This window comes from Globicephala melas, chromosome 18 (genome assembly GCF_963455315.2).
Source record: "Globicephala melas chromosome 18, mGloMel1.2, whole genome shotgun sequence".
NCBI lineage: Eukaryota > Metazoa > Chordata > Mammalia > Artiodactyla > Delphinidae > Globicephala > Globicephala melas.
The window spans coordinates 72,141,283-72,285,461 of record NC_083331.1 but is presented as its reverse complement, the minus strand read 5'-3'; positions in this window follow the sequence as shown (position 1 = coordinate 72,285,461).

The following is a 144,179-nucleotide window of genomic DNA, read 5'->3' as shown; positions in this document are numbered from 1 at the left end:
GAACAATAATTAAAATCTAATGTCTTTTCTATTGGGAAGCATAGAATCATGAAGTAAAGAGGATTGCTTTTGTATTTTCCTGACCTGCATCTAGGGAAATAAAACAAAACTGCATTTCACAGCCAAAATGTATTTTGGCAGAACCTTCCAGGGTTGTAAAGCACAGAAGTTACTCTATTCTTTGGAATTTAAATATGGAGTCTCACTAATTAGGAAACTATGACCTAAGTCATGCAAAAATTCTCAATATTTGAAGATTACATCACTCCAAGTGGTAATCATTGACATTTGTCAATTAAACATGCTTAGGGAAAACTAGGGTATTGTGAAATTTATAATTAGTATATTTTAATTATGTTCTATTCTTTTAAAAATACTATTTATTTTGTATTAATTGCATTGCATTCTTGAATCAAACATGGTAGAAACATGGTAGAAACATTCTTTTCTCCTTACTGAGACATGCACTACAGTAAAGGAGCTACAAGGGGAAAGATTTTTCTCCCATTTTTTTTTCTCAGTATGTTTGGTGATCTTTCCAACTGGCTTCAGAAGAAATTGAGACTGAATTCCAACTCTAAATGCAGACCAGAATATAACCCTGGTCCAGTTATATAACATATCATCTAGAGCATGGAGAGGATAATAATGAGATTGTTGTGAAAACTGAAGGAAAGGTAAAATGCTCACTGAATAGCTTTTCATGGAGGAAATAAACAATAAGTATTAGCTTTCATTGTTATTGTAATCAGTAGTATTGTTTGTTCCCTAAAAACCTTAAGTCCTCCACTTCTTATGATAATGGCTGTTAAGAGCAATACATGGAGACCTAAACCAGCCAGTACCTGTACTTTCCAAAAGAAGAGTTATTTTATCGTTGAGTTTAAGGAAAATATTCATTTACTCTATGTGAAGCCTAAGTGAATTTCAACACCATGCACAAAGTCAATGCTCACTTCCTACTCTACTCTCATGTTCTACCCTTCCATAGCATGCTAAATTTTAGCCAAATTCAATGCATTAAAAAGAAAAATCTTTGCTTTGATTATCTCTCTTTTCTGATTGGCCACTGTGGTACGTTGAAAAATTGTCCCCTAAATATTTCAGTACCTGATTCCCCAGAAACTATGAATATGATATATTACATGGTAAAAGGGACTTAGTAGATTTTTTTTAAAGAAGTTTTTTTTGTTTGTTTGTTTGTTTGCGGTACGTGGGCCTCTCACTGTTGTGACCTCTCCCGTTGCGGAGCACAGGCTCCGGACGTGCAGGCTCAGCAGCCATGGCTCACAGGCCCAGCCACTCCGCGGCATGTGGGATGTGGGATGTGGGATCTTCCCGGACCGGGGCACAAACCCGTGTCCCCTGCATCGGCAGGCGGACTCTCAACCACTGCGCCACCAGGGAATCCCTAAAGAAGTTTTAAATAGCAAGATTATCTTGGATCTTCCAAGTTGTTCCAATGTAATACAATGCAATAACAACTGTCCTTTTAAGAGGGTGGCTGAGGGAGACTTGACTACAGAAGAGAATTCCTCATGCATGTGTAAAATAGATAGCTAGTGGGAGCCTGCTGCATAGCACGAGGAGATCAGCTTTGTGCTCTGTGATGAACTAAAGGGGTGGGATGGGGGGTGGGGAGGGAGGCTAGAAACTAACAGCAGAAACTAACACGACACTGTAAAGCAATTATACTCCGATTCCAAAAAAAAGAAAAGAAAAGAAGCAAAGGCAATGTGCCCACGGAAGCAGAGATTGGATTGATGTGGCTACAAACCAAAGAACACTGACAGGCACCAGAGACTGAAAGAGACAAGGAACGGATTTTCCCCTGGAGCCTCCAGATGGGAACCAGCCCTTGATTTTAGCCCTGTAAGATTTACTTCAGACTTTTCCAGAGATGTAAGAAAATAAAGTTATGTTGTTTTAGGTTACCAAGTTTGCGGTAATAAGTTACAGAGCCCTAGGGAACTAATACAACCACCTCTCACACTATCTCAAGAACTAGTTCATCCCTTCACACTATTCAGGCTCCTGCTCAAATATTTCTGTAAAGAGAATTTTCTTGGAAAAGTTTACATAAAAGACTCAGGAATCAAAATAGCTTCAGATTTTCAACAGCAACTCTGGAAGCTAGAAGACAATGAAACCATGTATTAAAAGTTCTTAAGGAAAAGAATTTCCAGCCAAAATATTCTATACCCAGCTAAGGAATCAATCGTGTTGGTGGAATTAAGATATTTCCAGACCTACAAAAATTGTAAATAGTTACCTCACAGTCTCCCTTTCTTATAAATCTACTGAAAGATGTGCTTCATTCAAAGGAGGGAGCCTTTCAAGAAAGAAGACAGCAACATCAGGATGCATGTGGTATAGTCCCAAAAGGGCAGTGAAAGGAGATGCCAGGAAGAGAGCTGTCTGTGTGCCAGGTGAACAGAGCAATCACTTTAGATCAGAACCCGTCAGACAACTGCAGGAGACATTCCTTCTGGTAGATGAAAGAGATCTATTACCTAATGCAAATGGTCATCTCGAAAGGAGGAGAATTGGGCTGAATTATGAATAGACACACAGAAAAGTAAGGAAATGAAAAAAGTACTCCATTGATATAAAAAAAATGCAGAAGAGGTAAGCAATCCTAGTCTTCTACACAGTTTAACTCTGAAAAGCAGGCATAATAGTGTAGTTATCAAATAATGCACATACTCACATTTAAGAGTGTGGTGGGACTGGAGAAAAAGGAGGTAAGTCATTATTTTAGAAAATAACTTGTGCCTAAGCTTATGGAATGAAGAACAGGAATGATGTGTCTTATTTAGAAATATAGACATCAAGATCAAAAGACGTGGCCACGATCACTCACTGGTTGTGACCTGAGAAGGGAAGATGTTTGTTGTCTGTGAAGATACTATGTAAAAAGTTAAAATGTTAAAGTCTGTGTGGACATAATCTGGATAGAAGTAAAAACATAAAAAGAATGTAAAATATAATTTCTAATAGCAAGAAAGAAACAAATGCTATAGGATTAAATCCAACAACAGATAAATAGAACATTTATGGAGAAAAACAATAAGGTCTATTGTAGAAAAAAAGTCAATGATCGTAATGAAGAACCACACTATTTTTATGCATGAGACAAGTCATTATCATAAAAATGTCAAATTTCCCCAAGTTTATCTGATGCTATTGTAATTCCAATCAATTCAACCGGGATGAAATTATAACCAACTAACTCTAAATTTAATACGAAATGATAAATATGCATGAAGAGATGAAGTGATTTTGAGAGAGAATGCGGAAGAGAGGACATAATCTTTAAAAAATAAGACATGTTAAAAAGAACATTGGTGGGAAAGTAGGACAAACTTAAGTAAGGTTTTTAGTCTAGATAACAATATTGTGCCCATGTTAATTTCCTGTTTTTGATAATTTTTATAATTAAATAATTACTATATAATTAATCACAAAATAATTACTATAATTTTGTGAGATGTTAACTTCAGGAGAAGTTGAGAGAAAGATATAAGGAAACAGTTTTTTTCTATTTTAGCAAATTTTCCTGTATTCTAAAGTTAGTTCAAAATGAAACATTTGAAAAAGACAATGTAGTTAAAATACTGAAGAACTGGTGAAAGTGCAGAGTTGAATAAATAAGAATAGTGAGTCTTAAAACATCCGTCCATATGTTGTAATTTGGTTTGACAAAAGTGGTTTCAGCAATCAGTGGGTAAATGGAGAGGTTATTTAGTAAATGATGCGGGAAAACTGGCTCATCTTTTAGTGAAAAAAAATTGGATCTCATCTCACACCATAGAAAACATTTGTACTACTGGTGAGAGTATGTAAGGCCCCATTCTGAGAGCACACTTGCAGGACTTAATGAGATTATATATACACTATGGCCCCGCAGTCCTCCTTGTTAGTAAACACCTGGAGGAGAATTTTCCAGAGGTCCACAGGATTTATAAAGGACAGCATTCATTGCCATATTTTGTTGGCCAAGAAGAACAAATGACAATCTAAGTTGCATAAGAGGACTGTATTAATAAAAGGTATCATAAGCTCAAAATGGAATAATATGCATTAACAGAAGTAATAAAATTATATTGCCATATATAAACCCAAAGTGATCTCAAATATAAAAGATGGACATGACAGAAAGAAATATATTGAGCTGTATAGCAAAAAATTTTAAGTACATTTGAAACTTCAATACACAGAATATAAATCTATTAACAAATAAGGCATATAACTAAATAAATACATAAATGTTGTGTTGCAAGCGAATTTATTAAATACACTAAAATGTATGTGGCAGTGAGACTGAGAATATGATTAAAGATGTCAGATGAAAAATAATCAGTAAATTAAAAAAAAATCAAATGATCCTCACCTAAACTGATAATAGTGTGCCATGAATTGGGAAATATCAATTTCTTGTGCTAATAGCTAAAAATAAAATTTAAAGATAATAAAGATAATAATAATAAGCCCAACATTATTATTAAGTAGCTAATAGAATATAGTATATACTTCATTATTTATGACCAAGAATTTAGTATAAAATTAGCAATGCCCATAGAATTTTCAGCTAATAAAATATACTTTTTTAGGCAAATGTAGAGGATAGAGGGTTATATGGTTTAAATCAGTAAATATACATGTTAATGTTTATGTATATGACTACAACTTAGATATCCATGTATTAACCATGGTGTTTTGCCACGCATATTGAATATAACTAACAAAGTAATTTTTAGGGAATTAACTTGTTACAATAAATTGCTTTTTAGTATGGTCTGACAGAATTTTAAAAGGCATTTCAAAAACTGAGATGTATATATCATTAAATATCATTGAGGAGAACAATTACAGCAAGACCAAAAAGTTTTAGAAAAGTTCATAGGAGGGGAGACCATATTTGCATGGAGAGAATCTGTAAATTTATGTGAGATTAATGGTACAGTTGTGAGAATTAAGAAATGTGTATGGAAAAAAGGCAAACCAAAATGCAGAAGGTGCTTTTATAGGTATGTGAAAACTTGAATACAATTCACTCTAAATCATAAACTGACTAATCTATTTAGGTTTGCTTTACTATTGGCTTGAGAGAGAATTGGCCATTGCCTCCACAAAACTCTCTTCTCCTGTAATTCTACAGAGAAATTTTCACATGTTCTCCTCCAAGCAATAGAAATTTGACACAAACACTCCTAAGTATTTTAAAAGCTAATTTTCAAGTTAAACTCCTTTTCCTAATCTCTTGAAAGACACATGATTGTTCTTTCCAAATATAAAGACAGATCATCTTTTTGCTCTTGAGCTTTCTTGTTTGAGACAGTGTCATCTATTTCTGTGGTTTTCTAAAGTCCATTTTAACTGCGTTCATCTACTATTGCCAAAGATCTCCCATTATGTATGTTTCTTTTTATTCCAATTATATAGTCAACTATTTTCCTCACAAATCTCATTTCAGTGTTTTTCTTCTTTTTTCCTTAAGGTGTAAGTTTCCCAATTATATGCCAATATTTTCAACTAAGAAAATATCAATTGTTATAAATTTAAGATCCATGATCTTAATGATTTTTAATCTAATGGATGTACGGTTTGCTATGTATTTAATCTGGACCGTCAATTCATTACTGGCTGTCTATAAAATGTTCTAGAGTGTTGACTCTGAGATGATAGTTTGGGTTTTTTGACAATAATTTATATATTATTATACACTGTATGTTAATATAGCCAAATAGAAGTAATTAGTTGTTAAAACGTACTTTTATATTCAAAGGAAAGTGTTAACAATTTCTCTTGATCCTGCCCTAGCCGATGTGGAACCAATTACCAGTGCTATTCCTTTTCTTATAATTCTAAATGTTTAGATTTCTCTTGATCTAAATATAAATTCTAAATATACTTTGCTGTCACCTTGCTAAGTGACTCATGTTGTTCAGATGTCTATTTGCAAATTACTGTATATTTATGCCATATTTATCCCATCTTGATTTTATGATCTTGCTTTTTCAGCTATATTGGCATTTGGTGATCGTTTTTCTTATTTTACTAGTTACAATTTTCAAAAAATGATTTTTATTCTGTTCCATAACTGTTACAATATCTGCATTTTGTCTCTTTAGTGAGTCTATCAGTCCCTATGTTTTCTTTGATGTTAATTTAATTTGATCTGAATTTTAAAATATTCTTGTCTATTTTCTTTTAAATGGAAGTGTATTTATTCTAAGTAATTAAAATGATAATTTTGTTTAAAGAAGGTTTATTGTCACATTATTGAGAAACACAAGTGTTGGAAAACTGGTTACCAAAACCAATTCTGTATCAAGATATATACATTTTAACCTAAGAATTACAGTGTTCAAAAAGAAATAAAATTTGATTGGAACATAATTGGTAAGAGCTCCATCAAATTGGAACCCAAATAAAGTAATCTAATTGTAAAGCTTGGGAGTTTCTAAAGTTGTATTTGAAGAAATATATACATATATTTATATATATAGAGAGAGAGACAGAGACACAGAGACAGAGACAGAAAGACAGGGAGACAGAGAGACAGAGAGAGACAGAGAGAGAGAGAGAGAACTTGTTTCATAACAGTGAAAGCTTTGCTTTTCAATACCAAAAGTGGGTTTCAATGGAAGATGGCATATATATATGTACACATCAGGATAGCGGTCATTGTTAGAAAAGTTTGGGAAGAATGAGTGGTTTGTGGGTGAGAGAAGGTTACAAGGATGGTGACACCAATACAGTGGTAAATATGGATAATTTTGACATATGGTTCCTTGCAAGGAAATGGCTGCACTAATTACCTATCCTTAATTCTTTATCAACAGTCTCTTTGAATGTCTTCAGAGATCCTCAGTGACCCCATGGCTAGAGTTCCTGACCCTCAGTATGAGAAACATTGAATGCAAACAAGCAAAAATTGCTCAGAGCTATGTTATTTCTAAACTACAAAATGGCTTGCAAAGTTAAAAATAGGAATCTGAATACATGTGTCAACACTTACATGAATGAAAGCACTGAACCTCCTCTTTCAGACCCAACATCCCTTCTTAAAGTAGATAATATAATCAGGGTAAGGTCAGGTAATTGCTGGTGGGGTCCTGGACAAGACATGTCTTCTTACACAAGCTTATTTTTTGTTTTGCTTAAAAGTACCTCTTGCCATTCCCTATATTTAGAATTACATGGAATATGTATGAATCATAATTTTATTTAAATATAAATCTGAACTTTTATTTTATTTTAAATACATATTCCAAGAGAGGAATAGCTATTCTTTTTTAGTCTGAATATGAGCAAAAAAAAAAAAAAAGACAAGTGATAACAATGAGGGTTATGGACAAGACACATGGTTATTCAATTGCAATATTTGACTAAAAATAGTTTTTCTTGTAATTTTCAGGAATTACCCACCAGAAAAACAGATCACTACTAAAGTTGTTGTTAAAATTGTAGGTCCCCTACTGGATTTGGGAAAGATGGTGGTAATTTTAAATGGTAGTTGAGTTCACATTAAACATGATAATTCTGCACATTCTAAGTATGTAGACATTTATTCAGATGAGTTGAAACATAAGAAGAAATAAAGCATACAAGTTTTTTTTCACTATCCTTGTATTAATGATTACATTTTTCTTCTCGTATATTTACATGATTTATCTAATATAATACAAATAAATTAAATTTAAAAACTCTGCTGATTAAAACATGTTTGGAGAGCGCTCTGGTGTGCTAGTTCACAAAATGAGCTGGAAAGCCTACTTTATTTCAATAACGTATTCACTGATTCATTGAAAAAGCATTTTTTGTATGTTTACATGAGGCCATGTGAGGTGTTTTATACAGGGGGTTATAATTTAAGAAATATAATTATACAGAGGACTTAAAATTAATATCACCTATACAGACAGTCTTTACTTTCCCATCTGCATCTAAATCCATAATAAAGAAATATGTTTACTCAGACTTTTTTAATAGCTAAAGGGATCATTTTTAAAAATTATAATATTAATAATTAATTAAATATTCACACAGGAACTTTAGTATACAATGTATTTTGTTCCTTCCAATAATCACCACTAAACATTTTATTGTCTCATTGATACTATGTCTATAACATTCAGGAGTAAAATACAGAGGGCACCCTGGATACCCTAAATGAAGCAGTTATCTAAAAGGATTAATCCGATCTTCAGATCAACTGTGTCACTTATGAACAATGTCTTTTCATTTTGCTTAATATTAAAATATTTCACCTCTAGGTTTCCATTCAACTCTTACCTCCTCAAGAAGATTTATTTTTCTTTTCTTTTCCGAGTTCTAGCTCAGTGATCTTTCTTTTCTGCGATTATATAGAATTGTAGTCCCACACCACTCATGCAGCACGTTTACATTTCCTGCCTCTCAAGAGTCTGCCTCTTAATGGAGAGACTTACCCCTTGCATTGGGTTATAAATTCCTAGAAGTCAGTACTTTCTTATGTCCCTGAATACCCCAAGGGATAGAACCTTTTACATAAAAATGGTAGGTTGATCAAAAATGGTTACCTGACCATATATGGCAAATACAAATATAGATCAGAATTGGTACTATAAAATGGTTCCAGAATCCACCTGAAATTATTACTTAATCTCAAATCCAAGTAAGCACTGATTAATAGGTGTAATTTTAAATAGGAGAGTTGAATTCGGAGACATAAAGGAGAGTTTGCGTTTTTTTCTATGTCCTTTCCCAACACATTCACTTATTTATTCAAGCCACAAGCATTTATTATAAATCATCTATATACTAAGAACTGTGTTGGTTCTGGGAATATAAAAATAAAGATAAAACTTTGCTCACATCTCCATGCTCAGGGTCTAGTTGAGATTTGTCTGATTTTGTCAATTCTGTAAGATTGAAAGCTCAGCATAAACTTAACTTTTGTAAGTTACTATTAGTCAACACCCAATTGATATCTCACTTTCTCTAGGATGACTTTCCTGGATCTCTAGACACTCATGGTTAATAATTTCCTCCAACATAATACCAAATGACTCTATTTACAGCTCTTATTTCATTTATCTTCTTATATTGTAATCATGTGTTCTAATGATAGACTTTCTTACTCAACAATTATTTATTTTCTTAAGAGTATGGATTCTTTCTTGACACAATACTTGTACAAATATACAAATGAGTGATAGAAAAGTATAGTTCACTATAGGATGTTAATAGAAAATGTTTGTATAAAAATTGTAGAATTACTTGAAATAAATTAGGTGTAATGACAGTGCAAAGTAAACTAAAATAGGACTGTATTATTTGAGTCGGGTGACCGTAAGATTTGTTTTCCAAGCCAGGAGAATTTTTTTTTTTTTTTTTTTTGCAGTACGCGGGCCTCTCACTGTTGTGGCCTCTCCCGTTGCGGAGCACAGGCTCTGGACGCGCAGGCTCAGCGGCCATGGCTCATGGGCCCAGCCACTCTGCGGCATGTGGGATCCTCCCGGACTGGGCCACGAACCCGTGTCCCCTGCATCGGCAGGCGGACCCTCAACCACTGAGCCACCAAGGAAGCCCCAAGACAGGAGAATTTAAAAAGTGCAAAACACTGTCCTGAATAATCATGGTCGTACACAGGCAGATACAGGAACTCTGCAGACAGTCACTATATTTTAAGGAACTAGATGAGCATTGGTGATGAAGAGAAAGATGCTATTAAACAAAGCTTTAGGGAAGGCTACCTATCAAAACAGTCGTATTAACCTTATTTCACTTTACTCATTCTTTTTCAGAGAAAATTCCACTCAGCTTTCTTCCAAGTAAAATAGAATTTTGCTGCTGTGAGCAGTCAGTCAACAAGTTTAACCTAAATATCACAAATTAGATATAAACAAACCAACCAACAAAAATGAGGATATATTCACATTTAGCTTTTGGAGCCAAGTAAATATGCTAATTTGAGTGGGCACTCATGCATAGTGAATTGTATTCTAATCTATAACATGATTTTTACAGCTTTGTTTTACTCAGTAGGATCTGTCATAATGTGTCTAGAACAGAAAGAACAACACTACTGCTCTTTTTATTTCCAAGAATTCTAAAATGCAGCTTCAGAAGAATAGCTACCATCAGCCCTATGATCATAATACCCGATGTATGGAGCATTGATACGTGACTTCCCTGTTCATTACCTAACCCTTCATTCTGGGTGTCACCAGGGTTGCTTAAAAAGCCCTTTAAAACATGCTCCACTGTCTCCAGGAGTGATTATTCACTTCCATTCTTAACTACCACTTACACATGATGATGACTCTTGAGTTTTATCCTCAACCCATAGGTTCCTTAGAAATATATGCACCTTCTTAGTGACTATTTTATCCTAGGTATGGAACAGGAATTGATAATCATCCTCAAGCTTCCAAATCTGTTTTCTCTCTTCTCTTTCCTGTCTTGGTTAACGACACTGAAAATGACTTGGAAATGACTTTTTAGACTCCAGTTCTCCACAGATTCTTTTTTTTTTTTACATCTTTATTGGAATATAGTTGCTTTACAATGTTGTGTTAGTTTCTGCTGTATAACAATGTGAATCAGCTATAACGTATATATATATCCCCATATCCCCTCCCTCTTGTGTCTCCCTCTCACCCTCCCTATCCCACCCCTCTAGGTGGTCAGAAAGCAAGGAGCTGATCTCCCTGTGCTATGCGGCTGCTTCCCACTAGCTATCTATTTTACATTTGGTAGTGTATATGTGTCCATGCCACTCTCTCACTTCGTCCTAGCTTCCCCTTCCCTCCCCTGACAAATTCTTTATGATTCTTTACAAATTCATCTTTTTTTTCCCCATCCCTTCTCATGTCCGAAATACTTGACTATCTCCATACTGACTGTAGAATTCAGTTAAAATTATGTAACATTGCATACAAAGTCTGTCATAGTTGGACCCTTGTATTTATCTAGTTTATTTTCTGTAACTTCACTGCAAACAAGTTTGTGAGCGTAATGGCATCACATCATCAATCTATTACTCATTTATATGAGCATAGCTGTTAGAACATCTTTTTATATGCATGGTGAAACATTTGGATTTTCTCTTCTGTGAATTATCTTTTCATGGCCTCTTGCAATTTTATTATAGTGTAGCTCACTTTCTTGTTTTAAAACCTCTGTTCATCATAGAATTTTACCTCTGGCTGAATTCTATATTACATTTACTTTTGCAGCTCGACTGGCAGTCTATTGAGTTTGTTTATAGGATGTTTTCTAATGCAAAGCTTTATTCATTTTTATATAGTCTAGCATGCCGCACTTTTGTAGTATCCTTGATATGTCTTGCTTAAGAAATTTTTCTCTTGTCTTAGTTTTTAATTTCTCCAAGATATCTTTACAGGATATCTATGTTGTTGTTTTTGTTTGTTTGTTTTTAGTTTTTAACTATCTAATTCATTTGAATCCATCCCCTTCCCCTTTTTGGTAAAATACGTTTATATTTCCAATTTTATTTTATTTTTCCTAAAGAATAGCAAGTACTGAGTTTTGTTATCTCCATGTATTAATTAAATCATCCATCTTTTTTCTTACTAAACTGAAATATCAACTTCATCATATGTTAAATTCTTATATAAACTGGCATCTCTTTTCTGGATTTTTCTACTCCGTTCACTGATCTAGATTTGACTTCCAGTAGCTTTATAGTATGTATTAAATTTTATAATTTCAATTCCCATTTCTATTCTTAATATAAAAATTTTCTCATCTTTTCTCTGGCTGTTTTCCCTTCCCATAGTTGGGCTAAGGCTCTGTAAGTCCTTTCCTCTGGAGAGCAGGTCTTTGTTATGGAGGAAGCTCTCAGTGTATTTCACAAGGGTTAATCCTCCTCTCCCCTTCCCAGAGCTTTTATGAGACCTTTTGCAGATCTTCACCCTGAGAAGCTCCTAGAATTAGACCTTTTGCAGGTCTTCACCCTGAGAACCGCCTAAACTTCTGGATGGTAAAGCCCAAGAAAGCGTGCCCCTGGAGGTTCTCGCTCTCATGTTAGTGCACATTTAGTTTCTGGTAATTCTTCAAAATTACCATTAAATATTCTGGTTTAAGGCTTCAGCAGCTTCTGCTGCGGGTAAGCGTATATCAGCTGTGTTTCTCTTGTTATGCCATCCCTCCAGATTTCAGGTGGCATTTTGCATTGTGACTTCATGAGTCCAAGAAGTTATTGATTTTCAGACTTCTCACCTTTTGTTGTGTATAAACAAAGGTGCTGACTTCCAAATTCTTTATATGTATGAATTTAAGGTGGAAGTCTTAAGAATGTTCTTGGACAAAAATTTACCAAAACTTGTTTTCAGTAAATTTTTAGATTGATCAAAATTATAGAGTCTACAGTTATGCTGGAGTTGAACAATTAAATAAATGAATGACAGATGGCTAGAGCCAGGTTTCTCACTGTTGGAGTAGGTATTTACAGACAAGCAAAAAGAGGAGGCTAGAATGGCCCCACCCACCTGGTAATGAATTAGAATTGGAGACATTAGCATGAACTGTTTAGTTTAATATAGATATGGATGGTTACATATAGAAATATGGGACTTCCGTGGTGGCACAGTGGTTAAGAATCTGCCTGCCAATGCAGGGGACACGGGTTCGTTCCCTGGTCCAGGAAGATCACACATGCCGTGGAGCAACTAAGCCCGTGTGCCACAACTACTGAGCCTGTGCTCTAGAGGCCGCGAGCCACAACTACTGAGCCCACGTGTCACAACTACTGAAGCCCGCGCGCCTAAAGCCCGTGCTCCGCAACAGGAGAAGCCACTGCAATGAGAAGCGCATGCACTGCAAAGAAGACTAGCCCCCGCTCGCTGCAACTAGAGAAAGCCCGCACGCAGCAATGAAGACCCAACACAGCCAAAAATAATAAATAAGTAAATTTTTTTAAAAAAGAAATACTTATACATATGTGTATATACACATTTAATATGTACACATGTCTCTCCTTGCTCTGTCAACTGAGCCTGGATCATATGGTAGTACCAGGATGTAAAAAGTACAACAAACAAATAACAAACAAAAATACAAACAACCACACACATTGAAGAGGACATATGAACAGGACACAGAAGCTTAATAAAAAAACACCCAAAGGCCAAAGCTACAACAATTTGAGCAACAAAATAAGTAAAGTGGTATCAGATTATAACCCCAAATATAAATAAGCAACAATGAACACATACTCCTATAAATGGATGATTAAATAAATAAACCATTGGGGGAGAAAGACAAACCCATGCAGAAGAAAGCTATATGGTTTATGCAGAGGTTCCACCCTCAAGGAAGTAGAACATAATTCTGCATTCCATAAATGTGGACTGCACACTGTGACTTCCTTCCAAAGAGTACAGTATGGAAAGAGGAGAAAACAAAAGAGTAACTTCGTAGTGGAAAACCTTAACAAACACTATTTCAGTCAAGTAGTTTATTTTAACATCTGCAGTGATAACTAACTTGATAGCAAATACTCTTGATGTGATGTGTAGAAAATGAGGCTTTACTTCTGTGGTCTTCCTCCCAAGAATACATAATCTCACTCTAACCATTAAAAAAAAATCATATGCGTCCCAATTTAGAGATGTTCTACAAAGTACCAGGTGAATATTCCTCAAAATTCTCATGTTCATCAAAAAGATAGAAAGGCTAAGAGCTATCCAGAAAACACTACAATTAAATAGATCATAGTATCCTATTGAGCTCCTGGAACATACACAAAATAGGACATTAGGTAAAAATCTAATAATATCTGAATAGAGTCTGGTCTTTACTTAATAATAATGTATATTTTGGATTCATTACTTTCAAAAAATAAGTCACGTTAATATTCTATGTTAATAATAGGGGAAACAGAGTGTGGGGTATGTGGAAATGGTACCACCTTTACAATTTTTCTGTGAAAATATGTCTATAGTAAATACTAAAATATTAAGATGTCGAGAATTTCAAAATAAATCAAAGTTGTTTCCTTAGTTCACCATCACACTACAGGGGAAGTAGCTTTTCATTCACAGATGTTTCCATGGAATTCTCGGTTTTCCTAATAGAATCCCTCTTCTCTCCCACGCCCAACTCTGAGTTGAAGAATTATTTCTTGTACCAAGATGGCAACTCAAGAAAAACCATGGGCTGACAACTTTCCAGGGACTGAAAGTTCACTGCCACTCAAGATCTATCAAAAGCTTAGCCAAGTGAAACTGTATTTCCATAATACTACGGCAATGAAATGAAATCCATATATTCTACAAAATATTCTGAAATGGTGGACTTAATATATCCTTTTTGGGGGTCATAATCTCTTAGTTTATGGGACACTGTTACCTAAAATATTCTTGTAAGCATTTCATTTACTGATTTTTAAATTCATTTTCTGGGCCCCTCAAAACATTTTCAAATATATCACTAAGATGAAATCCAGGGACACTACACCCAACCATCACTGGTTGTGGATCAATTACAATGGCTATCTGAGGCTTTGGTATTAGTTGTCTGTTGTTGAGTTATGTTGTTGTGAATTTCCCTTTGGCTTGATTTAGTTTCAAGGGTAATAGAAGAAATAGCAACCTTGTGTTACTATCTGTCTCCCCTATAATGGTGTTTGCTTGAGGATATTGTACATTATATTACAGTGTCCTCACCCTTAGGGGTCCTGGGAGAATAATCTTTATATTTTTGATGTCAGGAAGTGGGAGAATGAGGAATGTGAATGCATGCTAAATTCCTTACCTTATTTTAGGAAGGAGTCAAAAGTTATTATATATAACTTAAATATGATTCTGTTTGGAAATGTGGGTTAAGGTAACATTTTGAGAAATATAAAGGCAATTTTAAAAAATGTAATAAAAACAGGCTGGATTCCTTTCACTGGAGAAAATAAGAGTAAATATAGTATATGTGACAGAGAAAAAATAGATAAAACAGATAAACACAACAAAATTTAAAAATAAAGTGACTGAGATAAAACCATGCTATATCAATTACAACAGAAATAGGTTAAGTGTTTAATAAGAAGCAAGGGATTTCATAAGGGGACTGTGCTTCTTATGTGTTGGAAATGACCTAGTTACTGTTCTGACTGGTTACATGGGTGCATTCACTGGACCTGGATGCTAATTATTGGGCTTTTTATCTATCATTACTTGTGTCTACTTTAATAATTTTTTTTTATATAAGTACATGCAACTTACAGTAGATACAACAAGGACAACTGACATTGTTTTTAAAATAGAAGGGTGGGCCTTGCCAGGTAAAAGAAAGAAGAAAATAAAGTTGGCTTTATTAATATTAGAAAATAAGAATTCAAAAGAGAAGGCATTAAATGAGATACAGAGGGAAACATCATAAAAGTTATAAGTTTCAAAGAATAAATATTGAGCATGAATATATAGTATTAAATATCTCCTAAATAAAATTTATATAAGGAGAAATTGAAAGCAATATTTATTGTGGAAGTCTTTTACACACTACTCTGTCTTTGATAAATCAACTAAACAAAAAAAAATAAGAACATTTAAATAACATAAAGGATGATATTGAAATAAAATGTGTATAAGTTATATAATAGTGAATGCAGTTTCCTTGTAGCAATGAGGAATTTATCCAATTTGCCATATGTTGGGAAACCTCAAACTCCTCAAAAAAAAAAAAAAGAAAAAGAGATTCTGAAACTTTGTAGACTAGACTTTGTTTACAACTTAAATTATGCCTACAAATTTAATTTGCCTACAAATTAAAAATATGAGTGATTATCACATCAGGTTTTTTCAAAGTGCAGTAATATAGGCACACTTATACCCTGATGTTATTTGCATAATTATTGCAAATTTTTTAGAAAGATACTTGGTATTTCTTTAAAGTTCCTTTAACACATTATATACAATTTGACTTAGTAACCTTGTTGCTAGGTATGCATTAACATAAAATAATCTAATATAGAGACAAAGATTTAGAGACAAATTTGACACCTTCTTTTTATATACTTTTATTAAAAAATTAAAACAACTTTCCATGTTAGTACAAGTTTAGTTTAAACTTTTGATATATGCATACTATGATATCATCTCTGCTAAAATGTTTAAATATTCTAATAAGGAGTTTATCTAAAAAATACAAAACTATAAATAAATAAGTAGGCAAAGAGATAAATAGTGATATATAATGAAATACATATTGGGGGATTATATAGGGCTTCCACTTAAAAAACTGTGTAAAATTACAGTGATGCAGATGCAAATATTAACTTTGGCTAATGTTAATGATATTTATTTTCTTTTTTATATATCACCTTTTTTTCTGAATTTTACATTAGTAAATACAAATTACTTTCAAAAAGATAGGAAATAAATATCTATTAAAATAAATATTTAAAGAAGATGTGTAAGTTAACATAATTCTTTTTTAATTTGATCATTTAAATTTTTTGAATTATAAGTAATGCCACAGCACATTTTAACTTAAATGTTATAGAGTTTAATGTTTTAATTTTTCCAACAAATTGTCATAATTATCTTCAAATATAAATTAATAATGTCAGTATGCAAAATGAATCTAACAAATGTATATAAATATATAACATGCCATACTTAAAACACACATTTCATAGTAGTGCTGGAAAAAATTGTACAAGTCCATTATTCAAACTGAATGGTCAAAGCAGAGATCATGAGCATCTGAAGATAAAGATGGCTTTAATTGCAAAAACAAATAAAACAAAACACTTGTAGTTCTTCTTAGGTCATGGTTTGTAGAAACCTTATCTTATTTGTGACATCTAGATCTTATCAAAAAAGGGATAGTAGGTAAAATTCATTTTGACTACATTACTAAAATAGTATATAACAGGGATTCAGCTATAGAAAAAATAAATAGAATTTTTCAATAATTCAAAGATATTCAGTGAGTTAGAGGGCACCCATATCATCATTCTAAATATCAATTATAATTGATACTAATAATAGCTGAAATGACATTGCTTTAAAATTTACAAAGTGCTCTCCATTTATACATTTAGTTTTCATATCAACCTTGTAGGAAAGTTGCTATCCACACTTAGGAGAATTTATTAGGGCATACATATTCAGTTCATACTTTATTGTATATACACATTAAAATTGTACTTTATTTATGTTATGCTCAGGCAATTGGTATTTAATTATCACATTCAACAAAATGAACTAAAACTCTGTCACAATTAAATTGAAATTCCAGTTCTTAATTTGCCAAATGTCTGCAGAGCAAGTGAAATAATTTGAGCAAATAACAAAATTGCATAGACACATCTGCTTTCTGGTCAGCATGCAAAAATCTGTGAAATTGGGCTGACTTTCACCAAAACAACATTTTGTAAATGAAAAAAGAAAGTGCACAGAAACATCCAATGCTAAATAGTTTTATGAGTATTTAACAAGAAGGAAAAATCAAATGATAAGAAAAGTCAAGGCAAATCATCTTTCAGATTACAACTTTAATATGGAGCTTTTAGAAAAAAAACTAAAACTCTTCAATCATCTCCAATCTTTCTGCCAGATGTGGCTCTACCTGCCTCATTCATCTACTCATGGTGCTATTTTCTGAAAATTTAGATTAAATAATGGATATAATTTGATTTAATACTAATGTTTCTGTTCTTGGTGTACTTTTGAGTCTATTTTGATTGCTTTGATTAAGCCTCCCAATATATGCTAGGATTCTTAGAGATCACCCCTATGTTACTGTCTTGAAGTAATACCATTTTCCATTAATAGGTATGTATCCTTGGCAATAGGTAAACTATAATAGAACAAGGATAACTAAATTGGTTTCCAGTTTCAGAATTTATGGATTGATCCTGGATCACATCATGGTATATTTTGCTCTAGCAATGACCAGCATCAACCATTTAATTTGAAATGACAAACTCTTTGACTATATGGGCATTAATACATCACTGCCCTGATAAGGTGTTGATAATTATCTTTATCATTATTATTATCTCTACAGATTGTACACTTTATAAGGTCTCTACTGATGGAAGTAAGAATAAGATTCTATGGTATTTTTCATTATAACTTTGAGGACAGTCTTTCAAAAACCCTAGAGTATTGCGTTTCTAGAATATGTCAAGATATTATAACTTGCAGTAATATTCCTTAACATTATACATAATTTTTTCTGGAGAAAGGAGGGTTTTAAAGATGGATTCCTGGAAGGAAAAATGAAAAACCTTAATAAAAATTATATTAATATTTTTAATGGTTTAAGCTTAAACAAGCAAGATTTATCTACTCGTAAATAAACTCTTTGGGTGATCTTATAACTACATTAAGGACACAATAGAATTCAACTTAGTTTACTTAGAAGAAAACAACAATCTTTGTATTTGCTGGAAACTGCGGAAGACATTTGATTATACAGTGAACAGTCATTAATTTATAAAGGAAATAAAAATGAATCAAAAAAAGAAAAAACCCTGAAGAAATGTGCAGCTTCAGATGAATAATAATAAATCTATGTTTCATATTCCCTTCATCAATATTGAGAATAAACAGCCAATCAGTATTCAATTCATAGCAAAATTACACAAATACATTATTTTATAATAATATATTCAACACCTAAATAGCTACCACATATTTTACTACAATCATTTAAATATTATTCATTGAATATCCTTATAGTTAGTATGCTATATTGACATATTAATAATCTAGTTATATTACTCTGTTAAATCAGTTCATTGATTCTGTTATGTGTCTAAGCTTTGTGTTTCCTTAATCAAATGTCTAATTATAAATTCAAGTTATACTCAGGAAGTCAATATTCCAAAATTTACTTCTTCATCCAGATAGTGAATTTTAGTTACAAGTAACTTACATAGGCAACATCATTTTAAATTAAAATGTAAGTCCACTATGACAGAGACCAACATAATTTGATTTGTTATGTTAGTTAAGAATAGCATTAAATTAGTTTAATGAGATAAAACATTTTTTGAAGCCCAGTACAAATTTTAAAATATGAGAAATATTTTATATTATTACCAACTCACAGCAGGATAAATGGTAATATATGTTTATTGCCTTTTATATACCTTTTATATACCAATTGCCTTTTATATACCATATCCCTACACAGTGAGATAACTGAATTCTTTTTTTTCTAATTAATTTTTATTGGAGTATAGTTGCTTTACAATGTTGTGTTAGTAATTCTTAATATCACAATACAAAATGATACTCTTGCTTACTATGTTAACAGGAATAAATCCCCTTCAAGTTTCTCAATGCAAGAATGTAGTATATAGATGGCGGAGTAGAAGGATGTGTGGAGTAGAAGGATGTACACAGTCACAATAAAATCAAATCCCATAACTGCTGGGTGGGTGACTCACAAACTAGAGAACATTTATACCACAGCAGTCCACCACTGGAGTGAAGGTTCTGAGTCCCAGGTCAGGCATGCTGACCTGGGGGTCTGGTAATGGGAGGAGGAATTCCTAGAGAATCAGACTCTGAGGGCGAGTGGGATTTGATTGTAGGACTCTGACAGGACTGGGGGAAACAGAGACTCCACTCTTGGAGGGCACACACAAAGTAGTGTGTGCATCAAAACCCAAGGGAAGGAGCAGTGACCCCAGGGGAGACTGAACCAGACCTACCTGCTAGTGTTGGAGGGTCTCCTGCAGAGGCAGTGGGTGACTGTGGCTCACTGTGGGGACAAGGACACTGGGAGCAGAAGTTCTGAGAAGTACTCCTTGGGGTGAGCCCTCCAGAGTCCGCCATTAGTCCCACCAAAGAGCCCAGGTAGGCTCCAGTGTTGGGTTGCCTCAAGCCAAACAACCAACAGGGAAGGAACCCAGCCCCACCCATCAGCAGACAAGCGGATTAAAGTTTTACTGAGCTCTGCCCACCAGAGCAACATCCAGCTCTACCCACCACCAGTCCCTCCCATCAGGAAACTTGTTCAAGCCTCTTAGATAGCCTCATCCACCAGAGGGCAGAAGGCAGAAGCAAGAAGAAGTACAATCCTGCAGCCTGTGGAACAAAAACCACATTCACAGAAAGACAGACAAGATGAAAAGGCAGAGGGCTATGTACCAGATGAAGGAACAAGATAAAATCCCAGGAAAACAACTAAATGGAGATAGGCAACCTTCCAGAAAAAGAATTCAGAATAATGATAGTGAAGATGATCCTGGACCTCAGAAAAAGAAGGGAGGCAAAGATTGAGAAGATGCAAGAAATGTTTAACAAAGACCTAGAAGAATTAAAGAACAAACAAACAGAGATGAATAATACAATAACTGAAATGGAAAATACACTAGAAGGAATCAATAAAAGAATAACTGAGGCAGAAGAACGGATAAGTGACCTGGAAGACAGAATGGTAGAATTCACTGCTGCAGAACACAATAAAGAAAAAAGGATGAAAAGAAATGAAGACAGCCTAAGAGACCTCTGGGACAACATTAAACACAACAACATTCACATTATACGGGTCCCAGAAGGAGAAGAGAGAGAAAGGACTTGAGAAAATATTTGAAGAGACTATAGTCAAAAATTTCCCTAACATGGGAAAGGAAATAGCCACCCAAGTCCTGGAAGCACAGAGAGTCCCATACAGGATAAACTCAAGGACAAACACACCAAGACACATAGTAATCAAACTGGCAAAAGTTAAAGACAAAGAAAAATTATTGAAAGCAGCAAGGGAAAAATGACAAATAACATATGAGGGAACTCCCATAAGGTTAACTGCTGATTTCTCAGCAGAAACTCTACAAGCCAGAAGGGAGTGGCATGATATACTTAAAGTGATGAAAGGGAAGAACCTACAACCAAGATTACTCTACTCAGCAAGGATCTCATTCAGATTCAATGGAAAAATAAAAAGTTTTACAGACAAGCAAAAGTTAAGAGAATTCAGCACCCCAAACCAGCTCTACAACAAATGCTAAAGGAAATTCTCTAAGTGGGAAACACAAGAGAAGAAAAGGACCTGTGAAAACAGACCCAAAACAATTAAGAAAATGGTCAAAGGAACATACATATCGATAATTACCTTAAACATGAATGGATTAAGTGCTCTAACCAAAAGACACAGACTGGCTGAATGGATACGAAAACAAGATCCATATATATGCTGTCTACAAGGGACCCACTTCAGACCTAGGGACACATACAAACTGAAAGTGAGGGGATGGAAAAAGATATTCCATGCAAATGGAAATCAGAGAAAGCTGGAGTAGCAACTCTCATATCAGACAAAATAGACTTTAAAGTAAAGAATGTTACAAGAGACAAGGAAGGACACTACATAATGATCAAGGGATCAATCCAAGAGAATATACAACAATTATAAATATATATGCACCCAACATAGGAGCACCTCAATACATAAGGCAACTGCTAACAGCTAGAAAAGAAGAAATCAACAGTAACACAATAATAGTGGGGGACTTTAACACCTCACTTACACCAATGGACAAATCATCCAAACAGAAATTTAATAAGGAAACGCAAGCTTTAAATGACACAATAGACCAGATAGATTTAATTGATATTTATAGGACATTCCATCCAAAACCAGCAGATTACACTTTCTTCTCAAGTGCGCATGGAACATTCTCCAGGATAGATCACATCTTGGGTCACAAATCAATCCTCAGTAAATTTAAGAAAATTGAAATCATATCAAGCATCTTTTCTGGCCACAAGACTATGAGATTAGAAATCAGTTACAGGGACAAAAACGTAAAAAATACAAACACATGGAGGCTAAACAATATGTTACTAAATAACCAAGAGATCACTGAAGAAATCAAAGAGGAAATCGAAAAATACCTAGAGACAATGAAAACATGACGATCCAAAACCTATGGGATGCAGCAAAAGCAGTTCTAAGAGGGAAGTTTATATCTATACAAGCCTACCTCAAGAAACAAGAAAAACCTGAAATAAACAATCTAACCTTACACCTAAAGGAACTAGAGAAAGAAGAACAAACAAAACCCCAAGTTAGCAGAAGGAAAGAAATCATAAAGATCAGAGCAGAAATAAATGAAATAGAAACAAAGAAAACAATAGCAAAGATAAGTAAAACTAAAAGCTGGTTCTTTGAGAAGATAAATAAAATTGATAAACCATTAGCCAGACTCATCAAGAAACAGAGGGAGAGGACTCAAATCAATAAAATTAGAAATGAAAAAGGTGAAGTTACAACAGACACTGCAGAAATACAAAGCATCCTAAGAGACTATTACAGGTAACTCTATGCCAATAAAATGAACAACCTGGAAGAAACTGACAAATTCTTAGAAAGGTATAGCCTTCCAAGGCTGAACCAGGAAGAAATAGAAAATATGAACAGACCAATCACAAGTAATGAAATTGAAACTGTGATTAAAAATCTTCCAACAAACAAAAGTCCAGGACCAGATGGCTTCACAGGTGAATTCTGTCAAATATTTAGAGAAGAGCTAACACCCATCCTTCTCAAACTCTTCCAAAAAATTATGGAGGAAGGAACACTCCCAAACTCATTTTATGAGGTCACCATCACCTTGATACCAAAACCAAAGATACTACAAAAAAAAGAAAATTACAGGCCAATATCACTGATGAATATATATGCAAAAATCCTCAACAAAATACTAGCAAACAGAATCCAGCAACACATTAAAAGGATCATACACCATGATCAAGTGGGATTGATCCCAGGGATGCAAGGATTCCTCAATATACACAAATCAATCAATGTGATACACCGTATTAACAAACTGAAGAATAAAAACCATATGATCGTCTCAATAGATGCAGAAAAAGCTTTTAAGAAAATTCAACACCCATGTATGATAAAAAAAACTCTCCAGAAAGTGGGCATCGAGGGAACCTACATCAACATATTAAAGGCCATATACGACAGACCCACAGTAAACATCATTCTCAATGGTGAAAAACTGAAAACATTTCCTCTAAGATCAGGAACAAGACAAGGATGTCCACTCTCACCACTATTATTCAACATAGTTTTGGAAGTCCTAGCCATGGCAATCAGAGAAGAAAAAGAAATAAAAGGAATACAAATTGGAAAAGGAGAAGTAAAACTGTCACTGTTTGCTGATGACATGATACTATATATAGAGAATCCTAAAGATGCCACCAGGAAACTACTAGAGCTAATCAATGAATTTGGTAAATTTGCAGGATACAAAATTAATGCACAGAAATCTCTTGCAGTCCTATACACTACTGATGAAAAACCTAAAAGAGAAATTAAGGAAACACTCCCATTTCCCATTGCAATAAAAATAATAAAATACCTAGGAAGAAACCTACCTAGGGAGACAAAAGACTTGTATGCAGAAAACTATAAGACACTGATGAGAGAAATCAAGGATGATACCAACAGATGGACAGATATTCCATGTTCTTGGATTGTAAGGTTCAATATTGTGAAAATGATTATACTACCGTAAGCAATCTACAGATTCAGTGCAATCCCTATCAAATTATCAATGGCATTTTTTTTAACAGAAGTAGAACAAAAAAATCTTAAAATTTGTATGGAGACACAAAAGAGTCCAAATAGCCAAAGCAGTCTTGAGGGAAAAGAATGGAACTGGAGGAATCAGAGTCCCTGACTTCAGCCTATACTACAAAGCTATAGTAATCAAACAATATGGTACTGGCTCAAAAACAGAAACATAGATCAATGGAACAAGATAGAAACCCCAGAGATAAATCCACGCACCTATGGTCAACTAATCTATGACAAAGGAAGCAAGGATATACTATGGAGAAAAGACAGTCTCTTCAATAAGTGGTGCTGGGAAAACTGGACAGCTACATGTAAAAGAATGAAGTTAGAAAACTCCCTAACACCGTACACAAAAAAAACCTCAGGGCTTCTCTGGTGGCGCAGTGGTTGAGAGTCCGCCTACCGATGCAGGGGACACGGGTTCGTGCCCCGGTCCGGGAAGATCCCACTGGGCCCATGAGCCATGGCTGCTGAGCCTGCACGTCCCAAGCCTGTGCTCCGCCACGGGAGAGACCACAACAATGAGAGGGCTGCGTACCGAAAAAAAAAAAAAAAAAACCCGAAATGGATTAGAGACCTAAATGTAAGGCCAGACACTACAAAAATCTTAGAGGAAAACATAGGAAGAACACTCTTTGACATAAATCACAGCAAGATCTTTTTTGATCCACCTCCTAGAGTAATGGAAATAAAAAGATAAATAAACAAATGGGACCTAATGAAACTTAAAAGCTTTTGCACAGCAAAGGAAACCATAAACAAGACGAAAAGACAACCTTCAGAATGGGAGAAAATATTTGCAAATGAATCAACAGACAAAGTATTAATCTCCAAAATATATAAACATCTCATGCAGCTCAATATTAAAAAAACAAACAACCTAATCCAAAAATGGGCAGAAGACCTAAATAGACATTTCTCCAAAGAAGACATACAGATGGCCAAGAAGCACATGAAAAGCTACTCAACATCACTAATTATTAGAGAAATGCAAATCAAAATTACAATGAGGTATCACCTCACACAAGTCAGAATGGCCATCATCAAAAAGTCTACAAACTATAAATACTGGAGAGGGTGTGGAGAAAAGGGAACACTCTTGCACTGTTGGTGAGAATGTAAATTGATACAGCCACTATGGAGAACAGTATGGAGGTTCCTTAAAAAACTAAAAATAGAATTACCATATGATCCAGCAATCCCACTACTGGGCATATACCCAGAGAAAACCATAAATCAAAAAGACACATGCACCCCAATGTTCATTGCAGCACTATTTACAACAGCTGGGTCATGTTAGCAACCTAAACACCCATTGACAGATGAATGGATAAAGAAGATGTGGTACATATATACAATGGAATATTACTCAGCCATAAAAAGGAACAAAACTGTGTCATTTGTTGATACATGGATGGATCTAGAGACTGTCATACAGAGTGAAGTAAGTCAGAAAGAGAAAAACAAATATTGTATATTAATGCATATATGTGGAACCTAGAAAAATGGTACAAATGAACCAGTTTGCAGGGCAGAAATTGAGACACAGATGTAGAAAACAAATGTATGGACAACAAGGGGGGAAAGCAGTGGGGTGTGGTGGTGGTGGTGTGATGAATTGGGCTATTGGGATTGACATGTATGCACTGATGTGTATAAAATTGATGACTAATAAGAACCTGCTGTATAAAAACAAAAAGTTGACTGAAATGATATTTGCATTTCTGTACATGGCTGTGTGCATGTGATCAATGGGAAGAAATATACAAAAATACATCTAATAAAGAGAGTTGTACTAAAAATAAAAATAAAAAAGAAGGTGGTATACATTGTTCAGATAAAGCAGTTCCCAGGTACATTCTTCAAACTATTCTTATTTTTTTTCCTTCTGAGACATTTAAAAGTAAGGTATACAGGGCTTCCCTAGTGGCGCAGTGGTTGAGAGTCCGCCTGCCGATGCAGGGGACACAGGTTCGTGCTCTGGTCCTGGAAGATCCCACATGCCGCGGAGCGGCTAGGCCCGTGAGCCATGGCCACTGAGCCTGCGCGTCCGGAGCCTGTGCTCCGCAACGGGAGAGGCCACAACAGTGAGAGGCCCGCGTATCACAAAAAAAAAAAAAAAAAAAAAAGTAAGGTATATAGACATGATATACCTCTAATTTTTCTAGATTAATACCCTATAGATGTGGTTTTCATAATCATAATACCATTTCCATGTTTAAAATACTAACATCTATTCAGCAACATATTCTAATATATGCTAAATAATTCCAATTTCCCCTATTCTCCTGAAAATCTTTTATACCTTTTGTTTGTTTGCTTTTCTATCCAGGATCCTATCAATTTTTCACACCTTTTTTTTCAGTTTTTTATCTTTAGATTTTCATAATCTAAATTGTCTCAAATCTTTTTCTCCCCATGAGAGTGCAGTTTTGAAGATTCCAGTTCTAGGTTTCTTATAAAACAGTAAGATTTGCAATCTGCAATCAGATTTTGACTTGTTTTCTCAAGAGTAGACTGTGTTACATATTTTAGCAATAATACAACACAGGTATTATGACATTTGCCATTGCTTATCATCAAGAGGTTCTTAGTAAGTTCCTGTTTAGGATGAGAATCACCTGTACTAAGGTGGTTACCGCCAGGTCACTCAAAGTTAAGACACATATTCCACTTTGAAACTGATACTTAGGTTTTGGCAGAATTCTTTGAGACCATGTGAAAATCCTATTTTCTAACCACCCAACTAAAGATCCATGCCTTGTAATTTTACATTGGAAATTAGTTGTAAAATTGAGATATCCTAATTGCATAATTTCTTCTATATTGATTACCTGACATTTTCTGTAAAAAGTATCTTTCTTTTTATCTTTTTCTTACAATATTTTTAATTTTTAGCATCTCTCTATACTAGTTATTTTACATATAATAAATGTTTACTACATTAACATGTTTTTCATTTTCATGTCAAATTAATGAAGCTTGCATTCTTACATGACAAATTGCAAGATCAAATCTGGAATTGTATGTTTCCCCAGCAGCTCTCTCTAGTTCCATTTAGTGGCAACTGGTTTTAGGAAGTGAAGATTTAGACACTAGGTGTGCTCACAGATACCGGGATTATTGTTCTAAACCCATTTAGTGGTCATATATATCATGAGTTCATACTGATACCTCTAGTTGAAGTCCACCTTCCAGCATACTTGTGATCAGCTAAGGCATTCAAGTTGTTTGCTACTGCCTTCTCATTAGTCCAATAAACATAACATCATCAATGGAATGTTGTAATGTTCTGTAGACTATGAAAATAAACAAAATTCCTCAAGCCTGTATAATAATAGAGAGACAAAGAGTTGAAAAAGCAGTGCAATAAAATATTGAAGATATACTGCTGCCCTATGAGGTAGAAGCAAATTGCTTCTGATTATCTTTGTGAATTTTGGTGAAAACAAATTTGTCAGGTCGAGAGATGCATACCAAATTCCAGCAGGTAAGGCAAAGATACCATATCAAAATAACAGCAGTGATTGGAAAGCACCTGATTAAGTTTACCAAAATCCAAAGTAAAAGATCTATCAGTCTTTTCTTTGGCCAAGCAGGATAGTAAAATGGGGACATAATAGGAATTAATACCCTTCGATCCTCTAAGTCCTTTTTGGGGCACTAATATTTGCAATTCCCCAGGAATGCAATATTGCTTTCAGTTTATTATTTTAGTGAGGGATTAGGGGGTCATTATTCCTACCTCACTCTATGGCCTATTAGCCATATGGGTAATCTGTCCATAATTAAGCATATTTATCTGTCTTACATATATTGAAACTAAGCACATAACTAGCATAGATCGGACTCAGGCCAAGATTCCCTCCATAAGCCTCAGAGTCACCATTCTGTTCCTCTAACAATGAAGGTTTTGGTCTTTGGTATTGATATCAGTTCATATGCAATATCTAATAGTCTCCAGATTTCCCTTACTAGGGTACTGACACCTTCGTAAATGGCCACAGAATCCTCAAAAAATGCTTAGAGGAAGATTCAGAGTCTACAGATATGGCTTTGTTGCAGGATCTTTTCTCTAAAGGGTTTAGACTACCCTTTGGTTAAGGAGCTACAAGTCTGTAAACACTTTTTCTGAGACCTGGGTAAGAACTCATGAATTCCCACTGCCGTTTCTCCACTTGGGTTTCTCCCCACTAGACATGGAAATCTGCTGCTTGTATAGGCAAGTGTTTCCTTAGTAGTTTGCCTATGTGTTCATTCCAGGGACCTGAGGATCCGTAAACCACTGCAAATGATCACTGAGGTTCATAATACTTTGTTTATTCCTCTGTCTCCAATAATTTGTACAGTAATAGTGCTCATTTTGTCTCTTGGTATCAAGAGTCGCCACTTGAGCTTTTTCTTCTATGGAGTCCAACATCAAAGAGTCAAATTCCAGGTATTTCTCCTACTTTTACTGCCAGTCTACAAAGGGTGGTGATCACAGAGGTTACTGCGGTTACAGAATGGGTGAGCTGGTCCCACCTAATCTATCCACTACAGTATCCCTTTTCCTGAACCTTTAGAGCTACTCACCTCTTCGCAGAGTCAGGAAAATTTTGATATTTCAAATCACTGTCTTTAGGAACTGTGTATTCCAGGCTTCAGTTAACCAACCTATTGGGCTCTCCTATACTGGAAACAATATATTAATTCCCAATCCAGGGTAAGTTCATATATATCTAATACATTCAGTCTAGTCTAGTTTTAAAGGTGCTCTTCTACATTCAATACTTTTATGACTAGTTACTACACCTCTAACTTAAACTCCTAATAATTCAACAGAGCAGGATCTTGCATCATTAATACAATCAATCTGCCACAGTTCACCCTCTGGCTATAATTATTCACTTCCATTCCATATGTTCATCCTCATCACAGGAAACTTCAATCACAACTGTGGGTATAGAATCAAGTTTCTTGTGGTTGACATCACACTTGGAAGTGTCTTTTTAGATATGACTCTTCATCCAGAGACTTATGGAATACAAACATTATTTGTCATCCTCACACCGAACATGCAATGGTGAAATGGACAAGAAAACCAAAAGCAAATAGCATGGACAGCTGTTAAATAGCTGTTGAGATTAGAAGAAAATAGACTGAGTGGACCTTTAAACACACTGAGGCGGGGGGAAATGGTTGGAAGCAGCATGGGTAGATGGAGAACGTTAAAATTCTATGAACAAGAGGATTCTTACATAAAGCCAATAAAAACAAAGAGTACTGACCTAAATTTAATATGGGATCAGTTTACAAACAGGAAAATAAAATCAACAACAGTAAATTACTGAGACTTAGAAGTATAGATATTGAGTAAATGAATGAAGAAAGTTCCAAGACGTCAAGATATTGTCCAATCCAAAATCCCAGACAAAGAGAACAGACTTGTGGTTGCCAGGGTGGCAGGGGGATTGGACAGGACTGGGATGGACTGGGAGTTTGGGGTTGGTAGCTGCCAACTATTACATTTAGAATGGATAAACAACAAGGTCCTACTGTAGAGCACAGGAAACTATATTCAATATCCTGTGATACATCATAATGGAAAAGAATATATAAAGGAATGTATATATGTGTATAACTGAGTCACTTTGATGTACAGCACAACATTGTAAATCAACTATATTTCAATAAAAAAATTTTTTTTATATTTCCAAAAAAAAATCCCAGAAAACTTATTTTTCATCACTGGGGAAATACCTCCACCACCACACATAGAAAGTATTGAAATACTTCTTTCCAAAGGAACTAAGTATTGTAAAAATACTTGTTGGCTTTGAAATGCTTAGGGACATTTTGGGGCTCTTTGCTGCAATGTTTGACTTAAAATCTGTCCTCTTAAGTTTATATTAATTAATTTCAAAGCAAACCAATACTTAAAAGCTTACATGAATGTGGAATTTTATATAACTGGCAAATAACTAGTGCTACTGAATTTTGTTATTTATGTTTGCATTACAATAATATGCAAGTACTATTTTGTGAAAGTCTGTTAAAACTTCCTAAAATAAGCTGAAACCTAAAACTAACCCAGTATAAAATTTAAATCCTTATTCAAAAACGTGATTAGAGGGCTTCCCTGGTGGCACAGTGGTTAAGACTCCGCCTGCCAATGCAGGGGACACGGGTTCAATCCCCGGCCCGGGAATATCCCACATGCCGAGGAGCAACTAAGCCCGTGTGCCACAACTACTGAGCCTGTGCACCACAACTACTGAGCCCAAGTGCCACAACTACTGAACCCACGTGCCACAACGACTGAAGCCCACGCGCCTAGAGCCCATGCTCCGCAACAAGAGAAGCCACTGCAATGAGAAGCCCGTGCACCGCAACGAAGAGTAGTCCCCGCTCACCACAGCTAGAGAAAGCCCGTGCACAGCAACGAAGACCCAACACAGCCAAAAATAAAATTAATTAATTAAAAACAAAAAATGTGATTATAATTTGCCCAAACATAACTCCTTGTTAACACTCTTGTTATTGGGGATTTTTAAAGTATGGCTAATTATCTAATGAGAAGTAGTGAACATTAGTGTCAGGTGATTATTTTTCTTATGTGTATCTGCATATTTAATGCTAGGCTAGATTATACTTTCTGGAATTTTACAATAGCAAGACACTTCAAGAGTCTCTATTTTAAATCTCATATCTTCAAAACCAAAGTTCTTTAGATTAAATGACTTGTCTATTTAATCTAAATTAGACCACAGAGAGGGTTAGCAGACCACAGAGAGGGTTAGCAGAAGTGAAACAAAACCCTGCAAAGACATACTTTCCCACTACTCCACTTAACTTGAATTTTCAGTTAACAAGAAACAATTAACAGAAAGACCATCCCTTTTATATCTTTCTGTAAAATAGAGTTTTCTGTGAGAAACAAATTTTATTATAGGGCAATAATTGGACCTGATCTATAAAATAAAAATCAGGTAATGCTGGTATATCTAGAATAAAAGGCACTGGAAAAGAAACTATCTGGCATTACTAAAAACAAAATAAAATATGAATTTTAAATTGGTACTCAATATCTTAAGGCTATTCTAGTTCATTGCAGTATCATTATGGCATTGATGAGTGTGGGAAAAGCCTAAGAAAAGCTGCTGGAATGACATTGATAAATGTGGGAAGGACATGTGAATTTTTTCAGACTGACAGGTTTTTTTTTGAACCCATCTGCAAGGCTGTTTTACAGGAAATGACAATCTTCTCTGCTACTTAAAGAAAATGATTGTATCTGGCCCAAAGACAGACTCTTAATAATGAAACCAGTTGTTTGTATCTCCTTTCCATTGATTTTTTTTCCTGAGGAAATATAATTATACTAGCTGAGAAATTCTTTGCCACCCTTGTCATTAGTTTCTCACAGACTAAGCCACTTTGGTGTCACAGATTTCACCTTCTGATTACAGCATAAAGGAAATCACTCACCTCCAGCAGGCCTGCTGGCTTGTGTTCCTCCCCTCCAGCTCCCTTATCCTCACATCTCCAACAGGCCACATGCTCTGCCGGCTCCAGTCCGCATCCCTGGTACAGGAAGCTGCAAATCAAAGCCAGGGCAGCAGGAGCTGGTGGGCCCTCCGAGCATGCAAGGTCAGAGGCAGATAGGCTTCGTGAATTGTCCCTTGACTCTGCATTTCATGGAGTGAGACCCTATGTCTTGGGAAAGACCTCTATGATTACACCAAATTCTTGCTTATGTTTATGGGGGGTCTACATTCATCTCTTTACATGTGTGATGAGAAGGGAAGGGATTGGACCACTTCCCCCATTGTAAAGGTTTCAGCATGCCTTTCCATTCATGTTTTATCACTTGTACCATTCCACGATTAAAGACAACAAGGAAAAGACAAACACATTTCTCCATGTGACGCTCTATGCCTATTTTCAGTTGGATTCCATCCAAAAGAATATCCCCATTGCTTGTGCTGTTATTTACGGGAACTTAAAAGCCATGACCAGTCATCTCTCAGGCAGAACCTAAAAACCATTTAAAATCATGTGTAACGTTGTACACCAAGCAGCAATATAAATCACTTCAAGACCACTTGGGACAAAGTATATGATACTTGTCATGCAACCGAAAGCTTCCTAAGTGGTCTGCGTTAAAACTCTATAAATATCTGGAACAATTGTAACAAATTATATAGGAACATTTTAAATAATGATATTCAATTATTTCTTAAATACATTTGCCCTGAATGCAATTGAGATGCTCGTGGCATTTCTTTTTAATAAAATAGTTTAAAGAAATCACAGTTAATATTTTTATATTCTAACTCTATCAATAACTAACTGGAGAATTGTTTAATGGATAGTCTCATCTTATATAGGTAGATCTAGTTTTGAATGTTTAGAGAAAACCTGTGAAAGGTTAATAGGTGAAGACAAACAAAGACAATTTATAGTCCCATTAGGGCTGTGAAAAGAGCACAGTAGTACTGAGAATAATAATAAAAAAGTATTGGAGGTATGAAGCTGCAAACCAGTGTGCTTAGTTATAAATTACTGATTACTATTAATTATTTTTAAACCCTGAGATCATTTAAATTTTTTCTTCAGACATTAAATGGCAAGTCTCTAAGGGAATAAAGAGTTTACTCTTCTAAAACCTCATGCCTGCCTTATTTCATGGTTCAGTTAACCTGATTCAGATTAATGACCTTTTTTGTACCCTATAACATAAAAATCAGTCACAAGTGACAAGATATTTATTTTGGAATCAGTGTACCAACATTCCAAATATAGAGATGTTGAAGTGTATAGATAGAAATATATAGATACCTTGATATAGACATCAATATCTGTATCTATATAGATGATACTACGTCTCTGAAACATCTTCTAATTTGATAGCTCAGGGTAAAATTGATTTATTTCTTATGTCTAATGGCAGCAATTTCCAGTACAATGATTTATGATGATGACAAAGATACATTGACAGTTCAATAACACTGATCAATGATACTAACCAGTGGACAAATGGTATGTTCTATGCTTTGGAATGGCATCCAGGTGTTGAATACTGAAAAGCCATTCTCAGAAATCTCCAAGTGTGAAATAGTATTTGGGGGCATAAATGTCAATCTCGTTGTCCATTTTTCACTTTAGAATGTAACCTTTCTCGGATATAAATGGTTCAATAAGTCAAATTCTGTGTTAGAATCTGTAGAACCAAGGGTGTTTTCCTTGCGGTGTGTGGATGTTTGTTTTTTGTTTAAATCCCTCTTCCAGCTAGTAAGTTACTGTCCATAAAATCACCTGTGTCACACATTTTTCTTCTCCATATTTCCCCCATTGAAGTGGCTAGGGAATGCTAACTGATATAACAATAATCTCAACATCTCAGAGGCTTAACAAACACAATTTTGCTCCTAACTTACTTCTACTTCCAGTAAGGCTCAGTGGTGGAGTGGAGTGGAGATTTGGAGGGGATTTGAACTCCTTGAATCCAGTAACGGCTCAGTCTTCCACGCTTTAGAATCCTCCCCTGGATTCTCCACACGCAGCCAACAGAAAAGAAGAGCCACAGCATGTGAAGGCCATAGATGGAAGTTGCAGGACTGGCACAGCAAGTGACAGATCTAACTTCCTTTTTCAGAACACAGTCATTTAGCCCCATGGATCCACAAGGATGCCTGGGAAACACAATCTTCCCATGAGCCCTGGAAAATAAAAATAAGGAAAAAGCATTAGACAAAACGGCATTCTCTCTCTCTCTTTCTGTCTCTCTCTCTCTTTCTCTTTCACACACACACACACACACACACACACACTATCCATATTATTTCAAAAGTCCTGTTTTCACTTCTTTGACTAAGTATCTACTAAAATTGTATTACTGCTAATGATAGACCAGACACTTATTAATGACTTACAGATATTTATTTCCTGTTTTTCTCTTTCCCAGTTTCCAGCAATAACCATATAAAGTGGCCTTTTTTTCCACTACCCCAAAGCAGCTTTATTTAGACTCCCTTTGAGACAGTAAATCTTGATGGATTTGCAGCTTTGATACCCAATAAATCTCCCTTAGAAAGCTTGTATGTAAACAAATAATTAGAACTTGATGAAGAGCCACCAGATGCTTGTTTCACATTCATCTCTTCTCACGTGTACAGTACAGTTATTTAATTTCCTATAGAATTTTACCTAGTAATCAAGGGTGAAATTTTGCATCATGGATATTAGAGAAACTAATATTCTGGATCTCCTGATATGAAGCAGTGTGAAAGTGACATTTTTTTTTAAACTAAAATATTTAACCTGAATTTAAACAAGCTTCAGGAACTGACTTCCTGTTTGCAGGAAATAAAAGGGATAAGGAATGTGTTAAATGATGCAATAAAGAAGCGTTTTGACTCTCTTAATTTGAAACCTCTCCAAAAGCAGATCTTGAAACAAAACTTGGGTGCATGTAGTTTATATGGAAAGTGATACGAGGAAGTGTTAATTATCAACTTCTTGCTGCAGGCAACCAAGGCACAGTCCTAACAGGGAAGCACTGAGAAACCATGTCAAACATAACTCTGAATTTCCTTCTAAGGGATAGTGAAGGTGAGGTATTTAACTATCTGCTCACGTTCACACCCCATCCCTTGTATCCTAGCAGTGCCAGCTGCCCTGGTCAAGGAAAGCTCCAGGGACTCTGAAAAAAATCCCTTAGACAGTGGGATAGCGAGATAGAGAGGAGATAAATTATTTACAAATATTGAATAATCTGGGTAGATGGTTTATAAATATCTACTGTACTATTCCCTAATCTTTTCTGTATCTAAGCAAAATTTCATAACAAAATTTGGGAGGAGAGGGGGAATATAGTTCATGCCAAACAAGATGTCAATGATATCCTCACATGTTTAATAATATTAACCAATAATAGCCATGATCTTAAAAATTTTATACGTAAGTGTCACAATATTTAAATGTGTTTTTAAAGTCCTAAATATGTAGGCAATTAATGTCAAATAGACAACATAAGCTTCCCGCATCTCTTTCAAAATATTCACTCTTCAATATAACTTTATATTTATGGCTTTTCAACTGCGATTGTAGGATCTACTGAATACACGAAAAGAAATAGACACACTGGAAACATTGAAAAAGTATATGACTTATGTCCTAAGCTTGGGACATTATTTTTAAATCCATAATGACAGTAAGTTAAAATAGAAGCACATTGTCAGTTATGTTTAATGAGGTTTTCCTGATGGATAGTGACAGTGGATAGATCAGGGGTGCCCTGTCCCAGGAAACAAAACTGATCACTGGTGGAATTTTCCTAAGGACTATTGGAAAGTGTCAAAGATAACTCATAGACGTAACTCGTACATTAACTGAGAGGTTTCCTTACCTAAGGATCTACTGTATGTCCTTAACCAAGTGATGATATGTACATTCAGCTCAGTTTATCTAAAACTGAACTCCCAGTTCAGGTAGGTGTCATTGTTACACAATGTATACTAATGAACTGGAGGTGTTGAACTATCCCACCTAATGTAAGTAAAAGAGAAAGATAGATAGTCCTTGGAAAATGTCTCATATATTAGATCAAACAGTTATGTGTCATGTGTTTTCATTTTTATCCTCTAAATATTCACATCTTGATCACAATCCAAGGACTAACTGAAAACTACTACCCTATTTTATTCAAAAATTTCTGAACACTGATGAATCTACAGAATTCAATGGAAAGATGTGAATTTAGAGATGAACACCTGAGCTTCCATTGAAGGCTTAAAAAGTCAGTAAACTGCATGACTCTTTGCAGTGAGGCTTTCACTCAAAACACAGTGATAGTATCTGCTTCAACTGCTTCATAGTTTTTAAAATCAAGTATGTTTAATATGAGGCATAATTGATCATCTATACATTTTGTTTTCTTCCAGAACAAAAAAGGTGTTTTTTTGGTATTTTAGTTTTTGAATTTTTAATAATTTTTTTCATTTTGTTTTGTTTTTACATTAAGTCCTTTACTCCAATACAAAGAAGAAAGGACTAGTTATGGAGAGGTTACTGTTCAGAGCACTCAGGATCCTAGTTTTAATAGTAATAGACTTTCTACTAGTTGTAATAGTAATTGATAATACTAGTTTTAATGTGGTCTCTTCTTCTTCATAGCCGCGAGGTCACACTGGGAAGACCAGCCTCTAAAGGTAGAAGGTGTGCTTCTCTCTCTGTGTGTCTGTCTTTCTGTCTCTCTCTTTCTCACCTCTCTTCCTTTCTTTCTCCCTCTCTCCCTTTCCCACATGAGAACTGCTTTAAGGACTAAAGGTAGGGGCTGGAGCAGTAAGCTAGAATGACCTGCCTTATCAAGAGAAACCCCTTCTCCCTTCTTCACTGCACTCATTTTTGTTTGAATTAATAGATGTAACTCTTTGTGTCTTTGGAATGGTAAATCTAGAGGTCCAAAAACGTGTGTTGTGGTGTGTGTGTGTGTGTGTGTGTGTGTGTGAGAGAGAGCCTGCAGATAAAAAAAGCCCATGGCCTTCTTTTTTGACTTCACTTAGGAAAAGAAGCCCTCTACTCATTTCTGAATAACTTTTAGATTATCAAGTTAAATCAGGTAGTGAGGCACCAGTCTTGATATCAAATCAGTGCTTAAATTGCCTCGGGTTCTTAGCTTTGCTTATTTACAATATCGGACTCTTGTGAGGAGAATAACCAGCAAGGGAAAACTTCATTTATCCTCAGTCCCCTTAGAATCATACGTCACTGCAGTCTGGGAAAAAATTACACTATTATGCAAACAACTGACAAAATTTTGTCTTTTTATTCCTCACAAACAGCCTCCATTTATATTTCTTAAAACCCCTAATAGAATTTGTGTCTGCTCAGTTAGAAAGAAGAAAATATATAATAAATGAATTTTCAAGAGCAAAGGCCACCATTTTATCTTTGTCATTTTAAACAATTCTGAATGGGAAATACACCTAAAAATAGTGGGGTTTACACTGAAAATGTCCTGTTTTTTTGTTTGTCTTTTTGTTTAGTATATAAAATAACCATGTACCTTACAATCAACAGTGTTTTGAATCAATTAAGATGACCATGGCCTGTATGGTCATCTAATCAATCCCATGAATAACTTGCTAAAATAAAGCTCAGTTTGATTCACTGCCCCAAACAAACAAAAAAACAGCAACGACAATGACAAACACAGATTTTTGAGTAGCCACTAGAATAGATAGGATTTTTTTGAGAAAAGCAATTGGATACGTATGAGTATGTGAATCAGACATGACTGACATTAACAAATGGATCGTCAACTACTGTTTAGATGCTATCAAAGGTGTGGTCGTTTTTTTATCCTTTAGGGATGTTTTGGATGCAGGTGGAAAAAATTTCAACTTACCCAGGTTTTCTTTCTTGGATTATGTAACTGAAAAGGGTGTGTCAGGATTTTGATTCAAAGGGTATTATCAAACCTGGCTTCCCTCCATCCCCTCTGCCCTCATTCCTGTTAACTGCATTCTCAGACTCCCTGTGGGCTCAAAATGGCTATATATTCCCTACTTTAAGCTGAGTAGAAAACAATTATTTATTTGAAGTAGAATTCAACAAAGAGTTTATTTTAATTGGGCCAAGTTTGAACAAGTGCCAAATCCTGAACCAGAGGCCAAAGGCGTGCAGAGTTCTGATTGGCCTGCTTTGAATCACACATCTATCCTGGGGTGACTATCACCCCAAACTACAGAGAGTGGAGAGTGCATAGGTATTTTAAGAGCTGGTCATACACACACACACACACACACACACACTCACACAATACACGTATTACATGTAAATTTTGTATATGTAAATACTATGCTATATTAAATATAGTACATATATTATATATAAATATATATAAATTACATATTCAATTGGAAATAGTCATATTTTGACTTTTGAATGTAAAAGTGATAAAAAATATAAAGAAATTGGAATATAAAGGAATTGGAAATTTATATAAATATAAAGGAATTGGAAATTTTAGAAATGTGTGAAGTTTAAACTCAGAACAAAAATGCTAATAAAATCAGGAACAGAAGAAAAGGCACAATAACTCTAAACAGAAATAAAATATAAGTGAGCATTCGTATGTAAAAAATAAGTTTATAAATTTAAAATCAGTCAGTTACATTATGATCTATTTTCTAATCTTCTGAACTAGATAAAGTCATCCAGACAAAAATGTATATTAATTTAGTTTGTGTGTCAGGCAGGTAAAATGACATCTCTGATCAGTGAGCAAGGAGCCGAAAGACTTGAGGCACAAAGTCTCTAAGCCACAATATCAAACCTGGTTTATCTGAGAAGGTAAATGAATGTTCGTTATGTTGAGTTTCAAGAAAAGAAAATGAACTCCATCAGTTTGTCAGCAACCACAGCTTTATCATCTTTTGGAAGCAACTATCAGCATGTGCTTTTCCTGTGACCTCTAATTATCATAATGACAAATAAAACAAAACTGCTATTTTTAGTGACAGATGAAATTCCCCTGACTTAGACTATTACCTTGCCCAGAAATGTGATTATTTCAAAAGTTGAAGAGGTAAACAATTTTTTAGCACTAAAAGAAGAATTACTGGGTAATGTGTCGATATTTCTAAACAAATTTAATCATCTGCCAATAAAACCACAAACAAAACAAAACTTACATGTGACTATCATTTGACACTTTTATTAATGTCTTTGACTCTAGAGTATGAATGGGGTACATGATTCACATTTTAAGGTACCTGACCACTAAACAGACCCTATTCTCATTCACATTTTTGCAAAATATAGGAATTTAGTTTGCACGACTGTGCTGCGTGGGTACATACCATTCTGTAATCAACAGCCAGACTTAAATAAAACAGACTTCACGAGACCTGGGGCTTCATTCATATTGTCACTGCTCTTTCCCAGTACCTAAATCTATGTCGGCATGTAGTAGGTAAACATAATGTAGTGCAAGAATGAGTGAATGATCAAATGAATACAGAAAGAGTATGTGAATGGCTCAGATCTAGACACTGTCTCAAGTTGGGCAAGTAAGGTTCTTTCTCACTGGAATTTATGACTAGGTTACAGACATCTTAGTGGATTTTGTTAATAGTTATATCGGAAGTAACTTAGAGTTGGGACAATATGAAGCATGGTAAAGAGGATGTCAGCCCTACAAGGAAACATAATGTAGCAAAAACTGGCACCCGGACTCACCAATTCCTGGATTCAATATTTTTGGAGACTGAGCTGCACTTTCTCTTCTCCAGCTCTTCAAAGTCCTTACAAATCTTTGCAATTAATTCCTCTTTTTCTTTTGTGAAAGATTGAATGGATTCAGCTCCCTGCAACAATAGATTCATCTCCTTGCAACTAGATTCCAATGCATACAACAAGGTGGTTTTCATATCTATTTTAGTCCAAGTTTGCATTCACCACTTAAAGTAGCATAATTCAGTCTCAATTTCTGTGTCCTATATCTGAAATTTGAATTTTAACCAGTGTGCCTCTTCTTCTGGAGAAGTCCCCATCTGCATTTAATAGACAAAGCAAAAAATAAGGGGAAATGTCTGCTAAAAGGTAGAGGAATAAAAAGGAGGCTAAGAGAAGTGAGAACGTAAAGTACCTTGGTAGCAGCCATTTACTCCTTGTGTCTAGGGAGGAGTAGGTGAGTAGAGTCACAAGCACAACAAGGATAATTGACTTTAATTAGCAGAAAGAGGTGGGACTGTTTTAACACAATGAGGGGAAGACATCTTCCATACTTAATATGGACCTCATCTTAGCTCCATTTCTCAGGTACAGCTTAGCAAAAATCAGAGAATTGAGTTCATCTAACATTGGTCTTTTCCCATACGATGCTATAAAATGATAGGAGAGCAAGAGAGTTTAGTGCACTGGCACAAATGACAACAAAATAATGACTCATGGGTTTTAAGCTCAATAAGGAAGGAAGTGAAGAAAAGATAATAATAGATGGAAAGAGTAGAAAACTGGAGTGACAGAAGCCACCTCACCCCAGAAGCAACAAAAAAAGAAAAGAAAAAGTCTGAATTAACGTTTTTCAGAACTCTGGAAATGAACCAGCGCCTTGTAGCACCTCTGGAAGACTTATTAAAAAGAAAAGTCATTTATCCTCAGAAAGATCAGTAAACTTTGTGGAATTTTACCTTACAGAAGTCCCACACCCTGTTCCCCAGTTCAGTAGTAACTGTGAAAACAGCAGTGTGCAGATGGTACCAGAGGGAGCACACAGACTTCATTCACAAAGAACCTGCGACCTGTCTTATTCTGACCTGTCTGGTAGTTGCATGGAAGATTAGCTCAAATTATCTCTGATTGTCTTCATTTCACCTGACTCAGGACTGGCCTAGTGCTAAAGCTGCTTCCTGGGGAAATTTGTCAAAAAAGTATTCATGGGCTAATTTATTAGGTTACTGCTGCCTGAGGCAACAGAGAACTGTTGGTGCAAAAAGCACATTCGTGGAAGACACATAGATGAAAAGCTGGGGAAGGATACATACATAGATTTTTAAAAAGAAATCCCCATATTACTGGAAATCTAGAATGTCACACACATGTGCAGGGCTTTACACTTGATCAGGGAAAACTTCCAGCTGACCCTGAGATGCTATGGAAGAAGGAAGTCAAGACTAAGGAAGAGTTGCCAATTGCCTGGCTGAGTGTTGAAGGTATGCCTCAACACATACACAGAGCCCTAGGCAAGGACTGAAAAATATTTTGATTCTAGGCTTTTAAGGAAATATCTGTCTAGTGTGTAGCTGCCCACTAAGCTAATGGAACAGGGACTTTGGGGACCACAATGATAAAGAATACAGACTTTATGGAATTAGCTCAGAAAAGTCACTAACTAAACAAACACCATATAAAATAATCATCAACAGCAATAAATCTTGGGGGAGGGAGAGAATCTGATTTCCAGAGTTACTACATTACAATATTTAAAATGTCTAATGAAAAAAAGTTTTAAGACATGGAAAGAAACAAGGAAATATTACACATACACAGGAAATAAAAACAAGTCAACAGGAACTGTGCCAGACGAAGCCCAGACATTGGACTTTTTAGACAAAGATTTCAAATTAGCTATTTTAAATATATTCAATGAGCTAAAAGAAACTATGTCCAAAGAGCTGAAAGAAAATAAAAGAGTGATGTCTCATCAAATTGAGAATATCAATAAAAATAGATATAATAAAAAAGAACCAAAACAGAAATTTTGGAGTTGAAAAGTATAATAACAAAAATGAAAAACCAACTGTAGAGTCTCAAGAGCAGATGTCAACAAACAAAAGAAAAAAATCAGCAAACTTGAAGATAGGTTACTTGATATTATCCATTTTGAGGAACAGAATAAAAAATAAATGAAGAGAAATGAACAGAGCCTCAGAGTCCTGTAGGACAACATCAGTCTTACTAACATATGTGTAATGTGAGTCCCAGAAAGAGAGGAGTGAAAGAAACAAAAAAGAATACTTAACTAAATAACTTCAAAGTTGACAAAAAATATTAATCTACAAATCCAGGAAGCTAAATACTCCAAGTAGGATAAACTCAAACGTAGCCACATTAGAAACACTGAAAACAAATAGAAAAACAAACAATGCTGAAAGCTATAGGCAAAGAATCTTGAAAGCATCAAGAGAGAAGTAATTCATCTCTTACAAGTGATCCTCAATAAGATTAACAACCAGCTTCTCATTGGAAAATGTGGAGGCCATAAGGAAGTGGAATGGCATATTCAAAGTTCTGAAAGGAAACAGAATTTTACTTCAACAAAGATTTCTATATCCTGTAAACTAGCCTTCATAATGAAAGAGAAATTAAGACATTCCTATACAAATAAAAACAGAGAGAATATATATATATATATATATATATAGGATATTTGTTACATATATCCTATAACAAATGTACAGGTAGTCCTTTATCCTGAAATTAAATGACACTAGAAAATAACTCAATTCCACATGAAGAGATAAAGAACATTGGGGAGGGTGAATATATAGGTAAGTATAAAAGAAAAAATAAGTGCATTTTTCTTTGAACATCTTTTTTTTCCAATTTTATTAAAAAGACAACTGCATAAAGTAGTAATTATAAATCTAGGTTGATGTACACATAATACGTAAAGATGTGATCTGTGACAATAACCACATAATGGTGAGAGACACTGGAGATATGAATATATATATGTATATATATTTCCAGTATATATGGCAAATATATGGCATTTTTATATTATAAAAATTATGTTAATATTAGTCCAAACTAGACTGTTATAAATTAAGATGTTAACTATAATCCCCAGGGAAACCACTACAATTTGTAGTTAAAGAAATTTCAAGGGAATTAAAATTATACATAGAAAAAATATATTTCATACAAACAAAAGCAGTAATGGAGGAATTGAGGAACATAAAATACATAAGATATATAGAAAGCAAATAGCAAAATTGTAGAAGTCATTACTTATTAGTAACTGAACTAAATATAAATAGATTATACTCTCCAGTTATATGGCAGGGAGTGACAAAAAGAATAGAAAACCATCATATAACCATATACTGTTTACAATAGACTTAGTTTAGATTCAAAAACACAAATAGGAGGAAGGTGAAGGTAAAGGGATGGAAAATTTTTCACAAAGGCACTACTCAAAAGACAGCTGAAAGTGGCTACATAAATATTAGACAAAATAGTGATTTTGTCTAGATATCTACATGGAAAAGAATAAATTTGAAGCCCTATCTTATACCACATGAAAAAATCTCCAAAAAATATTAAAAACCTAAATGTGAGAGCTGAATCTGTATGACTCTTAGTAACATATGACACCAAAAGCACAAGCAATTTAAGAAGGAAATAGGTAAACTTGACTTCATACAAATTAAGATATTTTGTGCATCAAAGGATCCTATCAAGAAAGTGAAAAGACAAGCTACAGAATGGGCGGAAATATTTTCAAATCATCTATTTGATAACGGTTCTAGTATACAGAATATATAAAGAACACTGATAATTCAACAATTAAACAACTCAAGTAAAAAATGTTCAAAGGTTTGAATAGACATTTCTCCAAAGAAGATATACAAATGGCCAGTAAACCCATAAAAAGGTGTTCAATATCATTAGAATTAGTCATTAAGAAAATAAAAATCAAAACCACAATGGGGCTTCCCTGGTGGCGCAGTGGTTGAGAGTCCGCCTGCCGATGAAGGGGACACGGGTTTGTGCCCCGGTCCGGGAAGATCCCACATGGCGTGGAGCGGCTAGGCCCGTGAGCCATGGCTACTGAGCCTGCGCATCTGGAGCCTGTGCTCCGCAACGGGAGAGGCCACAACAGTGAGAGGCCTGCGTACCGCAAAAAAAAAGAAAAAACACAATGAAAGGGTTGAAAGAGTCATTTCAGAGCAAACTGAAACTCAGTCTCTACTCACTCTAAATTAGATGCAATTGAGAATCTCTGCTAAATCTGTAAACACTTAAATTATTAAAACTAAGAAATATACCAGGACAAAAGTTCAATTTCAGTTATATCTCCTTGAAATCATATCTGTGTGGCTTGATTTATTATAGCCTGAAGTCTAAGAATGATTTGCCTTTTGAATCCCTTACTCGTTTCATAGAGACATTAAAATCATCCACTCTAATACCTGGGAGCTCTGGAAAAACTCAAGTTCTCTAGACAGAGGGTAGAGAGAGAAAACTGGCTGAAGTTCTAGGAAATCCCAATAATGATAGATTTTTTTTCTGAAAGAGAAAGAGGAATTAATTAATCTGGTTGGAAGAGGCCTCTCAATTCATGAAAGGAGGCCATTCTTCTAAAGGATATATATATATATATATTTATTTATAAAATATTTCAAATTGTATAAAGTTTATAAACTTTATATTTGTATATTTAAATATATAATATTGTCCTCCAAACTTCTAAACACATATATAACATATATTATATATAAATATATATTTTCATATATATATATATATATATATGTAACATTTCCCCAAATTTCTAAACTCAAGCTCATATACACAGAAGAGTACCAAAAAAAAACTAGTCTGGAACCTGGAATATTGCAGAATTTTCAGTTATAGTTCTATAAATGATGGCTGAATTTTCAGTTTCATAAAGTAATTTCCATTTGTTTCATTTTGGTCCATTTTCTGGTATGTTAGACAGGTGACCATTAAAAGTCCGCAAAGTGTACTTGAGGCTCAGATATAATTATTGCTACTATTTGTTGGGTGTCTGTGACTTCACTTGATATTTTAAATGACTTTAATATTTATATTAAATATTTGAATTGTTTACTATAGCCCCATTTTATGCGTGAGAAAATGGAGTTTCAGAAAGGTTACATAAATCCCCTCCAAATCAAGAGAGTTATAAATGTTGAAGCTACGATTTAAACCCAGTACTGTCAGACTCTAAATCCAGTGTGCTCTTTGCAACTTAAATATCCTTTCATAAATCAGAGAGGTCCTTCATGCTATGTTTATGCCAACTCTAACTCATGGAATTTAGTATAAGGAACTATTTAGATTGTGTGCCACATACAATATTACAATGGTTAGTGACCAAGTGGCTATTAAATAAGCATAATAAAAAAATTAGAATAGACAACATCTCAATCTACAAAACATTATTCAGGAAATATTTGGAAAACAAGATACAAAGGATATTTTAGTACAAGTCTCTTTACTAAAACAAGTTTTATTTTAACAGAGATAAACTGATTCTACTTGATTCAGAGAATTCATGAGAAATTCTGCTTGTTTTTCAATATCCCTCTGGTTTTTGTCCTGAAGGCATAATTAATTATACAAAGAAAATTTCCATAGAGCATGTTCTATGAAAAGTTGAAAAGAGAGGATTAGAAGACTGTCACACTGGAGATCTATTTTAAGACGATTTATATAAGACATTCCAGGTAATTACACTGTAGAAGATATCTTTTCCTATTTTTAGGAAGCATTTTAAGAACTGCATGCAGAACAAAACCATCAAAGTCAGTAGAAATAAAATGTGATCACTTATCACAGGGATCCTGAGAGAAAACCACATAATGGCTGAAAACCACTCCTTGGGTTAGGTTAGATAAAATAAACATGGCTTATTAGATTGCCACAATTAATAGTATAATGATTTATAGAAGGAAAAAAAAAAGTCAAAAGTTTTACAGAATGACCAGCCCCTCTTCACTTCTTATCAAAATGTATTGAGTTCACCAAACATCTTCAATACATACTTCAACTGTTAACGATTTAGTCTATGAAGCTGACTGAACTGGTTAGCAGCTGATATCAATCCAGACAGTTATGGAATCTCCACACAGAACATTAGCTTTGGTCCTGTCACTTGATTATAATTGCTTTGCTAGCTCTGTTTTGCTTCCTTGAAAACTAAATTAAATGGAAAGACATTGGAAATATAACTTGGTGTAAAAAAAAAAAATCACTTGTACAAATGAGCACATCTCTGTCTGATAAGGATGGCTCTTCTAAAATTGCATAATTTCAAAAGTTACATATGATGAACAATCTTGTTGTGTTGATACTGCTGTGGTTCTTTTGAAAGAATTTCTGTGAGAGGAACCCAGGAAACTTTAATAATCTACTTAGAGAACCTAGATGTGAATAATTTAATAACTATTGGAAAAGACAATGTTATATATCTTTACTCTCTTCAATACCTCTGATGGTCTGAAAAGGGAATTCTGGTTTAGATAGGACAGATTTAGTTAAAAAATACAGGCTTCTTAGTTAAATTTTAATTTCAGATAAACAACAAATGATGTGTTAGTAGTATAAGTATATCCCACATCTTGCATGGGATATACTTATACTACTAACACATCATTTGTTGTTTATCTGAAATTAAAATTTATTTGTGTGTCCTGCATTTTATCTGTCAGCCTTAGGTTCAGAATGAGTCAGCAGAATAATAGACATAAACTAAATACAATGTGGATCTCCAGGTCATAAACTAAATACACATAGTTGTTAATACTTCTCTGTATTGTTCTTTAAACAAAGACACTTGATTACTCTTGGCTAGAAGTCGTTATTAAAACCTGATTCTATATTTAAAAGGCTTCAAAAACTTTAGAAACAATTGTGTTTCTAAATTACATATGATTAAGAAGGATTTTCTTCATAGATTTAACTGAAGAGGAAATAGAAGGAGAAACAGACCAAATTAATTTACTTCTCATCAAGCTCACTCTTTGAAATAAACTCTTCAGAAGTCAGTTCTATTCCTTTAGTGTAAAACTCTTCTATGAAGATAGTGCCTTGTTTTATGTTAACTCTATTTTTGCTATTGAGTACTCTGTAGACAAACATTCAGCTGACAGATTACTCAATGTTTTTACTCTTTCTTAGCCTTTTTTTCAATAAACTTTCACTATTTCTAAATGCATTATTGTCTACATTTAGAAGGGAATGAAAAATAGTAAAATTCAATGAACCAGTTTTTCTATTTGATGAAAGAAAAATTTAAATGTTTTAAAGACTGAAGCCAGGTTTTAGATGACCTATTGGTTTCATTCTCTAATAAAATGAATAAATGATATTTTGGGTTCCTCTAATTTAGAAAAATCCTCTGAAAAATTATCTGCCAAAAACTAAATTGCACTTCTGCTTCAAGGATATTCATAAGACTGACTCTTTAAATATTTTAGATGTTTCAAGAATATATTTTAAAATAACATCATATATTATAAAATATTTGCTTAAATTGGGAGTGTTTGACTTAAAATATTGATATTAGATATAGGTATATGTAGGTACATACACACAAAAATATATACATACCCATTATACTTACATGCATTTATATAATCATATATAAGCTTTTGTATATATATAATATGATGATGATGTTAGTTTTAGTATTTTTATTAAAAGGAAAATAGAAAACCTTAAATCTATCAGTAATTAATGATTTTAGAAAGCTTGTCCAGGCTTTGTGAAAGATATAACAAAGAATATATAAAAATCAATGTAATCCTTGACTAAATTAATATAAACAAAGTATTATATATCTATATCTACCTGTCTATTTATCTTATACATCAGTATCTATGTTGTAAAATAACTATACACAAATATAACACATACATTGAACTTTTAGCAGCAATGGTAATACCCTGAGTATAAAACCTGAAAATCATGTTATAAAATTCTTAACTAAATGATTATGAGAAACTTTTCTGAAAAATATCACCTGCAGTATGAAAATCTTATTTTTGATATTCCCTTTCTCTGCACACCTGAGTGAATAGACAAGTACAGGACAGATGTTGACTGACTTTCACCCTCTGGAAACAATGGTCGGGTTAATAATTTGACCTGCCTCTTAGAAAGCAAATTGAAGCCATTCTTCCACTTGCCTTAGACAGTGACCACGAAAAGAAGTTATCATAAGCAAGGTAATGAAGACCATAACATTTTTGTCATGAGCAAATCTATCATTGACAGACCTAAATTTCAACTCAAAATTTGAGATTATTCTTCAATGAAGCAAATTAAATGAGAGTAGAGGAACCCATACTAAGAGATGCAGAAGGCAATGCTGGTCATAGGGGCTCCAGGAAATATGTCTAAAGTCTATTTGTTTTTCATGTCACAATGCAGAGTCAAAAATTCTGATATATTTGACCCATCAAACCATCAAGTTAGACATGCATTGCAGTATGTCATCAACAAGTTGTATGAGTGAAGGAAGAAAATGATATGAGTGGGCCCTGAGGTCACATGTTAGTTGTATGAGCAACGTGTTAGTTATGGTCTCAAGGAAAAGTTGTTTGAAAGAGCAATTCAGGCCTGGTGTACAGATGGCTCTATAAGATGTATTGACACCAGCCAGAAAAAGATAGCTTTGGCATGATGTTCTAACCATGAAAGGCTCTGAAAGACAGTGGTAAAAGAAAATCCTCCAAGTTGGCATAACTTTGAGCAGAATAACTAACAGGTTTTTTTTTTTTTATTTTTTTCATGCATGGAAAGAGAAATGGCCAAAATACAGGACTACATTGATTCACAGACAGATGCTAATGATGTGGTTGGATAGTAAAGGACTTGGAAGAAATGCAATTGAAAAATTGGTGACAAAAGTTTCTGGAGAATATCCCATGATATGGAATCATTCCCTGAGGAAATAACCTAGCCAGGTTGATTGCATTGGACCATTTCCATCATGGAAGGGGCAGAATTTCATTGTCACTGGTGTAGTGACAAGCAATCTCTGGATATGGATTTACCTTCCCTGTCTTGAACGCACCTGCCAAAATCATCAGCCATAGACAGCTGTATTGTTCATTGTCATGATACTAAGCACAGCATCATTTCTGAGCAGGGAACACATTTTACTGCAAATAAAACATAACAATAGACTTGGGCACATGAAATTCACTGTTTCATGTTACTCTGAAGCAGCTGGTCTGATAGAAGGGAGGGAAGGACTTCTGATAACTCGGCAATTAGTACCTGTTGGGTGGCATCACTTTATGGACCTAGGGTGATGTCCTCCTACTTTTCCCATAGTAAGGATTTAAGGGTCTGGTAATCAAGGGTTGAAAATGGGAGGAGCTCCTCTCACTATTTCCTCTGCTGATTCATTAGGAAAAAAAAAAACCCCTTCTCATGAAACGTTGGGCTCTGTCAGTATAGAGATATTACGTTCCTTGGGAAGAATCCTTCTCCTAGGGAACTCAGTAAGCATTTCATTAAACTAGAAGCTTGGTCAATTTGGGCTTCTTGAATGCCCAACGGGCAAAGAAAAATTTATCGTGCTGGCTGGGTGTGATTGACAAGGACGATCGTGAGGTGACTGGGTTGCTACTAAAAACTGGGGGAGAGAGGAGTATGTCTGGAAAGCCTCTTTATTCCTTAATTCTCCAATATTATGTGAGAAAAGTTAACAGAGAGCCCAGTACAAGCAGGAGGATTACTGGCACATCCTCCAGAAATGGAGGAACTTTGTGCAACTTTTGGGAGGCAGAGGAAACCAGTGGTCATTATCATCTGAAGGGTTCTTAGGTGAGACAGAGAGGTGCTGGCAGTCCAGGTTTCCTTGCTCTGACTTCCTGTAGGTGCCCATCTTTGTGACGGCTGCCTGTGCTGGTCAAAAGCAACACCAAGGCCACCACCAGATGAGAGCTGACAGTCTTACACATACATCCTTCCCAGTTCCCATTCATTATTCCACTCGCTGTTGGACATGCCTGGCTTTGCGGATTTCCCTGCAAGTTCCAACTCGACCATCCATCATATCACAGTGCTTCACAAGCACTGGCTACTGACTTGTCTGATTCTTCAATTCCTCTTTCCAAACATCACCACCCCAGCCCCTTCCACTACCGAGTAAAGTCTAATTCCAACAGCAAGTCCCTAACTTATAAATACTCATAGTTGTTCTGCTTTCCTGATCAGACACTGACTGATACAGCTCTAAATTCGTAAATAACAATTTCAGACACGTGCTTTTTTTTTCTCATGAACTTACCAAGAAATATACTTTCTGTGTAGCTGTTTATTTTTCAGACAAATTATTTGCTTTTCTGCCAAGAAATATCTGTTCCATCAGATTACAGACATCATCATCATTATCCAGGTATCAATTCCCAGAAATAAATATCAATAGATCTTGGACAGGGAGTTGAACGTGAATATCCAACCCATTTTAATGTGGAAACTTGACCACATCCTACTTCCTCACCTCTGTACCTTACCTCCATTTTTTCCATCCACGAGAGGAAGTCAATCCATTAAAAGAAGAAACGCATCTTTCCCTAGATAAAAGATAATGATATCTTTACTTCCATGCATTGTTCGAAAACTGAGCTCTCAGTGCGTTGAGATAAAGGAGACTAGTTTGTAGTTTGGTAAATGATTTAGACATTTAAAGAATGTTTCCTAAAGATATATTGGTGACAAAGGAAAGTAATGTATGTGTGTGTGTGTGTGCACTTGTGTAGGTACACTTGTGTTTATAATTAGAGTTAATGGAATAGAACATGAGCAGAAATAAATACGGGGTCCTAGAAACCAGGGAAATGACAAGAAGGACCTCTAGTCTTAGAAGAAAGAACATGTGTGAGGGAGCCGCCAGAGAGGGGCCACTGTGATGGCCATTGTCAAGCGCCTTTAGTGTTACCCAGACGGAGGCATTGCCAGAAACAAAACCAGTCTTCGCAGAATGAGAACCTTGCATTATTTGCTTCCAGGGTCTCCCTTTGCAAGCTCTTGTTTGAGGGCAGAAGAGAATTTTGCTCCTTTTCCATTGGTATTTTGGCATTTGATTAGCTAAACAGAGAAACACTCCCTCATGCTGCGTTTCTGTTCCCATCAGGGTCCCTTGTGCAGATACCTTTCCAAGACATTCTAAGACACTGTTGAGCCCCAAGTGTGGCTGGCAGGAATGATCATCCAGCAGATTGGTGGGAAAAGCACATGTGTTACATCAAAAGGAGGGTGGATTAGACAGTAAATTGAGGATACCCACCTGGGACATTTGTAAATGAAGACCCATTGTTACAGAAATAGGATTATATTCCCATTAGAAAGCTACTGTTCTTTGAGACTCTGGAAGTTCCTTAAGGAATTGCAATCATTGTCTGCTATAAATACTTTCGATTGTTGCTAGAATTGCACAAGCATAGAGGAATTCTCTGTTTAATTTTGAAATCTCAAGTTAGTCAAAAATGTTTAACTATAAATAGGCAAGCCCTTTACTAAAAGAAAAAAGTCAAAGTATATAATTTATCAAATTGAATTCCAAACTCCATCTTGTAGTTGTTGAGTTCCAGTGAATTGGGGTGAGTGTGGAAGCAGCCCTAAGGTATGGTATGCCCATTTCTCCTTCTCCTGCCTCATTTCATATGTCCATCATCACTGTGCTCCAGACACAAACTGCATTCACTGTCCGGAGGTCCACGCTTCCTTCCCCTGCCAGACATTGACTCAACAATTCTGCTCCCTGAGCAGCTCACCTTCGTTGCTCTAATACCTCATCCCTATCCTCTCCGTCTCAACTCCGTGCTCCTGAAGAGTCATGTCTAACCTCCCAGAGCCCTGCTAACTGACCCCCCGATTCCTCAACCACCCTCTCTAAATATTTGTCAGAGTTAAAAACTTGTATATACTTTTATGGTCATTTGTCCACTCTGTCTCCCCAGTAAGTTAAAAACTGCATGGGGGCTTCCCTGATGGCGCAGTGGTTGAGAGTCTGCCTGCCAATGCAGGGGACACGGGTTCGTGACCCGGTCCGGGAGGATCCCACATGCCGTGGAGCGGCTAGGCCCGTGAGCCATGGCCACTGAGCCTGCGCATCTGGAGCCTGTGCTCTGCAACGGGAGAGGCCATGATAGTGAGAGGCCCGCGTACCGCAAAAAAACCCAAAAAACAAAAAAAACGACATGGGCAGGAACTATGTCTGATTTTTACCAAACGTTGTATTTAAGCACCTGGCATGTAAGTTGATTTTATCTGTTTATTTATTTATTTATTTATTTTTGGCTGTGTTGGGTCTTCGTTGCTGCGTGCGGCTTTCTCTAGTTGCGGCAAGCAGGGGCTACTCTTCATTGCCGTGCGTGGGCTTCTCATTGTGGTGGCTCTCTTGTTCTGGAGCACGGGCTCTAGGTGTGCAGGCTTCAGTAGTTGTGGCATGCGGTCTCAGTAGTTGTGGCGCACGGGCTTAGTTGCTCCGCGGCATGTGGGATCTTCCTGGAGCAGGGCTCGAACCTGTGTCCCCTGCATTGGCAGGCAGATTCTTAACCACTGTGCCACCAGGAAAGTCCCCAGATTTTATCTGTTTAAAAATAAATAATGTTTTTCTTGAGGTCTTTATTGACTCCAAATGTTCATATGTATTTTTATTTACAAATAAGACATATTCAATTATTCTCTTCTTATGTGTTAATTCAACAAAATATAATAAAGCATACTTACATTCTATACCAAAGTACAAAGATAAAATTGTGCATATTATTTTCTCAACAATGTAATTAAACTCCTTATTTAGGAATCTTATAAGAATTGAGAGATGGATTTGAATAAGTAAAGTATAAAATTCAAATTTATACAGTTTTGTTACAGGAATGTCTTATTCTGCATGAGTCTGCTGAAAGACTGTATCTCTATCATGTTTTACTTCATTACTCATGCATTTGAAAAAGAAGTTTCCTGTTTGCACCCTCGGTGAGACTTGTAATTTATGTGTCAGAGCTCTGAATATTTTTAATGTTTCACTTTTATTTTGTATAATTATTTTACTTTACTTACAGTATCAAATTTCATGCAGACTACATATGTGTTAAAATATATTATACTTTCTTTGAATTTCAAATGATCCAATTGTTAGTAAACGCATATCAGCAATACATGTCTTTCTTATTTTCTGGCCATTAAAATATAAATATTAAAGTCAATTTGCATGTAAATAATAATTATTTATCTTGTGGAAATTTGAAAGTGTATAGAGATTAGGGATTAATACCAAAAAATGGAAAAATAAAATGTTTTAAATAAAGTATGATCTGCTTCAACAAATATTCTTTTATGTTATAATTTTTCTAAATTTCAATGATGAGAATACATTTATGGATATACAAAGAGAAAGTTAACAAAATGAAATATGGATCTGAGGAAATCAGCTCCAAAGCAGCACAGAGAATAGAAAAGAGATCTCTCTTTTACAATCTAAGAGAGCAGTTAGGAGCTCGTAGAAGATAAAATAAGAAAGGTCTATGTATCAAGGGAGAGAACAACAACAAAAAGGAAGAGATCCAAATATATTGGATGAAAACTTTCAAGAATTGAAGAAATGAATTCTTAGCTGGAACAAACATAATGAGTCTCAGGAAAATAAAATAATAGTTAAAAAAATTAACACCGTGTACCTTCATAGTAAAACTACAGAAAACAACAACAACAAAAAAACCCACAAACACAATCACATTCAAAAAGGAGACTTTCTACAAAAGAGAAATAAACTATTTGTAGGCTTTGTATTAATAGGATAGAGATCCAAAAATAATGTTAACAATGCCTTCAAAAAGCTGAGGAAGAATCCAGTCAAAATTACATATACTAGATTCAAATATCATTTAAGAATGAATGAGAAATAAAGACATTTTCAGCTAACCAAAAAGGCAACAAAAATATATACCTGGAAACAGAATTAATGCCTGGAATAAAATATAGATATTTATATTTGGAAATCTTTTGAGTAGGCCTAGGTATATTTTTACTTCCCAGTTCCTAGCACAGTACCTGACACATGGTAGCTATTTAATAATTCTTTATTCAATGAATAAATTTGAAATGATCTAAAATGGTGCTGATTAATGTCATGTGAGTAAATGAGACGGCCTAGAGCAGTGGTTCACAAATTAAGGTAAGCTTATTCTGAAAGAGCCCAAATATTTTCCAAGGGATTCACAGATAAAATAGCTTTAAGAGAATCAACTTATAGATTATCACTTTATAGATGGTTAACTTCCAAAGAAGCTCTTTTCTAAAACTGATTGACCTGAGATTATCCTACAGTTGGGGCAATAGGAAGATTTGCTACCTTCAACCTTTCCTTTCAAAATCACCCTTTTCCCACTTGAAAAGAGAAAAAGATACTGAACAGTCATGTTGAAGTGACATATAGTGCATTGAAACAAGGTATAAAAACAACCAGAGTGCCAAATAAATGGCAACCACAAATATGGTAATTTTTTTTTTTTTAAGTAGGCATCATACACCCTTGATAGGGTTTTATGTTTTCCTCTGTCTCACGCTTTTTTTCTGTGAAAGGTGAAGTGTTGCATTAGAAACAGAGTATTTTAGCCTATGCTGGTATATTCTAAATTATACCAGATATATTATAGAGGCTGTGCATTAGTGTTTTATGTCTTTTTGAACATTGACTCAGAAAAAAAAAAAAGGTGAACATTTTAAACTTTTGCTAAAATTATTAATTGATACTGTTATGTTAACTTGAGTGCATTTCTCCTCCTTGTCAATCACTTATCTATTTATTTCTTCATTATTTTGTATATTTGTTAGATTTAGAATATCCTAATTTTGCTGAGGATGTTACTCTAAATAACACACTTAATACCAATCATTATTATTACTTTTATGTAAAGCTCTACATTTCCTAGTGGACTTCTTTTAGTAATGCTCTCCTGTTTTATTTGCTATTAACTGCCGCTGAAACTGATCTTACTTTAGCAGTCACGAATATTAAACTATGGATATAGTAGTTACTGGAATATAAAATAACTCTTATTGCAGGTGAATTGTCAATGGAATTTTATTCCTTATGTTTAGTAAATATCATTATCTCAAAGTCAGAAACATGTATTTTAATTTACTGTAAATATTATTTGTAATGTTAACTTTAAAGCACAGGAGACTTACATAAACGAATTGTTTCTATTATATAATTCAAGAAATAAAAATTTGCCAGCACTCTTAAAGCGGTTTCAGGCATCTGCCCAGTCACCTCCCTAAAGGTTTTATTCTAAGTGGTAGAGTAATTATTGCCTGGCCTGCACCACTAGTCTCATTTTGCATTTTGCCATTTAAAAAATTAATTATATTGTTTGTATTCTTCCCTATCTGACTTCTCAACATTAGGTATGTATTATTGAGTGGCATTACTGGGTCATAGTTGTACAGATCACATTTTCCAAAATGGTTGTTCAAATTTACACTTTTACTCACAATATACGTGAGATTTATTTCTTCCAAATCATTGCCTGTATTTAATATCATCATTCTTTTTATTTTTAAGGCATTCTGATGAGTAAGAGCTGTTATCACTATATGGTTATAATTCATGTTCCCCTGACAACTAATGCAGTAAATAAATTATTGTTTCATATGTTAAATAGCCACTTAGAATTAAACTATTATGAAATTTCTCATATTGTCTCTTCCCCATTTTTCTATTGGTTGGTTGTCCGACTTTTCCTTAGTGATTTGTAGGAGATTTTCTTGTTGTTGTTGTTTATAAATCTTTTGTTGGTTATTTGTATCACAAAGAACTCCTATTCTGTATGTGTATCACAAAGACCTTCTATTTGGTGTATGTTTTTTAATGAACAACTGTGGTGTCTTTAGATGAGCAGATGTTCTTAATTTGAATATAGTAAAATACATCATTAATTTCCTCTGTGGGTAGAGCTTTCTGAATACTATTGAAGATAACTTTGCCTAACTTGAAATTTTGTAGGTATTTTCCTAAATAACTTACTAAAATTTTAATTGCTGTGTCTTTCACGTTTACATTTCCATAATTTACTTTTGTATATGATGAGAGGTGAGGCAAACATATGCATACTGAGTGATCCTAGACTCATTTATTGAAAACAACTTCCTTCTTCCACTGATCTTCAATGCCAAATTTCTGCTTTGGGGGTCTCAATTATGTTCTGTTATTTCATTTATTTATTGTTGGGTCGATACCACATTTTCCTAACCACTTTTTTTAAAGCTTTATAGTAAGTCATGGAATCTGATAGAGAAAGCTGTCTTACTTTGTTCTTTGCAAAATTGTCTTGGAATCTCCACAAATTTTAGAAATTGTTGACTTCCACCAAAACAAATTTTCTTTTGGGAATTCAATAAAGAATCTAAAGATGTATTGAGGGAGAATCTACATCTTTTATAATAATAGGTCTTCCAATTAATGAACATGGTATGTAATACCTTCGTTTATTTAGGATATTTTTTAGGCAAAATATGTAGAAATTTCATCTCACAATAAGATGCATCATCAAGGAAGTTTAAAAATATTTATATTTGGACCTTTGTCTTTGGCTACCATTATCATCAGGACTCCTAAGAGAAAGCTAGACTAGCTTAGAGCTAAGGCTATCAAATTTGTATTTCTGCCACAGGAAGCAAGAGGGAAACCCAGTTCCTGAAGGGAGTGTATCTCTCAGAGACTTGGAAATGGACCACAGTTTCATAGAGGGCCTAGCACTAAGTTAAGTTAATCTTGAGCTGCCTAAATCACTAGCATGGGTCTCATTAAATTGTCTCTTAATCAGTTTGGCTAAAACCACAGATAAAGGCTGAGTAACACAAACCATGAAAACTAGAGGGAGGAGGACACAAGAATTCATGGAAATAATTTTACCACTGCTCTTAGTAAACCCACAGTAGTTAGAGAACAAGGTAGGAAGTTTAAGAATACTTAGAATGAAAGGAATATACTCAAATTACTTCTTGATGCATTACTTTTCTTGAGGCATGTTTTACAGTACTCTTCCATTGTCATGAAGTTTTATGCATTTTATCTCTTAAACTGGGCTGCTGTTCTCCACCTCCCCACTTGCTTTGCCATTGCTTGAATCTTGGACCATTACATCTTCCCCTGGATTACTGGACTATCTCTTAAAGGCTAGGAGGTAACCCTCTTGGAAACCAGAGCTTCAGCCTTGGATGAGAAAAAGACTCCTTCAACCATCAAATCAACATTAAAATTCACTTGCCCTATTTTCATTGTTTCTTAGGATTTGTTTTCCTGTTTTTCAAGCTGAAATTGGTATCTGTCACCTGCATAATTTACCAATTCTTTCAAGATAGATGAATGTTCAATTATCATGAATTGGGATTAAAAATTCTATCAAGGCACCAAAGTATTATTATTTTTCAAGAGCATGCTTTGTGTATGACAACACAGTTCAGGCAATATTATTTTGATTATCCCTACTGAGTAAAAAAGGCAGTTCAAAGCAATTTGCAATTTTATAGCCTGAGGAAATTATTTCTATGAGAAAACATCCATTTCTGTTTCTCATATTGCCTAAACGCTCTGTAGTCTGCAAGCTGAGCTGAATGGCAGGTTCCGCTCACAATACTAGAAGCTCTTGAATGACTTACTTTGTCTCGTCTTTTAGGCAAATCTCATGTACTTTTAAATAAATAATTAGTAGGTGGAGAAAAGAGTGTAATTTTGATACAATTTCTGTTTGACTTTACAAGGACTGGAGAAAGGATGCTTAAAATTGAGTTGAATTTTTAAACCTACTCACAGTCTAGTTCTATTAATGTACGAAAATTACTTTGCCAATTACTTCGTATATTTTATAAAATGAGTTGATGGCTGAAGTCATCTTTCCAAGGTTTATTTATTTTCTAATACTAATTTTTCTCTCTTGGAAGGTTAGAAAAGAAATATAAGTATAAATATCAAAACTTAAGTCTGTTATCTTTTCTGCTAGGTTCTAGCTATAGTATTTTTATATTTGACCTAGAGTCTTCAATATTGCTGTGCAAAGTTTAATCTTGTGTAATATTTACCAGATTTTTTTTAATTGCAATGTACAATGACGTCTAAAGCAAAATAAAAATGTCATAATGCTCTGGATATTATACCTTAGTAATGTAAACAGCCATGAGTTCCAGAGGGAGCCATTTTCCTCAAAGTAAACTTTTGCTTCTAAAGTCAGTTATTACCAGGATGATGAAACAAGAGAATACCTTTGCATGCAGCTAGCTCAGTGTAAGGGTTGAAGTCTGTGTGGTTTGCTACACCATCTAGCTTTGCATTCCATTCACTTTTCCCAACAATGCCAACACTTTTCCACTTCTAGGTTTAGAATTACGGTGCTTTTCTGATTTCTAATTACTTTAAAGAATGATATAATTCAATCAAATAATAATGAAACAATATTCAGGAAAATACAGTGAATCATATCACAATAATCACTTTATTATTATTCACTCACACTAGCCTACAACTCTTCCAAGAATTTGTTTCCTTTCTTAAAAAAAGTAATGTGTTCATCATAAGAGAAAAACATAATTTTTTTTTAAACATAATTAACAGGTATAAATTTTTTTATACCCTTTTTTTAAACATAATTTTTTTATACCCTTTTTTTAAACATAATTAACGGGTATAAATTTTCAATTATTCAAGATGAATCAGTTCTGGACATCTCCTGTGAAACTTTGTGCCTATTGGTTAATAATACTGTATTTTATACTTAAAAACTTGTTTGCAGGATAAATCTCATGTTAAATGTTCTTATCTCAATTAATAATGTATAATTAACTGTAGCATTATAATTAATATTAATATATTTACAATTCTTGATTAATGGCATCAAGGTGCACTGTTATATTGATATATGTCAACATGAGTAAGTACAAATAATATTAATAAAAAATTAATGACCTCCCCTTATATTTGCCTCTTGATATTTATTCACCACATTCTGGTAATAAGAAAGTTAGGTGTGCTGTGCTCACACACGTAACTCCATTCTTTTATGAGCAGATGTACTCTTTTACAAGCATACACTGTAATGAACATATCTGTGGGTCAGATTATCACTTTTGTCCTTATGCATCAACAATTGCTATGCATGTACATTTCTATGCAAAAACATCACTTTTGTTGTTTTTCCCAAAGCAGATTCTTCCTGTCACAATTCTAATATTAGAGAGAACATCATTGACTTATTTTCAAGTATTCAGGTATTTGGGGGAAACATAGTTTCTCTGCTGTAATACTTGTAAATATGCCACCTCATTCTTAATAATATGTACTATAGCTTTCACAATGGCTATAGACATCTTTTGAAAAATTAATAAAATAAAAGGAATGCAAGTAAACAGTTTATGTAGTAAAATAAATATTTTGAAGAAATTTTGATTTTTAATGTCTGTGGTTGTGAAGTTTATTGGATAAAAAGAGGGTTTCCATGAGAATAGTGCGGTCTAATTTCCCACTTACCAAGCAAGGACGACTATATATTTAATATTTTTAAAAAGAAAGGAAGAAAAACTTTCAGATATTACAACACTAAAACCAGTCCACAAAAATTGAGAAGAGAATACAGATGGTATTTGAAGATATATTTATGGTATAAATAGGAATTGAATATGGTAGGCATTTTTTTTTTATTTTTGAGTAAATGAAAACCAAAACAGTGATATTATGTTTCTACCTTGCTACTCAAAATATAGTTTAAGGTCCAGCAGCATTTGTAACACGTGGAAGCTTTATTGGAAATACAGAAACTCAGGCTCCACCCCAGACCTGTGGAAGCTAAATCTGCATTTTAATAAGATCCCTGGGTGATTCATATACACAAAAGTTTGAGAAACACTGCACATTAAGGAAATCCTGTTTTACACATGCACGCACAGAACTTGGTTACTTACATTCAATAAAACATTTTAGTTACCATAGATCAAGAGTACCCATACATTTCATAAATCTCTTTCTGTATAGTTAAAAAGAAAGTGGTAAAAAATGTTTTATGAAGGTCAAAACATGTATTTCTTTGAAAAGCAACATGTGTTTAAATAAAGCAAATAGCTTCTCAGTATTTGGTTTGTGTGCAAGGAAGAGTCAACTGAAGGACTGAATAAAATGTGCGAGAGCCTCCCAGTGCCAGGAAATTGGAACACCCTTAATTTTCTCTTCACCTGAGTGTAGACCATGTAAATATTATTTCTATTAACCGTTAAGCTCTAATGAGGTAGAGACATAATCAGAGATTCCTTCTTTGAGAGCAATTTCACTTTCACCTGTTTCATGCACTTCCTACCATTATATTTGAAACAACCAAAGTATATGCAAACATATTTTTCTGTAATCATATCCAGTAGTGCTTTAGTACATTTCAAAAAAGTCCAGAAAATGTAAGAAAAGACCATGTGTAATAACAGTTGAACATCTCAATATTTTCTAGAAATGAGAATTCCTGATCGATCGCTGTGGTGTCCACATCCACAATTTTTCTGCTTTTTAAAAAAGTGCTTCTGGAATGCTTTCCTCTTACAAGAAGAAAAGACAAAGAAAAATAGTCTAGGTTTACTAGCTCATAACCTAGAAATCTAGTTCAAAATGTTGAACTGGATCTCACATGAGTAGAGTATAAGCTTTGAGTCAAAGAAGGCCATCCATATTTTAATTACTTCTTATTGTCCTATCGTATTCAGCATTTGACTTGTCTGTGTATATAATTTGCATGTATACGTATTTTATGTATATATGTATTTGTACATATACATATGTGTATATATATGTAAGGTCATATATAGAGAAATAGATGGATAGATAACAGTCAGAAAGAGTGTGTACACTAAATTAAATTAGAACTCGGTTCTATTTGTTTTCTTTATCTCTGGAAATTGCATTTGATTTGATCATTTCAAACCTTGTTCTTTAACTCCTACACATATAGTTTAAAAGAACCTAGCTTTTGTTTCTATCAACAACTGTCTTGCAATCCTCTAACGATTAATTTTAAAGCTTGCAGTTTGGATTCAGTTTCTCAGTTTACCGTTCTAAGGCTTACTTTTGTAATCATCAGTTTGGGGATAGAGTATATCCTTTTTCCACCTACAGGGATATTTTGAGAATAAGAGACGTATACAATAATTTAATTTTTTTCTCTTTCCTCTTTCTTCCTCTGCCTTCCTCCTTCCTTCTTCCCTTGGTCAGAGCCAATTGTGGGCGCGTGGATGGATGGGGGTGGAATCCTTGGCTGAGCAACCTCAAAGCCAGGTAAGACACTGGAAAGGGGCAGCCTCTTTCTGATGGAAGGGGCATAAAGAGACTATTGCCACATGATAACTAAATGCAGCATGAGATTCTGAATTGGATCCTGGACAAATAAAGGACAATAAGCAAAATGTGAATAGGATCTATAGGTTAGATGACAATATTTTATCAGTGTTAATGTCCAGGTTTTAATGGCTATACTCTGGTCATGTAGGAGCTTATTTGCATTAAAAATAGATTATTATTTAGAACAGTTTTAGGCTCACAGCTAAATTGAGTGGAAGGTACAGAGTTCCACATACCCCATCTCTACGAATCCTTCATTATCAACATCCTGCACCACAGGGGAGCATTTGTTAGTATCAATGAACCTACACTGACACACCATGATCACCCAAGTCCATAGTTTACACTAGGGTACTCTCTTGGTGTTGTATATTCTATGGGTTTGGACAAATACATAATGACATGTATCCCTCATTATAGGGTCATATAGAATTGTTTTGCTGTCCTAGAATTATCTGTGATCCACCTATTTATCCCACCCTCCTCCCTACTCCCCAGCAACCACTGATCCTTTTACTGTCTCCATAGTTTTGGCTTTTTCAGAATTTTAGAATCATATAGTATATAGCCTTTTCTGATTGGCTTCTTTTGCTCAGTTGTATCTGTTTCCTCCATAACTTTTCATGACTTGATCGCTCATTTCTTTTTAATACTGAATAATTCTCCATTGTCTGCATGTAGTACAATTGATTTATCCATTCACCTACTAAGGACATCTTAGGAAAATGGGTGTTGGTGGAAAGGTCATAGGAGCAAAGAGACATGATTCTAACACACTTACATGCCAGGACGCTGAAATTAAAAATATAGTGTTCCCCTATCACTCAACATTCATACAACTACAGTATAAGTTAACAATTACTCAATTCAATTTCCATAATACTAAGTAAAAAAGAATTTAGAGTTGTTAGGACAAAGAATCTGTGATATAAAAAACCAATATATTATCTGTACTAAGGAGTGATTGGTTTTAAATAATTGCATCACTAGGAATGTTTTACACATATAAAATATTTAATCGGGGATATATGACATGTATGTGTATATGTGTGTATGCATATCTATCTCTATATCTAAAACTACATTTATATAGGTTCCAACAACATGTTAATCTTATTTTGAGTGCAAACACAGTGTAACCATTGGAAGGAAGGCAGGAACTTGTACTTCTGCTTGGTAAAACAGTGGACATTACTGATGTATTTTTCTAACCATCCTCACAGGTGATTGGACTACTTTAGCTGTTAAAAATTCACCTGCACACATAGCATAGGTCTGTTTGTCTGTTTGCAAGGTGTTCAGTTCTATACAAGGAAGAAGTATATCAGGAAGGATTATGGCAAGAAAAGAATGAAAGAAGTGTGGTGAGAGAGACAAGGAGAGCCAGACCAGGTAGGACTGAAATCTATGTTCAAGTTTTTCCCCTTATCTAAGGAGAAGTGAAAAGCTATTCATTTAACTGAGACAAAGATTAACATGATTAAATTTATGTTTAAAACACCACTTTGGGGACTGCCCTGGTGGTCCAGTGGCTAAGAATCTGTCTCGCAATGCAGGGGATACCAGTTCAATCCCTGGTCAGGGAACCAAGATCCCACATGCTGTGGGGCAACTAAGCCCATGAGCCACAACTACTGAGCCTGTGCCACAACTAGAGAGCCCATGTGCCACAACTAAGACCCGACACAATCAAAAAATAAAAATAAATAAATAATAATATTTTTTAATAAAAATAATAAATAAATAAAACACCACTTTGGCTCAGCATGGAGAACGGTCAAAGGTGGATGGGAGTGGACTAGTTGACAGTTACAAAGCTGTTGAAGATAATTGTACTTGGATGAGAAAAGGAGAGAACTGGACAGATTCAAGAGAAATAGTTTAACCTCAGTATTCCAGATTCCGTATTTGCTAAAATTTACTTGTAAATCCAGTCAATACTGGCAGTGCTTTTACAGTCATTCAAGCACATGCACAGAACAGCAAGTGGTTTGAGTCTCCTGACAGGCAGATTCCCAGTTGATGCTGAGCCAGAGGATGTTGCACCTTCTTGTTTCAATTTTCATGCTATTAACAGGCTGCAATCAACTGATCCAAAATTGTTCAAGCTAGTCTGCAAATACCACACTCCCAGAATAGAGTATATATAATTTGTTTTACTTGTTTATTATTTTATTCTGTGATGCTCTCTTCAGGTAGTGCAAAGGATTTTTGAACAACTGCTTACCAATAAGAAAATAAAATCTGCATATTGAATAGGCAATAGCTGTATGGAAAATGTTTAATTTTGCTGATAGTATTTCATAAAAAGCTTAAAGCCTGTTAAAATTTAACTTAAAAACTGGGATCAATGAGATAATGTGCACAAAATGTTTGGTACCTGAGTGATGAAAGACTGTGAATGAATAAAATATATTCTTCCTATTATTATTGCCACTCATTATTTTTGCAATTCATTTAAATGCATTAGTACTTCACTTTTAATGCGAGAAAGATGAAATGGTATAAAATGTGTTTGATTTTTCTATTTTCTTAAAAATATTGTAATGGTAGTTAATTCCAGAAAAATAATATTGTTCATGCTTTATTAATTGCTTTGTTAAAAAGACTTCTCTATTACAGTTTTTATTTATTCCCTATATATTTCTTAATTTCATAGTTTTTAAAGTGATAGTTACATATTACTTTTTTAATATAAAAAAGGAATTTCAAGAAATGTTTATTCATTTTGTTAAGTTAGATACTTATACTAGAATATAAGTTATAGTAGAGTATAACTTTTAATTTAAGGAAATGTTTTAGGAGAAGAAATTTTAAGAGATTTCATACTTTTTGTTTTGTATATTTATGACAACAAAGTTGACTTCCATTAATTATTGCTTTATCATTATTTGTTCTTACATTGTTATGTTATATTTATTATACATAATATAACCTCTATTGAATATTAATATATTCTTCTGTATAATTTCTTATTGAAGAACACTTCTGACAACTTGTGATTCCAATTATATTCATGTCTATATACAATGTTGAAAGTATAACTTGTGAATAATCAGCATTTAATAAATATTCATTTGATAAATAAATCATTAGTCCTGAATTAGGCATTTCTAAAACCTCAGCATTTTACTTTTTTCTCTACTGCCCTTTAACAACTAACATACAAGAGAGATAATTTGTACAATACTGTCTGGTGTCAAAATGATAATAGTGACAATTCAAGGAACAATAATATAAGTATACTATTTAAATACACATAAGGGAATACCTGAAGAAACGGGTAAGGATACTTAAAATGATTCCCTCTGGGGGGGCGGGTAGGACTTGGGATGGAGAATGGAAGGAGATTTGCTCTGTTTGAATTTCAGTCCTTCCCTATTACTTATTTTTTAAAATTATAATGTATATGTATGGCTGATCCACTTTACTGTACAGTGGAAACTAACACAAAGTGTACGTCAACTATACTCCAAAAAAAAATTAATTGAAAAAAATAAAGAACAGAACATTCTTTGACTTGGTAATTTCCTATCCTAAAGAAATAATCAGATATGAGGCCAAACCTGAAAGAACAAAAATAAAAACAAATTTTAAAATTAAAAATAAATTTATAATGCATGACTTTACTCAATATTTCTTAAAGTAAAAAATAAAACATACATTTTAAAAGAATGGGAAAACTGAATAGCAATGAGAGTTGTGAAAATACGTAAAGGAAATCTGATTTTAAATAGATTTGGAAGCCATGGAGGGAGAGTTCTCACACAGGTACCCCAAACTTTTACTGGAAACAGCCATCCTCAATTTCCTCGAAGAACCTGACCTTTCCTTTGTCTCCTCAGACTTTCCTGTAGCTCACCATAGTTTGCTTGCCCCGAATTGCAATTCCTCTGCTACTCCTGAATAAACTCATTTGCTTAAAAACAGCTACATTAATTTTATTTAAAGTCGACTGAGTCTAAGAAAGTCTTGATCATATTTGATTCCCTGGTTCCAGCTGCCTCTTACGCCTCACTCTTTCAGGCCTTGATAATCTGCAAAAAAGAATCAGTGTATCGAAGTTACTTCAAGGCTATTATCTTTGGGTTGAAATCAGAAGAATCCTTCATAATAGGATGGCTTTTATTTATAAGCAAAATATAAAATATTACTATAACCTGTCATCACATATAGGACCTTATAAGTGTCAGTAGATGATTTAAGTTTTATTTGACTTGTATTTGGAAGCCATTCGAGGATTATAAATAAAGGAGGAATACATCTGACTTATGCTATAAGAATCTCTCTGGCTTCTGGATAAACAGTCAAATGCATTGTGAAGGAGGAACGAAAATTTAGGAAGATTTTGCAGTAGTCTAGGTGAGAGGTAATGATAACTTCAACCAAAGTTTTCATGAGAGAGATAGAGAGCAATGCTAAGAATAAGGATATATTTTTGAAAGTAGAACTAACTAGAATTGCCATGTATGAGATGCAGGTTATGAATACTGAAAGACTATTATTTTTTCTTCTAAATTTAAAATGCTTATTTGGCATACAAGCAGGTACATTGACAAGGTAGTTGTATACGAGAACAATAAATATAATTTTAGGGACTTTGAGAGTTCTGGTCTTCTCCCTATAGTGGACCATCTGAAATGTGTGTGTGTGTGTGTGTGTGTGTGTGTGTGTGTGTGTGCACGTGCATGTGTAGTCTGCGTCTGTCCAGATATATTGGACAGCCATCTGAATGAATTAGGTCCAGTTGCCTTGGGCAACCATAAAAATAATGAATTAATTTTATCCTTTGGCCAGGAATGTTGAGGGCAGTTGTGAGTTGAAATCTGTCTATTTTTTAAGACTCAGCAGTCATATGCATATTGTCAATTCATACAATTTATTGTCTTATGTCATGAGTGTTTTCTACATCTTCTCCCAATTTTCCAATTGCTTTTTATTGGAGGGAGTATGTCAAGACGTCTCCCTTCCTTCTACCTAGAGGTCACCACTGGCAATGAATGAACATGCATTAAGATTCCCAGAGTTTGTTGTCCTATAATATCACATACTAGTTACAGGACAGATCTGGGTATATTTTCTCATATGAATGTGTTCCCTGTCACTAAGTTCTTAATAGAACAAAGACATTTCTTGAACCATTACTTCTAAATTTAGTGAAGTTCTGATCACATTTTTTCTTTTTTTCCACAAAAGGTCTTATATTGCATTGACATCAAGTATATCATATATTCACTTTATTCTGTCATGCCTAGATATACTGCTCAGAATTGCATTGCTTTCTCAGTTCCTTTAGAGATTACCTTTTAAGTTTGAAAAAGAGTTTACAATTTAATTGCAACTTCATATAAATGTCATTTCTTTCAAAATCTTAACAATGGTTACTTAGAATCACAAATCAGTTCTCAATTATTTAATTGGTTAATGTTAATTTTGTCAAGAATTAATCAGATGTTAATTGAATGCTTCCTTTATAATGTTCAAATTTTTTTTTAATGTTCTGAACATTCATTCTCATCTTTAAGTATGTCAAGTTTTTAGTATACACTCCTTTTTTTAGTCTTTCATTAAAGGACAGAGTTTAAGGCACTAGGATTTACAACCAAATTGAATAAATACATATTTCTGTGTTTAAAAACGTACTTAGCATGTGTAATATATATGTATACATATATATATATATAACTATAACTATAACTATATAAGGTATAATGTGCAGCATAAGGCCAATATCTTACATCTTCTGTCACTCCTTATGAAGATGGACCAGGCACACTTGCTCTCTTTCAGGGCTAAAGACCTCTCATAATTCAGATCTCAATTGAAATATCTCATTATCACGTATTTCTTCCTGGAGACTAATTTTCCGAGTGGGGTAGAGCAGGCACATGCTAGTTTAGTCTTCCCTTCTTCCCTCTTTCTTTCATTTCTAAATCATGACCTATCACTGCAAAGTGTCTGGCACATATTATGCCCTCAATAAATATTTGTTGAATAAGTGAAAGTTATTTTATTAATCTTAATTGTGTGTAGAATTGGATGTGACAGTCTGTTACTCAAAGGTGAGATTAATATGTAATTTTCTTACACGTTTTAGTGTACCTGTGCGTATGTGTCTTCAAAGCAGCTTTGAACCATTTGAATAATTATATAATAATTGAAAAAAAAGTATTTGTGGTCTGCAACCTTTTTCTGTAACGTACCAGATAGTAAATATTTGTGGCTTTGGAGACCACACAGAGTTTTTTGCATGAAATCACTTCTGCCTTGGTAGCATGAAAGTAGTCATAGACAATACAGAAACAAATTAACATGGCTATGTTTCAGTAAAACTTTATTTACAAAAACAGGCAGTGGGCCAATAAGTAGTTTGTTTGATCCTTGTCTTAAATACTTAAAATGCTGAATTCAAAAAAGATTAAAGGGAAAAAAATTTTATTGTTTATTTACACCACAGACGACCTTCAGATTTTATTAAATTCATAAAGATCATCTAGATTAAGACTGTTAAACTAGTCAAAAATGTGTGTACTTATGATTATTAGTAAATTCTATATCTTCTGAAATGAAAACTATGTAAATAACACATAAATGAATTTATTCAATTCATGTAACTACAGTCTAACCCTAAAGAAGGGAGACTGCTAATCTATCACTGTGAAGTCCACTAATCTAGCAATCTGCTTGCATCTTGTACAGATTTGTGTACTTCAGAGTTCCAATTAAATATATATTACTTTGTTATTGTTTTCTGACGAAAGTATTGTTCATATTGGCCATGGTAAATACAACTAAGTAAAACACAAAGAGAAAAAGAAACAAAAAGAAAACCTAAAATAAATTTCATTGTTTAAAGTCACAAAATATACATATGTATGTATGTTATATATGTGTATATATATACACACACATGTACACACATGTTCCCTTTTATTTTAAAACATTTAAAGTTAGGTACAATCTCAAAATATTTTTTAAAAATTTAACAACATAGCAATCTATTTCTCCAATTACATTAAAATGAACCATCACAATACATATGAATAATGAACCCCCTAAAGATTAGCTGTTTGTCTTTTGAGGAATAAATCAAGTTTTTGCGAGCCCCTTTTATTTGCCCCGAAATTGTATAAGTCAGATACTGTTGTTAGAGAAAATACAAAAAAAAAAAATGTTAGCTTCTGATCCCGTTCAACCCAATGATTCCTAGCAGCTAATGTAAAAGTTGGACTCAGTGGTAGACAATCTTATTGTACACATGGAAGCAATCGTATTACTACTTTTGCTAATTGCAACAGACTTTTTTCCTCTGGGAAGTACTAATTCTCAAGAGAAATATAACATTCCTTCTCATGTTGAGAGAGACTTAGGTCCATGCTGAAGGACTTGATTTCTGGAGCCAGACTTCCTGGGTTCAACTGATGGTTTGAACTTGAGGAACATTCTTAAGCTTTCTGTGACACAATGTCTAAGTTGAAAGTCAGGAAAAACAGCTCCATAGCTACCTTATCATTTTGTGAAGATTTAATGTAAATCACAAGAAACTATATAAAGATTTGCTTCCTTGTTTTCCTTAGAATGTATTGGTGAGTGTGTATTAGAGAATTAAGTTGACTAAATTGGAAAGACAAAAAAAACAGAAACAAACTTTTAATGATTATCCTCAGCTCATGACATTAGTGTTGTCCTCAGCTTAGCTGGGAAAAGCCCCTGCTCTCCAAGCATCCACTTTACACATACTACCAATGCCTGGGTACAGATATTGCACCAATGCCTGGGTACAGCTATAGCACCAAGGTACAGCACTCAGGTGCTACATACACACCTGTTCAGGCCCCAGAAAAGCGTCTGAAACCTCTTCCCTATGTCCTTGGTGAAAGGCAACCACACAGGTATTACATGAAGGTGGTGAGTGCTACAACTAATGTGAGAGATGGCCAGTGTTTTGGATATTGTGGAGTAGTTGATCAGTGAAAGTGCTTATATAAGAAGATAAATTAATTAACTTGTTAAATCTTTTCTTTCAGATAACATAATTATAATAGACAGTTAATCTACTCCTAGAACTACCAAGTGCCCATTTTCTTGCTTCTCTTTTGTTCCAAGTTGGGGATCCCTAGGAATTCATGGGTTAGCTCATTATTCACAACAGTTGCACACAAAACCTCAACAACTGGTGATGTTATAAAGTTCATATGACTTAATAGCATGATTAACTTTCTCCCAATTCCTTAATTCACAACTTCGGCAACTAAATTACCATTGATTACTAGAACAATATACTTTTACTTCTTAAAATATTTCTTAAAATAGAATTATGTTTCCAAAAAATAAATATTTAAATGTAGCTTTAATTCATTGTAATGAAAATTTTATGTTTATGCACTACAAATTATTTATCTTACAGATGATTTTGAATATTTTGGAATATAGTTTTGAAATTTATCCTTAGTTTACTTTTTTTAGTTACATTTACTCTCATTTTGATTTTTATGAAAACATTATTATTATGAGCACTTTGAATATAGTTACATTTTACTTTTTAATTCTTTAGTTTATCCCTATAAAATTAAATAAAAATCTTGATAACAAAATTATTGACATTGCTGAAATACAGGCATAAAATAAATCATAAATAAATTATTAAATGAACAAACATTTAATAATTTATTATATGCATATTTCTATTTCCTTTCTCACTCAAACACTGCTATCGCATAAACAAAACACCTAGATATGAGTAAAAATACATAAAACCATTCAGACATCTTAGCTTTATGTATTTTTCAGTTTTACTCTTATAAAAGTGAATTTGTAAAAGAAGGAGAATAAAACATATTTTTCTTACAATGTTTTGGCCTCATTTATCACTTATACGTATCTAGATACAGTGGTATACATGGACCTCTCTTTGTACCCCAGCCTGAGTAAATGTTAGTGGCGGGTCTGCGTGATTTGTCTTCCTCTCCCAATTCCTTCATGTTCTCCCTGCCTCACTTCAGCTATTCCCATCCTGAATCTGTCATGCTGTTTTCTGTCAAAGTCCATCTCTGTTCGTTGTCACATTGTCTTTTCTCTGCCTCTCCCTTGTAACCACTTTATTCCTCACCTCTTCTTGTCAATAATCTTCAACAACTTAAAGGATATTAAAATGTGAACTTTAAAGAAACATTGGTTGACTATGTCTTATCATATTACTGTATTTGTTTTTTTCTGCAATCCCTGAAATAAAATTAAACTCTCCAAATAGGCAACTACCAGGTGCGTTGTTGTTTCAACCTGTGACGAAGCATCCATCATTTGACCAGACACCAAGTCAGCCATCAATTGAGACATGCGTTTTTAATGTTATTTATGCACTTGTCAGAGGATCCTTAATGATGAGATTAATTGACCTGATGGCTCCTGAAATGAGATCCATTCGACCTAACAGACAGAAAATCCCAGAAAGGAGGCAAACCCCTCCCTTGAGATCAGCGTCCAGAAGGCTTGAAAGATCGGTTTCTAAAGAAAGGATTAAAAAATTGCTTCCTGTCATCCATTTGATCCATAATAGAGATGCTGAGAGGGAGTCTGAGTGGGTTGAAGGGAGCAAACTGTACTTAACATTTGGGTCATAGAGACATTGGTACAGGTCATACAGTTTTGTAAATTCTTTGGGATTAATCAGCCTACTCACGTCCTGGTCACAAGTTTACCCATCCCTGTGAGGCCAAAATCTAGGACTGAGTCCTGAGTGATTAAGCTGCACCCTTTTCTACCATAAGTGTATTCTTTCCCTGAAGCATCTCGATACGCACACAAAACTTAATTGAGCGTGGAGGACTCAGTGGTTTCTTCTCTCCAGAGATACAAAAAACAGTACATTTTTGGATGTACCTGCAAACTGTAAAGTATAGTAGAGATTATTGAATTGAATCTATTAATGCTAGGACAATGTGACGTAATTGAAGCGTATGGTTTTCAGGCCTGAGTTTACCACTTATTAGCTGTGTGGGTTTGTGCAAAATGTTTCAACTCTCTGAATCTTGATTTTGCTCTATTAAACAGGAATCATAACAATATCTGCTTGGGTTCACTTACAATAATATGGTAAATACCCAAAGAAATTAAAATAAAAAATCATTATAGAAATGTGACTAATATACTCTGGCATGCAAAATGTTCAGAAGGGATTGTCCTAGAATAATTTTTATCAGTCACATACACTAAGAGACAACAACCACGATCCTTACCTCTTAGGTGTCGAACTCAGGTCCTAGGACATATGACTTGCTACAAAACAGTCTTAGAGAGTCAAATACCACAAGGTATGAAATACTGTGTCATTGAAATTTCTTGAGACTCATATGTTACTCATTAAAAATCAGGTGACTAGTATATGCCCCAAATTTAACTAGTCGTTTAAGGAACAAAAAAAATAAAATAATAAAATAAATTTTGTGATTGGTTGTTTTAAGTGAAGTACCCTGGGAGCACAAAAGTTGGATTCCCCTCAGATTACTGAGGAGTTTGAGGGTGAGAGACAGTTAATTTGAAGAAGAGTACGACTCTTTTTAGTGTTGATGTTGAAATGCATGGCTTGTCTCTCGTGAGTGAGATACTCTAAGGGAGATGAATAGCAGGTCAGTGTGTACAAGGGACAAGAAAGAAGAAGAGGAGAGGCAAATTTGAGGATCTTTGGAGAGTTCCTGTGAATTTCTACATCAAGGAAAAATGACATTGATATTTACATTCCTATCAGCTGACACAGAGCCTTCTTCAAGTTGGGTAGAATGGACAAATAAAAAGTTATGTGAGGGAAGACCAAAGAGTGTGAATGTCTGGATTTGGGGTTTATCTTGGATGCAATAGAAGGCATTGGAAAATTTTTTTTTATCAAAATTATGTTTTAGAAAGAAAGTATATTTAGAAAGTCAGAGTTATGGAGAATGGGATGGAAGAAGGGAGACCAGTTAATAGGTTTTGTAGTAATACAAGTGAGAGAGGGATAAGAGCTCCAAGCGAGGGGGAGAGAAGGAAATAGTTCAATTAGTCATTGGTATGTCATTTACTGATTTGATGTGGGAGGTGATGGAGAGGAAGGTTCTGAATTTTCAGTGTGAGTACATGGTAATATTCACTTAAATAAAAATTTCAAAATCAGGACTGGGTTTGAGAGTAGAAACTAGTTTTGCATATTACGATTTTGAGGTGTTTTAATGACAAATGACAATCTCCAAAAAGGATGTGAAGATGCTTGGTTTCTGTATAGGAGAGACATCTGGGCTGGGGATAAATGTTCAGAAGTGGATATGACACAGGAGACAGCTGAATCGGTGGGGTGAATGAGGTGACCTGGGAATCCCTGGATACAAAGAAGGACCTGGCCCTAGGAAACCCCTGAGACTCCAAGTTGTATGAAGGAGTAGAAGGAAAAGTCTTGGGCAGTGAAGCAAATGTAGGTAGGAGGACAAAGCTGTTTTGCAGCTCTGGTCTGACCTGAAAATCTTTCTGTGTTTATGACTGGTTATGTTCTATCTTTACATTATTTATTTTCTGTTAAAAATTCTAGATATTCATCCTAAACCAGTTGGACAATTTGTGTCTATACCCTAGGTGAAAACTAGGTCCCTGTTGAAAATCTCAATATTAATTGTCTTGGAAATTTTTTTAAATACAAACAATCAAATATAAGCTGCATGAATAAAAATAAATACTTTCTTAAAGGATACAATATTCTTTTGATGACTTCTTCACATGCACACATATGCTATTCAGGAAAGAATGTGTTAAAATTGCATATGAAATTACAATATGATTCCTTTACAGAGTGTGCTCTCAGGTTGAGAAGGAAGCTAAAAGATAACATCTGTGCTCAATAAGCATTTCCACAAACCATCCAGTAATTGCCAAAATGCTTATATAGCAATGTGAGAAATCAAAGTTATTTACTTTCTTGCTAATTCTTTCTTATGCATGTCTCTTCCTTTCAACCCCACACAGTTTTTTCTTGCCTGTTTTGCAAGCTCTTTCAGTCCCAGACTGAAGGTTGTCGGTTCCTAAATACCCTTATAACTTAAGCACTATTAATTCTGTAACCATGTGGACACTTTCGGCTTTGAATAACAGAAAACCTGAGTAAAATGGTCTTACTGTTACTATCAGCTTTATTATCTGACACAACAAGAAATATGGACAGAGGCGATTCCAAGGTTGGTTAATTTAGTCTCAATGTCACCAAGTGTACGAGCTCCTTCCTCTGCTTCACTCTTACATGTTGGCAAGGCCTTGAGCAAATCAGAGAGTATTTAAGACAGCTTACTTTACCATGTAAGGGTGAATCCACAGCTGAGCCATCATCAGAAGAGAGGTCCAACCTCCTATGTGTTCCCTGTATTAAGTGTGCAAGGTCCCTTTTCAGGAGAACCCGAGTAGAATTCTCTCATAGACCACTGACCAGAATTGGGTCATATGCCCTTTCTTACACTAATTACTGGCAAGGGAGAGGCATGATAACTGAGATTTACTGATATTTACTCCTTGGAGCTGGAGAGAAGTTCAATGCTATCTGTGGTCTGAAGGTTTGTGTCCCCCCCAAAACTCATACGTTGACATGCTAACCTCAAAGGTGATGATATAAGGAGTTGGGGCCTTTGGGAGGTAATTAGGTCATGAGAGTAGAGCCCTCTTGAATGGGATTACTGCTCTTATATTAATATAAATGATCCTACAGGGCTCCATAGGTAGCTCCTCCCACCATATGAGGACTCAGGAGAATTCAAATACCTGGTAGAAATCCTTCACCTGTCAGTATTGGATCCCTGATCTTGGAATTCCAGTCTCTGGAACCACGAGAAATAAATTTCTGTTGTTTCTAAGCTGACTAGCCTGTGGTATTTGCTATAGCAGATCGAATGGACTAAGATACCCAGGAAATACACAACTGCCTAACACTTCAATTAGAGGGGGCAAAAAGATGGGGAGACAGTTTTTAATTAGAAATTACATTAGCTAACATCTCTCTCTCTTTTTCTTCTGTGGGTATAATATGCAGCAGTTCAAATTTCTCCTTCCCCTCTTAAACTTGAATCCTGAGGATAGATTGAATTCAAATCAAATTATGCTCTATTGGTCACAGTCTATTCATATTATTTATTTTACCGGCAAGTTTTTAAACATCTGGTTTAGCCAACTTAGACTTTCATGGATTCCACATTCTCATTTTCTGAAGATGTTCACACTGGTGGGCAATTATACTTTAAAAAGATACTGTTTACTTCTCAATCAGTTCCTTCCTGTAAATATTTTCAGAAAAAAAAAATGAGATCTAAGTTTCCTAAGATATGTCCTCTTTATACTCAGTATTTGTATTTTAAATACAATTTGACAAATAGAAAAAGTGAAGTCATCATGAAATTAACTACTCGCTGCTTGTCTAGAAAAGCTTATTTTATCATTTCTTTAATAATGAGTCGATGAATGATAATATAGTGTATACATTTTTACAAACAATTTGCTTCTTAATACAGAAGTTCTTACATAAGTATTATTTAAATCTACATTACCATGACAGAGTGGAAATATTATTCTCTTCACACAATAAATAAGGTCATTTATCCCCTCTCACTTAAGCATGTCATGGAATCTGCTAGCACTGCTACTGAGTCTGAAAACATTCACTAATACATTGTTCGTGCAGTAAGTACTAAGTCACAAATGGTTAACTGTTACAGGATGCAAAGCTGTATGAAATATGCCCTGCAGTTGCTTAGTATTTCATTTAGGAGACACAATAATAATATGAGGCCATCTTTCTTAGTTTGACATGTGAAGGACATGCAGTTTGGCATACTCTATATTTCCAGTCCCATCAACCACCATTTCCCTGAATGACAGCCCCACGGAACCTCTCCTTGCTCTTGAAATGTAGAGGCCTGGCCATGGCTTAGTGACTTTGTATATGGTTTTCCCTATACATAGAAGACACACGTTTCTTCGCTCCCCAAGAGCTCCATTCACCAGTCACTCCAACACACAGAAGCACACCCTATACCCCAACCCACAGCTAAAACTCCCTCCTACTACCTCTGTCTCGGTCTCTGTCTCTCTCTTGCTCTCTGTCTCTCACACACAGACACACACAACTTTTCCCCAAACTCCTTTATCTATACAAGTTTCCATGACTCAACTTCTCACAGTGGAATTATAATATTTCATTTCTTGGTGGGTTCACATTGATTTTTTCAGACTGGAAATGCTCCATATTAAATGAAATTTTTCCAGTGTCTGGCCAAACACTCTTTTCCTTTCAAGTCTCTCAGTCACAACCATGCTGGCCCTCCAACATCTTCGAAACTTAATTCTCTCAAGGACTCTACATTTACCCCAAATACCTAGCCCCTTCTTGTCTTCATTTCTTCCCATATATGTCAAATATTTCATGATCCTTCAGTTCACCAGCCTTTGGCTTGTGTCCATAACTCAATAAAACCCTTAATTTTTCCAATATATTGAGAAAAATCCCTGACTCAACCTGATCATTCACTTCCTTCTTTTCCTTCTTGGTTAGACCTTATATACTAATATTGCACCTGGGAAAAATCATATTTTACTGTATTATTAATTTCTAGTTTTTAATGCTCATTGAGGTTCCAAGAAGCCAACAAAACTGCCCCCTCCCTTCCTGGCCAGGATAGTTAATTAAAAACAGGATTACATTCTGTGAGAATGGTGAATATTTATGCCCTCATTAAAAATCTAAAGGAGGCATGGGTCGTGATGTCCATCACATCTTCATTTACTTTGCCAGTCTGGTTCCTGCAAAAGTAGATTGATCCTGGAGAAGGACTGTGAACTCAGACTCATCCAAATGTGTTCTTTTCCATTGCAAGAGGATCTGAAGAAAGAGGATCTGAAATAGTTCTCATGCACATGGAATTGAAAATAATGCACATTAACTGTAAAGTCTCAGTGCTATGTTAACTCTGTCCTCTGTCACAATATAGTCTGAAAATATCTGGACCATCTGGACATCCGTACAGAACATCAGGCACAGATGATATCATCCTGTTCAGGCGGGATGAACATGAGAGGCTTGTATGATGGAGGCTTTACTAAGAAACATGTCCTGTAGTGGGTGGAAAATAAAGTTTTTAGAGATCCCATGGGCAGGAGCATGTTAGGATATTGCTTCTGAAGGTAAAGATAAGTTACTGCATTTTTCATGTCACTCTACAGAGAAGTATGAACAATACCTGGTATTACTCCTAGATCCTAGGGACAATCCAATCAACACATAGGAACACTGTTCAGGATGATATACCAAGTGAAATGGAAGGTAGCCTTCTTTGAACAGGGCCCAGAGGAGAAAAATAAATTTTATGGCCTTCTCCTTCATTCATACAAGCTAAAAACTCCATGGTGATGGATGTGTCAGTGGTTAAAAAAGAAGCAGTGTGGAGTTTGTGGCAAGTTTGAGGGGGAGAACCACAACATGGACAGTGGTTTTCTGGAGTAAAGCCATCTAACCTACAGCGGAAAACTACATGTTTTTTGAAAAAAATCATGCTACTGTGACTTGGTAAGGAACTGAACACTCAACCATGGATTCCAGGAGATCATGCATCCAATTGCTTAGGTATACATTGATTTCATGACAATTGAACAATAGTCTGTCCGGCAGATCAGGAAGGAAAAGGATTGGAAGATAAAGAGTCAAAATTACATGAGATGGAGGCATGTGAATTAAGATATGAGATTGAGCAGGAAGATATGTGATACTGAAGACCTTTATACCACATATTAATACCCATCAAAAAGCATCCTCTATGGAAGCAAAACAAATAACCAAGTAGGAAAAAAAATGACTCTTTAGTTGATGTTAACCATACCTTGTTCACAGTCACTCCAGTGCCGGCATAATAAACACACAGACAAAGGGGCCACGAAGAAAGAGATAAAAGTTATGCATGGGCTCCATAGCATGGACTTCCATTTACCAAGGCTGATCTAGCTACTGTTGCTTCTAAAAGTCCATCATGCCAGCAAAGGAGAATAATGCACTACTCCTTGAGGAGATCAAGTGGAAACTGGGTGGCAAATCAGCTACTTGGCGAGCCTTCCTTCCAGAAATGTTTTCTCCTAGAAATAGACACCTGTTATGGTTATGGATTTTCCTTTCTTGTCCACATGACCTGAGCTAGGGCCACCATCCTGAAGACTGTGAAATGCATGCTCCACAGTCATGAAATCACACACGCATAACTTCTGACTAGGGAAACCACTTTACGGTGAAAGAGGTGCAAGAGAGAGCTCATGACCATGGAATTCACTGGTTGTATTGACTATACATCATCCAGAAGCTGTCAGTGTGATAGAGCATTGGGAATATCCTGCTGAAGTACAGCTGAAGAACTCACTCTAAGGCTATATCTTATGGGGGGGGGCACTACCCCACAAGATGTATTAAACCAAAGTATTCCTTATGTCTACATATTCCCACTAAGCAGAATATGTAAGTCTGAGTACTAAGGGTTGAAGCAAGAAGTAGCCCTACTTAAAATCACTCTTATGGATCTACTGGGGGACTTTGACTTACTGTGGCTCTGAACACTGCAGGGTTAGAGATCCTGGTTCCCAAATTAAAGGAGATGAAACTTTCTCTGAGTAAAAAAGCAAAATTCCCATTGACATATGCCTACAGTTGTTACCCTGGATCTTTGCACACCTGATACTCAAGGAACCAGTTGGCAAGAAGAGGAATCATAGCCTTGTCAGTAGTAATTGACCATGGTAACAGAAGAAGGTTTGGCTTCTATTATACAATGACCATAGGTGGGAATATGTGTGGAAATCAGGAGACTCTCTTGAGTGATGAGACTCAGACCTTTCATGAATGAGGGATTTAGTCATACCACCAGGTACCATCTAGACTAACAGGAGTGATAGCTGGGGGCAAGGGGGATGGTTAGAATGAACAGTGGAGAAGAGAAACAATGAGTAGCATTTGTGTCCCTACTAGCAAATGGAGTAATCGGGGCTGTAGTTTTCCCCTTCACCTTCCTCTTCCATACGCCATTCCCCTGGTGGGAAGAAAGGCCCATTATGACCTTGAAGGAGTTGGTCCCCAAACTGTAAAGAAGTGGATCAGAGTGGCTTAAAGAAATGAGTGGCATAAACTCATATCTCCCTTCCAGAATAGACTTTTTGCCCAACTGTGAGGAGTGTGGGGAACTGATAAGCTGTAGCTGTTTGCTTCTTTAAGCTTTCCTCAGCTTCCCAGCCAGGTCAGACTCATCTCAGGGAAGCCTTCAGCCAATCACTGTGCAAGGTGACAGTGTAAGAGTCTAGCCATTTCCACATAACGTGGGCTCTTCTCTCTGCATCAGAGCTCCCTCATGGTCTACCATACTTTGTCAGGTCTGCAGCAACCCCTGTTATCACAGCCCCACTCAGTTTCAAGGGAAAGGAACAGGGACCTCATGTCTCAGTGGAGAAATGTTAACATCTCTTCCAAAGAAGAGCATGTGTCATGGGATATATTGGCATGGCATCTTTGGAAAATGCCATCTGCTTCTTTTCAAAGAAAATAGAGGTCCTCATTTCTTTTATTTAAAAAATAGCTATACCTGCATCCATATGGTACTCTTCTCTTTCCTTCCTACGATAGGAAGGATGAAAAAATGAGTACCTCTTCCTTTCTAAAGCCAGCTCCCCATCTGCGTTCCAGAGCTTATTCCTTGTTGCTTTCTTGGTGGTCTTTTCTCTATAATGTATCTCTTTATGTATAAATCCCATATCCTTGAAATTGTTGTTTCTCACATTATCATCCAGTCCACACAAAAAAATCATATTTCTCCTCTTAAAAAAAACAAAAACAAATCCCTTATATGACTCTAGATGCTCCTCCTCCTGGCTAACCTATTTCCTGTTCTATTCAGCCAAATATCTTCAAGTGCTGTCTACACTAACAACGTATGCTTCCACACCTTCCATGTATTACTCGATCTACTAATGTTTAGGTTTCTAGTTGTGCCGGTCCCATTATACCCACTTTTTGGAGATTTACACAATTTCCTTGCATCTACTTTCAATACAGCTTTTGCTAATAATCATAGTGACTTCTCTTTGGCTTCTGATACTTTTGGCTTCTGCTTCCTTCTAAATATTTTTCATCATCCTCTCCTGACATTTTTCATTCCTCTGTGGCTGCTTGTTTATGTGTCCTTCCTTTTCCCATATCTTAAATGATGAGATTCTTTATGTTTCTTCATTAGCCCCTTTCTTCTTCTCGATTTAGCATCTTCCTTGACAATTTCAAATGTTTATGTGTTTTTACTTGTTGTCTATAACCTGAGTGACTGCTAGATCTTTAGCTTATATCCCAGAGCTCAACAGAGTGTTTTCCAATATGCCTTCTTTTTGTTCTGTTGCATTTTAATCTATGCCTAAGATTATATTTATCATACACTGAGTGATTTATAATGGATATATTTCTCCTTGCCTAACTGTCCAACGATGTTCTAAGACTTGGGATAATCCCAAATTTTAGTCCCAAATGACCTAAGCATCCACATTTTGGATGAGTGCCCCCAATATCCACCCTAAAATAAATTTTTGGACCAAAGACAGGTATCTATATTAAGTCCTACATCATAGGGCTTGCTTGACTCAAAAGATAAACTGTACCAATCAAATTGTGTTCAGGATTTTTCACTTGGCTCTCAATAGAAACATTTTATTTGTCAAATAACAGAATGAGTGGTCAACATGCCACGTCATGCTAAAATTATCTGTATAATTCAGCCTTCTGCAGATTTCTCAGATTAGTTTTTGATGCCCCAAGAAAGTTGGTGCACTAATATTTCTGGTCAGATATTCCTGAATGTCGTTCTCTCCTCTGCCTCTCTCCCTATTTCCTAGGTAGCATCACCTCCACTGAGTACTCCCAAAGGAAATAATGGTGCGTACTAGGCATTGCTGTGTTTTATGCTCAGCATTTCCAATTACCTTTGCAGTCTTTGAGATGTATTTGGGGGAACATTAAAGAGCACAGCCTGAAGTATAAGAAGAGAAATATTTTCAGATAAGACTAACATCTCATATCACTTTTTTTATTAACAAGAGACTCACTCAAGTAACCCTAGTTCATAGAATGCTTTCTTTAGGAATGGGGAAATGGATTGCATAGGATTACGGGTCTCTACAAACAAATTATTCAGCTAAACTCCAGAAACAGAGGAAAAGAATGCAAATCAGTTTTGGGGAGCTTGGAATATTTGGTTTCCCTCTTGGGTCTGCTTCTTATTGGGTCACTCCTTCATTTATCTTTTTCCTTTCTCTTTACTATATATCTTATATGTATATTTTCCTTACTCATGGTTGCTGCTTCTTCCTCATTTCTCTCTTTGGAATCTATTTATGTATCTTTTGAATATAGTTTGCTGCAAACTCGTTTCCTTGATTAATATTTCCTAGTCATATTCCTAAGAGAATCTAACTACATTAGCAAACAATAAGCTCAGCTTCATTTGTAGAGGGTCTCCTGCAGCGGAGGGGGACAGCTGTGGCTCACCGCAGTGACAAGGACACTGGCAGCAGAAGTTCTGGGAAATACCTCTTGGTGTGAGCCCTCCCAGAGGCTGCCATTAGCCCCACCAAAAGGGCTGTAGGCTCAGACCAGACAACCAACAGGGAGGGAACTCAGCCCCACCCATCAGCGGACAAGCGGGTTAAAGTTTTACTGAGGTCTGCCCACCAGAGCAACAACCACCTCTACTCACCACAAGTCCCTCCTATCGGGAAGCTTGCACAAGCCTCTTAGATAGACTCATCCACCAGAGGGCAGACAGCAGAAGCAAGAAGAACTACAATCCTACAGCCTGTGGAAGGAAAGCCACATTCACAGAAAGATAGACAAAATGAAAGGGCAGAGGACTATGTACCAGATGAAGGACCAAGATAAAACCCCAGAAAAACAACTAAATGAAGTGGAAATAGGCAACTTTCCAGAAAAATAATTCAGAATAATGATAGTGAAGATGATCCAAGACCTCAGAAAAAGAATGGAGGTAAAGATGGAGAAGATGCAAGAAATGTTTAACAAAGACCTAGAAGAATTAAAGAACAAACAAACAGAGATGAACAATATAATAACTGAAATGGAAAATACACTAGAAGGAATCAATAGCAGAATAACTGAGGCAGAAGAATGGAAGTGGTTAAGAATCCACCTGCCAATGCAGGGAACACAGGTTCAAGCACTGGTCCAGGAAGATCTCACATACCACGGAGCAACTAAGCCCCTGCACCACAACTACCAAGTCTGCACTCCAGAGCTCACGAGCCACAACTATTAGCCCATATGCTGCAACTACTGAAGCCCGCACGCCTAGAGCCTGTGCTCCACAACAAGAGAAACCACCACAATGAGAAACCCACACACCGCAACAAACAGTAGGCCCTGCTAGCCGGAACTAGAGAAAGCCTGCACACAGCAACGAAGATCCAACACAGCCAAAAATTAATTAATTAATTAATTTTAAAGAAAATAAATCAAAAAATGACACAAACAGATGGAGAGATATACCATGTTCTTGGATTGGAAGTATCAGTATTGTGAAAATATCTATTCTACCCAAAGCAATCTACAGATTCAATGCAATCCCTATCAAATTACCAATGGCATTTTTTACAGAACTAGGACAAAAAATCTTAAAATTTGTATGGAAACACAAAAGATCCCGAATAGCAAAAGCAATCTTGAGGGAAAAAAACAAAGCTAGAGGAATCAGACACCCTGACTTTAGACTATACTGCAAAGCTACAGTAATCAAGACAATATGGTACTGGCACAAAAACAGAAATATAGATCAATGGAACAGGATAAAAAACCCAGAGATAGGGCTTCCCTGGTGGCGCAGTGGTTGAGAGTCCGCCTGCCGATGCAGGGGACGCGGGTTCGTGCCCCGGTCCGGGAAGATCCCACATGCCGCAGAGCGGCTGGGCCCGTGAGCCATGGCCGCTGAGCCTGTGCGTCCGGAGCCTGTGCTCCGCAACAGGAGATACCACAACAGTGAGAGGCCCACGTACTGCAAATAAATAAATAAATAAATACCTGGGGGGAAAAAAAAAAAAAACCCAGAGATAAACTCCTGCACCTATAGGCAACTAATCTACAACAAATGATGCAAGGATATACAATGGAGAAAAGACAGTCTCTTCAATAAGTGGTGCTGGGAAAACTGGACAGCTACATGTAAAAGAATGAAATTAGGACACGCCCTAACACCATAAAAAAAAATAAACTCAAAATGGATTAAAGACCTAAATGTAAGGTCAGACACTATCAAACTCTTAGAGGAAAACATAGGAAGAACACTCTTTGACATAAATCACAGCAAGATCTTTTTTGACGCATCTCCTAGAGTAATGGAAATAAAAACAAAAATAAACAAATGAGACCTAATGAAACTTAAAAGCTTTTGCACAGTGAAGGAAACTATAAACAAGACAAAAAGACAACCCTCAGAATGGGAGAAAATATTTGCAAATGAATCAATGGACAAAGGATTAATCTCCAAAATATATAAACAGCTCCTGCAGCTCAATATTAAAAAAAAACCCAATCAGAAAATGAGTAGAAGACCTAAATAGACATTTCTCCAAAGAAAACATACAGATGGCCAAGAAGCACATGAAAAGCTGCTCAACATCCCTAATTATTAGAGAAATGCAAATCAAAACTACAATGAGTTATCACCTCTCAATGGTCAAAATGGCCATCATCAAAAAATTTACAAACAGAAAATGCTGGAGAGAGTGTGGAGAAAAGAGAACTCTCTTGTACTGTTGGTGGGAATGTAAATTGATACAGCCACTATGGAGAGCAGTATGGAGGTTCCTTATAAACTAAAAATAAAATTACCATATGACCCAGCAATCCCACTACTGGGCATATACCCAGAGAAAACCATAATTCAAAAAGACACATGCACCCCAATATTCAGTGCAGCACTGTTTACTCTAGCCAGGTCATGGAAGTAACCTAAATGCCCATTGACAGACAAATGGATAAAGAAGATGTATATTCCATATACAATGGAATATTACTCAGCCATAAAAAGGAACAAAATTGGGTCATTTGTAGAGACGTGGATGGAGCTAGAGTCTGTCATACAGAGTGAATTAAGTGAGAAAGAGAAAAATAAATATCGTATATTAACACATATATGTGAAATCTAAAAAATATGGTCCAGATGAACTGGTTTCCAAGGCAGAAATAGAGACACAGATGTAGAGAACAAACTTATGGACACCAAGGGGGGAAAGTGGGAGGGTGGTGGTGGTGGTGGTGGTGGGATGAATTGGGAGATTGGGATTGACATGTATGCACTAATATGTATAAAATAGATAACTAATAAGAACCTGCTGTATAAAAAAGTAACTAAGATATAATCCAAAAAAATAATAAAATTCTGTTAAAAAAATCAGCAACTTTCCTTACTTTCTACTCACACACAGGAGTTCAGTCAATGGAGGATAAACTGGGAATGAGGACAGTCACCCAGGGAGGACACCTTAAATGACTGAACATGGTTCTCTGGCTAGAGAAGGAGGCCAATGGAATCACATAGAAATGAAGAGGTTGGAAGATAAAGGCAAGATTGAGTCACTGGTTCTCTTTTGCATCCGTTACACCCTCCACTTTTTTGTGAGAAGAAGGAAGCTACTTGGTATGAATTTTTTCACCTCCCGTACTTTTACCTTCTTCTAGGAATTCGTGTCACCATCTTTCTACAGGAAACATTTTTTTCCTGCCATTTATGGTTAATCCTGACCTCCTTTTCTGTCTTGTATCCTCTGCAACGTTGCATGTTATTGCATTTTGATCCTTTATCTTTCATTTTTATGTCTCCTATGCCACCCCCTTTAAAACACACACACACAGAATCCTAAGTGCACAAAATTAATTGAGATCTAGATCATTGGAGTTTAATTTATTAAGAGTAGGTGAAGCTTAGATAGAAAAAAAAAATTCACCAATGTTGTTGTTGAAATTGGAGTCTATTGGAAAGAAACAGGAAGAACTGGCAAACTCAGTCACTAATGAGTCACTGATGTCATTGAGGGAAGTGGGTAAATGTCAAGAATATTCAGATCAGATTTTGAAGAAGAGGGTATATGATTAGGATGAAACAACGGTAGGAATTCCAAGACAGGATAAATTATAAGAGAAGACGGTGTTCTAATTGTCTGGAAGCAGCAGAAGCCACAAGAAGCACTGTCCCAGGCAAAACTAATTGCTATCGTCTCTCTAGTCCTAAGGTCCTAAGATGCTGGATTCTCACTTCTATTATAGTCTACCAAGCCATATAATTATCTTTCTTGCTCTGTTGATTGAGCAGCAGAGGACTATTTTTCGTCACTGTATTTCTAAGATCCATCGCTCTGCTGGGAACATAGTGGTAATAAGTAACTGCTCGTGAATAAATGATTGAATAAATCACAAGAATGCACACACTAATGAGAATGCTGACACTAGTGTTCTCTTGAATGATGGGAAATAGAGAGAAAAAAAGAATGATCTGAATTGGAAAGATCTGCAAGGGATATAGCGTCCTCTGATAATTTCATGAGGTGGTGAAGTGAATGAAGAAAATTTCAGAAGACAGGGATGATTGTTTATCATATGCTCCTGAGGAATAAGAGAAGTAAAATGGCCCTCATTTCTCACCTCTAAACTATGAGTCTCAGTTTTTTTTAAATCCCTGCAATCTTAAGAATCCCTGGTCGCCACTGTGCACAGCACAGCAGTGACTAGGAGAGATGCTACGTGGTACTGCCTCCTTGGGAGAGAGGTAATCTCTCTGTCCTGGAGAACCCTGGTACTGTCATTCCCCACTGGCCTGTGGCCCTTTCTGTTGGTCCCCAGCCAGGGTGTTGTAAGGGATGCTGTATCCAGACCCCCACTGTGAGAGAAAGAACACGTTGCCCACCTGGACTATATTTCTTATAATTATGATTTTTTCTGTTTTCAGAAAGAGACAATGTTTTTAGGATAGATACTTATTAAAATGGGAAGTCTTAGATAAGAATATCAAATGAGAACCAAACTAAAATGTCTCAATAAGCATTTTAAGTTTTTCAAAATTATCATTAAACACACTCAGCCCACTGTATAAAAAGCTTTTGGAGGTATGGAACTTATTGTAGTTCTAAACTTTTGGATAATGAGAACTGAGTTAATTCTACAGGCAAAATCTAGCTGTAAAGAAACAATTCAGAGAATGCGCTGTTTCTGTTTGAGCTAAGGAAGAATGACACAAAGAAAGTACTGTTCAAATAAAAATAAATGCTCATTTCAAATGTTGCCTTAGCCAGTTTATATACCCGAAAGAATTGAAAGCAAGGAGTCAAAGAGATATTCATACACTCATGTTCACAGCAGCATTATTCACAATAGCCAAAAGATGGAAGCAACCCAAGTGTCTATCAACAGATGAGTGGATGAACAAAATGTGGTATACCCATACAATGGAACACTATTCAGCCTTAAAAAGGAAGGAAATTCTGACATATGTTTCAATACACATGAACCTTGAAGATATTATGGTAGGTGAAATAAACCAGTCACAGAGGTCAAATACTTCATGGTTCCACTTATGTGAGTTACCTAGAGTAGTCAAATTCGTAGAGACAGAAAATAGAATAGTGGTTGCCAGGGGCTGGGGAGGAGGGGGAATAAGGGAGTTATTATTTAATGGGCACAGAGTTTCAGTTTTGCAAGATGAAAGAGTTCTGGAGATGGGTGGTGGTGATAATTGCACAACAATGTGAATGTACTTCATGCCACTAAACTGTATACTTAAAAATGATTAAGATGGTAAATTTCATGTTATATGTATTTTACCACAATTAAAAAGAATAACAACAACAACAAAAAAAAAAAGTGTTGCCTTAGATTTGAGTCTTGCTGTTACTGTGTACTGAGAAGCTTCTGTTTGTTAGGAACAGTGAAACTTGTTTTCCATTTCCAACAGCTAGCCATTTCTTATAGTCTAAGGTGGACTTTTTTCAACTTATAATTGTTATTTATGAAGTTGTCAGAGGTGTTAATAAGCACACATTAATAAAACTCCTGTCTGAAATTGAATACTTAGTAGATTAATGGTTGAGTAACAGCAAACACATTCAGCCATTCTAGGTTAAGAAAAAATATGTGTAAGTTACTTCCCTCAATTAGGGATACAAACACCTGGGGCTTAAGGTAGGATTACAAAATTTATACTTCTACGCCAGGACCAGCTCTAATGCATGATCCAGATTTTTGCTAAAGAATGTCATTTTGTGGAGAAGGGACATGCATGAATGTCACTAAAATGTTTTCAAAGATTGTGTCTTTTTGTTGTTGTTACATTGATAGTATAAATTCGCTTGATCTTCCCTGCATATGCCTTCATTCCAACCAGAAATTGTGTGAATGTGGGTTTATAGGTTATAAAGGAGTAGCCGTGTTTATGTTTGTGAGTCTCGTGAATTACAGTCATCTTAAATAAATTGTCTACATGGGTACTCACCCTGCTTTTCAAAAGTTTGCTTTATGCCACTTGGCTTTTGCAAAACACGTACATTTGCACCTGTTTTTGCTACCTGAAAGAAATTTGACGAGGATTTTCACTTTTGTGGAAAAAGAAAAAAGAAGATAACGTTCAGTGTGTGTTTTGCAGCAACGCTTACAGAGGCAGTGTGCACCCAGAGCAGGGAGAGGGGTACCATCAAGCTCCTTCCCTTGAACTAACACTCAGCGTCTCAGCATCAAGTTGCCAGAGCTTTGAGCTGTCTGTTAGCATCTGTGCTTTATCTGGATCTATTTTGTGCATCCGTTAGCAAGATTCTTTCTAAGAGCATTGCTTCTTCACTTTACACCATTTTGGTATGGAAGGTTTCATAGGAATGCTCTACTTTTGGATAGTGAGGGAGACCTGTACCGTGGAAAATGACTATTTGGGCAAGGCATCTAGCTGTGAGCAGTTTCTATACCATCATGGTTTCACAACCGTGGGATACGTGGTTGATGGAAGGGACCAGATGGGAGTGTAGCAGCGCCTGTAGTCCAACGTATTAACAAGCTGCCCACAAGCAGAGGATTTGTCCCACCCCTGCTGTACATCTGAGGGGGTGGTAGGAGTAGCAATTGGAACCCTGACTCAGTTCTCCGGTTTCTGTATCTCTTTGTATATGATACATTCTCACTCACAATTTGCCTGTGTTTAGTTCTCTTTCTATAATTTTGACTTCTAAGAAATCAGGCTATCCCTTACCAAGTACCCTGCCAAGGCTTAAAAAATAGATAAGGAAATACTTTTTTGATGTTTTTATAGCCTCTCATTCATTTGACTTCTATGGATCTGACCTGGCTGTTGAGCCCTCTGGAAAGGATGTTAAAATCCATAGATGAAGAATTTTAGGAGATTTTTAGATAAGGATAGTGCATTCTTGGCTCGTCCAAGGGTGCCAAATCAATGGAGGGATGAATGAACAGGAAAGAGGGAGGGTGACAGGGAAATGAGACATAAATAGAAGGAATGGGAAAGAGACCAGAACAGGTGTTAGAAAAAAGGCTATCTGGCCAAATTATGTTAAGAATTTGGCAGGAGAAGAGGAATGAAACCCTGGCTATTAGTCATGTGGTTTTTGCAGGAATATAAACAGGACTAATGTTCAAGTAAGAGTCAGCGTCTTAAACCAAGAAAGAGAAATGATGTAAGACATGTATGTGAAATTAACGTGCATTATTTGTACCCCAAGGAAAGAAAACAAGATGAACAATTCTAAAACACATCCCAAGTTCTCTGAATATCTGTCATTCCACATACAGAGGTATTGTTTGATTGCAAATGACATTAAACATTATGCACGTATGCAATTAGTGCAAGTAGATGACCTAAATTCGGTTCAACACCCATGATTTTCTTAATTAGAAGGCTTTTATACCAGCAATACTTTAAATGATTTCTGGTACAATTTGGAAACTTTAAAACCAGATGGTACTTTTGTGAACTCTTTAGCAGGCAAATTTGATGTTGTCATTGGATTTAAAAGGAACGTGTGGATTGAGGCCCCTATAAGACAAACATAAAATTTTAAAGTGTCTGGATCTGTGTGCTCTTAAATCAGAACTACCTGACATCATCATCATCTGATAATGAGTGAAGGTCATTATCTTCATGTGGCTGAAAGCGATATGAAATTCTTTCACACTTACACCAAGTATCTTTTTTTTCCAGTTAGATAAAACACATTTTCTAAATTTACTCTTAAGCACAAAAAAGAAAAAAAAATGTAAATAAAACGCAGTAGAATCAATAAAGTATCCCTTTTACCATAAAAAAATTGATTTACAGTTTTACCCACGCCAATATACTGCAGAAAGTATTCATATCCTATTTTCACATACAAACTGTCTTTTCTCAATAACCTGACATGAGATAATTATCACTTAACCACAAGAACAGATGTAATGGATCGGATGGAGCCTTACGAAATGGTCAATAGTCCACGATATCTGACCTACATAACTGGCATTTTCATGGGACTTAACATAATGCATGAATTCTGTTTACTGTGGCCTTGTTTAAGAAACAGAATATCGCCAAATATTACAAAGCACCTGTGTGCATCCTCCCCGCTCCCCCTCTGACTGCCTCAGAGTTTTGTGGTATTTACTTTGCGGCTTTAGCGAGATTTACCATGTACTATATGATAGCACATCACACTGTATTTTGGAACGCTATCTTTTCGGATGTAGTATAAACAGAAGCATACTATGTGAGTAATCCTATAGCTGCTTTTCCAAGCTCACTGTTAAATACATCTATCTGGGGCTTCCCTGGTGGCGCAGTGGTTGAGAGTCCGCCTGCCAATGCAGGGAACGCGGGTTCGTGTCCCGGTCCGGGAAGATCCCACATGCCGCGGAGCGGCTGGGCCCGTGAGCCATGGCCGCTGAGCCTGCACATCCGGAGCCTGTGCTCCGCAACGGCAGAGGCCACAACAATGAGAGGCCCGTGTACCGCAAAAATAAATAAATAAAAAATAAATACACCTATTTGGGGAGCAGAATTGGAGGTCATCCACTTCCATTTCTTATATTCTGTGAGGGTCTGTGTATTTTTAATTTCCAAAAGTATTTTGTAAGCATTTTATTGATCAAATTTTTACCTTAATTGGCGTAGCCGGTAGAATACCAGTTCTTTGAGAGTTATAGGGCTTATCTTTGTGACCTACTAATAGACAAATTTCAAGAATTTCTCCTGTGGGGGAAAAAATGATATATTCTTCTGTTACTGAATGCAATAATAGATATCTATATGTGTATATAATGTGTGTCTGTCTCACACATACAGTTTTATGTGTGTATCTGTGTGTGCGTGTGTACCTTTCGGTAATTAATTTTGCCATTCGAGTCCTCTCTCTCTATTTTTTTCTTTTACAGGAAAGTGAGGTGTTAGTCTCCTCATATACAGTAAATTTGTCAATTTTTACATAGTTCTGTCCATTTTACCCTTCACATTTTGAAGTTGTATTATTAAGTATATCCATTTTTAGATTTGCCAAGTCTTCCTGATAAGTTGTCTATTTTTAGAACTCTGTGTGGTATTACACCCCACTTATGTCTAGCAATGCATTTTAAACCTAAAGAACATTTTTACTGACATTTATATACCACTTTTCTTTTTGGTAGTATTTTCCAGGTAAATCTTTTTTTTTTGTAATCCTTCTGAGTCATTTCGTGTTAGATGCGTTTCATGTAAATCTCATATAGTTAATTTCTTTATTTTTTGAACTCAAGTATATAATCAGCATTTTTGAAATGTAGAAATGAGCATCTCTGTGTTAACTAAGATTTGCTGATATATTTGAACTTATTTATGGCACCTTATTCCCTACATTATAACATTTCGATGCCTCTCTTAAATTCATGAGTAGTCAATAATAATCCCAACAAACTGCCCCAAACCTTGCTTTTTATTTCAAATGAATTTACTGATATGAGTCAAAAGTGAGGTTTATCATATTTTCCTATAAATTATAGGCAACTACAAAGGCAAAGTGGAGTTTAAATGTGCTTGGCAACAAAAATTTACCTTAATTTTTCTTTCCTTTTTTTTTTTTTGCGGTACGCGGGCCTCTCACTGCTGCGGCCTCTCCCGTTGCGGAGCACAGGCTCCGGACGCGCAGGCTCAGCGGTCATGGCTCACGGGCCCAGCCACTCCGCGGCATGTGGGATCCTCCTGGACCGGGGCACGAACCCGTGTCCCCTGCATCAGCAGGCGGACTCCCAACCACTGTGCCACCAGGGAAGCCCTACCTTAAATTTTCTTATTGTTCCTTCTAAATATATCTATTCTTCGTGGATCTGTGATCAATAATTGGGTACAAAGGTGGGTGAAGTTTTTAAAACTTCTAAAATGAGTTAGGGAGACAATTATTTTATCTAATCCAGGCTTATACTAGTTAACGAAACGATCATTCAGAAAACCATAATAATGTAACACTAGTTATAACGTGGTAGTTTAAATGATTTGTTTAGGCAGATTAAAATGGCGGGCTAAAAGTGATGATAATGAGTGTAAACAATTTCCATCTTTCACAGCTTTAAAATGTTGGCTTTGTTGTGTGGTATAATTAAGTCAACAGTGTGCTGGGTGGGTTCTGGGCTTGCAGACCACTGTTCTTTCACTGCCACCTGTCAATTCACAGATCTGTACTTTTCCCCGAAGCTGTGGTGCACAGCCTTTTCCAAGGTAAGGTTGACACCTGTAAAAGTGAAAATAGAAGGGAAAACGCCATAGATAATAGCAAGCCAGACAATTAAGGCAGTGCATAAAAGCAATAGGTAGGTATGCAAAATATTCTTTACAGCTTAACTGTCAAAATTCCCTAATGTTTGGAATTTAATTCATCCCTACATAACTTACCTAGTTTTATACAGATCAAAAAATGTCTGGCTCATTTTGGCAACTCTTAGGAAAATTTTCCTAAGAATTTTATGTTATCAGTTTCTGGTTTCTTTTAAGTTGAAGATTTTAACACTGCCATTTCTCTTCGAATTTTTGTAAAAAAGATAACGATATTTTTCACCTTAATTCATTCTTTAGAAAGTTTTAGATTATTAGTAATTCCATTTGGTGTGGGCATATGCATAATGATAATCGTGTATACAAGGTTTATATAGACAGACATAAGTGGAAATTGCAAATCTGAAATTTGACCCATGCAAAAAAGGTATCTGAAGGAGTAAAAGCTAACATTTACCTGTTTTAGTCAGGCACTTTTCTAAACACTTTATATCAACCCTTTGAAACCTACCAATTGATGCTACAACATAGGTATTGTTTTCACTTGTATGGACAAACAGAGGACAAGTTACACAAGGTGATAGATGGTAAGTGGCAGAGCTGGGATTTGAACCATTTGGGGCTCAGAGCATAGGTACTCTTACTCTCCATGATAAACTGTTTTGAGAAGGGGAGGGGTTCACATATGCTGGTTGTGTGATGATGGTGACTTTGGTTGTAGTTATGGTTGTGATGAGAGTGGTACTAAAAACAAACAAGGAAACAAACAAAAAATCCTCCATTCTATACCAGGAGCTAGGCTAATTATGTTGCACGCAGAATGCCAAATAATTATCTGAAATATTTTATGAGCTAGGGAATATTACTATCCTTATTTTTCAAGGGAGAAAACTAACACAGAGAAATTATGTAACTTGTCCATAGACACAAAGCTAATGTTTCACAGAGGCAGGGAATGTTCAGGCCCTCTGGAGGCCTGAATCTAAGACCTATTCTCTGGTGTTTACTTTTCTGCAGGTTTATGACATAAATATAACACTCACTGGTGTAGGCAATGAGGTAATTAATTCTTTTACTGAGGATTACCATATTGTTAAAGCCTCTTCCTGGTTAAAGACTATAACCTTTTCTAACTTGCATTGAAACATCCATGCAGATTAGAATAGGTTACTTGTTAAATTAATCTTTTATTTTAAATGCAGAATAGTCACTATGTTCATTAATAACCAGACTCGGTTTTTTGTCTTTTTTTTTTTTTTTGGCTGCATTGTGTCATCTTTGCTGCATGCCAGCTTTCTCTAGTTGCAGTGAGTGGGAGCTATTCTTTGTTACGGTGCACGGACTTCTCATCGAGGTGGCTTCTCTTGTTGCGGAGCACGGACTCTAGGCACATGGGCTTCAGTAGTTGTGGCACATGGGCTCAGTAGTTGCGGCTCACAGACTCTAGAGTGCAGTCTCAGTAGTTGAGACGCACGGGCTTAGTTGCTCCGTGCCATGTGGGATCTTCCCAGACCCGGGATCAAACCCATGTCCCCTGCATTGGCAGCCAGATTCTTAACTACTGTGTCATCAAGGAAGTCCCAGACTAGGTTTTTAAATGTAGATATTTATTGACAAGCCACACTTGTTTTTCATTTCTGCTCTACACTGCTAAGCTATGTTAGCACAGGGAAGGGCAGGTCTGCATTAACTATGACAAAAGTTATCATAAAGAGTACAAAAATTATGGTTCAGAAAGATAACTTAGACTTGATCGTGTAATGAAGGTAAGAAGTCCAAGAATAATTTCAGTTTGGCAGGGTACATGTAGGAATAAAATTAGCAAGGAGTAGTGAAAACAGAGGAAGTGAGTTTGGCAGGTAATAGGAATAATCTATGGTAATGGAAATTGAAGTCATGAAAATATGGCGGTCTGCCCTTCTGTCTTCCTAATGCATCCATGTTCACCAGATGACCTGGTCAGGGAATTTTTAGTTAGAAAGCAAAATTAATAAGCATTTACAATACTGAAAAAGGAACATACCGTTGTTAAATTTATGTCTTAATTTTGCTTGCTATCCTAATACATATATATTTTACTTACCATTTGACAGTCTTCTTTTCACTTAATAGTACATATTTTTCTATATAACATTGCATGTTCATTTTCTTGTATTTGCTGCGTAACTCCTTTTCACATTCTTGTGCCATAATTTGCATAGCCATTCTTGTATTTTGGGCATTTGTTTTGTTTCTGGAGTATACTGAGGAGTGTCATACTTGGGTATAAGCACCTTGACATCCAAATTCTTGGAAAACAAAGATCATATCTTTCTCCCATTTAAAGCCTTCAATTGTTTCCTACTGCTTTTTTTTAATTAAAAAAATTTTGTTTGCAAATAGGTTTTTCTAAATTTTATATTGGAGTATAGTTGATTAACAGTGTTAGTTTAAGGTGTACATCAAAGTGATTCAGTTATACATATACATGTATCTATTCTCTTTCAAATTCTTTTCCCATTTATGTTATTACAGAATACCGAGAAAATTTCCCTTCTGCTATACAGGAGGTCCTTGCTGGTTATCTATTTTAAATATAGCAGTGTGTACAATCTAAGTTCATTACATGGCTGCCAGCCAGGTTTTTTCTAGATTTAGTTCCACGTGGTTGTAGGTCTGAAGTCCCCATTTCCTTGCCAGTTGAGGCCATAGGGAGTCATTCTCATCTCCTAGAGACTCACTGGCCCCTACCTCCATCTTCAAATCCATCAATGAGTGGCTGAGTCCCTCTCATACTTCATTATTTTTCTGACCTACCCTCTACCTTATCTCTCCTAATTCCTCTTTCATTCCTCTCTCTTACTGACTCTTCTGCTTTTAAGGGTTCTTGTGATAACATTGGGTCCACCCGGATAACCCAACATAACCTCCCTGTCTTAAGGTCATCTGATTAGAAATCTTAATTCTTTCTGTAAAAGCCCTTCACAGAGGTACATAGATTAGTGTTTGATTGCATAATCAGGAATGGGAATTTTGGTGATGGGACATCTTTAGAATTCTGACTGTCACATGTCTATTAATAAAAAGAATGGAATTTTATTTTATGGGATAACATTTTGCTTAATTAAGTTTCACAGTTACTGTTCTTCATGATCCAGTCAATTGCAAATGTTCATTTCTAAGAATCATTCTTAGCCTACAGGAACAGGAGACTTACTAAAACAGGAGACAGGCTGGTTTGGCTCGTGGGCTATAGTTTATGAACCCATGATCTAGAATATCATGTGGCCCTTGGAAGTACTGTTGATTAGTATTTAATAACCAATGCATAAACTATATGTATACTAAAATAGACAATAAAATAGCATGTACTATTTTTTCAATTGTATAAAACAGATATTTGTAATAGTAAATTGATAAGTAAGTAGCTTTACATTTGCATAAACTGAAAGATACGCAGTGCACTGAAAACAATAGTTAGAAAGGAAATGAAACACAATTCCTTACGTGTTTCTGTATTTGTAAAGCAATTGTAATGTATTTTTATCAGAAACTAGGAAACATTTTAAACGGTATGAAATATTTCATATTTAACTATGCAGTATTAATTTTTTAATTTATTTTTTGCCATTCATTGCTTCACTAATGTAAGTAGGATAGACGATATTAAAACAGAGCATCATGTTACACAGGAACTGTTATAACCAGCTAAATCTGTAAAGAAAGATGAATTTTAAGTGACCTTGTAAGCCAGACTCTACTAAACCTAACTGGCAACTCTGTCCTGATTAAAGAACAATGGGATTTATTTTAACAGTCCTGTATGAATGGTTCTGTGCTGTCCACAGTGTCAGTTTTCACACCTCAGTTACCAAACCAGTATGAATCTACCCCAAATCCCTATGTTCTAGACTTGTTTTTGCTTACCATTTACTATGAAACTTTTTTAATGCATGAAGATGGGGGTGAGAGTGGGAAAAATACATGAAGGTATAAATGGAAGTTTGTCCCTTTGCACTGAGCAAAATATGTACCCCACTCTCATTGCCAGGGATCCCTAGCTCAGCCAGCCGTTCGCTTTGGTTCTCTGACAATTAAATGATTATCTTTCCACCCTTTGTCTACTCACAATTAAGAAAGCAAAGAAAATAAAAGCAATATTCTACAAGAAAGACAGAAAGAAGAAAAATAATACCATGAAAGAGAATTTCTTTACCATACGTGTATGAGTGGCTGGTAGGATTAAAATGGACTAAAGTCATGGGAGTGAAATTTGTGTGAAAGGTCCATCTTAGAGATTAAGAATTAAAAGAGAGTCTGTTTTCATTTTGTTTGTTTGTGTTTGTTTTGTTTTTTAGATTCCATATATGAGATCATGTAGTATTTGTCTTTCTCTGTCTGACTTATTTCACTTAGTATAATACCCTCTAAGTCCATTCACGTTGTCACAAATGGCAAGATTTCATTTTTAATTGCTGAGTAATATTCCACAGTTTATATATACCCCATCTTCCTTATCTATTCATCTTTGATGGTCATCTAGGTTGCTTCCATATCTTGGTTATTGTAAATAATGCTGCAGTGAACATTGGAGTGCACATATCTTTTCTCATTAGTGTTTTTGTTTTCTTCAGGTAAATACTCAAAAGTGGAATTGCTGAGTCATATGGCAGCTTTATTTTTAATTTTTTGAGGAATTTCTATACTGTTTCCCATAATGGCTGCAGCAATTTACATTCCAACCAACAGTGCACGAGTGTTGCACTTTCTCCACATTCTCGCCAACAATTGCTTTTTGTTGTCTTTTTGATTGTAGCCAATCTGACAAGTGTGAGGTGGTAATGCATTGTATTTTTTTTAACTGAAAATCTTTAATTTGTAGTTATTCCAGAAATCTTCAATTGGCTTGCAAAAAGTGGTGATTTTTGTTTTAAAATGACAATGGTAGGTTGATGCCACCACTGTTATTTATGTATATGTCTTGTCATATTTATTAGATAACAGTATCTATCATCGTATTTCTTTTTTGAAATATGTAAACATTTTACCGCAATGCAATGTACCTAGCAGGATCTCAATAAATATTAATTGAATTTAAAAAAAAAGAGAATTAGAAGAGATAATTGGTTAAACTATAGATATGGGTGAGGTAGTTCTCCAAGACAGAATAAACTATAAGACAAACAAAAGCTCTTTCACATAAACAATTTTTTTAATGTCAAGTTGAATTCGTGTATATTAAATATGCACTAAATGACGTTCATATACAATAGACTGTTGTGGGATAAAATAGACCAGAAATAAACTGAAAAATATCACAAAGCAAAACATATCAAGATCTCAAGAGAAGTTGTGAATAATACAACATAGCTATTGAGTACCTGAAATCAACTTCAGGAGAGTGGAGAACTTCAGTGTAAATTCTCTCAGAGAACATCTCAGAACATAAAGAGATTGAATTGTGTAGAAAAACTTCTGTGTAACATACAAGTTCACGCTATAGTTCCTCCAAGAGGGAAACTGAGCTGTGAATGAGTCTAACATGCTAGGCTAGGACCACAGTATTTGAAGAAGTATCTTATAAAATGCATAACATTTTGATTGTTGACCAAGAGTTAATTCATGTTTAGATATGTCATGTCTAGCCTTCATTTATGCAGACTCAAACAAGAGAGTTCAAGATTCAGGTCAGGATTTGCATTGGGCAGTCAGGTGACCCTTTAACCTTCAGGTGCTATTAGGAGAGGAAAACTTGACCTTTGGGCACCTTGTTGCTCATGAAATGTTCAGGTTAAACCTTTACTAGTTAAGGAACTTATAAAGTTTTACAGAGGCTTGCCTAGAATCCAGAATAAGGGCTTGGGGGGTTGAGGTCAGACAGTGGCTTGAAAGGAGAAAAGTAGCACTAATAGGTTTGTTTTGAGGGGACAAATATATCTACCTCTTTTCAATATTTTGTCGAAGCCCACCTTAGCCCTGCCATTCAAAATCATCTTTTCTGTTATTTTGGCACTTGCGGTACAACACAGAACCCCGATTTAGGCTGGCAGGTAAATTTAGACTATTCTTCCTGACACTTTGTTTTAACTTAGCAAAATACTAAATAAAAATGGCTTCTTGTCACTTATCCCAAACATCAACTATAAATAGGTAACATTATTTATCTTAAAATGAAATTTGCTCTAGCAAATATACTTCATATTTGTTGCAGTCCTTTCATTTGATTTCCAGTTTCTCTCTTTCATTTTGGAAGAAAAAATTCTATACTTTATGTCTGTATAGACTCTCCCGTGGGGCAGTTCAAACATAAATGTGCATCCTTAACATTACATTTCTTGGTTTTTAGCTTGCACCAGAACTTTCCCCCCATTTCAATGTAGCTTTTGTATGGACATGTGCAATAAAAAAAGCTAATAAACTTAATAAATGGTTCAGTTGCATGGCTGCACCTGTGTGTTACCTCCATCCATATTATCCACTTCCTCAGACATTGCCCTGTACCTCGTCTTGGTCACAGGACCCTACTGTAAGTCTAATAAATAATGCAATAAAAGTAAATAATCTGAGAAAATATTACAGTGCAAACTGAAAATAGTTTTGTTGTAAATTTATGCACGTTTTTATTCACTCTGCCAAGTACAAGTATGCTGGCATTCTACTGTTCGCTTTAGATCTCCCACAAGAATATGACCGAAATCCTTATTTCTTATGAGCTTCGTTCAAATATATATTAAAGTGGCTCAGTGCCAGCACGTTTTTTTTTCAATAGGATTGGTGCAAACTGATTCAGACAATAACACATGCTCTAAATATATATATTTCTGAAATGACCCTCTGAAACTGTCTGCACGTTCAAAGTACAGTAGAAAATTAAGTTTTTTCCAGTAATTCAGGCATCAAATGCATTTTTCTCCTGATGTTCTAAAAATATGGACAAACTGTTTACTTTTACTTGAAACTTTTGGATAAAAGATATATTTCCAAACAGGTGTGAGCGTGTGGACTCTGAATGTTTAGAAAGGCAAGACTTTCCAATGATGCTAAGTACTAAAATTGTCTATCAGATATCAGCATGATACAAAGCAGAACAGGCTCACCTCCTCATGTCTTACTAGGTTAAGAATACTTTAGATCTTTTTAGCTAAAGACCATTTTTAAACAAAATATGCCATCTAGTTAGTCAACATGAGACTGTGTTTTCAATCACTCTTTTACATAGGGTCTGTCGGCGGCTGAATGATCGTACTCTCATTAATACCTTTGACAGTTCATAGCTGTCAGTCAGAAAAGATTTTCACAAGCTGCTTTTTCAAGGCATGAGAAATGCACAGATATGAAGAGGTGAGCTTAGACTGACAGATCGCTTGGGGTAGCTTGGGTAGGCTCTAACCGACTCTTGGTTTGCTCTTTCCTGCTATCTAAAGAAGGCACTGAATTGATAAAGCTATTTAATGAAAATCTTAGCTAGGTTTTATCTGGTTCTGGCACTAACCAATAGGGCATATTTACACTATACATATTTTACATATAGGCACACAAGGCTTAGTGTTTCAACTGGCTTGTGTAGAGCACAGGATATTCGCCTTTACAACACATTTTTTTCTGTTAACTAGAAACAGGACCAGGAACAGCCAGATAACGTCGTAGGCAACGTCCAATATTTTATGCATAGCAGTTTACGTATAGTAAAATGTCAAGCAAAATATATATAGAAGTTTTCCACCGTGTACATTTTATGTTATCTCTAACCTGGGTAAGAGGTGAAACACCTAACTTAACCATTTAAAAACTACTTCTCTCCAAAATTTCTTTCAGGATACTTTAAAATGTTGTATTTATAATAAAAGCAACTATCGATTTAGCGCTTGCTAAATGCTAGACCTTGTGCTGAGCATTGGACCTCCATGAGTCCATGCTTATCTTTATCATCCTGCAAAGTACACATGATTATCCTCATTGCTCAGATGAGGTCATTTATGCTTGGACAAATTAAATGACTTGACTGAGCCCATAAATGTAGTAGCTGGTAGACACAAAACAAAGCTGTTTGGAGGCAAATCCCTTGATCTTTCTGGTAATGTCACTGTGCATTCTGAGGTCATCTTCAGTCATGGTGGAATCTATTTCTTTTATTTCTTAACTGTTCTTGTTTGAGTGGTTTAGAGGCCACTGCTTTTTGCTCTGAGTGGTTTCTTTGTCCAACCCAGGTGTGTATTCCTATATTTCAGTTACTTTCCGATTTACCAAGTCATAACACAGCTCTAAGTACAGCGACTGCTTGCTTTACTACATCCATTTTGAGATATAAATGGCATCCTCATAAATGTGCATAACTACTTCTGACTTTCAAAGGATGCAAAGCAACGGCAAATAGTTAATGGTTCATTAGCTAAATACTGTGCACAGTTTGTTATTAGAACGTTGCCTGACCTGAGAATATTTTTCAGAGCAAATTACCTACCAGAATTTTATCTGATGATCCTAAAATGAATCTTTTAGAGTAAGCTATGGTTTCTCCAGAATATTTAAAAATTTAGTGCCCTAAGTTTTTAAATATTTGAGTTAATTGAGAGAGGTAATAATCCCCATATACAGCTTAGTTATTTTCATTTATATGTTGTATACATATTTTGCATATTTTATGAATACATGTAGTTATATTTAGTAAACAATAAATAGTTCCATTAGATTCTTTTATTACAGAAATCATAAAAATATAATAGAATAACATACATCTAATGTTAATACTATGTATAAAATAGTTTTATCTATATATACTAATTCTTCATGCATTGAAGGTGATCATTGGGGCTAATAATTTTCAGTGTACTATACAAGGGATATGGAATATATAAGATATTTAATTGCACATAATGTCTGCTTGATAAATGTTACACAAAGGAATAAGTGAATCCCTTAGTGAATGAGCTCCTAAAGATACCTTAACTTATTTTTATTTGAAAGTATAATACTTCCACTTCAAGCTAAACCTTCAAACACTAAGCTCAATATTTTAAATATAAGAGATCCTTAATAAATGCTTGTTGAAATGAATTGAGTCTGAAAATATTCTATGATGTATCTGGAAAAATGTTTCCAAAAGAGCATTCTGAAGAATTATTTCTCTGAAGGGTGACCCTCAAGTATGAGTTCCATAATCACATACATTGGTGGCATGTTCTATACTGCAGTGTTAGTTTACTTGGCTTCTGACAAGTTTTACAATAGAGAAATCCCTTTAACTTTATTCATTCATTTCCCAAGCCTAATTGACCACAGAAACTCTTTGTCCTCCACTTAAAATCTACTGGCTAGCTTTCCCAGTAAGTCAGTATAAGAATCAGTGTTCAAGATGTCAATTCCTTGAAACAAAAATTCTTGATATTACTTCATTTAAATGCATTTGTCTCTTTATAGATTATTACTTTTATCTCTAGTTTATATTTGGGTTTCTGTTATTTGTACTTTAGCTAACAGAACTTTATAGTGCTAATAAATAGGGATATAAATGTGCTTTGAAAATGTCCCCGTTTTCCTAATATTATCACGACTAAGTTTCATTATGGCATCTTGAATAATAAATGTCAGTGCTTAAGATGAAGATGAAAATAATATGAAAATTTCTTCTTTGTAATTTTTGAAATCTGTCTTAAGGCATACACTCAAAATGTTATCCTTTTAGCAATGGATAAGATTTCAGGACATGTATCTCCTCACAGAATGCTTCTTTTCCTACACTTCTTGGTGAACTCCATGTTCTTTTTATATGAAATCAAAACTAACAATTGATATAAATTACTCATGATAAAATTGCTTTTTATTGTACTTTGTTCTTGACTCAAAAAGTTTAGTTAAGAAATTTGAGGTTATATTAGTCTTAATAATGTTTTTAAACGTTACTTTAATACACTAGAAATGCGTACATCCAGGTGTATCTCTTTGTGAGTATGACTGAGAGGCAGAATGATGCACTGAAGGGGTAAGATTTTTGTGATCCCCTGGGTTTCAATCGTAGACTCACCACAGGAATGCTGTGAATCTCAGGTTAATTATTTAACATCATTGAATCTAATTTTTGTAAATCTTTAGATTGGTTATGAAACCTAGGTATGAGCTGAGGCTACATTTTCTTTTGAGTTTAAAATCATTGACTCAGTATTCCTATCTTACCTTCTGTAGAAAATATAATAAAAATCTCAAGTTTGCTCTAAATCCCTGTTATAGGCAAATTTGCGAACCCGCAAATTCATATATTGGTCCTACCCCCTAGTACCTAAAATTGTGACCATAGATGAAAATAGGATCATTAAAGGGGTAGTTAAGTTAAAATGAATTCATTCTTTGGACCCTAATCCAATCTAACTGATGCCCTTATAGAAGAGGGAATTTAGACGCAGACACACAGAGGGTAGACAGTGCGAAGCCACAGGAGAAGACAGCCACCTGCAGTCCAAGGAGAGAGGCCTGGAATGACCCTTCCTTCACCACTGTCAGAAGGAGCCAGCCTTGCCAACACCTTGATCATATGGACCTCCAGCTCCAGAACTGTGAGAGAGTCAATCTTTGACGTTTAAGTCATCCAACTGTTGTGCTTTGTTTGGGTAGCCTAGGAAACTCATATAATCCCAGGAGTTCCACAGGTCTGGATCTGATGTCTAGATTCTGAAGCTGAATCCAGCCTCTGTATCTCGACACTGAATTAAATCTCAGAGACAGAGTTTTGGGTGATATAGAAAAGAATAGCTTTATTGCTTTGCCAGACAAACGGGGCCACAGTGGGCTAGTGCCCTCAAAACTGTGTGTCCCCACTTGCATCGGCAGGCGGACTCTCAACCACTGCGCCACCAGGGAAGCCCTTCTACGCTATTGATTTTTGACTGTTCCTCCCTTATCTCTGCATTTCTTCCTTTCCTTGATTAGCAACTGTTTCAACCTGCCCTTTGGAACTTGGGAAGGGGACACAGGAAGGTTTTTGTGCCCAGGAGCCCCACAGGGTCCTGCTCGGTTTCAATTCCACTAAACTCTATCACCCATACCTCCTTGAAAATGTGTAGAACCTGGGAGATAGACAGACATGTTCTCAATTTTCTGCTTTGTGGTAATCTACAAAAAATGGTCCCTATTCCTTGGTTTCTCTAAGACCACTCCTCAAGTATTGGAGGTGATTTCAGGTTAACATGACAACAACGCAAACAACCCAAACTTGTATATCATACACTTCTTTTTGCAAGTCCTTGATTTAATGCCTCAGGGAATTTTTCAGCTGCAACATTTCTTTGCAGATTCCAGACTCCTACTCACTGTGTTATTTGAATCCCACCCCTGCTCTCCCAAGTCCACCTCCCCCTCCCAAAAAAAAAATCTCTCAGCTTTTTATTCTCCTAGGTTATTTCCCTTTAAATCCTTCCAAGAAACCGCATTCCCTGCATTTTATTATGCAGAAAAATTTGACATTCCACTTGGGCCTGGCTTTGCATTAATAAAGATCCATGGGTTTCACACTGAGCAGTCAAAAGTCCTGGCTAAAGCGTAGAAATGTGAGCCTTACTTTTCTTCTTCCTTCACTTGTCTTTGCAAGTAGAAAAAAGGGGGAACAAAAATTTATTTATTTTTTATTATGAACCATACCTTTATTTTTTATGTTTGAATAGCTATGTGTTTTTCCTCACTTCTAAAAATTCCTTGATGGGCTGTTATGAGAACTTTCATGTCACTGGCTGACATGAAAAGAGTGGATAATACATGTCCAGTGAATAAACGAATCAATAATTAGTTTATTAGCTAGTACGTACCTTCTCAATTAGTAATATCTTCATAGTAAAGATGATACTTGAATCACCATTGAAGGATGCTCGGGAGATTTCCAGAAAGAGAAAACACTGTATATACTGATAACAATTACAAAGCAGGAGATGAAAGAGCATGGGTTTCAAGCAATTATGAGAAAGGTATAAGGCATATAAAAGTGTTGATAGTCCTATTAAATGGCTCAGGCTGCCGTAGAAAAATATCCCAGACTAGGTGCCTTAAACACCAGAAATTTATTTCTCACAGTTCTGGAGGATGGAGACCCAAGAACCAGGGGCTGGCTAATTTGGTTCCTGGTGAGAACTCACTTCCTGGCTTGCAGATGGCCACCTACTCCCTGTGTCCTCACGTGACACAGAAGAGAGAGCCATCTGGTGGCTCTCTTCCTCTTTTAGTAAGGGCACCAGCCCTATAAGATTAGGGCCCCACCCTTATGACCTCATTTAACACATATAACCTCACAGGCCTTATCTTTAGATAAAGTCGACTTGGGGGTTAGGGGTTCAACATGAATTTTGGGGGGATACAATTCAGTCCAAAGTATTCCACATCTGGCTCTTTAAATTTCATGCCCATCTTATATGCAAAAAAAACACATTGATTTCATCTCAACATCCTCAAAGTCTTAAATTGTTCCCACATCAACGCTAAAGCTCAAAATCTCAGCTAAATATCATCTACATCAGATACATGTGAGACACAAGGTACAATTAATCTTGAGGTAAAAGTCCTCTCCAGCTAGGAGCTTGTGAAACCAGAAAAATTATGTGTTTCCAAAATACAGTGGTGGGACAAGCATAGGATAGCTATTTCCATTCCAAAAGGTAGCAGAAAAAGAAGGGAGAGGTGAGGGGTCCCAAGCAAGTCCAAACCTGGCAAAGCAAATGTTGTTAGGTTGATTTTATGGGAAACTCCATTATCTAGGTGTGATATAGGACAGCATCCTTTAACTTCCATTTAGATGTGTTCCAAAATAAATTGACTTATGAAGAAAAGTCAAATGTATAAGCACTGAACAACAGCTGAAGCTGAATGTAACAATGGCTCACATTTCCAGTATGAAGGGCGGCCTTAAGCCCTCTGTACATGCATCTAAACAGAAGCCTTGTCCAACTAAGAGCCAGCAAGGCCTCAGTAGGTTGGCCCTGTTATATTACAGGCACATCTTGGATCCAGCTCAGGAACAGGGAGCTATGTCTACAGCCAGTCCCTTTTGTAGCTCCTCTCATCTTTTTTCAGTTTCTTGTCACCAGTGATCCTGAGACACGGCACCTCTGAAGCTTATGAGGCACAGAGTCGGACTGAGCATGGGTGGTAACAAAAACCAGCAGATGGAGGCTTAAACCAGTCTGTAATGCAAGAGACGAAAGTACACGATGAGGCAAAGGGAAATACCACACTTCAAGGGGGAGCTGAGCAGAAATAAGCCGAGAAAGGGAAAACAAATATGTGTAAAGCAGGAAGAGAATAGGGGCAGGAGGAAGAAAGGCCAAGGCGGGCCACAGGAGAAAATGCTCGGCAATTCCTCTTAATTCCACAAGATACCACGCCCCTGGATTCGTGATTTCTCCTGCTGTGGTTCGTACACCTACTCATGAGCATGTTAGCTGAAGAGCGTTACCTGACACATAAAAACCTGACTCCATCCCAGTAAGCTTTTCTGTGTCCTTGGCTTGTCAAGGGTCTGGATAAAGATGTGGCTTCTTCGTTTTCTTCTCTTCTGCAAGGCAGCTGTGTCCCGGCCTGCTTTCTCTGGCCAGCCGGCCTGTGCTCTGTGACCTGGACCCTTGTGTTCACTCGTGGCGGCCTTTACCACAGATAAAGAGCCAAGACCCACCACCGACCAGTGCCTCCTTCATGCTGGACTCGGCAGCTCTTTTTATGAGCAGACACATTTTCTTGTGTTATTAAAGAAACGTACACGACTTCTTATGCACTGATGTAAGATACATTCTTATAATCTTGCTGCAGGTTACACACGGGGCAATATTAAGCAAGCATAGACTCTAAGCTTCAGTCACCAATGCCCAGGAGTATTTTGCTGCAAAACCTGCACCTCTCTCATTCTAGATTCCGTGACCTCTAGCATGCAAGTCAGATCAAAGAAAAACAGGGGAAGAAAGGAAAAAGACAATGTGGAACTAACATGGAAGAAAGCATTCATTCCTCAGGGAGTGGGAGACTCCAGTCTGCGTTGCCTAACGCATACCTGCCCTTGCTCCATGCTCTAGCTTGCGCCCTTTCCACCAGAGGACACTTACAAATAGCAAGTCCTTGGCCTTAAATCCTTGAGCCCTTCCCATCCCCCTCCACAATTCTAACCCATGTCTCTTAGGGAGAGTTTCTGACACAAGACTCAGCTCAAACGCCTGTTTCTAGCCAAGGATTTTCATACACTTCCTCCTACCCCAACCTGTCTCTAGGTTCTCCTTCTTCTGTTTCCTCACATAGTTTTTGTGGACCCCTCTATCAAGATCCTTAAAATGACTGATAATTATTATGTATTTACTTGTCGGTTTTCCCAATTTATGGTTAAACTCTAGGCATCTGACAAAGGGGAAGCCCTCTGTAAGAGCCTGCCAATGAAAGAAATGAATAAAATAAACTTGCATCTCAACAATACAGCATCACAATGGTTGCCTTGTGGTTCCTAGTAACAAACAAGTGAGAGCTGCTTAACTTAGCAGATTGATATGTCATAATATATGTATGTGAACACTGTCTAAATCCCTGTATGTTCAAAACTATAAAAGCCATATAGGGTATTTGAAATGGAAATTACATTAAACAAGCACAATCTAGCAAAAGTCAAATAACTGTACTTCAATGTAAAGCACTGGTACTTTTCATCTCTGAAAGAAGAATTCAGGTTTAAATCAGTTTTTACATTGTTTAAGTGGTGACATCTATTCAAAAATGTTTCTTTTGTCTTTGTTTCAGTAGAAGTTTGCACAAAGCCCCAGTATACAATGAAAGGGTCATGAGCCTGTTTGGCAAACTTCATGAATGTTCTTTCATGCTCTGCTCCATGAAGGCCCTTGATATTTGCAGTGAAAGTCAAAGGCTTCATCCAACACCATTTGAAAATAACCACTTATAATCTCTAAGGTTCTTTCACGTTCTTCACAACTTTGAATCAATAAAACTGAGTTTTATCGTAGACAGCATTCAATTGTTGGTATATTGTGCTATCTGAGGTGTATTTCCAATGTTTTATTTCACTGTTCTAAATAGTTAAGGGCATCTTGTTATTAAAATACTACTGGTAAATATGTAAATGGTAAATCCTTTTTTTTTAGGTTATCTAAATCCACACAAGTCTACCCGTTGGCCCAAAGCTGTAATATTGTATAACAAATCACCCAGGAGCAGCTTCCAGCAATAGATCAAACATTTCTGAAGAAAGCAAGATGATATCCTAGAATATGCTGTCAAAACTTCATCCCATACCTGTGAAAAATACTTAGCCATATTGGAGCTCAAAAAATAACTAAAATATTTTCAATATTACAATATGTTTCCCACTGTATATCCAATCTAATTTCAGCCCTCATATACAAAGTTCATCTATAACAGCACTTATGTCAAACTGGCTGGGTGCTTTCATTCATTTTTATAGCTATTTGCATTGTACATTCATCATCTGAAACACAAAACAACATGTCTATGAAATAGAGTCAAATTTTGCATGCACAGCCCACTGCAATATGCAAAATTATCAAACTTTGAAGCTCATGGGGTTGGTGTTGGAAACTTACTAGGAGAAATGTATTTGGAGCTTTACCAAAGCAATAACTTCTAAAACGCAGTTTAAAACATTTGTTAAAGTCATAATGTGTGTAGGTATTCACATCCTTAAACACAGGAATGTTTTGTATTTACTGGATGTACATGGAGATCAAAGTCTTTGTCATAAACGATCGCAGTGTTTGAAGCACTTCTTAGAGATAGAAGTCTGGTTGTTTTTTTTTAAGAGCATAAAATCACTTGCAAAAAACAATGACCTATATTAATAGCATATTTAGAACCTTAAGCAGTGCTTCCTAACACTAAACTTTACATCTAAGGCTTTGATATAAACCATGTTTAAAATATTGAAACTATTGTCTTACTTAATGAATGTAGCCTGCTGATAGTTATTGCACACCTATCCAGTGTAGAATATTGCAGTAGGCATAAAGCCTGCAGGAATATTAAATTTGCAACTCATTTTCCAGAATGCTTTGAGAAAACCTTCATTTTTCTTCCCAAATTGTACTCTATAATTAGTATATGTCTTTATGCTCATTAATCACCACAAAATAATATCAAACTTGGCTGAGCTGAGAGTCTAAGCTCAATATCCACACATTCTTATTTGACTACTGTGTGTTGTGATGAACAGAGTTTCAGGTCATGAGAAGCTCCACCATCAACTGTTTAATACGTAGAACGTGAGTCCCTTGTACAACATAGATACATTAATGTCCTTGATAATTTAGTACTCATTTTAGCTAATATAGCTAACATTTTCCCCTTAAACTTTTAAACCAGAAATGTTTCAAATTTGTAGGACCGAGGAGAACGCATTTGCAGAAAGCCCACATATTTGGAAGTATTGATAAATTACAAAAGTAAAGGGCTGGTTAGAGATCTATCCTCCAAACAATAGTTGATCAACCATAAAACCACTGCAGATATGAAGACCTTGCAGGTCTATGTGAATATAACATGTATATTACCACAAGACTTTCTCTGGAAATGGGGTTAAAGGTATTTCTCGTATTTTGCGTCAATTCATTCTGATTCAACTCTTCTCTGTGGAAACACAGAAAGAAAGGAATGGATGATCTTATGAAAGATAAGTCTCATCCATCCCACTCCATGCTCTCCGACCAGGGAGGGACTTGGGTGCACAGTGAAAAGGGAGGGTCCATGCTCACGTGAAAAGGGAGGGTCCGTGCCGCAGAGCGGCTGGGCCCGTGAGCCATGGCCACTGAGCCTGCGCGTCCGGAGCCTGTGCTCCGCAACGGGAGGGGCCACAACAGTGAGAGGCCCGCGTACCACAAAAAAAAGGAGCATGATTGGAAGCCAGAAGGTATCCTGTAAACAAGTTTTCTCCTTTTTTTTTTTTTTTTGCTGAAACAAAATGATTTTGTTTTGTTCAGTTTAGCTCCCACTCAAGCTAAAACAGCTCTTCCTGGCAGTACAGAGAGAAGACAGGGGAGGTTGGGTGATTGAAATGAAATTTTTTTTGGTAGAGATTTCATTCCCAAACATGGAACCTCAGACCATGTGCTGCAACTAATGGCTTTTTGTCCAAGAAGGAAAACTTCAGTTTGACTAGTTAGGATGTGTTCATTGAATTGACATCAATGTTTATGTAAAATATAGCACAGCCTTCCTGCATTTAATTGCATTTTAGGAGAAAAAGGAGAACCTACCAGGAGTCATAAGAGGTTGCTGAAATGTCCCACCGTTGAGTGTGTGCCTTTGCCGAGAAATGAAAGTTATATTATGTGCTACCTTTTCATCTGTTACGCATCTTCGCCAGCTGCGGAGACATGTCAGGTGCCATTATTCCGCAAATGTTACTCTCTTTTTCAATTTCTAACCTCTTGTTGACAGTAATCAGGACTTGATGGAGGAGGCTGTGCAGGTGTTACATGATAGTTGGTGCTGGCGTGATATAATATGTGACAGTTTTAGTATTACATCCTGTAGGATGATACATTATCAAATAATGTTTCAGATAATCCTTAGTCTTTCAGCAGAAAGGTAATTGTTACCCATCTAATAATATTTCCAGATGGCACAGCGGGTGAGGTGTGGGCTAAACATGAAAGAAGACTGGGCTTAAAAAGTGAGGCCAGAGCAAAACGTGAAATAAAGAAAATGACCAGGGATTGTGCAGAAATGCAAAACTCTTTCCAAAACTAGGATTGCATAAGCTGTGATGGCATAATATTTGGATAAAATAGAAGGACAACTTGAAATGTTCCCCACGTGAGATTTCTTTTTAAGGGGCAAACATTGCAGTAAAAGTAAATAATGCTTTTCTTTATAAGTTTCAGGATGGAGTACCCAATTTGCAGAAATCACGTTCCTGCAGATAACATCTTATGATTACTATCTGAATATTGCAATATACGGTTCTATGGTTTTCTACAAATTTTGATTTGCTTAAGAGCAAAGTTCAAAGGATTTGTTATTAAAACTCATGTTTGTCTTAGTTAATTAACATTTGCTTTTACTAACTGGCATTGTTTCTCCGCCAGAGTGTATCAAGATTTCTTTATTTATTGACCAATAGCCACCTCTTTCTGAGAATTCAATACATTCACTGCAACAGAGGGCATGGACTTTTAAAGTATTAAAAGCACTCTCAGCAATTATATTAAGGATATTATTATATTATTATATAATATTATTATATTATTTATCCTTCCTTAATAAACAAGCATATGACACCTACAAGATACATTTTCCAAACTTGCAAGAAAATAATAAACACATATTCTATGACACTTACATCTTGAATTTTTAATCAGTGAAGGAATTTTTTTTCATGTTTTGGAGAATGAAAAAGTAAAGAAAAATGCCCTAAACTTTTTACAATCTCCATAAGCAATGTTTATATTTAAGTTCTCATAATATACCTCTAAATTTTATACTATATGCCTAAAGAGTCCTTGCTTCTTACAAAATGGAAGAATGTTTATTGCAATACATGATAGACAGATTCTATTTCCTGTTGTTTTGTTTTCCCAACTGAATGAAACAGGACAACCAGAGTTATGAGACATCAACTTTTGACAACTTTTCATAAAAAAAAAGATGTAACTCAAATCTTTATCTTTGATATGGGAAATTAAGAATTATAAATATTTCATCTGACAGTTTCTTCATTCAGATATTTTTGTCTTTAAAGCAAATCTACAGCATGACCTGCTGGATGCATATAAATGAGCTGCTTTTTTCCTCTATTTAGAAATGATAATGGAGTCAGGTAAGTTTTCTAAAGTAAAGATCAGTACACTTTATGTATTTGCACATATATTCAAAGTGTCTCTTTGAGATAAGAATGAAGAATATTCCCATTTTAACAAGCATGTAAAAAAATTCTTGGATGAGCTACAAAGTGATTAAATGAGTGTATCCAAGTCTCAAAGCAACTAAATAAAATAGTCAGGAAAATAAATCAGAGTGTCACTTATCTCACAGGTATTTCTATTCCATGAGGCTTTAATTTGTATGCATATGCTAGTGTTTTCTGTCTAAGTTTGTGGCTATAAATGTAAAAAAATGGCTTCAGGCTTTTTTTGAGTTGATTATAAATCAATACAGTTTATGGGTAATAAATGCCTGTCCAAATACTGTCTTTCAGTCATTTGAAATATTCAAAGCTATCTATCTATCTATCAATCTCTTGATCAGTCAGCTATCTGTCTCTGTCTATCTGTTTTTTTTAAGGCACAGGATTTAGGAAGTAATGGGTCTTGGAGGGGATGATAAGAAATGACCTAACATGTTCTTCCTGGAGCTATGAGGAGACTTCAGTAGCTTCATTACCAGATGAATTACCAAGGTGAGAAGGATGTACCTCTCACATTTAGCCTAATTTAAGATCTCCGAGTATGGAAAGTATAAGCTGTAAGTTTATACCTTAATTTTTTTTTTTTTTATTACAAAAACTTTCAAGGCTTTTACTTAAGTCTGCACTGCTTGTTAATTTAGCCATAATTTCTTTGGATGCTAGGGGTAATTCTTAAAGCATAAGATAAGATGAGCTGGGCTTTCCTGGTGGTGCAGTGGTTGAGAGTCCGCCTGCCGATGCAGGGGACACGGGTTCGTGCCCCGGTCCGGGAAGATCCCACATGCCGCGGAGCGGCTGGGCCCATGAGCCATGGCCGCTGAGCCTGCGCGTCCGGAGCCTGTGCTCCACAACGGGAGAGGCCACAACAGTGAGAGGCCCGCGTACCGCAAAAAAAAAAAAAAGATAAGATGAGCTAGTATTGAATAAGCCTAATTTTGCCAAAGGGTTCCACATTCCCTCTTCTTTTTTTTTGTATACACATATTCTAAAACTTTATTCTTTAAGCACAAGCTATGTTGTTACTCTTATTTTGTACTCTGCACTCATTGTCTTATAAAATCTTTACAAAATACTTTCAAAACTTATCTACTACCTTCACAAATTGAGAGATTAGAAAACTGAAGCCCAGAGAGATAGCTTAATTTACCTGAGGTCACACAGCTATTAAGTTGGTGAACCTGAATACGGAAACCAGGTCCACTTGTTGCTCAGGTTAACGTTGCCCTAGGCAGATGGCTTTGGTAAACTGCTTAAGACAAACCAAATAGGTATACATTTTAGTAGGATCCTTTCATGAGACTATACTGTTTCGCTGTACTTTTTTTTTTTTTATCCTAACCCGTGCATCATTCAAGAAAGATATACTTTCTGGTCACCATGGAAACTTCTATAACAGCAAGTGATGGTGATAATGACGATATTAACCCTTAAAAGGACAGCAGAGTGATTGCTTCATACATATTGTGTTAGCACATTAAGTGATACTTCTTATTTATTTATATTTTTAATTTATTTCTGGTTTTGGTAGGTTTTTTTCCCTTCAAAGTCTTCATTCTCTATGTACTTAGCTTAAAAAACTTAAAATTTTCCAATACTTCCCAATCCTTCATTATACAAGCTTATATTTCTACTTGACACCAATTTCTGAGCAATCCTAGACTACGGCTGCACTCAGAAAACTATTGTTTTGTTTTTTTTTAATTTTGGCCTGAAAACAAATGTAATAAACATCGCTGTCTTAGCTATTTCTTTGCAGTTTTCTTCCAAGAACTTGATATCTACATTTTCCAAAGTGTCTGTATTCATCTTCCATCGCTCTATATTGAGAAAGAGGTCAATTGAATGCAACATCTTGGCTTCAGCTTATGCACGATTCTATTGATAATTAGTGTCAAGAGAAATGCTCTTGAATTTCAATTTTAGCAGATATGTTTTCCTCTTGAAGTTTCCATGCCAATTAATATTACTAGAGGGTGATTTTCCCTTGAAATTATCTTTTGAAAGAACTTCTCTGTTTAACTTGTCCAAGAGTGAATATATACATAAAGAAACGAGATCTTAGCTCAGTTAAGAATTAATTGATCTGTAAATTTCACTCCAGAATGTAAAAATATCCAGGAAAATGTACTTAATCAAAATGAAATCCTTAGTTTTTCGAAAATAAGGAAAGAAGAAAGGAAAGAAAGACAGAAGGAAAGAAAGAAAGAAAGAAAACAAAGAAGGGAGGGAGGAAGGAAGGAAAGAAAGAAAGAAAGAAAAGAAAAGAAAAAGAGAAAGAGAAGAAAAAGAGAAAGAGAGAAAAGAGAAGAATTTTTGAACATTATTAGAAGTAGAATATTGTAGTCCAGGAGTTTTATGGCTGGTAAAATTAGTGCCCCTCTTTGGATATTTCAGAATTTCATTCTAGGTGTGAATAACCTCAGAACATGGAGACTTTCTGCAAAGTGAATTAGCTCTAAATTACTAATAAAAAACAGATTGTATTTAGGGGCAGAGTTAGTATGGGAATTGAAATTCCAAGACCGCACATTATTGTTCACTGAGCGTATTGTGTTAGGCAACAGTAAAGAAAAAAAGGAACAGTGGAAAGGCCAGTAGTCTTAACATCTAACACCAGAGCATGTTTTAAGTGTGAACCCTAATACCCAAAGGGACTGGAGTCTGGATGTCCGCCTGCTTGATCTAATCCCATAATGTAAGAAATGAAAGGCAGTTGACAGAAGTAAGTGATTTTTATATGTTTTTTTTATTTTTTAAATTTCCCACCACTATTCAGGTGGTCCATGTGAGGTACACAAAGTCAGTTTTTATTAGTTGAGTCCATGTATTTGTATTTCCACCCTAAAACAAAGCAAAACAAAACAAGTATGATGGCTTGTCATCTCTTCTTTTTTATGTTGTGATGCTTTTCCTACTAACCCCACTGTGTTGTGAACATATTGAAGCAGAGGGAAAGCAATGCAGTAGTTTGACTGGGTGTAGATTTAGGAAATTTTTATGAAAATAGAAAAAGCTTTCTTCTTAGAACAACCAGCACCTACTTGACTATTTCCTTTCTTCTAGCTTTACTACCCAAAGGCCCCTATTTATAACCATTTCTAACACTATGTTTTTGACATTTTCACTGGAAAAAAATTATTTGAACTATGTAAAATACCAACTTGTTCATCAAACATATCCTTTTCCTACTGTGTTTCAAGCTTTTTTAAAATAAAGAAACTTTTGTTGGTTTAGAATTACACAGAACTGGTGAAACAGAAGAAATACTGAGATCTGTAGATCTCCCAAATGTAGCCAACCAAGCTGTGAATGAACCAATTAAAAAATCTTGGTGCATAGAGGTGGGATAGAGAAGATGAATTCCAGAGTGGACAGATTACAAGACTGGGTTTGTTCAGCAGATTGTAACTAAAAACTGAAAATAAAAGTTTAATTGCCCTGAGCAAGGGAGGCTTTTAGAGTCAATGTATTAACCAAGAAGGAAGAGAGATGAAATTAGCTGGAAGGAATGGAACTCTGAGGGAAGAGATCATTTCTAATAGAAAGTTAGATCACATTTCTGCTCTGGGATATAAAAACAAAATACACACACACACAAAAATCACTATTCCCCAATCTTCAAGAAAGCATTATGAATAATAGCAATTTGGTGGATGCAACAGTTTTGAGTATGGTTTCAAGATAAGTACAACACAAAGACAATGCCACCTGCAGGAAGCTCTCTACTCCTGGATTTTGTATCCGGTCATGATTCTTTAGAATGACAATTCTCAAAGCTTGGGAAAAGAAATCTTTTCGTGTTGTTTCAAGATTTTTCTTTTATTTTAATTTTTATTGGAGTAGAGTCGATTTACAATGTTGTGTTACTGTCAGGTGTACAGCAAAGTGAATCAATTATACATATACATATGTCCACTATTTTTTAGATTCTTTTCCCATATAGGCCATTACAGAGTACTGAGTTCCCTGTGCTGTAAGTAGGTCCTTATTAGTAACCTATTTTGTATATAGTAGTGTATATATATCAATCCCAATATTCCAGTTTATCCGTCCCCTTATCCCCTGGTAGCCATAAGTTTTCTACATCTGTAATTCTATTTCTGTTTTGTAGATAAGTTCATTTGTACCCTTTTTTCTTAGATTCCACTTGTAAGTGAGTCAGACAGAGAAAGACAAATATCATATGATATCGTTCTATGTGGAATTTCAAGATTTTTAAATCTTTTAAAAATACCTTGAAATAAAAATTATCCAATTAAACACTATTGTTTTGCTAGTCTCAAATATTGTGAATAGTTGTGAGCTATGTAACAAATAGTTGAATAAGTAAATTCAAGTGTGTTGCAGGTTGTTTTCAATATAATATAGTTCACAGTTTATCCTTGTAAGCATCAGGGTGGCAGGACGCTGGGTACAATCATAAGAATATATTGTCATTGCAAAAATCATCCATCAGATTGAGTCTCCCTGTATTTTAGAAACATCGGTATTCCAGTAGTGCTGTATTAAAAACTATAGATTGTTAAACACTGAAAAATAAATCACCCTAGGTCAGAAAAGAGGGATACAAGTTTCCAGGAGAGGACAGAATATTAAAATAAAATAAAACAAAACAAAAGCCAAACTGGAATTAAACAATTACTAGATTCCGATATTCTACATTTGCATATGACGAATGAACAAGAGTCATTTGAGAACCCTAAATCATCATTGCTTTGGAGGTCAATTCTCTCAGTTTAAGATTTTATAAAGAGAAGTAGGTTTTTCTTCTGTCCTTCAGAAGAAGGAAAAAAGAAGAAAGATAAATTACTAAACCAAATATAGGGCACAGCCTGGGATCTAAGGCCATGTGACAATAAATAGCAAAAAAAAGGCCAACCAACAAAGACAGAACTATTGCTAAAGGACTCAAACTTTAGAGTTTAGAATCAGCCGTAATACACAACTCAGGATTATGCTTTTATCCACTCAAAAAAGCAGAGAGAGATAGTCCCAGGGAAGATGGATAAAGAAGAATTTTAAAAATCAAGCAAACTAGGAAGCACCAGAAAAAAATTCTTTACGTTCATGTGGATTGGAATAATAACCTCTTTTTTTCCTCTTGCATAAATAAGCAAACAAACAAACAAAAAATTAAAACACCATGGGCCTGAGAATTGGTGCAAAATGCAATAGAGATTAGCGTGAGTCACGAGCAGGCCTTCCCGCTCGCTCTCAGGAGATGAGATGGGCTGAGAGTCTGTAGGAAAGGCTGCAGATCCCATCAGGTTTAATGTGTCTACCAAAATATCTGTTCAGGTTTCCTCAACAGAGTGAGAAATGGAACCCAGGCCCATATACTTAATAAACTCTCAAATAAGAAGACTATGATTAAAAAAGAATTATGAAAGGAATTCTGAGCTTTGTATATCATTAGATTTAAACACATAATCCTTCAGTCACAAGAGCACTTTAATGTCACCTTACCTATGTTTATGAGTTAACATATGGTGTTTCCAAGAACCTGATTGAAGAATAAAATATAAGGCAATGCATCAAACAGTGTTTAATACCTAATCTTTGTTGCTCCCAACAATTAGTTCTCCAATCACCTTAGGGTCTTTATTAGACACTCTGTATTCTCATATCTGTAATCCCACATTAGTCATTGCTTAAGTGAGTTAATTTTTGTAAAATTCTGAGAACACTACCTGGTACTTGGTGAGCTTTATGTAAATTTTTTTCTTTTTTTTGCGGTACGCGGGCCTCTCACTGTTGTGGCCTCTCCCGTTGTGGAGCACAGGCTCCAGATGCGCAGGCTCAGCGGCCATGGCTCACGGGCCCAGCCGCTCCGCGGCATGTGGGATCTTCCCAGACCGGGGTACGAACCCGCGTCCCCTGCATCGGCAGGCGGACACTCAACCACTGCGCCACCAGGGAAGCCCCAAGTCCTTCAAATTCTGCTGAACATCTTTTTCAAATCTGATTGACTCTCACAGTTCCGTACCACTAATACCCAGCCCTCTCGGCCACTGTTTTTTCTCACCTTGGCAATTACAACAAATTCCCACCCTGTCTCACTTTCTCCATTGCTCTCCTCCTTTCCATCCCCCCACTGGTAAGTAAAATTTGATAACGTTTAATTCCAGCTTCGAATATCAATACTTCAAATTCTTTCCAATATCCACGAGTTTAACTGCCTTATATGACCCCATATGACGTACCTCTCTTCTTGCCAACCTTCCTCTTGTAATTCATATCCCATCAATTCTGAATTTCCTTCCATTCATAATATTTAAAGAAGAGACTGTCTTGAAATTTAAAAAGAGTAATTTTAAACAATCAAAAAGTTTATCTAGGTAATGTTTTATCAGCTTAGATGATATATGTTTGAAATATAAAGAAGTTTATGAAATATGGATATCCGTATCAACCTAGGCTAGAGATAGAGTGGCACAAAATAATGATAAGAACAGATACTAGTTTATGTATTAGTAATGTTTTCCTGATTGCAAGCAACAGAAATTGACTCTTACTATTTTTTTTGGAGGGGGAGGGGTAATACTGGAGTAGCTCACAGAATTAAAATAAGAACTTAGCAGTGAAGCCAGAGAGCTAGGGAAGAAACCAGTATAACACTAGAAAATCAGATATAGGAGTTTGTAGATTTTGCCTTGAGAAATCTGCCTTTGGTGATATTCAACATAAGTGACTCCAGGCTTTGAGGCGCTCCATCCCAAATTTCAGATAACTAGGCATGAGAATCTGCTTGCCATCTCTGGAAAGAGGTATCTGCCCCGGGATCAAATTGCTAAGTCCACTCAGCATGCCACAGAGCAGAGGACACGGACACAGGCGCCATTCATATCTATTTGCGACTGAGTCATTTCCAGAGAATGAGGACTCACTGTATAAATTAAATACTAACTGGGTCCTTTACACTAGTCAGTATTTGGTGTAAGTTTTTGTTTAAAGGAAGTGCTGTAAAGATCTTGTGAACTTTGGGTTTGAATGAATAATTGACCTTTTCAGAGTATGCTTTAGCAAGTGATGTTGGGAAAGGTATGATATGAGAAGAGTTTAATTAATCTAATTACCTGCCAAGAAGGGAGAAAAGTGTAAAATCTTTCTTTTGCAGCACAGCAGCATTCCTTCTATGTTGATTCAAGATGATTTATAATATAGCCCGAACAGACAAGAGGAGCCCGATTTTCTATATCTAGAATTGCATTACAGTGAGCTCCTAAATATTTTATGTTCTTAAGGGGTATTTGAACAAAGTCTGTAGATTGTTTTGTCTTTCTAGGCATAGACTTTGGCCTAAGGCATGCCCACCTGCTGGGGCAGAAGCCACCAGCACGGCTTAGAAAATGCAAGGCAGCTAAGCCATGCTATTATAGCTTCTCTTCGCCTGCACATTCAACCTCCTACCCCCCTCTGCCTCTCCAAACCCCTTACCTGGAAGCTGCGTGGGAGCCTTTTATTATTGAAAGGGCGCTGAGAATATGAAACAGCTGGTCATGTCTAATGTCTTAAAGACGCACACATGCTCACTTTTTATTTAATGCCCTGCTGGTAATTTGAACAGATGCTTACTGCAATGCAACATGAGTCATCTGAAAAGTATGTATCTCGGTACGGCTCAAAAATTTCAGAGGAAATTTACATAACTTTTTTTTAAACTAAACTAAAAATACATATACAAGTGATTATAGGAAGCAGAGAGATTTCACCTAAAATCAAACAATTAGTGAAGACTTAATTGCATGTGCCTGATGTCTTTCATACCAGGATTTGTTGCGTTTTTACTGAAATAGGGCGATAGTTATTTTAACCGTGCAAATGTAGTATCCTCAAATCTAATCAGTTTGCAGTGTGACAAAATAATCTGTTGCATTACCAATTCACCAAGGTGTTTCAGCCATTTGGGAATAATGCAAATTTTAAAATTTACGATCATTTAAAATACATTGGAAGGAATTGTGATTAAAGGGCTTAAAATACTTTAAAAGCATACATACTGAAACAGTATATTAAAATAAGAGGAAAGTCTTTTTTAATTTATCTACTTTAATTTTTAATGAGCTCAGTACCAATTTTATTGTCTACATTTTATTGTCTTTACAAAGGTGCCTGCAGTCATCACTGTCTGACTTGCAACTTGTACATGCTCATTTGTCATGTTTTCTAATATGAGCATAACAACTACGTTTTGGCATTGCCTCACTAATTTTGGCATTACCTTTTCTCTTATTTAAAATATTGACATTATTAAAGATTTCTTACTGCTTCCGGCTTTGGGGATCAAGCGTGTAAAAACTGATTGTTTTAAGAGAAGAATCAGGAACAAACTGATTTTTATAAGCTTTGATCTTTTTTCCTAATTGCTCTATATCTCTGTCCTCATAAATGTAATATCTGAAGAATGCAAGATTTAAAAGAAATCCTCATATGTCATCCAAATTAGAGGATGTATAATTTAGGAGTAGATGTGGCTATAAGCAATATGAAATTAGTACCAGTTTAAACAGGACAGATGTTTACTTCTCTATCATATTAACCAAGTTTAGAGATAGGCCCCCAGAGCTGTGAAAGCACCGTGCAGCAGCAGAGATGGCTTCTCCAGCCTTGCTGCCCCGTTATGCATAACTTCCATTCCCAAGGTCATCTCGTGGTTGGAGATGCAGATGGAGTTTGAGCCATCTGACCTACATTGTAGCCACCAGAAAGGTACTGAGAAATATTTGCTCTCCCATGAGGGCACAAAATTGGCTTTTATCCCCAATAGCTAGACCAGTCATGACACTCATAGCTATGAGAACATCTGGGAAATATACCCAAATAAATGTATGTGGGTGTATTTTTATATAGAAAGGTGTCAAGAGGTACAGAGTAGAATCTGCCCAATTCTCCAAATTTCAGTTTTACTCAACATTTTATACACTGACTGTTGGTGGGAATGCAAAACGTTGCAGCCGCTATAGAAAACAGTATGGAGGTTCCTCAAAGTAGTAACGTAGAACTACCCCATGATTTACCAATCCAACATCTAGGTGTTTAGCCAGAAAAATTGACATCAGGATCTCAAAGAGATATTAACGTCCCCATGTTCATTGCAGCACTAGTCGTAATAGCCAAGACGTAGAAACAATCTTAGTGTTGAATGATCAGATGAATAGGTAAAGAAAAGGTGGTACAGACATACAGTGGAGTACTATTCAGCCTTTAAAGACAAGGAAATCCTGCAATATGAGACATTATGGACACACCTTGAGGATATGATTCTAAGTAAAATAAGCCAGCCACAAAAAAATAAAACAAATTTAAAATATAAAAATCATCATGTTCAGAAAAAGAAATGAGAGGATGGAACATTACACCTATTGTCTGTTGAGCCTAGTACCTGGTCTCTGTTTACCAAAACTTGGTTGGGGAAAGAACACTGTTGTGTTTAATGCATCAACTTCAAAATGCTGAGGGAAGATTTTTGCCCCTTGATCTGTGATGGAGCTTGGATTCCTGGAGTGGTAGATTCAGCTAGCTTTTCTTAAGGAGTTTTCAAAATGAAGATGTGAGGAAATGGAACTCAAGGGAAATGTTCGATCTTACCAAAGAGACAGAAGTAGTTCAGGTCAGACAAAATGTCTTTAAATAAATATGAGGAAACATAAGCACCTAAAAGTCTGTAAATTTTCCCCAAATTGTTGGTTCTCTCCTAAACTGCAAATGTGCAAGCCAAGATGCCAAGAAACCCAGCAGAAGCCAATAGCTAGGATGCTGAATGTCAGAAAGTGGTTTCAGAAGTTAGTCACTCTTGGAGTTCAATGCCAGCACAGGGGAAGGTGTCTTGATTAATACTACAGGTCCTCAGATGGAGCCCCAGGGGGTCAGGGCAGAGGACGGAGGACTATACACGGGAATAAGCTATGTCCCTAGAGTAAGAGCAAATCTACATAGATCCGTCCTAATAAATCTGAAAATACCACACATAAAATTTCAATGAACATAAGCACACTTGGAAAAACAAGATATTGTGAGAAAAATGTAAAATATCAATTAAAAATAACTGTCTACGGAGAATGAAAATATATGCAGGTTTTGGAATCACTAGATACAGAACAAAACATAAATTGGTATCACTCGTGATAGTCTAGATTAAATTATGGCAATTGACAATCTTAGAACTAGATCTTGAGAGGATCAAAGTGACTCACTAGTATTCTAGCTGCCAGAGAGAGATTTAAAAAATAAAATGAATATGTTTACTTAAATCTACATGTGTATATATATATATATATATATATATATTTTTTTTTTTTCCTAAGAAGATGTTGGGGGTAGCAGTTTATTAATTAATTTATTTATTTTTGCTGTGTTGGGTCTTCGTTTCTGTGCGAGGGCTTTCTCTAGTTGTGGCAAGCGGGGGCCACTCTTCATCGCGGTGCCCGGGCCTCTCACTGTCGCGGCCTTTCTTGTTGCGGAGCGCAGGCTCAGTAGTTGTGGCTCACGGGCCCAGTTGCTCCGTGGCATGTGGGATCCTCCCAGACCGGGGCACGAACTCGTGTCCCCTGCATCGGCAGGCGGACTTTCAACCACGGCGCCACCAGGGAAGCCCCTGCATGTAGATATTTAGCATCATACTTTTTTTTACACTACAGCCACTTTGTTCCCTTTATTACAGATGGAAAGCATACCTCTTTTTCTGTTCTTTGCACACAGAAGTGGTGTAAGACTATTGACTAAATTGTTCACTAGAGGTTATAGAAAGCAACACCAAGTAGACTTGAATTATAAGAGAAACAGGTTGGTGAAGGGATAAAATATTTGAAAGGGCTGCTTACACTGTTTCTTCAAAATAAAATAACAGAGAGTTCAATTAAATAAATAATTTTCATTGACTCTAAAGACTCCATTTTCATTAGGAGTAAGTGTGAAAAATGTGCAAAATTTGGACACAGAGGATAAATTTTAATAGGCAAGACTGTTTGCATGGCAAGACTCCCAGCCACATTATACTATTACCTGGAAAACTAAACGCTTCTGTTTTCAGTGATTATGTACCCAAATATACTTCCAAAAAAATAGTCAGGGTTCTTTAAGTATATCACTATTTCATAAGTTGCTCATTTAAAGAAAAACCATGGTCCTCAGATTAATACCAATCTATTGCGGTTTGTGAATTGATCATTTTGATTCAGAATTCACTCTGAAGATAGCTGTGAGATAACCACACATTGTCTCCCTGAAATATTTCAGATAAATTTTTCCTTTATTTATACACCTATTTTCTACAATTTTATATTTCATTCTGATTGTAAAACACACCCACCTTTTTATGCAGTGTAAAGCATAATTTGGCAAACATCTGAATAGTTTGATCAATAAAGACCTCAAACTAATTATTTGGATTATAAAATAAAACTAGCCTTGAATTACAGAATTTACTAACTTCATTGTCAATTTAGGTAAAAAAGCTACCTTCTCCCTCATATCTCCTGTTCAACTACATGAAAAGTGGAACCTGCTATTTTGTGGTTACAACAAGGCCAAATAGGGAAAATTGTTTATAATACTCTGTCAATCCACAAATAAATATATCATATAAAATCAGATGTAAATGAATCAATAATAATATTTTATAAAATATGTTGTATGTCACAAACAAAGGTTAATATTGGATATATGAAAATGAGTAATACATGCTTATAAGATTGTCCCAGGCTAATAAATTCAAGACACTTTTCAATATGGGATGCTGATACTGTGAGGACCATATTTTGAACCCTATTTATACAGGGGCCAGAGAAACTGATAGCAAGTGATGTTGTAAAGAAAAAAAAATAGCAACAAATAGTTTTATGAATAGGCAAAGTTGAAATAACACAAGTAAAATTAGTAGTACCTTGAAGGGAATCAAAAAATAGAGGGGAAATTTTTTTAAAGATAGGCAAATTTCCTAATAAAAAAGAAGTGTAATAGAAATTTGTTAAAGTACAAGTTTTAAATTGATTTTTGAACTATTATTAGACTACAAGTGAAAAGTACACTACAGATATAATTCTTTAGCCAGTTAGATGTACTTTAAAGTGTAAATATTTGCTTTTCATTTTTTCATAACTCTTTAGGCACCTAGTTAGTAATGATAAAACATCTAAAGGGCAGACAAACCAAGCCATCTCAGAGTGGCCAACAATGGGGTGATATTTCCCCCCCAGATCCGCAAAGTAGCTGTGAAACAAGAACTTTATAATCTGCCAAGTTTGTCATTCATAGAGGCACAGGCTAACATCATCCAATGTGAACAAACTTGGCAACAAGGAAAAGAAAATAGTTCTTGTCAGTGAAATATGGTCAAAGAAAAATTAACTAAAAACAACTCAAGAATTGAGAAACCATGATAAAATACATGGCGTTCTGTAGGAATCAATTTAAGTATAAGAGTAATACTAAATAACCATGGAAACCATTGTTACTAAATTGAATAACAGTGTTATAGACCTGGAGAACTGGGACCTAATATAATGGACAGTTTTGAAATGTAGGGGCAAAGTGGGAATATATCAATGCCGATGTTTTCCACAATGGAAAGCCTGTTACTGAGATACGAGGATAAATAACACCACGACAATCCTAAACTTTTAATGTCTTAAAAAAATTATCTTCTTAACATCAGAAACAATAATTCATGTGAGAAATCCTATTATATGTTCAGTAATTTTTATACTTTGTCTTTATCTTTATATCAATTTCAAGTAAAATTAAGGTAACAAACAACACAATTCGTTATTTTAAACTATCATATATGATATGATAACATTTACAATATAATCTTAAGTATCCTCTGTCAACTTTGTCAATCTTTATATATTGCTATATATTTATACAAATATTTTTAGAATCATGTGTAGCTAATGTTAATCTCTAATTCTGATGGAGGGATTGAAAAGTTTTCTTTTTCTTTCTTTATCTTCTACCATGTTTCACATTACTTTCATATTCATGAAGATGATCCAATAGACAGATGATGGTTCTATATTGACTAACTACGTTTCTTTCCTTTTCTTTTTCTTTTTGGCCACATTGTGCAGCTTGTGGGATCTTAGTTCCCTGACTAAGATTGAACCTGGGCCCACGATAGTGAAAGCTCTGAGTCCTAACCACTGGACCACCAGGGAACTCCCGACTAACTACTTTGTTTTTTGGGGTTTTTTTTGCGGTATGCGGGCCTCTCACTGTTGTGGCCTCTCCCGTTGCGGAGCACAGGCTCTGGACGTGCAGGCTCAGCGGCCATGGCTCACGGATCCAGCCGCTCCGCAGCATGTGGAATCCTCCCGGACCGGGGCACGAACTCGCGTCCCCTGCATCGGCAGGTGGACTCTCAACCACTGCGCCACCAGGGAAGCCCCTAACTACTTTTTTGACTACAGAAAAATTATGTAACCTCACGTTACAAAATATTTTGAAAAGCAGATAATGTCAGCCAGAAAAAAGTGCTGGGCAACTTAGGGAGTACACATATTATCAGAATTAATCTGAAATTTATATTTTTTCCTAGAAAGAAATTTATACCATGTCAGGAACATAAAAATATAAATCCATTATGAGTAAAGAAGCGTGAAAAAAATCCAAATGTTAAACATGCGTTTGTATTATTTCAGCAATAAACAAAATTTGTATGTTTCATAAATTTCCAAGAAGACTTAATATCTGTAAATTCTTGTATTTTTATAAAAGCAGGTAAACATTTATCAGTAAAGCCCAAATACTGTCCCTTCAATTTTACTTTGAAACATGCATTTTTCTACTGTAGGCAAATATTAAAGAAGAGTAGTAGGTCATGAAAGGGTACGGTTCTTGGATAAAATAATAACTTAATAAAAGGAGGAATATAAATACTACAAATTAGAGTTGGGTCCAGACTATTACATCTCTTTATGAGAATGTGGTCAGCCATAGACAAGCAAGCTGTCTGAAAATCACACAGCTGAAATTATGTCACATGGAGACTCTATTACTTTTCTGGTGCTGTCTCAATTTGGGGCCACAAACTGAATAGTTTAAAACAAAAATGTATTGTCTCAGTTTTGTAGACTGGAAGTCCAAGATCAAAACATCGGAAGTGTTGTCGCCTTCTGAGGGCTGAGAGGGGGAATTTGTTCTGTACCGCTCCCTTTGCTTCTGGTGGTTTTCCTTGGTGGTTTTCCTTCTTTGTTTTCCTTGGCTTTTGGCTATATCATACCAATTTCTGACTCCGTCTTCATTTGGCAATACCTCTATGTGCATATCTGTGTCTAAATGTCCCCTCTTTTTAAGGACATCAGCCATATGGGATTAGGGGCCCACCCTACTTCTGTATGACCTCATTTTAGCTAATTGCATTGCAATGACCCTGTTTCCAAATAAGGTCACATTGTGAAGTACAGGAAGTTAGAACTTCAACATATGAATTCTGAGGGGGACAAAATTCAACCCATAACAGAAATCTTCTGTGTTAAATGGAAAAGCTTTAAATCCTGAGGCACAGCTAGAAAACTGATTCCTGGGATCCAGACAGTAATCCTGGCTCATATGTCAATCACGGGATAGTTAAACAATTTTCAAGACAGAGGTTGGGACGACAATGCCAATGGCACATATGTAGGCATTGGTAGGAGACAAAAGCCTGAAACAAAGGGCAAGAATGGTGGTAGCAGCAGATTCCAAATATCAGGCAGTAATAAATTATGGTGATGCATAACATAACTAGGGAAATGAGAATTTCAGTGGAAGTGCAGGAAGCATTTAGCAAAGCTCCATTTGCCACCAAGCCCATAGATAAAAGTACTGGGATGATTGGTAAATACATCTGCAGGCCACTGCAGTTGAAAGAATGAGAAGAGCTCAGACCCTCCAAGTAAGGAGAGAGAATAGGGGTCAGCCCCCGGGACACTGATTGAGTATGTGAAAGCATTGAGATAAATTCACATCAGGACACATGCAGGTCTAGCTGACCATATGCTGCCCTGAATTACCCAAATGCTGATGAGACAAGATGAAATCGGGCTGGCTCAGGAAAGCTTCTTTCTCCTTCTGACCTTTCTTCCCCACTAATTGAACTCTTTGTGCCAATCAAGAACAATAACACAGACACTATTTTCTTCCACCTCTCCAGAGCCAAGCCTAAGAAAACGACTAAGGCGAATGGAAGACCAACATCCCTTCATCCAAGGACACTGGTGGTATTGACCAGCAGACTTAATGGCTCATTGAAGGATTGACATTAGTTGTAGCTTTTACTCTTGGAGGTGTTCACACTCCAGTCAGAAGAGGTGGTCAGAATCATCTTCCTTTGGGACACTAAAGGTCCTGAGTCCTGAATAGCTATTGCCTAGCCTTTCAGAAACACAAACTAGGGCAGTAGACATCTGAGGCTAACCTTACCTCGTAACTTGGATATAAAAACTCAGGGAAGGTTTCCCCTGTTTTCTCTTCTTCATAAGCTTATGAATACTATGACTCCGGTACAAGTATTTTATCAAAGGAGGGCAGAAGAATGTAGCTGCTCATATGATGACCAAAATTACATATTGCTTGGCTGTAATAAAATTTGGTAAACTATGTTAGCCAATCAGCTTGCATCCTAGAATAGGAACGATGGTAATATGGGAAGCCAGACCTACTTTGGAAGCAATAATTATAACCAAATCTCTAGTGGGTGGGGAGTGGCACCAATAAACAGAGTTTATTTACACAAATAAAAACATTGGCAATGCTTATAGGACACTGTGACTGATCAGTATTGATGTTGCTTGTGTGAAATAAGACTATCGTCCAGTATTAAGGCATACTTCTCATTCCACAGCCCTATTCTAAACTGCACAAATGAAACACCACACCCTGGATGAACAGGTATGGGAGTAACACCATAGCTTACATTTATCCTAGGCAAGACATTCATGAGTGGAAGACTTTTATATTAAAGGAGACAGCTCATGTGATGGTAAGATTGTACAAAGAAAACAAAAATATTGACGGCGTTTTAATAGCTCACCCATTTTAGCTGAAATTGTCATAAAATATATGATATATTCCCAAGCTCAGAGCCCCTTCATTGGCTCATTTCCTTGAAGATAACTCCTCTGTATTGCTTATGTATGCTTTGACAAGTCTGGAACCAAGTGGATGGGCACCAGTACACCTAACAAGTAGGTCATACCTAGTAGACAAAAAGTATGTGCCGCTCATGGCAGGTGTCACATATTGGGCTCTAGGTATGGATAGAAAATTGAGTTCCACTCTCAACTATAACTACTTGTTATATGAATCATGTAGATGCACTTTTTGAGGCATGGGTCAGGACCTATTCCTAGGACTAATCTAATAAGTACCTAAAATCTATTTTAGGATCAAGGGAGAAATAACAAAGAAACAAGAGTATTTTAATATACAATTTACACTTAAGAGTTGAAAATCATGCAATGTAGTTGCCATATCAGGAAAGCTGGGCTAACCCTATGGCACACAGGGTCCCAAGAAAAGGGATCAGGAGAAATTAGTGCTCCAAAATCACAGAACCTTAGGTTCCATTGTAGCTGAGAGGAACAATTATGTGCTGTTGCAGGGGGAAAACGTTTCGCCTAACCTCTTGGACAAGTCTCATGACACACAGGATTCATCAAACCACATGCATGAGGAAGTGGCTCCAGTTAACCATCAGTGCTTGGAAAGGTAGCTTTGTTTTTCCTCGATTTGGGGAATGTGAGAGCTTACACATTCAAAACGTTTCTTGGTTTTTGTTTGGTTTTGTTTTGTTAGAACAGACTGTTATTTATTACTTAATAGATGTTGCCACAATTCTGAAGCCGTCTCTATGTATTTTGGGTCATCAAAGATTTTAGGGCTTTGGAAAGAGAAATGTCTTCCCTCGGCTCCAATCAAAGGGTTGTACAGATCATGAGTAAAGCCAATATCTTTCACGGCCCCTTGTCTTCATGGAAAGCCTTTTTATCAAATTAAAAGGGGTCTGGGCTTTGTAATTCAGCTAGAAATCCAATACCCAAAACTTCAAAGTTGGTTTTGTATGATTGTTGGTACACGATGGTCCAAGGGTGTCATTTCTGTTAACTCACTAAAGAGTGAACATGGGCTCTCTATATTGATATTTTGGATACTAAAAGCCTCAAGATGATGCAACCAGGATATCTAGAAAAATAAATTTATCTTTCAGTTTTTCTAGAGTATTGGTTTTCCAACTATGTTTCTAGGATTCTTCTGAGGTGCCTCTGGAACCCTGGCCAAGGTGCCCTCACGCAATGAACACCTGAGACCCATTCTTTAATATAGCACTTCAACAAGGAATGAATAAGCACACTTAGACACACGTTCAACCACAATCTTGAAGACCATTACTGTAACATCTCTAAATGTTACCACTTTATTAAACCAGACAATTTGACAGCTACATAGCTAGACCACATTATGTTAGCCTTTACAGAGATGTTTCTAGTGAATGGCATTTTGAACATTATGCTATTTCTTTAAACCTAGGGATGTTATAAGAAATAGCATTGTAAAACTCATATAGTTTCTCTTATTGTGGTAACATATACATAACATAAGATTTACCCTTTGAATCATTTGTAGGTGTACAGCTCATTGGCATTTTTTAAAATTTAATTTAATTTTTTTTTTATACAGCAGCTTCTTATTAGTTATCTGTTTTATACACATGAATGTATACATGTCAATCCCAATCTCCCAATCCATCACCCCACCACCACCACCACTGCTTTCCCCACTTTGTGTCCATACGTTTGTTCTCTACATCTGTGTCTGTATTTCTGCCTTGCAGTGGCATTAAGTACATTCACATTGTTGTGAAGACATTACCACTATCCATCTCCAGGACTCTTTCATCTTCCCCAACTGAAATTCTGTTCCCATTAAACATTAACTTTCCATTCTCCTATGCTCCCAGGCCCTGGCAACCACCATTCTGTTTTCTCTCTCTGTGAATTTGACACTTTTAGGTACCTCATATAAGTGTAACCATACAGTACTTGAACTTTCGTGTCTGGCTTATTTCACTTAGCATAATGTCTTCAAGTTTCATCCATTTTATAGCATTGTCAAAGTTGTCTTCCTTTTTAAGTCTGAATATATTCCACTGTATGTATATAACACATCTTTTTATCCATTTATATGTTGAAGGACACTTGGGTAGCTTCCACCTTTTGGCTCTTGTGAATAATGCTGTGATGACTCCCTACTTAAACTTCATCTGGGTATATATCCAGAAGTGGAATTGCTGGCTCATATGATAATTCAATGTTTAATTTTTTGAGGAATTGCAATACTATTTTCCACATCTGCTGCACCATTTTACATTCCCACTCATATTGTTTTTATGACAAATATTTTTGTGTACATTTGCTACATTGTATGTATACACATAACCACATCTACACTCATATCCATATCTTTGTTTTCTTTTTATGAAGAAAAGCCATGGGGAAAGTTGCTTGCATTAAAAAGAAATGTACAGGGCTTCCCTGGTGGCGCAGTGGTTGAGAGTCCGTCTGCCAGTGCAGGGGGCGTGGGTTCGTGCCCCGGTCCGGGAAGATCCCACGTGCCGCGGAGCGGCTGGGCCCGTGAGCCATGGCCACTGAGCCTGCGCGTCCGGAGCCTGTGCTCCACAACGGGAGAGGCCACAACAGTGAGAGGCCCGCGTACAGCAAATAAAAAAATAAATAAATAAAAAAAGAAATGTACAGCAATGGCTTTTCTTCTCCAGAGCAACCTGTTGTTTTGCCCCCATTGGATGCTATGAATTATGTATGTATGTTTTTCTTTAGCTTCGATCTGTAGGAATCAGAGAGCCAAGGTTGTAGCCCACACCTAGCAAACCCACACCTAGAACATAATGTCTAATTTTTTCCCAGCTTCAACTAGCTTTCATAACTTCATTTTTTCTGGTCTGAATTTGCTCAATTTCCTTTTAATGATGAACCATGTGAATTTGTGTAAGCAGTTGAAACATGGTAGGCTACACATAAATAAACACACAATATTTAAATTGCTTCTGATTTAATTTCCATTCACTTGGAACAGTTTGGAGTTTGAAAACAATCTGCATCTTGCCTTTGTCCAAGTAGAGTTAGAATTTTAATGGAAATGGACTTTGAAATAATTATACGTGTTTACACTGATGAAAGGCAATACATGAAAGGTCAAAATCTGGTAGAAAAAAATCAAAGAGAAAAAACATATAAGACCAACTCTTTACCTTCCTTCCATTTGCTAAGGAGTGTATGTATATTACTTTAATTCTACATTGTTGAATTAGTTATTTTCATGGATGAAAAGAGATCGTGTTTCTTTGTCAATGTATAATTTCATGTTTTATGTTTTCAATGAAATTTATGTGAACGGGGAGGGACAAAAAGTGTTTAAAGGTGTTTCACTTTTTGAAGTGCTAGATTAAGCTTTAGGGTGGATTTTTATGAGTATTTTCGGGAAGCCTTTTCCTGGGAGCTCCTGGGGACTACTGAATATAATTATAGTCCAGCTTCCTCAGTGTGGCTACATGTGTGCACATGTCTTCCTATCCTTCCTGAGCAAAGACAATGTGTGATCTTGATTCACACAAGATTCTGGAAGGAGCTATGGTGATCTATAGAAGTTTCTATGAACTCATGGATTTAGGGCTCAGTAGAGCACAAACAAGGAATTCATAACATTGATTATTGCAGAACCCAAGCAGTTTTGAATTGTTCCCCTCACCCAAATTAAATTATTATGACCTTTACATATCTTTGGGGAAACCAGTTCATACTGCACTTAAAGGTTCAAACCCCAACTACTTCTATGTGTGATTTTTGATTAGCAATTACTTTGAGAAATTTAATTTTAAATGCTAAGGAAAATGATGCATATATATACACACACACATGTATATGCATACACATTAGGTATACTAATTTATGTTCAAGACATATATAGATTTAATATATTGACTGTTACATATCTATATTTATATCTATAGATATAAATACTGAGTATGTACTATATGGAAGACACTCTTCTAGTGGGTTTTGGCCTGGGTTAACAATCACTTGACACAGCTTGGATTATCAAGAAATTTGCAAAACTAGAAATGGACCTGTGATGACAAATATATTTCCCACGTTGTCAAGTCCATTGGGCATATCATCCCTAAGGCTTGCATTAGAGATAGCAAAAGCCGATAGCCCCATCAATGTAGGGATTTGGGCAACCACTGTCTGAAGGGAGAGGTTAGGAATCAGAATAGTACCCCAAAGTGCCAGAAGATACAGGGATTGACTTTGCCTGTAAAATAACAGTGAATTAGATGTAACTGAAGACAAAGATTCACCAAGAAAAACACAAATGCGGTGGCATCTCTTTTTACCCACTGATTAATTACTCAAGCTGTTCATGCCTTTTTGAGTAGTGGGTTCTTGTCTATTTCTTAATTTAAAAAGTATTACCCAACCAGCTTAAGGACCCATGAGATTACGTCTGTCCGAGTTCATTCCAGGTAGAAGAGGGAATGGAAAGGGCCAAATGGTTAGCATGAGGTGTTGGTTCAGTATCTGCAACATGGAGCTGCTGGTAAACACGACTTCTTCAGAACCTGTGAGACCTCAGGCCAAAACTAACTTGTTAGCTCCTGTCCAGACAATGGCTCAGTGTTGGTAATTAGTGATTGCAGCATTATTAATCATATCTGGAGCCCTATTTCCCAGACCGTGCTATTGAGCTAGAATAGTTGAGCTAGGAGTCTTCATAGCGTCAACCTATGACTTAGTTATTCCCCGTTAATTTCCTCTCACAGAGAATAGTTATCCATCCAGAGTCAACCCCTGCATTTCCTTCATCCCAAAACTGAAGGCTGAGCTCTCAGTCATATCCACTCCCACACCATCTTTCTGGAATCATGGAGATTTCATAGGAAAATGGAGGTAAAATTTTATCAGCATGCCACCTAGAATAAAATCACCTCTTCGGTCATTAGTCCCTCATTCTTTCTCTTTTCTATAAAAACACATTAAAAAAGGTATAGTTGGATGAATTGTCAGTAAACACCTGTGTCCCCATTTTCCAGGTCAAGAAACAGAATACTGTCAACACCTTAGAATACCCAAACCTACACCTTTCCAAGTCACCACACCCTCCATGTTCCTGGAGATAATCATTATCCTGCCCTTGATCACTATCACATCCTTACTTGTCTTTTTGATTTCACCATTGGAGTATGCATCTTCAAGCACCACAGTTTTGTTTTTCTGTTTTATACTTTATGTAAATGGAATAATATAAGATAAAGTAATATAGCATCTATTCCTCTATCAGATAAATTTTGTTCAGCATAATGTTTGTGAGAATGATTTATGTTTTTATTGGTGGCTATAGTTACCATACAGCATTCCATGGACAATTTCCCACTTTATGACTATACTGATATTTAATTATCTCTTCTATTCTAGTGAAGACTTTCACTAGACTTTACATTATCCTAATTTCTTTCTTGCCATTTCAAATATTTTTTTTTTCATGTGGGACTTTTATTCACACATACATGTATTTATCTAGGTATTACATTTAGATGTATAATTATTAGATCATAGGATAAGTTTATTTTCAACTTAGAGGATAATGTCAAGCAGTACTCAAACATGACTATGCTAATTACAGTTTTCACCAGTAGCGTATTAGAATGAAAATTCCAATTTCACTACAACCTCACCAAATGTTGTCACACTTTATAATCTTGTAGACATTCTGAGAGGTGTGTAGCAGTATTTCATTGTGGTTTTATTTGAATTTTCTTAATGACTATTGTGGTTGAACACCTTTTTGAATACATGTTGACCAATTGGATTTCCTCTTTTTTGAAGTGCCTGTTGGAATTGCTTGTATACTTTTTTTTATTGAGTTATCTCTCTTCTTATTGATAGTTAGGTGTTCTTTCTATATTCTGAATATGAGGCGCTTGCCAGTTTTATGTTCTAAAATACCTTCTTTCACTCTGTGATTTGAGTTTTCACTTTTTAAATGGTGTCTCTCAATGACCAAAAGTTCTTAATTATAAAGTGGTGAAGTCAATCTATCTTTTCCTTTAGATTAATGCTTTGTTGTTTCTGTCCTGTTTAACAAATCTCATTTTCCCTGACATCAGGAACATATTATCCCATATTTAGAACTACAACACACTAGACTACATTTTTTAATATAGTTTTAAGGGAAAAAAAGATTTTTGTTTTATTTTTCCATATGGGTAACCAATTCTCCCATAGCAACATACACTGAAAACATTGCTGTTTCACTCCACTACTTTGCAGTGCATATTTGCCATCAATCAAAATGCAGAGGCATATCTGGATATTTATTTTGTCTATCTTCACACTAATATCATATTCTCTTAATTATCATAGTTCTTCCACTTTAATCTCCTTTAGGATTTTCTTTGAACTCCGTATGCATTTTAGAAGTAGCGTGTCATGGCTCATCAAAATACCAGTTGGAGTTTTATTTAATTTACATACTACATTAGGCAGAATTGATGTATTTACAAAATCATCTTCCTTCCATGAACATGGCATATTCAGTCTCTTATTTAGGTTATCAGTAATTGCTGTCAATGAGTAATACTTCTTTCTGAATAGAAATATCACACAACTTTTATTAAGCCTATTCCTAGCCACTTGTATTCTTGTTGATAGTATAAATTTTATCTCTTGAAAATGTTGCATTTCCTAACTCTTAGTGTTGCCATATAGAAACAGAAGTGCTTTTCAGATATTAACAAGTTTCTAAAAATACTTGCTAAAACCACTTACTAATTCTAGTAATTTCTTGTAGTTGCTTTGGGATTTTTTAGGTACAAAATTATATTGTCCAAGAATAAGTATGGTTTTTATTATTTCTTTTTTTAATCAACATACTTACTATTTCTTTTACTTGCCTTACTGCATTGACCAGGACAAACTGGTATCACTGTGATAGTAGATACACTTATGTCAATTACCTCAAAAAGAGTACTTTCACCACCTCCTTAATAATTATTATGTTAGTATTATTGCTTTTAGATATATTTATGAGACTAGGAAGCTTCAATGTTCCTCTGGTTTGTTAAAATATTCCATCAAGTGTATATGATTATTTTTTTTTCATATATTATGATGACCATATGACTCTTCTCCTTTACTCTAATGGTGAGAAAAACTCAATTGATAGAATTTTTGAAAGTTAAACTACCCTTGAATTATTGACAAGAAAACAACATTGTCATGATGTATTATTCTAGTTATATATTTCTGGAATTCGTTTGTTGTATTTTTCTCTTCATTTTAAAAAATTGTATTCATGAATGAGTTTGGCATTTACTTTTTTGTAAACTTGACATTCTTATTAAGTTAGGAATAATGGTTATTCTGACCTTTTAAAAATTAGAATTGATGCCTCATTTTTTGGTTTCTGAAAGAAATTGGATATTTGGTTATTTCCATGTTATATATTTAGTAGAGTTTCTCAGTGAAGCTATATGGATATGAGAAAGTTAATATTAATTAATTTTCATTTCCTTAAATAATTACAAGATCATTTAAATTTTGTTTCCTATTTTTTTTTATTTTATGAGTTACATATTTTTCAAATAGTTTTCCAGTTTATCTAATTTATTTATTTTTTTGCTATAAAGTTGTGCTTATATATTCTTCCTACTCTTTTAATGTTGGCCAGGTCTGTGATGATGTCTCACTTTTTTTCTTGTCACCTTAGTTATTTTGTTTTTCTCTTGTTTTCATTGTCTTCCTCAGGAATTTACCAATGATATTCATCTCTTCAAAGACGTATTTTTGTCTCTTGACGTTTTCAGCTGTGTAATTGGTTTCTATTTCGTAGATTTATACTTCATTATTTTTTTCTATTTTGAGGTTTTCTTTGATAACTTCTTTAAGTGGATGTTTAGTCTGCTAATTTTGGGTCTTCATTTCTTTAATTTATGCAGTAACACCATAGCTATACCTCTAGGCTTGACTCAGTTTCATCCTACCTGTTTGACCAAGGTATTTATATAACTGTTCAGTTCAAAATGTTTTCTGATCTTCTGTTTTGACTTTTATCTTGTCTTCACATGTAATTTCTAAATATAAATACACACATTACAATCAAAGAAGATGAAATTACATCTTTCGTTGTTGTTATTTATTTCTGGCTTTTTACTGTTGTTGTTAAGAGAATATATTCTTAATTATTTAAATGTTATGAATTTCTTCTGATGTGCTTTTTGGGCATCCTATTACCAATGTTTGAAAAGGCAAATTATATTTTTTGAAAAGAATGCATATTTTTAATTCTCAACATTTCTACATCTTTATGTTTTGGATGCCTCTTGGAAATAATACATACTTCAGTTTAATTTAATTCAGTCTGAATGTAGTCACTCAAAAATTACAGCATTTCTTCCATAAATATTCAGGATAAAACTTACGGATTTACATGGATTTATTCCTGACAGTTTTCTACTTGATGATTATTGCTCCTCATTACTTTCTTTTTTTCCTCTCTGTCCAACCACCACACACAGCAAACCACACCACACACACACACACACACACACACACACACACACACTGATTTACTATTTTATTGCTAGAAATAAAAATATGCTTCCTAAACTTACCAGAAAGTAAGTAAAGTTTTACTTCTGCCCTCTTCACAGAGAGTATAAAGAACTTACAGAACTAATCATATTTGTTTTGGGCTCTACATGTTTTTATTGTTGTTCTGTATTTTATCCTTTGTAATATTTCAAAACTCATAAACCATTATTATTATATTTTGCAGTTCATATTCAGTTAGATTTATAAACATGTTTTTCATTTTCAGCTCGTTCTACCTTTATCTGCATCTCTAAAATTTAATCTCAGGTTATGTTCCTTCTGCTTCAGGAAAACACCTCATTTTCCCCTAGTATGGATCTCCTGAAGGTAAATTCTCTCATTTCTCCTTGGTCTAAACTAAGTTTTCCTTCATTCATAGAAGACACTTTGCTAGGTATAGAATTACAAGTCGGGAGTTAATTAATCTCTTTCAGCCTCGTATCTCCGACTTGGGTTCTTTGAAGGTTCTTTGAAGGTCATCTCTTTTTGCTTTGGCTGCTTATCATATTCTCTCTCTCTGCCTTTCTTTTTCCCTCCCCTTCTCCCTCTCTCTACAGTTTTATCATATGTTTCTCAATACAAATTTTGTATTATGTCTTTAAAGAATTTAATCAGTGTCAGGGTTCATAGAGTTTCTTGAATCTGTGAATTGATATTCTTCATTTGTTTCTGAAAACTCTCATCCATTAATTCTCCAAATATTACTTCTACTCCACATTCTATTTTCCCTTCTTCTGGGGCTGCAGAAAAGCCCCTGTTAGCTTTTCTCATTGCATCTGTGTCTCCTACCCTCTCCTTTCTACACACATCAATCTTAACTGCCACATTATGGTTATTTTCTTTGCAGTTATTTTCCAGGTCACAGAACCTAATGTTCTATTTATCATATCCTTTTGGTTCTAAATTATGGTTACCTTGATTGTTTTTATAAGTTTGCTATAATTTTGCTTGAAGATTTTTTAAGTATTTGGCACTTGTAAAAATTCTACTATTTCATTATTATTTTAATATATTGGACTTAGAAAAGAGATGCAAAATTGGTCTTCATATACCCTTCACCTAAATTCCCCTTATTTTAATAGCTCGTGTCATTGCAGAGCATTTATCAAAAGTAAGAAATTAATCTTGATACACTATTAACTAAAGCAAAACACTAATTCATATTTCACTATTTTTTTCCATTAATGTTCCTTTTCTCTTCCAGGATCCAATCCGATAACCTGCACTATATTATGTTTTTATGTATCCCGAGTCTCCTCACATCTGTGACAGCTATTCAGTCTTGCCATGTCTTCCATGTCCTTGACACTTTTGGTGAATATGGATTTGTTATTTTGTAGAACATCCCTCAATGTGGGTTTTCTGTTTTCTCATGGTGACATTGGGGCTGTGTATTGGGAAGGATGCCCCAGGACACGCTAGCACCCTTTTCACTCTGTGCCTTGTCCAAACACTGTCAATTGCTTTTGGATCCTCTTTCCCCTGTGAGGACACAGGCCAAGGAGCTGACCAGGTGCCCCGGAGCAGTAAGTGCCAGGAGATGACACTGTTCCCAGTCTTGGAGGACGGCGAGCACAGGTTGAGTGGGGAAACTCAGGTGGCCTGACGGGGCCAGCAGGGATGGATGACAGGCACTTTTTCCTCCTTTGCCCTTGACTCCAGGGTTTGGCTTGACTGGTCACTCCCTTGTGTACTGCCTGGTATTCAGTGAATATCCAGGCTCAGAGGTCCCTTTCTTTATGACTTCATGATGCCTCCATGGTTATGCCCTGAAGTCTTTTTTGCTCCAGCTCACCCTTGTTCCCACTACCCATCAGACCAGACATGGTAGAATCTAGCAGAGACTTAAATTATGGGTCCTACACTTTCCCTAATTTTTCTAAGATACTCAGAAGGGTGTGTAAGACCTTTGATCTCCCTTGGGGACAAAGAGACCTCAATACCAAAGGTAATTATCTTCTTTCCTTAAATCAGCTGAAGTTGAGTAGAAGGGCAGCAAGGCACTGGGGCCATGAATGAAAGAGTGGTTCCAGGCCAGTAAGATTTTACATTTATTTTTGTTTTAGTGCAGTCACCTGCTGCACTGAACAAAATTCTGATGTTTTTGGTTAACTCAAGAATACCTATCCAAAGATAAAGTCCACACTGTTGAAACTGGTCATTTCATGTTTGTGGATTCTTTGACTCAGGAGCTCCAGGCATACTGCCTTTCAGAGGAGGAGTCTTATGGCTTGCTGTTCCATTGTTATAAAAGTCTTCACTGTACTTGGAGGGAGCGGGCAACAGCCAAGTCACTGTTTTGATGGCTTGTTCTGATGTTCCTTTTTCCAACTAAACATCATTCACAGGCAGACTAGTAAACAACTCCTATCTTGATCCCTTCACCCGGTACTCAGGCAAAGTATTAGCTCCCCGATGCCAGGGTGTCTTCTCTTATCCCCAGGCCAAGCCCACTGGATCCTCTTCCTTCTCCCCCAGAGACCCATGTCTCTTTCAGCATTCTATACACATTATAAAAATTATCAGAATCTCTGACTTGAATTTGTCTTAGTTACAAATGGATACATTCCTCTGTTACTCTTTAGAGAATGCTGGGAGAAGGCGTGAGACTCCAGGGTCACAGGCAGGACTTTATTACTCATGGAACAGGAAGTGTTAGTATGATGTGTTTGATCCCCTTACCCTGTACCACAAGCTACATGGAGAGCCCAGGTGGTGGCCAGACATACGGATGGTTGCTTTACTGGGGAGGATCAATGAGTTTGGGAAGGTGTTGTTTTATAACAAGTGGTAAGCAAGCTTCCTTTTTGTCCCAGAGGGGGACATCACATTTTCCTTCAAGTTTGCTCTCTGCAAACACAATCTTGAGCAATGTGCCAGGTAAAGAGTGGCCAGAGACTTACGTCACTCACAACTGTCTGATGCATTAACAGTCAGAGACCAGGAAGCATGGATTTGAAGGGGCAGTGATGAAAATGAGTAAACTGCTTTTCTTTTTATTGATCTTACTTAATTTTAAGCTAAGCATATTTATAAATTATATGCATACACAACTTTACTATTCTCTTAAGTATATTGTAAAATATAAGTTAAATTGAACTAAAATTAGAGAAGAATAAGAGAAAATAAATGTAAGAACAATATCTAACTTTGCTTTCCATACAGTATTGGACTATCATCCTCTTTTTTTTCTTTTTTTTTTTTCCATCATCCTCTTTGTGGTATGGCTTGCCACTTCAATTCTTTTGTTTGTTTGTTTGTTTGTTTTGTTTGTTTGTTTTTGTGGTACGCAGGCCTCTCACTGCCACGGTCTCTCCCGTTGCGGAGCACAGGCTCCGGACACGCAGGCCCAGCGGCCATGGCCCACGGGCCCAGCCGCTCCGTGGCACGCGGGATCCTCCCGGACCGGGGCACGAACCCATGTCCCCTGCATCGGCAGGCGGACTCTCAACCACTGCGCCACCAGGGAAGCCCCACTTCAATTCTTAATGCACCATTAGAGGATTTTTAAATTTTCGTGTGTGTGTGTGTGTGTGTGTGTGTGTGTGTGTGTGTGTGTGGTATATCTTCTCGATATATATTTGTTGAAGAATCACTGTGGTAGAAACATCCCCAAATGCCTGGCTACTCCTGATGTAATGCTGTCTGTATCTAAGCATGATCAAACTCAAGGAGAACCCCTCAGCCTCAGCTGCTTACTATGAACCCACGTAGAACTAGTTCATATGTCCCAAAGCAAGGACTTGAATTCCAAATCTGCTTTTACACCAAAGGTGGTTCAAGTTCTATTACATTGTTTCTTGCCTGTGAATGTGTACAATTTGGTCCAGTCTTTCAGCTGAATCCATTCTTGTCATAAAAACAAAGTTGTATGGAACATCAGGCAAAAATGGACAAAGAAGGAGTTGGATTTCAATCAAACCCCTCATGTTATTGTGGTGAAATAGCTATACATCACTTCCTCTTCACCTCTCCTCACCTTCTATTGTTTCCTCAATTACAAGAAAATTCAACTGCAGAAACACAAAATCACCACTCAAATATTCAATCCTGAATCATGGCATAAAAATTCCCTGCCAGATAAGATATAATAACAGCAGATATAATAAATCACAAGGTTCTTTTTAAAAATCTCAACTTAAAAGTTGGCTTACCTTCTGGATTCATCAGTTTGCACTTGGTTGTGCCTGATTTATAATTTTTCAAGTGCATTTAACATTTCTTATTCTATCACTTTATAGAAAATGAGTAGGTTAATAAATCAATTACACTACAGCCAGTATAAAATTTTAGAAAGTTAATAGAACTTTTATTCATCCAATATAGATCATTATTTTTATTTAATTATCCCTCTTAAACTTTCTCCAAAAAAACGAAAAACCCTGAAGACTTAAATAATTTAGGTTCTTTAATGATATACAGAGACTCAAAAGTTGTGGAAGAGAAAAGATCATTAAACTGAGAAGAGGTAACAATGAGAAAAAATTTCAGTGATTACATGGATTAAGCTGAAATATTAGTTGAGGAAAGAGGTAAAGTTAATAAGAAAGGAATTTAGAACTAAAACATCTCAGGAAATTTTTGTAACTGAGAGTTTAGGAGGCTTTTGAAAACAGTTTGTGAAAATATGTATAATGTCATCACTGGAATCATTTTAAAATTAGACTGGTCAAATATTCAAAAGGATGATCTAAGGGGGGAAAAATAGCCCTGCATTTTTGAAGAGATTAAGTGATCTGACAGGTGTTTTCTATCTCTACTCTAGAGGATTCCATCATCTTGTCTCTCTGTATGATAAGCCCATTAAAAACAAGAACAACAAAAACACCTGCATTGCGTTCAATTACCCGCACAACTTCAGTTGAAAATAAAAGATTCATACAACGTACAAACAGCAGTCTGTGCAGCTGTTAACCAGGAAAAATGTACAAAAAATTTAAAAAGCAGAAATATGTTATTCTAAGAACTGTAAGATTATACAAGAAAGGCAAAGTTCTAAGAGTTTATTTTGAAATGACACTTGGTCAAATAATGAATCAAGAGATTGTCCTAGCTCTGTTCTTAACTAGCTATGTGAATTCAGATTTTAGATCTATAACATGAGAAAATTGGATTGCTTACCACTAAGATCCTATCAGGTCTAATAGTAAATAAGTCTGTGCCTCAAATTATAATGTATAGTGTTGTGATAAAAGAAAAAAAGCATTTCTATTTTTGAACAAATATTCAAACATGATATAAAAACATGATGTCATCATGTTTTTTTTTTAATCTGTGAAGATTGTGATTGGAAAATTAAAATTGTAATGCTGCAGTGGAACACTTAAATGGAAGAACTCTATTTCTTTTTCTCCAAAGCAAAATTTCCAGGATTTTATTTCCTCAATAAAGAATTCATTGGGAGAGAAGACATCTTTCCAACTGTAGTGCTGAAAATTCTTCAGTAACTGCACCAAATATGTCCTAATGCGTTGCTTTGTGTTTGTTCACTTTTCTCCATATTAGAGGAATAATGTTCCCTCTCTATGCTTTATATCCCCTGCCCATTGGTCCAAAATGCATTCCCAATCTCTCTCTAGTAAAACCATCTTCTCCTTTTCTCTTTGTACCTTTCCCTCACTAAAACTAAAGTCTTTTATATTTTAAAATTGAAATAAAGTTTTTATTTAATAAAACTTTTCTTTCACTTGTGTCTCTCTTAAACTATAATTTAATCTTATGTCATTTTTTTCTGTTTTGTTGCTTTGAAACTAGTCTATATCTCCTCTGCTTCACAATTCTAACTTCTACAATTTGACTTACATATCAGTCATTACAGTGAAGTGTTCTTATTCAACCTACAAAATAGCCCACCTAATAGAAAATTCCAATAATCTTTTTCACAGTTATGAATTTTCTTCAACATGCATTTATAGGTGTCTAGGTACTTGTTGTGTTCAATTTTATGGCTGTAATTTAAAAGTGTTTGCCCACATGAAGTGTATGGTCTAGAGGAGACCACTACATTATTTAAACAATTGCACAAGTAAATATAAGCTTTCAACTGTGATCAGTGTATTAAGAAAAGGCCGTAATTGTCTGAGAGGCTATAATAAAGAGATCTAAGTATTTCTTTTGAATTAGAAGTAGCTTACCTGAAGGGACAGATGAGCTGAAGGACAGTGTCTAGAGATGGCATTTTTAGCAGAGAGTGAATTGTTCAGATTGATATTGTTTAGAAATGACTTTGAAGGCACCAGGAGAATCAGAAACAAAAACAACAAAAAGAGCAGACAAACATTAGCGAATCTTAGAAAAAAGCTATTACGCTCTCCAGTTGAGAGATAATAGTAGCTTGGCATACAGTATCTGTTTGCTGAAGATAGAAGTAAATAGATGAAGTTGAAAGATATTCACAAAATAACACTGAAAGTGTGATGGCCTAGGTATGCAAGATGGGAGACAAAAAAAATCTATATTTCTATAATTCCATATTTCTAACATCTATAACTGAATTCAGTGACATATGGGTTCCGGAAAGAAGACTGGGTGAGGAAAGAAAACTACAGATCAATATTTCTCATGAACATAGTTGCAAGAATCCCTAACAACTATAAGCTAATTAAATATCCAACAGTCTAAAAAGAATTATACAATAAGAACCAAGTGAGGTATATCCCAAGTGTGCAAAGCTGGATCAACCTTCAATAATCCATGAAAGTATTCCACCACATCAAGAGGATAAAGAAGTAAAACCACATGATCATATCAATAGATGCAAAAAAAGCAGTCAGCAAAATTCAACACCCACTCATGATTAAAAATTCTCAGAAAACTAAGAATAAAAGGAAACTTCTTCACATTGATAAGGAACATCTAAAAAAAAAAAAAAACTGCAGCTAACATAATTCTTAATGGTAAGAAATTTGACACTTCGCCACTAAGGCCAAGAACAAGGCAAGGATGCCCCCTTCCATCACTGCTTTTCAATATCCTACTGTAAATACTAGCTCATGCAAAGAGACAGGAATGGGGAAGGCAATGTTTGCATGGGGGCGGAGCATTTATGGAAGATCTCTGTACCTTTTGCTCAATTTGCTTGAACGTAAGATTGCTCTAAAACCAAGTCCATTAAAAAAAAAGTTAAGGGCTTCCCTGGCGGTGCAGTGGTTGAGAGTCCGCCTGCCTATGCAGGGGACGCGGGTTTGTGCCCTGGTCCGGGAGGATCCCACATGCCGTGGAGAGGCTGGGCCCGTGAGCCATGGCCTCTGAGCGTGCGCGTCTGGAGCCTGTGCTCCGCAACGGGAGAGGCCACAACAGTGAGAGGCCCGCGTACCGCCAAAAAAATGTTAAATATATAAGCATCGATGGAGATCTGAGTAAAGAATCAAATACAGCCAAGTGGAACTAGTTAAGGATTAGCTGGTTTAAAATTCATGGTGGCTTTGAAGAGGGTGATGAACAAGAGTGGAAAAGGAATGGAGGGATTTCTAGGTAAAGGGAATGACACAGGGAATATTCTTGCTTTTCTTTACGCAATCCTCTTAAAGGATGTCCTTGGGGAGAAAATAAAACATTGAAGTGAGAGAGCTATATTTTTAAATTACAACAGTCATAAGAATTCATGATAAATAGTATGTCAAGTAAGATGAAATACTATTAAATATTGACCAAAATCAATTTGCATACATGTTAATATTACCAAAACCATTCCCCCTATATTTTTGGGGTAAGTGATTACAAATTCACCATACAAACCTTTAATTTTTTAAGCTATACAGTGTAAATTTACTTTAAATAATTATCCTTTTATATATGATGTCACTACTTATAAAAATATCTGTGGGATACAGAATTTGTATCAAGAGTCTATGTTAAAGGAAGTAAAATAAGTAACATCATGATTTCATTGAGGATTTAAATATTTTTCAGAGCCCCTTTGTTCATCATAAAGCTGCAATGTTTCCAGTGTGTTTTTGCCAAAGTAGAAATTATCATGAATGCTTCAATTAAAATTGTATTTACATTCAAAATACCTTCAGCTCCTTACCAGGAAGTTACTATTATGTTACTGTATTTCCCATTTAAGGTAGAAATAAATCCAGTATATGTTCATATTTGTGCTGATTTTTTTCATACATTTATGCAAACAAAATAACACATGTTAAGGCTCTTTCTTATTAGCTCTTTCTTATTAGTATAAAGGTCTTATTTGATTTTTAAATTTCTAAAATTAAAGTATTTTATTATATCACAAGCCTGGAAAGAATTTTCCATCATTGGAAGCTCTTTAAAGGGAGTATAAAAATGTGTAAGCTTCAGAAACCCAGCAGTTTTAATTCTCACTTCAGCTACCTGCAGTGTTTCCTCAAAGCTGAGCCTAGCACTTCAGCAATGACATAGCTAGCAAACTTTCTATCCTTAGAAGAGGTTTGTTTTTGAATAAATGCTCAGAAGATCTATCATGGATGAATATAAAGCAAGGGTCATTTTCTTCTGTTTAACAATAGAAGTCTGAAGCCATAAGACAGTAATGCAATTTTTATACAATTTTACACTTTATTTAGTACCATATGACTTCTTTTGAAAATACTTAAATGTCCACATTCTATATTTCTTTGGAAAACTGCAACAACCCATTATAAATAATATGGTTCTAATCGAGCTCTGATTCTTTTGAAAAATAATATGTAAGGTACTTTTCAATGAAATTAATGCTTAATTTATTAGCTATTTATTTAGTTATTTTTTTATAGATTTTAAGAAGACTATGCACTACGTAAAACTCATTTTGATCTTGCAGATGCAAACTGGTATTTTTAATTAGGTGGTAATTAATGAGAAAAAGTTTAGAGTTTAACTTTTATTTCTAAGAAATGTGTGATGTATTATTTATTTAATGTTTTTGAACAAGTGCCCTATACTACAGGGACAATATTAAAAAAAAAAAATGACACTCAGCAACTCTCCATTTACACCCATGTACATAAGAACTTCTATAGCCCTTAAAACAACTATGGTAGTTGGTTCTTTGCAAAAAAGACAGCATCTAGAGATGGCTCAGGGCACCATGACCCTGAAAGATTATCAACAACTCTCTTTGTGTGCTTCGACCCACTTGGTTTCTGACTCCAGAAGTCTTCAACTAAGATAACTCATTTCTTTTCTTGTGAATAAGAAGACTAAAATAAAATCACCTGTACCCATTAAGTTGGACACCAGTAATTGTGATACTGTGAGAGCATGGAAGTTTACACCTTGTCAGTATTCATACATAAAATTTGCAAACAAGTTAACAATGAGAGCAAAATTGTTGCAATGAGATTAAACCACTCAGTGGAATCAAATGGTTTTGAATGTGCTCCAGGGAATTCAGAATTCTTAATCTCTGAAGACAGAATTTATTGCTAGCCCACATAGCTCACAACTTCATTGCACATTTAAACAAACTAAACCAAGAGAAACCAAAACTTTGACTTCTAATGACTGTTACAGAGGAAGATAAAACTGAAGTCCTATGCTTTCCACTAAAGTCATTTCTTTAAAATGAGATGTGAATTGTCAATATTTCTAATATCATCGTTAATTTGCTAAACACTTTTGTAGCCCTATATCTGAATATATTAAAATACATTTTAAAATTACTTTTAATTGGGTATATTCATTATTTTCTACAAGCAGGCTCCAATTTGTGGATTTATGCCCTAATAAGAAGAAGAAACAGAATTTTATCAACAGTAATGATAATATTTTAAGTACCAATTTTCCTGTGAACTACATTATGATCATACAATCAAACATTTTATATTAAATAAAAAATAAATCAATTTGAGAAATTAACTTGCATCTTTACCTGGAGCAGAACTAGAAAAATTTGTTTTAAATGGGTTAATTATAAAATATGTGTATATCCTCCACTGTTTTCCCCATACATAATCATTTATTTCATCATCAAAATTTTTCCTATATTTTGAGAATTATATAATTTGCACAGTTTCTAACATTATTGTGAAAGTAGCAAAATAAAAAGAAATTGATTTTGTTTTGGAATTTGCATCTAAAACTCACCGCTTTCAGCTGGAGAAATAGCAATCAATTATAAGCACAATTTTTCAAACGGAAGTTCTGATAAAGAGTTCCTAATTCTTTATTATGTGCATGAACTTTACTCTGTACATGAATTATGTTTTATATTTGTGTATTTAAAAACTGTACTTTCATAAAGGTAATTTTTTCAGAATTATCTGACCTTTCTGAGCACCCGCTATAAACTTTTACATTACCTTACCTATCGTATGTGTCCCCTTATAAAGATATTTCCCTTTCATAAGAGAACAACTCTGACCATGAATCAGATTACTCCTGAGAGCTTACTTCCCACAAACATTAGCTGTAAAAGCATTTTTTGCTAACTCTATAATTTCTTCCTAATATTTGTTTCCAAATTCCCTGATTGGAATACACTTATAAAGGAAGAAATGCATAGCCTTATCATTATATTGTTACTTAACATCCATTTTTGTCACTTGTTCTCTTACAAAAGAGTATGAAATAATTTGTCAATGTAACTAATTTTTATTGCATTGTATTGACCTATTTTACATAACAACCCTTTGGGATACTTGTAGTACATATCATTTTTAGAGTTTTCCTTTTGTAGAAAA